This window comes from Tinamus guttatus, unplaced genomic scaffold (assembly GCF_059628265.1).
Source record: "Tinamus guttatus ecotype Peru unplaced genomic scaffold, ASM5962826v1 Tinamus_guttatus_pri_ptg000150l, whole genome shotgun sequence".
Classification (NCBI taxonomy): domain Eukaryota; kingdom Metazoa; phylum Chordata; class Aves; order Tinamiformes; family Tinamidae; genus Tinamus; species Tinamus guttatus.
The window spans coordinates 16,785,062-16,917,158 of NW_028288684.1; the positions used below are offsets into that span (position 1 = coordinate 16,785,062).

Consider the following 132,097-nt stretch of genomic DNA (forward strand, 5'->3'; position numbering starts at 1 on the left):
CTTCCTAGAGCATTTTTGAATAAAGATCCAGAACATTGTTCCTTACTGAAAAGCTAAAGTCACTAAAGGATTTCTTGATCTTTATTTAAAGAATAGTAAGAAATTAAGTCTAAAATTAAATATTAATATTTCCTCATAGTTCCAGGAAAGAGGAAAATATTTACCTGAAACTTCTGCAAATATTTGTAGCACTTTTTGGCTCTGTAGGTTTTCTAGGATTTCAGAAAAAAATATCCAGTTTCTATAGGTCATGATGAAGAGAAGCTCACCAAATCCCCAAATGCTGCAGTTTATGTATGCTTTGTAGTCTAGACTCAGCTCATCTCAAAGTAGATAAGAAAAATGTACAGAGATCCAGGGAAAGATTTAGTTGTGTCATATCTTCTCCATGCAGATACTCGGAGTACTCCGGGATATCTAAATTACTATTTAGATAACTAATTGCTAACTAGACCCCTCTATTTAGGCAAATGAATTGAAGTGTCAGTGTCGCTGCTGCCTATCTTGCTGTCTCTTTAATGAGCTCGAGCTCAATGAATTTGGCTCCTTTTCTTAGGGGCAGGTTTTATGGTTCTGTTTATTGTGGCTATTGCTTGAGACGTCCTATTTTAACCAATCTGTCCAAGCACCTGGAATTATTTAATTCATAGATACAAGTTTCCTTAAGTATTCATGTGCAACAGGGTTGCTCTTACTTCCAAAGATGTACCTGTTAGTTACAGAGAAAATGAAACCGTCACAGTAGGTTTAATGGATATCACCTGGATGTTTGGTTATATCCAATACCTGACTTTTTTTCTTTTTAATAGAATTAGAGGTACTAGGCAGACAGAAAGTCTTCACCTAAACCTGGGGCAAATGAATATGTGGTTTATGATTTGAGCTAAATTGGATTTTTTTTCAGGGAATTGAGGACCTTTCAACCATGTAACAAAGCAACTGGCAAGAACTAGACAACACTCATGCTTATTTACTGATTTCTTCTTTCTTTCACAGCAGATCCTGAACTGTGAGGAAAGCTGGGCATCCTACCGGCAACACTGTGTGATTTTTAGCTAGGCTTGGAGCCTTGCACTGACAACACTTGAAATTAGAAAAGGCAGCACTTGTAGGGAAAGGTAATAACCTTTCTTAGGCCAACTGACATATGTAGAAAAGAAAGAGAAAAAAAAAAAGAAAAACAAGCCAGTTTTTGCATTCACACTTTTCCAGGGAGGAATCTTCCCCTCTGTGTTTACTTGGGTTTCCTTTAACAAGGCTTGAGTTTTTCTGGTGGTACAACAGGATCAGGGACTGATTGCTGGCTACGAAGATAAGTGGCACGAGTACCCATGGATTAGTGCTAGCAGCAAATAGTGGGATCATGTGGAAAATAAGGAACATAATTTAAGCCTTTATCCTGCTTTTGTTTTTTTTTTTTTCTTCAGCAGTATGAATGTAGCCAAAGGCATTGTCAGTTGCACTGCAGTAAATGCATTCTCTGGCACCAGTGCTGACTTTCAGCCTCTGTTTTCTCTCCAAAATGCAATGACTACTGAATTGGGAATGGTGTGTGGCCTGTGCAAAATCCTGGATTATGTCTGGAAATGGTTTAGAAAAGTCTGAGGCAAAATCATCCCAGAGACCATACTAACAATTTCATAGCTGCTTGCCAGTGTCTAAGACTGCATTGTTTAATTTACTGCTATTCCTAATACAGTAAATGCTGGTAGTACAAAATATCCCAGAAGATATGAATTCTGAACTATGCTTAGATGGGGAATAAAATTCGGAAATAGATCAGCTGGATCAACTGGGCAAAATTAAGTTACTAATTATTCTCACATGTGAAAACTCTCTGCTTGTATCCTGTACTCAGCAGGGTCAATGAATAATACTTACAGATAAAGATCGCCCAATAAAAGTTGTATACTTGAAGTGACTACAAAGACTTTCTAGAGAAAGTAATATTACTATAATATTTAAATAGTTATGTTTATCAATACATAGCAAAGCTCTTTATAATATTCTGAGGATGTGGGCTATTTTCTTAGTGCCCACTGAGGTTATTCTATTATATTTAATTGTTCAGTGCATACTCATTTAACTGTTTCAAATTGCAGAAAGACACTGAAAGAGGGAGAGAACGTCCTCATCTACCTATGAGGACCTCAGGGCCTCATGGAACTTTTTTCTCTCTCTATCTGTAAATGAATCATGAACACAATAGCAAATACCGAAAAAAACCCACAGTCTAATTGGGTTTTCTGCATAAAATAGCCAGTGGCAGGCAGCAAGGTGATTGCTCAATAAATTCATAAAAAAAAAAAAAAAACAAAATTGATAAAAAGTTTGGGAACATGAGGACGTTGCCGCTAGATGGGAGACGAGAGCTGCCTAGGGAGGAGGAAGCTCCGAGGGACTGGAGGCGCCTGGGCAGATCTGCGCAGTCATTCTTTGGCTCTCAGGGGTTTTGGGATGGGAAATCCTCCATTTCCATCTGCAGCACCGAGGGGAAGGAGCATCTTTCACACGACCTCTCCTAAAAATGCAGCTGCCAAAAGGTTTTATGGAGCAGGGGTGGCTTCAGCCTAAGTGTTAAGAGAGTGAAGTTCATGAAGAGGCTGCCCGTGTGGCCTTAGGCAAGCTGCTTTTTCTCTCGGTGTTTCAGCTCTTCCACTCCACTTTATTTTTTGTATATTTATTCTCTTTTTATTTCCACTCTTTAAGTGGTATATAATGGAGCTTCCTTTCTTTGCCAGTGCAGAAAAATCCTATTAAGATTTTGCTATAATAATATTCTGAAAAAAGCAGAAATATCTTCAAGCAAATTGAGGGTACATTTTAATAAAAAAGAACCCGTGAATTTGTTGTAGTGTTATGTGGCTCCTTACAGTCTACCTTTTGCTAAGATAACAGATATTTGATTCCTCCTGTGGCATAAAATTATTTGTAAAAAGTGGTGAAAGTTAAAAGAAAAAGAAATTTAATTATTTGAAACAAAGTACAGGACGTGCTGACTGGGGCACGCGACACAAGCCTGCGATGCTCAGCTGCCCGTCCCCCTACACCCCTGCCCCTTGTCTGCCCCCACACGTGGCTGCTCCTTGACATTGTATTTTCCACCTTTGCTGCTCTCTTCTTTCTCCTTTGGCACATTTATCTGGCTTTGGCTTCAAGAAAACATGGTCAGCAACAGGAGCAGCAATGTCAACATCTTCACACCATGTCAACAAAGTTCTTGTCTTTTTGTCTCCTCCCTACAAATGACTACGCTAAAAGATAGGCAAATGTGCAAAGCCCCATAAAAATCCTCTTTTGCAAAAGAGAAAGACAATAAGACATGTTTTAAAAACTAAAATGCCACCAATATGTTAACTGTGTTTCCTTCATTAAATGTTTATTTCCAAAGTTGAGACTCCCCACGGCGACAGAGCCTTCTTTGGAAGCGCAGTTCCTTCCCTTTTGCATTGGCTGGTACCTCTCTAACAGAGGAGGTCAAACCATGACATTAGAGGCTTGCTGCAAAGACTGACTACAGGCTAGATTTTAGTACAGTATTGTGAGAAATGTCAGCTCCATTCAATCCATTAGCCAGGCAATTTGCACATCCTTGAACAGCCAAGGAATTACGGTTCCTATGGCCCTATGGTCATTAAGAGGAGCCGGAAATAACAGTAGATGATGTGTCTCTGTGTGTGTAGACATCTGAGGAACTGAATATTGGGGTAGCAGTGGGAAGCCTAAGCTATTTGCCATGGAGTTATTTTTGAAGATGTAAGACATGGGTCTGTAGAAAAGCAATCTTCAGTCATCCTGCTGCAAGAAGGACAGTTTGTCTGCAAATGCTCTGCCAAGGTGCAGCTCTGCCCAGCTGCCTATGGGGAGACTTAGATGGAAGGTGGCACAGATGAACAAAAAAGGATTGAATATGTAGCATGTTTGCCCTTGTTACCAATCTGGGCTCCTTTTAAAATCCAGGATGACTTGGTCACAATGATTTTGGCTGTAAGAGAAGTCTCATTTTTGAAGGAAGTTTTGCTTTGATTGATATGAGATCTGAGGTCAAACCTGGAGTATTGGGTGCAGTAAGAGGGATGTGGAGCTTCCAGGGAGGGTCCAGTGTAAAGCAACAAAGATGATTAAGGGACTGGAGCATCTACCGTATGAGGAAAGACTAAGCAAGCTGGGCCTGTTTAGCCTGGAGAAGAAAGGATTGAGAGGGGATCTAATCAATATGTTTAAGTACCTGAAGGATGAATGCAGGGAGGAGGGGGCCAAACTCTTCTCTGTGATGGCCAGTGACAGGACAAGGGGTAATGGGTACAAGTTGAAACACAGGAAGTTCCATCTCCATGTGAGGAAGAACTTCTTTCCTGTGAGGGTGACAGAGCCCTGGAACAGGCTGCCCACAGAGGCTGTGGAGTTTCCTTCTCTGGAGATCTTCCAAACCCACCTGGATGCCACCCTGTGCCCCGTGCTCTGGGCGTCCCTGCTGGAGCAGGGGGGTTGGACTAGATGATCTCTAGAGGTCCCTTCCAACCTCAACCATCCTGTGATTCTGTGATTCTGTGACAGAAGTACAGGCAAAGATGCTTTCGAATGCTTTCTTTTGGAGATGTGTCCCTTTATTCCTTTTACTCTTAATGTAGAGAAATATAACAAACTAAGCTGTTCTTTACTTAAAAAGCAAAGATATGATTCATACTATTCCTTTTAAATATGGATTAAATCCACCAAAGCAAGTAAAGATCTTCGATGATAGAGAGGGGGTAAGGTTTATCGAACACATATGTTTGCTGCGTCTGATCACATTGGATTTACCTGAGATCACACTAATCCGACTGATGCAAGCTTCTTCTTCAAGTGTTTAAAAATATCAAATATCTATCAAAATTTTAAAATGTTTTGTCTGGAGGGAGCAGAGAACTGATGAAAATGTAACTTTTAAATCTGATGGCTTTCAAACCTAAATTAATCCTCCCCTGAAAGCTAAGTCTGTGCAAATTGGAGATAAATACAACCCTAGGCTGTGGGCCTGATAAGGCTTCAAAATTCTCCTTGTTTTGCCTAAAATAAAAACAGAAAAGAGGATTGTTTTGTTGTATGAGAGTTCATCAAAAGGTATCAGTGAGTTTGGTTATACAAATACAGTCTGGTAGAGAAAAGAGTTTCCTACTTCTCCTCTACTTACTCGTCTCTACTTTTCTTGTAGGAAAAAGGTATGTGGTAGGTGACTGGAAGAAGAGGAATTTCTCAGTATTATTTGACCTGATCCAGGTGAAATAGTTTCACTCGGATTCATAACCAGCTAACTGTAGTCTTCCAATTACAATAAGTTTATGGCAGCAAGACTTGGTCTCGTTGGCTTATACGGAGATATCCTGAAGTTGCTTCTGTTCTTCACACATACCTGGGTAGGAATACACAGGCGCCTTCATTACATGACCCACTGAGATGCTCTTCGCCATCCCGCAAGGAGAATCTGCTGTTGCCTCCTTTTTCTCTGTGCAAAGCATTTAAGTCTTCAGGGAGAACTAAATGTGGTTTAAAATCCCCCAAGTCATATTTGACTGGTAGGTTAGATGCCTTTTGATCTCTCTGTGTGGTTTGCAAGGTAGCTTTATCATGCAGGGGAGGAAGGATTCGTCTAGGATGGTTTCTTAGTCAGGGATGTTTGGTCTCTCCTCTTTCCTCTCCTTCTTCCTCAGTTTGCCTTTTAGTAGCAAAAAATTACTTCTGGACAAAATGCCACAAATTATTGCATGACTGGTATAAAAACACAGAAATAAGTGAGCTAGCTCACTTGATGCTCTTCCCTGCTTTCCTGAGATGTGGCAGCCTTTTTCCAGGGAGCCTCAGGCTGCCTCCTTGGCCTGGATGACCCTTTAAGAGCAAATATATTTATGCTGAACAAGGGAACAATTTACACACCCCTTCCATTTGTGAAATGCTATCGACCTGCTAATAACTATGAGCCCTATTGTAGAGAGGGCAAATTGACCCAGATTGGTGGAACTGAGTAGGAATTACACCTACAATTTCCAGCTGCTGGAGCTACCAGAATTAGCACTGGTAAATGTTAGTGTCTGGCATTTTTGTTTTCATACCAATATCTTTTATCTAAGCAGGCCAAGGTAAAAATACCTATTTTTACCCTATTTTCACTAGTGGGCTCAGTCTGGCTACTACTGTATCTGATGGCCTGGGGCAAGATATTGCCAAAAAGAGGCATTGCAGATGCTGCAACTGGGCAGTGGTAGCAAGAGCAGGATTTTGGAGATTCTGACCTCCATTTTGCTGTTCCTGCTACATCAGGGCAGTTAAAGAGTAATTACTGACACGGTTCACAAGATTTCTGCACACAGAAAAAACACATGGCCAGAATTAAAGCAAGAAGCTCCTTTCTCTCCGCACCTCGCCCATCTCCTCACTTTCTTCCAGACACAGGCACGGGAGGCACTGCAACTTCTTGGCTCCTTCAGGAAGCACCACCGACACTCTGCTCAACACAGCTACACAGTGAACAAAATTCATATTGGTATGAAAATAAATTCATACTCTGTGTGTAAGAAGTCAGGCAGAGGGGGCAGGAGACCTGTGTGGATGAGCAGGGAGCTTGTGGCAATGCTCAAGCACAAGAAGGCGGTGTACATAATGTGGAAAAAAGGACAGGTCCCCTGGGAGAAATACAGGAACATAGTCAGAGAATGCAGAGATGCAACAAGGAAAGCTAAGGCACGGTTGGAACGCAATCTGGCAAGGGATGTTAAAAATCACAAGGAAAATTTCTTCAAATACATTAACAGCAAAAGGAAGATCAGGGAAAACGTGGGTCCGCTGGCAGACGGGATGGGCACCCTGGTTACAAATAACACAGAAAAAGCAGAGTTGCTCAATGCCTTCTTTGCTTTGGTGTTTACCAAGGGCAGCCCTTTAGAGCCCCAGGCCCTAGGGACAAGAGAAGAAGCCGGTGGAGAGGAAGACTTGCCCTGGGTAGAGGAACCTTAGAGCACCTAAGGAACCTCGATACCCACAAATCCATGGGCCCTGATGGGATGCACCCCAGAGTGCTGCATGAGCTGGCAGAGGTCATAGCTAAGCCGCTCTCCATCATCTTTGAAAGATCCTGGAGAACAAGGGAGATGCTGGAGGACTGGAAGAAGGCCAATGTCACGGCAGTCTTCAAAAAAGGCAAGAAGGAGGACCCAGGCAACTACAGGCCAGTCAGCCTCACCTCCGTCCCTGGAAAAGTGATGGAACGGCTCATACTGGCCGTTGTCTCCAGGCACATGGAGGACAAGAAGGTGCTCAAGAGTAGTCAGCATGGATTCACCAAGGGGAAATTTTGCTTGACTAACCTGATAGCCTTGTATGATGGCTATCATAGAAGCCATCTATGATGGAATGACCGGCTGGATAGAGGAGGGGAGAGCGGTGGATGTCGTCTATCTCGACTTCACCGAGGCTTTTGACACCGTCCCTCACGACATCCTCCTGGGCAAGCTCTGGAAGTGTGGGATAGATGAGTGGACAGTGAGGTGGATTAGGAACTGGCTGGATGTCAGAGCTCAGAGGGTGGTGATCAGCGGTGCAGAGTCTAGTTGGAGGCCTGTAGCTAGCGGGGTCCCCCAGGGGTCAATCCTTGGTCCGGTCCTGTTCAATTTATTCATCAATGACCTGGATGAAGGCACAGAGTGCTCCCTCAGCAAGTTTGCTGATGACACGAAACTGGGAGGAGTAGCTGATACCCCAGAAGGCTGCGCTGCCATCCAGAGGGACCTGGACAGACTGGACAACTGGGCGGTGAAAAACCTCATGCAATTCAACAAGGCCAAGTGCAAGGTCCTGCACCTGAGGAGGAATAACCCCAGACACCAGGACAGGCTGGGGACCGACCTTCTGGAGAGCAGCTCTGCGGAGAAAGACCTGGGTGTCATGGTGGACGACAAGCTGACCATGAGGCAGCAGTGTGCCCTCGTGGCCAAGAAGGCCAATGAGATCCTGGGGTGCATTAAGAAGAGCGTCTCCAGCAGGTCGAGGGAGGTGATCCTGCCCCTCTACTCAGCCCTGGTGAGGCCACATCTGGAGTATTGTGTCCAGTTCTGGGCTCCACAGTACAAGAGGGATGTGGAGCTGCTGGAGAGAGTCCAGCGCAGGGCTACAAGGATGATCAGGGGCCTGGAACATCTGCCCTATGAGGAGAGGCTGAGGGAGCTGGGCCTGTTCAGCCTGGAGAAGAGAAGGCTGAGAGGGGATCTGATCAGTGTCTATAAGTACCTCAAGGGAGGGAGTGAGGAGGATGTTGCCGGTCTCTTTTCAGTGGTGGCCACTGACAGAACTAGAGGTAATGGCCAGAAACTGAAGCATCAAAAGTTCCACAGGAACTTAAGGAAATTTTTTTTTAACAGTGAGGGTGACAGAGCACTGGAACAGGCTGCCCAGAGAGGTTGTGGAGTCTCCTTCTCTGGAGATCTTCCAAACCCGCTTGGATGCAGTCCTGTGCCCCGTGCTCTAGGTGACCCTGCGTGTGCAGGGGGGTTGGACTAGATGATCTCTAGAGGTCCCTTCCAACCCTAAGCACTCTATGATTCTATGATTCTATGAATCAAAACACATCAGGGCCTTCTTTATTTCTGACTCTGAGGTTGCCTAATACAACAGAGCTTATGCCCATATGGCTAAAGTCCATCACCCTCCAAAACGGGATAGACATGGAGTCTCCCTACTGGGAACGGTCCCTGAGGCTGCAGGGTAGCTCGGCTCATAACCACGGAAAGTTCAGGTCTGATAACAATTTAACATAGACAATCACAGAATAGTACTTGTGCCACAGTCTACCATGTTTGCTAGTATAGATCTAGAACCAAAGAACTATTTAGAACATAAATTAATGATAGAAATTGGTGGATTTCCAAATACATTTTTAAATTTTCAAGTTACACATCGTCATCGAATCATTATGGTTGGAAAAGACCTTCACGATTATCAAGTCCATCCATAATCTTCTGATGCAAATCAGCTAAGACAGAGACTTTACTCGAAGCATCAATGGCTTCTACCAAGAAGCAGCTCTCTTCCACCTCAGTCTCTCTTTGTAGTCCCACCTTCAACTAACTGTTGTTTTTTGTGACATCAGGCTCATCTCAGACCCTAAGCTGGGACAAGAAATGTGAGGAATATGAAAATAATATGGAGTAATGGAAGTAAAAAGAGGGATGAAAATAATTTGCTTTTCACATTACACGCAAGACTGCAACTGTAAATAACTGGAGGTGCTTTGTGTATCATTTTTCTGTTCTGTTGTTGGAAGTCCAGAGTTAAACATAACATTCATCATTAAATGTACAGGAGTTATTATTATTTACCTCAGGCTAAATATGCAGCACTTGTAAAAGATGGGCATGCTCAGAACTCTGAGATTTTCTTTGTGAAGCTCAAAGTGAAAAAGAGAATGGATGTTTAAGCAGGAGAGCAGGAGTTAAGTTTATTGACAAAGTAAATGCCATGGAAGACAACTGCTCCAGAAGAAATAAGGCAATAGATATTTATGCATTTTTTGCTCTACTTCTGTGGCTTGGGACCCACAGCTTTAAGCAACTGACATTCAAAAGCCAACACTTTGTGTAGCCCACAGAGAATTAGAGCTTTAGGGAGATTTTTTTTCTGTCAAGATGCCACAAGATTTGTTTCTAATTACAGTCTAGCACTACCTCTTTGTGAAAGGAAAACACTCTTGATTGTGTTTATCCTGAGAGCTGGAAGGATGCTGCTCATTTGAGACACTGACATTTCCTAAATAAAATGGGCTGCCTATAAATGAAAAACATGTGCATTTTCTGCTTCTCTCCTCCCCCCTTCTCCAGTTATCCACTCCCATTTATTGTGTTGTGGATACTAGAACTTCTTACACACCTTAGGTGACTTTTGATTTTTTTTTTAATAACAAATTTGCTTCCATGTGGCTTTATTGATTTCCTTAGAGTTAACTTCCTGTCACACTAGTCATTAATGTCTACAGGCATCTAAAATTGGTCAGGACACTATGCTCAGGCAGATGTGACAAAGTGACAAGAAATGGTGGCTATTCTAGATTGCAGTGACTACACTGCAGCTGTACAACACTGCTTTGCTTGTTTGCAATTTGACCATATTACGTAGGGAGAAAAAGGCCACAAGCCATTCCCTGTATTACTTGCATTGGGTCTGGCTATGAAGACACTAAGTGTGATTAATTCTTACCCTGTTTAATAGGGCAATTTCCAAATTCTTCCTGAAAATGAGCAGCTGACTTAAATTTCTAAAATAATGCCAAATTGTAGTTTTCAGAGGACCTTATATAAAGCTAAGAGCTGATGAAAAAGAGCTGGACAAAAACATCGTCATGTTCACTGAACAGATCAATACTACTGCAAGTGCTTGTAGATACAGAGTAATTGTGAATTTCAGAACCGTAAAGTGATTCTGGAAAATCCTATAGCTGTACTTACTCCAGTGCTCAATTGCCTGATGATTATAGATTTCCTAAGACCTGCTGGCTCTTTCCAGGACATGATGCCATTTTTTTTTCTTTTTTTTTTTTTTTGTTAACTGGAAACTATCTATGTAGCTATTTCACTATTAACATTTCTTGCAGCTTTTAAGAACATCCTCACTAAGTGGCTACAATTTTACAGTATCCTGCAACTAGTTTTACTTCTGGAATCTTAGTAAGTCAGATCCTCTCCCCCTTCACGCTCCTCTTTGAACAGCACTTCAGAGGAACACGAGGCTGTAAAAACCCTGCAGCTGGCGAAGGGAGAATTCCCACAGGAGGGATGAAAGGAGTCCCTGCGGCGCAGGCTGCCATGTGGATGCTGAGTTGCTCTGAGCCGCAGTTCTCTGGAGCTTTTCTTAAATTAGAGCCGACTCTGAGAGTCATGCTTTACGCCACAGGCTATACTAGTTCCCAAAGCAGGCCTGAATTGCAGAAGTATAAGGGTGGCTGGCAGGCACCTGAGGGCTTTGCTGGTGGCCATACCTTTTCTGTGGCACAGCTGGTGAATTTGAGAGAGATCTGGGCTCATGTGTTACGTCTAGCTGTGAAAACTATGAATGACAGAATTCCCTTTTAGAATGGGAGGCTTTTGTCTTGCAACACCACAATCTGTTTCCCTACTTGTCATCTATCTTCAGTTCTTGGGTTTATATTAAATGTCTTGTAAACATCTCATGGGGACGTGAGGGTATTCCGAGGGTAGGAAGCCTACTGGAATAGCGTTGGGGAACCGTGGCAATGGAGGGAGCCAAGCACGTGCATTCTTGCTCACAGTTCTGCTTTCTGAGAGCAGACTTGTAGTGAGCTGTCCCTTGAACTGTGCCTGCCTGTAGTTTTGGAGAGGCTTGTGAGGTCCAGAAGAGGGTCACAAATTAAGACCTCAGTTTCTCTTTTATTAAGAAGTGTGGAAACACCCCAGAAAGCTTGGACACAGATGCTGTTAAATGCCACAAGTGACTGTAAGTTGGACACAGTTGTCACAGCTGCACTCTCTGGCCATGTCCAATGTTTTAGGCTCCTAAATATTTTCACGAGCAAATGAAGGCCCATACCAGCGTTCAGTGTAGAAGGAGTTCAGAGTTCACCCCTCCAGACACCCTCCAAATTCATGCACTGCTCTCTAACATTGGTGCAGTTAGCAGGATCATGTGGAAATGCGCTACAAATCTTCCAAATTATTGTTATCTCCTTTTGTGCAGGATTCACTGAATTTGTCATGTACCCCATGTGTTCCGTGTGCTTTTAAATATTTAAGGCAAATGATGTAAGAACTGAAAAAGACTCAAAAGTATCTAAATATCTGTATTATTTACTGATCTGCATATAGAAGGGATGCTGTACTTTGACTTTGAACTGTACAGAAAGGAAGCTGACAGTCCATCAAATTAAATACCAAAAGGGAACCTAAATTTGGCAATTTAGGCAAAGACTAATAAATCTCAGTTTATGCAGAACCATATGCAAATACAAATCTGTAATTTTTATTAAGTGACAGAAAAAAAATGTTTTAGCCACATAATGATTCAAGCTGGGAAAAATCCTTGTGGTCTCTGATTTGCCTCTGATATTTGAACCGTGCTAAGGATTTCCATATGAAGTATGAATCATCAGCAGCACTTTTGACAGATGCATCATCTTCTGCAGTCACATTTATTCTTCATCAAAGCTTAAAGAGAGTCAACACACATCAGACCTTAAACCTCTTTTCACTTGAGAGCTGTATTTTTCAGATTCCAGTGGGTACCAAAGCTGTGGCAATCAAACTTGAGCAGTTTTGTTGTTTTAAGCGCAGCTGTGGAACACGCTCCTTTTATGATCTGTGTTCTCGGCTTGTTACATGGCAGCGTGACGGCCGCCCTCAGCTACGAGCCTTGTGGAATGCCAGGGAAAACCAATTTCCCAGCACAAACCTGCTTCCTAGCTTCACAGCAAGAGGGTGCAGTGAACTAGGCCCTCATTCAGTATGTATCAAAAGTATATACATAATTTTTCCTCTAAAAAGTTAAGACTCTTTTAGTGCATCAATTACACTTTTTTTTCCTTTTTTTTTAAAGAATACTGGCCATTAAGATGTTGATTATTTATGACTGTTGGGGATGTGCTTGATATTTATGCCAGGGGAATGCAAAAACGGGAACAAGCGGAAGCCGACCATTAAAAGCAAGGAATATTTATATGAAAAGAAATTCAAAACTACGACGAAGAAACGGGAAAAGGTGACGCCGTACGCTCACGTTCCCACGTCTGTGATGGCACGACAGGATTTACCGCGTTTTGATGGCTGCACAGCACACGTTGCTCAGGATCCGCCGAGACGGAGACGCGAGGCGGCCCGGGCGGCGCCCGCCGCCTCCCACACGCGCCGGAGGACTCGCGCCGCCCGGCCCGTCTATCCGGTCGCGTCTATGGTTCTGGGCCGCGGGCGCATGCGCACACGCTCCCGGCGCCGGCCGGCTCCACAGCGGCGGAAGGGCTGGCGCGGGGCCGGCGGGACATGGAGGCTGCGGGCGGCGAGGAGCTGGGTGAGGGGCCGGGCGGCCCGGCGGGGCGGCGGCGGCGCTCGGGCGGCGGCGGCGCCAAGGCAGCGCGCGGGGGCTCGCGGGGAGCGGCCGGCCGGTGCCCGCCGTCCCCCCCCGCGCTCGGGGCGCGGTGGTTCGGCCCGGGGGGGATGCGCCTGGAGCGGGGCGGGCGGGCGGAACCATCGCACGCGGCGCAGGGGGTGGGTCCTGCCCGCCGCTCCTGGGGGCGGCACCGCTGCGCGGGACCTTTCATATATATATACGTATAATGTATATATATACAGGCATGCACTTCCTGGTCCTCTCCATAGGGCGTGTTTTTCTCGTGCTTCTCGGAAAGCGGAGTATGAAATAGGTTATTTTTTTTCTTTTAGTTTTCCTTTGTGGAAAATAGTTTATTCTTTGAGGGGCTTTTGCTTTCCTCTGTCTCTCATGCCAAGTTAAAAAGGGAGATGATTTATGAATGATTAAATAGGGTTATATCCTAAGTCTCCCTTGAATGAGGGAAAGATCCAGCGTTTTCAATCCGTACAAGCATCCCCTGCATGACCATTCGTGGTGGCTTCATGTTGACCCATAGCAGTTATGGAAGCATGTGGCTGAGATGCATGTGTGTTTGGTATTTTCTGGAGAAAAATGCTACTCAAGTTCTTCACAGAGTAAAGTGTGAGCAAGGGAGGAACACAGAGCCCTGGTTTGCAACACTGGGTTGACAGCCTTCTCCATAGCTTGAAGGTGATGAATTGAGTCCTGGTTGTTGCCTGGTACTCGCGTGTGGCACTGCTACAGTCGAGGACATGACAGGACACCCTGTGTCAGAGCCTCGCTCCTAGTCTTGGCCTGTGAAGAGCAGCCCTCGGGCTGGTTTGGTGAGGAGGGCTCTGGGCACGGGTGAAGGCATCCCAGCAAACTGGTGATGTACAACGTGTGCAAGCCCGTTAGCATAAAACCTCATCGTAGAATACAGCGAAGTTATGTGGTTCTGGTTTCCCTTTTATCCAGCAGCTGAAACAGTTACATATTGAAATGAGCCTGTTACTGAGGTACTGGGTCACCTTGTATTTAACAAATGGATGTTCTGCAGTGCTTGTGGCCTTGTTTGCACGTTCTTGTGGAGAAGCACACAAGTGATCAGCTCTCTATGGGACCTCCTTTATTCACGCTTTTTTCAAAGTATTCATAAGAATATACATCTTACCACATGAAGTGGTATTCCACAGCAAGATCTGTATTTTCCTGCTTCCATGCACGGAGTGAATACAGCCGATATGAACAATTATAAGTTTTATCCTGTCACCGTGCTTATTTAGATTTATATGTCAAATTCAGGTCTTCCTTTTAGCTAACGCTAATTCCGTAACCCTCAAGGAAAATAAATACATTATACTGCTTATATTTTCAATTCAGTTTTTAGATGATAGCTTGTCTCAGAGATAGCCTTCTGTGAGGAACAAAGGGAAATTGGATTTATCTTTATTTTATCTTTATTTTATATATTGGATTTATCCATATATATGGATTTATATTTATTTTATCTAAATAATAAACGCCTTTGCCTTTAACTTGTTCTGCAGTCATGGCTCATTGCTTTATCTTTGTATCTTTGGATCCTGTTTCATCCATGAAACGAGAGCGATGGATTCAGTTTTGTTCCTTGTGCTGTGTCCTGCTCCTTAACGTACGTCAGGTTTTAGTATAAGCTGTGGGTTGGACGCAAGGCCTAGGCAGAGGTAAAGTGAACAGAAACACTGTGCAGAAAAAAAAACACTTAAAGGTGCTGTATACAGACAGCTTTACAATTAAGTGAATTTAGTAACAGGTCAAAGATTTCTTTGGAAGCAGATCCATGAACATTGACGAGAAGTTGGCAAATTCTGAGGTTTTAAAAAATAAACTTGAATATACAAGACTGAAAATAATGGTTATAAGAACTAACTATTACAATTTTATTCTCTAGTATTAAATTTTGAATTGACTGGTGGTTAAAATTGCCTAGACTTCTCTGAGAAGACCTTTTATGCATCACTATAGTGTGATTTTTATCTGTAAGGGGTTAGTGATTTGTGTCTGTGGCGGATTAATGAGTCAGTTTAACATTACAGAGGTAGTTTTGGGAGAAGTGGAAGAAATGCACTCTGCGTTGGCTTGCCGGTGGTAGCAGTATTTGTAGATCCTTGACGCCTTTCTTACATGGGCTTTCACAAAAGAAAGCAGAAACAGCAACAAATGTTAGAATAAGATTTATGAACTGCTGGCCTTGATATAGAGGTGTGAAGCAGGCATTCAAGGTTCTCATTTCAGTTATTTCTGGAGACCCAGAAATAACTAATTTCCTCTATTTCCTCTTCCTCAGTATCTGTTGCACCAGGAGTGGTGTGTTAATGAATATTTGAAGAGGTTTCAAGATAACTGTTATCATGGTTATACACTGGTCCCAAAAGACAAAAATCTGCTTAAATGGATGTAGTGGCTGCTGTTGTGTAGAGTTTTACAGGCATATAGCGTTCTACTGTGTGCTTGGCCTAAGATCAAATTTTAACCCTTAAATTTCAGTTCTTCACAGACTAACCTTTATATTTGTGTTTTTACTGGATTTTTTTATTTACTCTGGTTTGCAGATAAGTGATGTGTTTTAGAAGCAAGAGATTTAGTCTCTATCTGTAGACAAAATTTCTCAAGACCTCCTGGGGTTTATAAAAGTAAAGGACAAATTAATTTGTGCTGTATAGGGAGGTATATTTAACCATTTTTTTTCTTTATTGTCTGTATTATTAAATCAATCTCAAATTATTTGCTTTTCATCTCATTCTTAAAAATAGTTTCCAGTCTCATACGCTCAGTCTAATAGATGCCTGGATAGTAACTGGGATAAAGTAAATACCTCTTGCATAGTAAAGTAGGACCAGTCTAGAAAATCATTAAGCCACCTACTGTGCTCTAGCTGTGTACAGTTTTGCTTATCAGGTCAGAGGAAACCTGATGGCAATGACCTTGGAGTTTTTATCAGCATTTTAGATGTTTTACCGTTTTTGCAAGTGTGGCAGACAGAAGTATTGACAAAATCAGTTGCATACAGAAATCCTCTGCAATGCATGTGGGTAAGCAGGTCGGATGTGGAAAAGACACACGTGCAGGTGTTAGCTTTAATATAATGGAGCTTTAAAAGGTTTTATAATAGGTCATTTGGGGGAACTCCCTCCCTTTTTCCCCCTGTGGTCAAACAGACTTGTCTTTTGAGAAATCAGGGGAAGGGAAATCCCTTGCTTTCTCCACAGAAGGGCTGTTGCTAGAGTCTTCAGATGAAGAAAGTCCCTGCAAGAGGGCTTTGGTGACATTTGTCCTCTTGGCTCCTTTATTTAGCTGCATTTGAAAGAAACATATTTAAAAATTTTCTAATATCCAGCTATTCTATTAACTTTTCTTGACATCCAGGTCTTCATTACATCCCGTAGGCTAATGATGTTGGATGGGTTAAGTTGAAGTGAATTGAAAGCAGAAAGTAGGTACTGTAACAGAATGTAGTATGTGTGCAAAAAAATTACCAGTCCTTGCACACACTGACTGCTGAATAACAGCTTCTCCTCTGGGACAGTAGGTTCCATGCTACTGAGGCTCAAATTCAATGTAAAATATGCTCTCTTGTACATGGAGTCACTTTGCCTGCTTTTCAAAGTAAATACTTTATAATGATGCATTGCTTTTCTATTGGTGTTAGTGATAGCTCACAACTGTCAGCTGGAAATGCAATTCAGTATGAAACTGAGATGTGGTAGTGCACAAATACCTCTTATAAAATGGCAGACTACTGTGGAAAAATAAATACTAAGAAAATAACTTAAATGTTCTCCAGGATTTGGTAATAAATATTCAAACCACCGTGGTAAATATATTTAGATACCCTGGTCATCTTTTTTTCTAAGTTAAAAATTGGAGGTTATATTAAATTCATTGTGGCCCTCCTTTTGAGTTAAAACGGTTGTGTAGGATACCTTAGCAGTGGTGCTTGAAGTGGCTCAAAGTTGGAATAAGAAAAGATGCTGAGAGCCTGTGACTACTGTGATGTTGGGTGCAGTTCTGTAGATCCAAGAGTTCCACTGAGATTTTTGGTAATTTTGTGAGTCTTCCTGAATCATATTAGCAAATTTGGAAATGGCAGATCCTCTGGAGGCAGCCGTACAAGTAGAGAAGAGCATATCCCAAAAGGTCTGAGGTGAGATGTTGGTTTTAAAGCCATGGTGGTTCTGTGTGTATAAAAACGCTAAAAAGTCTGAGGCTGGGAAGAAATTTAATGGCATGGTGGCAAATTTACAAAGGTGAAAGCAATCAAACATCAAGTTTTTATGTTAAGTTACCATGGAGATAATTTAGTAAATCCAGGAGAAGACTTTTTCATGAGAGGAGTGTGTAGTAAAACTCACGCACATTCAAAGCTCAGTTATATGGGACATCTTTTGCTTGGAAGCTCAAGACAGCACGGGGACAGAGCTTTGCATAGCAGGAATGCCAGTAACATCTTTGAAGAAGTAAATCTTACACAAACGTAAAGCGTATTACTACGGAGTGCTATCTTGAAGTGTAAAACAGTGCAGAAGAAACAGATGCCTTATGCAGTATTTATTAGGTGCCCAGTCCGAGGATGGTATCTCCAGATGGATGGGCTGGATGTTGTTTGGAATTGGAGGCCGCATTCCTCTTATCCTAGATCCACTCAAAGGGTATCTACACTACCAAAGAATATTATTGTGGAAATGAATTCTGATATTGCCATCTAGGCAGATGGCATCACAGCTGCGCTATGCTGCGCAGATACAGATATTTGGTCTTTATACTCAGAAATAAACTTTGTGGAGGGAGATTATGCTGTAGCCTCACCAGGAAAAAGAAAGCAGCCTTGTTCAATGCCGTTTTATCATGGCATTAAGTCAGAATGGGTCAGATAAATACAGAAGTTTCAGATAAAGGGTTTAAGATAGGCTCTTATATTCAAAACACAGGTATGGAACTGGAGGTGGTTTCTTTGAATTCAGAGAAGCAGCTGAGAGTAGTTAAGAGGGACAAGCAAGGAAATGAAAAATTAAAACAGAAAGCAGTCATAATAAAAGGTGGTAAGAGAAAATAAATTAACCTCGGGCAAATCATTAGTGAAAAGCTGCATATTTTATTGTGTATATACTCATGTATTGACTACAGTTAGGGAATAAAAAAAAAAAACTTTGCATATAATGTCTATTTGGGAGGTGTCATCTTTCTTTTGGGTCAGTATAGTTTGCTACATGATTTGTTGCCAGTTTAAAGAGTAAATTGCGCCTAAGTAGGGGACTTGGAAGTTTTATCAGTGGTTAAAATTACAAGATGGAATGGATTTCAGAGTTCAGTTATAAGGACCTGAATATGGATTTACGTGAGAGTTTTCTTGTTGGAACTGCTGCCTGGTGTGATCTTCGGTTTCTTTATCTCGCTGAACTGTTTTGGCTGCTCTTCCTTCTCTGCCCCTTTCATTTGGCACTGGCTCCGATGCAGCCCCAGCTGCCTGGTGACAACCAGTGCTGGGTTTTGGTCTGACACCAAATCTTCGCTTTGGGGAAGGTGTCATCAAGAGATCAGAAGACTTTGATAAAGAGCCAGAAACTACCAAGTAAATCACTTTGAGCCTTTCTGTTCCATGGGGTGAAGTGTCCCCAGCTTTAGCCGACCTGCTGGTTTTCTAGATGAGGAAACACCAGAGAAGGAAGAGATTGTTGCCTGTTGATGTCCATTCCTTTCTTAATCTGTTGACTTTTTCTTTATGGTCTTGACATTTTTATGTGAAAGATATTTCTTAAAAAACACACCATGCTCATTAAGACATCTCCTTAAAACTCAAGCTTGCTGTTATCAATAGTGTTTGATTTTTTTTTTTCCCAGAAGAATTTACTGCAGGAATATCCAGGATGTGTCCCTGAAAAAGAAGAGTGGTCCATGGCATTCCAAGTAGCAAAGCAAAACTTTTCCTGTAACAGTTCATGTACTAGACATGGATACATGCCAGGGCTTAGGGCATACACACAATTTAAATATATAGGGACAATATATGTGACGTGAAGGATGGAGAATAGGAGCGGAATCATTGGGATGATCAGTTAGAGGAGAGGGGGAGCTTTGAGGAATAAATTAGAGGTGAAATCTTCCAGTGTGATCATTTTTACTGCCTCTTTCTGAATGCTTGTTTTTTCATTGCTATCACTGTCTCCCTCATTCATGAATGTCAAATAAGTCGACCAAGAGGTAAAGAAGGAACACAAAGTTCCTTATGTAGTAGACTTTTTTGTTCTATTTATTTTGTAATGGAGGAGTGGAAAAGAGAAAGACTGAATTATATTTCTGTGTAGTAGACACAGGAAGAGGCCATTCTTTCTACTATGTAAACTGTGCAGGTCCAGAGAACTGAAATTAGGATTGGTTGCCAGAGATATTTACTTTAGTATTTTCTGGCTCAAAAGGACTGGGCTTCCAAAAGTGGGCAAATACTTTTAATTAGTTTTATCACAAGTGGGACAAGATTCCTGTATAGGTTTGCTTCACCCTGCACTTCTTGGCTGTGTCACCTCTCCTGATATTACAACCCACTCGGAAGCTTTTGCTTTGGTCTAGTGCTTTTGCTAGTAGCTTTCAACTTCATCTACACTAATTTCATGACCGTTTGCTGCCTTTAGGAGGCCTGATCTGTATCTGTTTAATCTTAACTACCTGGGTGAGCCGCCTTCTGCTTTATAGGAATGTGTGTTTTATGGTTGTTCTTTATAAGTTCCTCTTGCTTATGGTTGGCTTCAGCGCCCTCTTCTTCAGTTAGGCATCTCTAAGGGCTCTTTAAATACAGGAATGATTTGTTGAATGGCTAATTTTCAGGGTTCTGTATGTCTCGTTTTTATGCATATGTATTTTCAAATTGAAATCATTATTTTTATCAGATTGATCTTAATAACACATGAAGCAAAACTCGTATCTGGCAGTTTCATGTTCCAGTATGAACTTTAAAAATGCAAGTTGTCCATTCTGTCATTTAAATGCCTTGTCATCTCAGTGACAAGAAGTTCACAGGCATTTAATGGACTTAGATATATTTTTAATACATTAAAAGCAGGTAAGATGAATCACAGCCTTTTGTAGCAATGGATGAAGTTTCTATTCTGCTGTATGTTTTATTAGCTTGGAAATTAAACTAAAGCATAAAAATTGTGACAGTGAAGGATGTTGCTTGCTAATGGAAAATTTCAACTTTTGTTGCTACACCAGCCTGCATAATGAGAACATGTTTCCCTTTAAAGAGAGAGTGTTTCCTGTGCAGATTTGTGCTGGGTATATCCGATGTCTAACTCTGGTTTATAGTTAGTTTCACAGGTAAATCACATTGGGTGGTGAAATACCAGAATTGCGTTTTACTTCCAAACTCTAAATTTGTTTAAAATGCAGAATTTATTTTAACTTTGTTTTGTAGACATGGAGGTGATGAAGCCCTTAATTGAAGAACAAAATTCAGATGAGGAGCATGAACTGTCACCAGTTGAGAAGCATTACCAGCAGGACAACGAAGAAGGCATCACGTGTGTATTACTCTTAAGTATCAGCTTGTAAAAATTCATTGCTTCAAGTTTGGTCCTTGTGAGTAGTTTACTGAATCCTTAAGGGAGGTACTTGTAGCCACAGTACAGTTTAGTGGTTTTACTTCAGTACTTTGCATAGGATTTTTGCTGCTAAAGAGCAGTCCTTGCTGAATGTGTTCTCTGTTCTGCAGAACCTACTTGTGTGTTCGTCATAGAATATTCCAAGGCATCCATGTGCCAAGTCATAAGGTCACTTAAAATTCAAGTAGTATTTAAGGAGGTTTTTGAATAATTTTATTTTTTAATAAAGAGATGTCTGGAGACTTTGGAAATATCTATGTGTTAAAATTAATTTGAAGATCTTGTGAAGTTTAACTTTTTTATTGATAAAGTTCTTGACTGTAAGAATAGTGATTTGTTTGGAATGTCAATGATTTTAAAGTAGCATTAATAAACCTTGTAATTTGGTCTCTTTCTGAGGCAGAAAGACAATAAAATTACACAGAGAATCTAGCCTTTCCCAAGCTGGAGGAGAGATCAGACTTGTATATTCCAGCTGAAGGAGCTCACATCTAGAAATTAATAAAAATAGCCTTTGAATGTACCGGACCACCTTAAGAAGATAAAACTCACGAATTATCCCTGTGTGCTAATAAACTAGAAGATTTTTTTTTTAAACAATGTGAATGTATTTCTGCTGTGACTTCTTATATTTTTATTCTCAGGTTTATACAAACACTAACCCACCTCCTCAAAGGAAACATTGGAACTGGGCTTCTAGGGCTTCCCCTTGCAATAAAGAATGCTGGCATTGTGGTAAGAAATGAATTTATTTTTCATAGGTGGAAAAATGGCCTATAAATTTTGACAGCTACTTGCCTGAGACTTCCATGGTGTTTCATGGGAATTGTTGTTCAGGTTTCTTTCATCTTTGCATACACTTGACTGTATCTGGATTGTGTGTCCTAGGAGCCCCAGGTACCTTGTTGGATCATTCTTGTGATTTTGGGGTGCCCAGCGTAGCACAATTTGATCTACACCAGGTAGCAAACAAGGACTTTCCTAAGACAGTGTAATAGAGAAGCAAGGACTTGCTGTGAAAACCTTCGTCAAACTTATTCTCTAAAACAAATATTTAACTTGAATATAATCTATAACTTGTAACTGTCAAAAATATTGGTCTGGAAACTGTGTTTGTTCATTTAAATTGCATCATGAAACACACTAATATAATGGAAGGAAGCTTTTGAAATGGCAGTGTTGATGACAAAGTGATTCAAGCTACTGGTTAGAACCGTGTAACATATGCAGTCTTTCCTCTTGCCAAATTTTTCTTTGCTAATGTCATAATGACATGTTTACGGGGATGAAGTTTTCTTGGCCTTTTGCAATTTACTGCTTGATCACGTCTGAAAAATCTTTTATCAAACAAGTCAGTTAAAAGTAACTTGGCAGCAAATCTTCCTCTGAGAAAAAGAGTCAGTTGTAATTTTTTAATTCTTAAAATGTATATATTTGCTAAAATGTAAAATTGCAAAGATTTTTGCCCAGCATATTTTCATGAAAGATTCTACTTCCATAGCTTCAGGTATTTACATATCCCATGTCCTCCTTTTCTACTCTAGATTGGACCCATCAGCCTTGTGTTCATAGGAGTTATATCAGTTCATTGTATGCACATCTTGGTACGTTGCAGCCACAATCTGTGTCAGAGGTAAATGTGAAACTATTCAGTCAATCAATATTTGAATATTACTTTCTTCTTTCCAGTTTTAGTTTTCAGTCTACAGAATGTCTTGATGGTTTCTCCAGATCAGACTCTTGTGCTTCAAAGAAGGAACACTCAAATTCTTATGGTGCAACTATAAATGATAGCTGTACTTTGAGCAACACTATTTGCATACATTGAAAAACATTTTCTTCACTACTCGTACACCAAATTAGGTTGGTTTAACTTGTCTTGTTTGGTATCTTGCTCCCGGTCTTAACTGGGAAGTATCCAGGTCTTTCTCACTGCAGTTTTAATCACGTAGTGTCTATAACTACCTAAATAGAGAGTCCTGAGTTCACTCCATGAGTGTCTGCATCTTTTTAAATTATTTTTTGCTTGCTTATTTTTGTGCTTCAGGGTACTCCTTCCAATTTCCTTTTCAAAACCACCAGATAGAAAATTATTTTATGTTGCTAATGTTTGGAATGAATAATTTTTATAGTCTATATGGAAACAATGTCTGTGATCTCCTGGAAATCATTGAATTTCTGCATAGGCTTTCTACTCCGTAGTCCATCTTTGTGAATGTGTTTTTGACAATGCTATTAAGTGAGATAAGAATTGTTTAGCTGTGGCAGCTGTTTAAATTAGAAAATGGCATAGTGAGTACAAAATATTTTTTGTAGTACTCTTCCATTTCTATATACTTATAGCTTCTTCATAGTTTCTGTATTTTCGTAGCTTTTCAAAGTACTCAAATTATAAATAGATGGTTTAGAAGTACTTTACAACAATTAAGGGGAAACTGTGAATTATTGCTAATGTTTTGCATGTTAATGTGTGAGCTCTGACTCTTTGGACTGTAAAAACTTGACTCTTCATAATTGGGGTGCTGATAAAATGTGCTAAATGATGCTAGTGGGGAGATGGGTGTTAGACACTCCTGCAAGTGAGACACACAGTACGAGAGGGTGGAATTGTCTTGTGGAGTCTTCCAGTTAATAGTGATTTTCATGAACCATTTTTATCTTGCTGCCAGGTGTTAAGGAGCAGGCTGCGGTATTTTAAAAGTACAATAAAGTTTATTTGATCTGAATAGAAATGAAAAACTATTCTTGTCCCTGTAGCTGGGAAAAGTTTCAGCTCAGTTTAATGGTGTATTTTTACTATGAAGTGATTGTGTAATTCAGAATCCACCCTTCTTCCTCTCTAATTTTGAATAACCTTTGAAGATGTGTGCAAAACCAAGAGCACTGAAACAGTTAGGAATAACTAACTGCTCTTCCAGCAAAATCTGTAGTTCTGTTGAAGTTCTCTGTGACTTTTAGATATGAGATTGGGTTTTTAATCTGGAGTTACAAGAACCTGATTCTACACAACCGAGTAGATTATCAAGAAACTTATTTTTTTAAAAAAAACTGGTGTTGTGCTGCTGAGGTAGTGGGAAACTTATGGGGTGCTGAATGGAGCCACGTGGTGGGAATGAGCCTCAGCTGCTGCAGGATGGTATCACAGATGATTTCTTGTTATAATCCTATAATCCTATGAAGATTATACAGCATTTTCAAGGTAGGGTTACAGTCTGTGATAATTTCTAGTTAACTGTATTCTTTCTACTCTCTTTCAGGTTGAAAAAATACTCACTAGGCTACAGTGATACAGTTAGTTATGCCATGGAAGTGGGGCCTCTGACTGCTCTTCAGAAAAGAGCTTCCTGGGGAAGGTAAGCTTGCATTAGAATTTAATTTAGTAATTTAATTTTTAAAATTAATGGCTACACTTGGAATGGTTAGGACATTTTCTTTCTACTAAAATATTGCTTGCTCTCAGAACTTGTTCTCTGCACTTGATATCTCTTTATGCAGTGCTAGTTCCTGGTTTCTGCAGGCAACTAGTAACATGGGAGGACTGGGGAGCATGTCTCTCTGCAAGGTGTTTCTGTAGGACCTGTGGAGAAATGAATTCTATTTTGTATTAAAGGAAGAAATCTGTTATAGCCAGAAGTGCACTTGGTATTGTATACTGCATTGAAGTGATTTAAATGTTTCAATTCTCTTTCATTTCTCTTTATCAGACTTCAGTCTTTAAACAGGTTGACACTGCAAACGTAAAAGATTTCAATATGTTTATTCTGAAGGGAAACAAAGCTTTCTTTGGTTCTTATATAAATATGAATTGCAGATGATGGAGTAATATTTATTATATTTTGCAATAATGACATGCAGTTGTTAATAGCTTGTTGTCTCTTCTAAATGCATTCTTCCTTTTCAAAAAGACCCTAATTGTGTCTTTTCCATCTGTTGCTGTGTGACAGTTTACAGAGTTTAAAATGGTTATGGGATGATTACACAGTAATGAAACACAAAGCCTTAGGTTTGTTTTTCAAAGTTAATATCAATTTTAAAGTGTTTTTCTCTCTTCCCTGGCTTGTGGAAGTGGTGTTTCTGTCCTGTTACTTGCAGGGATGCAGCATCCTCTGTCATGTGTTTTGTCTATTACTAGGTTTCCAAAAAAAAAAAACTCATTTTTAAGATCTTTTGGGCTTACTTCATATGAGTGGAGTAGGACTCAGCTAGAGAGAAAATTGGTTTCTAATGAAATAGTATGGAAATACTGTAATGCACCGGAGAATTAGAAGCTCAAATGGCAGTTCTACTCCCAGAGACACTCTGTTGCAGAAAATCTGCTCTCTGAGGCAATCTTCTGTTCCTTGTTTAACAAAACAGTTTTATTACAGTCTGTCTTGAGACTGCTAGCGTGGATGATCTTTCCCCAAAACAATATGAACCATAGTTTACAATTTTTTTCAGTGAGATAAAATGTCTGGAAATGTATCCAGATACATTCATAGGGAACCACTTAGGAAGCTGTTGTCTTGCATTGCTGGCCCTTCAGTAACTTAGTCTGCATGAGGCATTTCATCTTCTCTGGTCTCCATGGAAAATGGCTGTGTTAAAGTGCTAAAGGACCTAAAGGGCTGCGGCATAAGTTATATGTGCGCTGAATACATATGTCTATTTTTTATGTTTGTATTGCATTGCTAACCCAAAGCCTTTCAATTACATTTTGTGCAGCTTTAAAATATGTGACTGCCTTATGCATTTCTGAGAAACTTTGATACACACTTAGTTTTACCTTAAAAAAATTACCTTGTTTTGCCAGAGGAGGAACCTGCATTGCAGTGTTTCTGAGATTAATGTGGCATTTGAATCTAGCATTTCCCTTATTGTTAAAAGGAGTAGTAGTTCATATCATGTGGAAACTGGTTAATTGTTTTGATCATAAGTATAACATATGTTTTTTTTTTCCCTCAGGTATATTGTTGACTTTTTCCTAGTAATAACACAGCTGGGATTTTGTAGTGTTTATGTTGTGTTCTTGGCAGAAAATGTGAAACAAGTGAGTAAAGATATAAAGATACTGCATGAAACAATTATGATTTGAGTGTCTTTTTCCTCCAAACTTTATTTCCTTTCTTTATGAAGTTCAAAAGAACTACTCATAAAAAGTGAAGCTGGGAGATGCACAGAATAGGTTCTGCCATGGTTTCCACAAAAGAGCTTTTGGAAAAAAGGAGCAATGTGCGAAGTGAACTGAGTCCAGATCTTGTGTAAGTCTTTGTGACTTCCTTGCCCTGTGATCTGTGATTTTAATGATTTAAAAACTCATTTTAAAAAGAGCATGTCATTATCAATTCATGATTGGCTTGTGATCCACTGTGATCTCTTGATTTTTCCCTGCAGAATTGTTCCAGGCAATTCTTTTAGTTCTTTTATTTATGCAGATAATTTCTGTTTACCTATGGAACCCTTTATTTGTCCTTGCTGAATTGATTTTGGCCAGTTCTCAAAGCTGCATTTTAATCCTCTTCTACATTGTTTCACTTTCCAACTGCAAATGGAATAAATGTTTAAAACCTGCTTATTACATCACAGATTTCATTAATTAAAATATAAAGCAGCACTACTAACAGCAAAGCATTTCATACCTTTTTAATGATAAATACTATTAAATATAGTAAGTAGTGTTAAATGTATGCAGACAAACAGATTTTAGTAGGTTATACTTCTTTAAAATGTATTGAATAGAAAAATACTGCAATTCATCACTTTTGCAAGTTAATATATTTAGTATTAGTGAAGTGGGCCAGGAGTAAGGTAAGGCTAGGCAGATCACTGAGCGTTTATTGTCCATATGGACTGTCACTCCACCCAGTGGGTGTCTTTGCATAGTTTAGTTTATTTTAATGAGGAGGAAGAGTGTCCCCATAGACATTTGCATATAACAGATATTATGTTTTTTTTTCTCCCCATGTAGACAAGTATTTATATTTAGAAAGTACTCCAAAGTCTCCAGAAGTAGATGCTGTCAAGATGTTAAGAATTTGTGTGTAAATATATGAATAAACATATTAAAAATATAAATACACATTTATAGGGAGAATTTGGATATTCTGTAATCTGTGTCCCTGGAAAAAAAAGATGAAAACAAACAAACAAAAAGCCTTAAACACAGTCTCACTGTCACTGTATGTCACAGTTTATCTCAATACCTAAAAATCCTGCTTTATAGCTGTCATTTCTTTTACTGGACTTCTGAGGTGGCAGTTTTTGTCGCATGCATCGTAATGTGGTAAGGTAATTCAAACCTTCCTATCTAGTAGGTATTTGGCCAACCAAATTTGATCTTAAAAAAAAAAAAACACAAGACTGAGCACTTCTGGGTTTTGAAGAAATGATGAAATCTTTTCCTGTGCAAGGCTTGTAGCTGCAGAGACTAGGCTTTGCACCTGGTGAAGGAATTTGTTATCAGCAAGTCAGAAGTTTCACTCAGAAGCGTATTTAGATTCAAATGTGTCTCTGTGCTTTTTCTCTTGGAGGGAGAAGGTTGGGTCCTCTTCCCAGCAGTTTTGTTACATAAATCTACCCTTTAGAGGGCACCAAAGAATAAAATTTCGTGAAGCTTAAAATCTCTGCTGACCTGGGTAAGGATGAGCCAGAGGAACAGAGGGAACAGGGAACTGGAAAACTAAGTCCTGAAATGTTTGATGTCCTTTTCTTACTCACAGATGTCCAGTGTAGCTTCTGGTTGTAGCTCTCTTCTGATCTGTAGAAATCTAACAGCGTTGATTGCATTATATAGGAGTTTCCTGAGTACTTGTGCTAAGGCGTAAAAGAATCATAGAATCATAGAATCATAGAATGCTTAGGGTTGGAAGGGACCTCTAGAGATCATCTAGTCCAACCTGCACACGCAGGGTCACCTAGAGCACGTGGCACAGGACTGTGTCCAAGCGGGTTTGGAAGATCTCCAGAGAAGGAGACTCCACAACCTCTCTGGGCAGCCTGTTCCAGTGCTCTGTCACCCTCACTGTTAAAAAATTTTTCCTTAAGTTCCTGTGGAACTTTTGGTGCTTCAGTCTGTGGCCAGTTCTGTCAGTGGCCACCACTGAAAAGAGGCCAGCACCATCCTCCTCACTGCCTCCCTTGAGGTACTTACAGACACTGATCAGATCCCCTCTCAGCCTTCTCTTCTCCAGGCTGAACAGGCCCAGCTCCCTCAGCCTCTCCTCATAGGGCAGATGTTCCAGGCCCCTGATCATCCTTGTGGCCCTGCGCTGGACCACAGCGCAGAGAGAGAGAAAAAAAAAAAGAAACTCAGGTTGCTGGAGCAAGCCCAGGGGGACCAGATTTGGAGAAGAACGGTGAATTTGCAACAGAGTTGGAGCCTGATGACAGCAAAACTGGCTAGGAAAAGCCTGGAATGTAAGATCTTAAGTCTTGGTCTTCCTCTGCTGTTCATGAATATCTGCAGAGTTCTCTGGAAAAAGCCCGTTTCCCATTTCAGCAACTTCTTCCTGAGTTTTGGGCATACATGTGAAATGTCTCTCTCTTAAGAGAAAACTGCTACTCAGATTGATGTGAGTAGCAGCTGGCTTATATTGGGGCATCTAAAGGAGGTTTTAGAAACTGGTCTGTATCCTGCCTGCTGTTAGCAATATATATTTATTTTTCAAATACTTAATAGGGTTAAAGATGTTTATATAAATTGAAGGTATGATAAATAGTTAATGTGGATATGGCTTTCAAAGCAACCGAAGGGAGTTACGTGCTCAAATTGCATTGTAATTCTCAGAAAATCCTCTTATGTGTCCTTGTGTGTAGGACATCTCTGGCTACCTGTGAGTACACGCAGTTAGGTAAACATGCAAACCTATTGTTAAAGAGCTTGCTCTGTGTGTTTATTTTAAGTACTGTTGGAAAACATAAGAAACTTTCCTATAGGGAATCTTGCTTCATTCACTTGGCCTTAGGGAAGTAATTTGGTTAAGCGTTTGATATAAAGATTGGCCAAGCAAAGTTATTGTAGCTCTGAATTTCCGTGTAATCCAGTTCTTCATATATCTAACTCTATTTAGTAGCTTTCCAAAAACTTTATCTTAATGAAAACTAAGCAGTTGTTAAAGGTCTTCTAACTCACACTCTTCAGATTCTTGGGAGATGGCAACCTTCAGTGTTCTAGTAGTGATAAGTGCTCTCTACTTTTCATTTAGAGGGACATTTCTAGGAAACATGTGGCTGCTATGTATTTTTTTTCATTATGAAAAATTCTTTGTAGTCTTTCTTGTTATAAAGTTTTTTTTAAATAAATTTGCTCCTCCTGAGTTTGTGGATTGTCTGAAATGAATGAAGGTGAGTTGTGGAATTTTTATTAGATTTTCTAAAGCTGAGTTTGATAGGATTGCCAATTTAAATGACACAATTTCCATACTCTTGATTTTACACTCTCAACTAACCCCTTCTAACTCATTAAAAGTTTCACATTCCCAAAGATTCTTTGATTGCCAACCATATCTTCAGCTTGTTCTCTTATCTCTTCTTCCTCAAGCTAACAAATTAATAACCCTGAGTAGCTCTAATAGTTACTTGAGATATCTAATACACATTCACATGTGTCCTATTAATTATTTGCAGTTAGTAATTTAAATTGATTTAATGGATGCAGGTCTGTGTAAACTCTTAGAGCTCTTGCCTTTTTAAGTGGAGACAAAGTTGATTAAGAAAATAGTGAAGTTAAATAATTTGAATTAAAGACAACGGGGTTGCTGGGCACTGAAATTAAACAAAGGCAGTCATCTTACCCCTTAGTCTTCTTAAAAACATTTGAACTTTTTAATATTTATGCCTAAAATGATCTCATCTAGATTTATTTTACCTAACTTGCTGCATAAAAGTCATCAAATCTAAAATGCTCACGTGCCTTTCTGTTCAGGCAATTGTGGGCTAAAGTCTGCTAGAGCTCAGTTCCATCACTGTCATGAGGGTGCGTCACCTGCTGCAGACTCCTGTCTTCCTTTCTGCATGGAAAGTGCAGTGAACCTAAAATACCCAACTTTATCTGGAAGGACAGTGATGAAACTCTATACAAAAATTCGGTGCTATCAATATTTTTTTATTTTAAAAATAAACATTTTCCAACAGGTCTGTGAAGGATTTTTTGAAAACAGGACTGTTTCCATAAATGCCAGCACCAGCAGCAATTCTTCTGAGAAGAGGAGTACTGATTTACGACTCTACATGCTGTGTTTTCTGCCATTTATAATCCTCTTGGTCTTTATTCGTGATCTTAAGAACCTCTCTGTGCTTTCGTTGCTTGCCAATCTGTCGATGGCTGTCAGCCTGGTGATCATTTACCAGTATATTGTTAGAGTAAGTATAAAATGTTTGTTATTCAAATGTTCAATATGACATCTCTTGTTTGGTGCTTGTCGTCGCATCTTTATTTATATTGAGTATATTGCATCTTCACTTGCACTTTTATTCTCTGGTACTTCAGATAATAAAAATATAGATTTTAGGGACTCTGAATTCTTCATTGGAAAAAAACCCATGAATTTTCATAAGTCACATCTGAAATTTACACTATAATGTAGTTTATAACCTCTGGCCAGTCATTTTCTTGCAGTAGAAGAGCAGTTTCAATAATATTTATCTCTAGTGTTTCTCTAATACAATAAGAAAATTCTAATGCTTATACTTTAAGAATATAACATTGCAGACCTTCATCTCAGGAGTTGAATAGTCACTGCATTTTCTGGGTTGCTGTTTTTCTAATATTTGGAGGCATTTCATAATGAAACAAATTGAATTGGCAGTTAAAGAAAAAATATGTTTAGAAACCTCTATGTTTTTCTTTCATATAATTTTGTGAAAAAGATATAATTGGTAAATACAGTTGCAAATAGTATACCTGGATCATTGGAGTACTACTGTCCTACAAAGCTTTCATTGTAGTGTTAAGAAAGTGGTAGGAAGAGGGGAATGGTGGAGGAAGGCAGAAAAATAAGCTTTGTTAAAAGTATCTGTTGGGACTAGAGGTATCTGTTGGGACTAGAGGACTAGGGAGAAATAAATGCACAGAGTGAGGGAAGATTGAGAGAAAAAAAATATATTTAAAAAATATATATTTTATTTTTACTCTCCCTTACAGTTTTGAAGCATATCTGTGAAGCATGAAGGCGCTCTCTGAATAGTCCTGAGTTTGCAGACTTGAAACATTAAGTTTGAGCTGTGAGCTGTGAATGTATACTGATGTTGTCTTCATAAAGAGGAATGTTCCTATCAAAATTGCTAATATTCTTTACAGAGGACTATTTTGCTTTGTTCTCTCCAGGATATAGCAGATCCTCGGAAATTGCCTCGCATGGTTGGCTGGAAGAAATACCCACTGTTTTTTGGGACTGCTGTATTTGCTTTTGAAGGAATTGGGGTGGTAAGTGCTTAATTACTAACTGTCAAAATACCAGAATGACTGCCAAATGATGGAGTGTAGGCAATTATTATTCCTGTTTTTTTACATTTGTTTTTCTTTGTTAAAGCAGTAATCTGGCAGTCATATGCAATGGGTTAATTTACCTTATGAAATAAGGCAGAAGTTGAGGGCAGAGTGTCTCTATCAAAGGGGAGTTTGGTGAGTACCGACAGTTAAAGCCTTGCCAAATTACATGAATGCCTAGTTTATCCAGATAGATTAAGACGATTGAGTAAAAATAACCAACAGTACTATAATCATAATGATTCAACAGTTCAAGTTGAAGTGATCAGTGCAGAAGCAACAAGAAAAAGGATGTATTCTGCTTCCTTCTTATTTTCCTTTGGGGCCACAGAGGACAAAAGATATGTTTCAAAAACACATTTTTCTTGCCTGAAACTTGTCTGTAGTCATGACTTAATAGAGATGGCAGTGATAATAAAGAAGCTAGGAATTTCAGGCTCTTGTTTTGATTCATGGACTTCTGAGAATGAAATTCTGTTCCCTGTTATTTCCTGAATGTTTTAAATTAGACAGATTTATCACTCCAAAAGTTTACTTTTTAAAACTGAGTCTCTTTTAGTCTCTCATAGTCACATCCTATGGCTTATAAGGGCTTCCCAGCTGGCCCTTGCATCTCACAAAAAGTTCGCAAGTTCATTAGCACTTTAGTTCAATATTGCATATTTAAAAAATAGCTAAAGAAGTGTACATGCATTTCTGTCTGGGAAACCCAAGGAAGAGGTCTGTGAGCCTCAGAAAAATGTAGCAGGTTTAGCACTTGGTGTCGGTAGTTTATTGAATCTTTGAGAATTATGGTGATTACTTTCTGGTAATTTAGATCCCATATCAGACAGACCGAAGTAGGTTGTAATAACACCACCGTGTAAACCTTTAAAAAGCTGCTCAAAGAGTTGTGCTTGTTTGGATCTCTGAGGAACACTGAACTTTTTTTCCTTATTAGCCAAGAACATATAATATAAAATATATAATAACATTTTGATTGTATCAGGCAATATTTTTATCTTTTTAAAATACTACTAAATGTTAGCATTGTTTAATTATTGAATATATTTCTGCATAGGCTGCCTCAGTTTCTTGCTCGATAGTAATTTATTTTCCAATCACATGAAAAGTGTGTGTTAGATCTTCCACTTCATTTTACAAACTGGTTTACAAACTATTTGAATGTTATGCTCATTATGGTTTGATACACTATGTGTATGCATATACGGATATACATTACACAAGACCTGCATTTGCAAAATAAGAATACTATAGAACTGAGAACTTTGAGCTTGATGCTTGTCTCCCCTTTTTTGTAGAATGATATTAGTATGTTTCTAAAGTGTAGTTGCGTGCATCATAGGGAAGATTAGAAGAAAAAATAATTTTATGGATTGAATAGCATTAGAGTTGTTTAGTCACGAAATAAAAAAAAAGGTGAAAAAAGGCAAGATAAACATTTTTGCTTCACATAGGTGATATTTTATGCATTTATAATTAATTTAATAATTAGATGTTATGGCTTACTGAGTTACCATCATAGATTGAACTGTGGTGACCTTTGCAAATATAAAATGAAACATATTAGTTTAAACACTGTTCCTTGTGATATAAATTAATGCTTTACATTTCATATTTAGAGTGGTTTAAGAATAGTTGCATTGGCAGTTGCAGTAGCTTAGCTGATGTGTAAGTTACCTGTTATCCTGTGATAATTTTTTTTCCTTACCATTATAGCCATAGACGGCCTAAGTTGTTAAAAAAAAAAAAAAATCTGTTTCTGTTCCTTAGCCTGTTCTATCTGACTACAGACAACAAAAATAGATTTCCATAAGAAATCTTGATTGTAGACTTTATTCTGTTATGTCTTGTAAATAGCATTTATTTCCATGAAACTCTCTGAACACTGCAATATAAATTTTAAAGCCTTAATTTTATAATAAGAGTTCATTGTTTGATTCATCTTATGCAGTAAATTAGCTTCAAACAGTTATGATTCCATACATTCATTATGCTAATGCACATTTTACCCTTCTGAGAGCTAATTAGTTATTGAATATTACGGATGGAGAGAGAAAAGGAATTTTTGAATTTTTGGAGCTAGTTAAACAGTCTGAAGTAACAACCCAAAAAGAGAGGAAAAGTGGTTTCTCCAACATTGTTCTGAACAAAATGGACTTTCGCTATAAGACTATACATCAATCAACTTTTTGAGTGTGGAAATAAATAATCCATAAAGCACAGTATGAAATAGCACACCTTGGCCACAGCAGTTAGGAGAATTTATTTTCAATTTGATTTTGCATTTCATTAACAGGAGAGTAGCTAATGCAGAAAGAAAACATGAAATGGAAGTGCCTTATGCTCTGTAGAGTGTGCAATAGCTGCTTGTGTTTCTTTTATTTTTTGAGCCACATATTATAATGCAAAGGAAATTCTTCAGCACTTCATTATTTTTGCCCCATTGTTCCAAAAAGGGTTTTATATTGATTTGTTTTTTCCTTCAGTGTAGCACTTGTCATCATTTAAAATAAGACCACAGTTCTTCATAACTCTATTAAGTAAAGTGAAACTAATGAAACAGAGGATTCTAAAATGCTTTTCAGAGCAGGGAACGTGACTGAGGGTGGTACAGTGATTCAGCAGATTCCTAGTGTGATTTTTCTTCTAGATCTCTGGCTGAAATCAGTGCATCTTTTAGGTGTTGATCATGAGAACAAGTCTAATCTTTGGGTTTTAATTTTTCAGTTCAGATCTCTCATAGTTTAGGACTGGTTGGACATCCCTGTGTAATAAGGAAATCAGCAGTGGGGAAGTAAGTTTTACTGTTCTCAAGTAAGTTTGGCCGTAGTCAATCCCTTGAGAAATGGACTTGAAGAACCTCGGTTTTACAGACTTGGCTTTGAAATAATTTGAAGGGGAAAGGTTAGCTTGTTAATGTATGAACTACAAAATCTCCAGTAAACTATGGCAATGGCTAGACTCCAAACCTGTATGTAATACCAGGAGGTAATTAAATGTTTCATCAGCCTGTGTTATACAACAGTTGTGAGACCCATTGGGAGTTAAGGTTGTTAGAGAAGTTCTCACTACACCTAGAAAGGCTTCGCTGTGAATTTGTAGTTTATATGAACCCATTTCCTGCCTATTCGCTTTCTGCCTATGAGATGAGAAGCGTGGGTAGCGCTGTGAACTCAAATATTTGAGTAGTTTCATGAGTTTTGAATTGATGGCTTTTTTTTTTTTAAACAGAATCCCAGTTTGAATGGCAGGTTTTGGAATAGTCTGCTGAACCCGTGTTTTCGTATTAGTAAGGTGAACTGAACTGCTCCTATTTGTCTGCAGGATCAAACTAAACTCTTGCTTGATTGCAGACAGGAACAATTTTGTTGTGTTACTGAAACTCCCTGGAAGTTATTCGCTTGTTACCACAACAACAGCAGAAGGAGCTTGGGTGCATGAAAGGGCTGCCTGAACGTCCGCGTCCGCTGAGCTCTGAGTGACGCTTGTCGCAGCAGTAAGAAGGGCTGCTCTCTGTTGCTTATCCTGTTTGCTTGCTCCATGTCTGAGTCATCTAGAGAAACGGAGTCACTACGGACTGGCACCAGGTACCTGCCGCAACGTCAGCAGTCAGTTGGTGATGATCTCTGTGCGGTGACAAGGTGGTGAGGGGTACGCAGAGGTCCCTTAGGGTGCTGCATTGGCACATGCGGCCTGAGAGCTCTGCGCTGTGGTGATCTGGTGGCTGCCATTCGTGATAACGAGAATCAGCTTGGGATTTCAACACCTGGAAGCTAAGACTTCGAGGCTGTTGGGATGTTCTCATGAAAATCATGCTGACCAGTGGTGTGCATAGTGTCAGGGGAATGTTAGGGGCAACAGGAATTGCATACCGAAGCGGATGCAGCATGCTGTTTTGGTGATTCAGTTTCGCTTTAACCTTTAAAGCGCAGATTTCAATTGAGGCAGAAGTAAAATGTTGTTTATGAGCTGCAGAAGCTGCAGGCTCAGGCCTCAGTGACACTTTTTAGGTACAGGGCATTGCTGAGCATGGGCAGGCACCTGCCAGGCCCTTCTGCGCTTGAGCTTCACCACACGGGGTGAAGGCAGAGCCTGAGAGAGGCTCCCTGGCAGATCACGGCCTCATGTTCAAGCTGCACAGCTGAGCACTGTCCTTACATTGCCTCTGAATACGGGAGTTGCCTGTGGCGAATGTGGTCTTTTCTAAGAACCAGGTTCAAAACCCTCTTTTTTTACCGCAAAGGCGAGCGGGCCTGTTTTTGTTATGAATGTGAGATTCATGAGAATGAATTAAAATGTAGTTTCAGACTGTGCTGTTGAGCGAGTCTGAAATATAGTTAAAACCTTTGGACATGCTTTTCAGGAGAGTGTAAAACCAGAGCCTCCAGGCTTGAATATATATGTATCATTATAGTGTGCAGGTAATAGCTTTCAATAATGTAATGCCTATACAATAGCGGTTACAGTTGGTGTTTTCTGGAGAAATTTCTGTTGGCTTTACCATTTGAGATGTAAAAAACATGCAAATATGGAAGTAATAATTTAAGATGGAAGGGAAGCAGGATAAAATAGTTTCATAAAGTTTAGACAAGGTCATTTTTCTTCGCTGTCGTATATAAATATATTCAGTTAAGTAAAACCATTCAGTCTTTTTATTCCTTTTTTTTTTTTTCTTTTTTCTTCTTGTTGAGTGTTAAACTGATTAATCTAGCAAAAAGACGCTTTCCAACATTAATTTCTGATCTGGAAAATAAGTATTCTGACTTAGTCTGCTTCCTTAAGATGCCTTTTAAAACTTCTTTTCAACTTAGATATCGCAGTTTTGCAGTTGAAGATAGGATGGTGTTTGTATGCAAAAAAAAAAAAAGAGTAAATATATAATTCCTAGATTTAAAAGGAAAAGAACTAAGTGGATTATCATTTAAAAATGTCATTGTAGGGATTTTGGAAATGATGCAAATGAGCTTGTCAGGCTTTGAGATGGAAGCCTCTCACTGCCAAAATTCCCTAGATGGGGATGCATCTGTTTCAAAGTTGTTTTCTTCATGAAGACATTTCAGAAGATGCAAAGCCTTTACCATTGAAGAATGGTTTTGCATCAAGGCAGGGAAGTGTAGGTTACTGCATTTGATGACCCATTGCTAGACTTACCTGGAAATTGTGGACTTTAAACATCGTATCATCAAGAGGTGTGTTAGGACTGCTCTGTCAAACCACCTGATTTGCCTGTCTCATTTCTGAAGCTGCTTGAAAAAGTTAGGAAAGAAGGCAAAAGATGATGAGCAAATATGCAGAAGCAGAGAAAGCTGTTGGATGTAGCTGATGGAGCATTTTTGTCAGAGCTATACAAAATTCAGCCACCACGTTCAGATCAAAATGAATGGTAGAATCTGATACTGTCTCTTTATCAAGTCAAATATTTCTTTCTTATATCTTGTACCCGGTGAGCATGGGAGGACTTTCTCTTACCCTGGGTAAACTGCCCTCTTAGCTCTAACCAATTTCTTGTGTATGTCCTTCCTTAATGCTTTCTGTCCTTCCTGCAGCATAACTTTTATGTAACATCCAATACCTGATGCTTATAGTATTCAAAAATGTATATATTTTTTTTCCCTTAGAAAATCCAGGATACACATATTTGTGCACAGATAGGAGATAAAGGGCCCTGGAGTTTACTGTTCACTTGCTCTCTACATTTCTTAGAATCCTTCTGCCACTCTCTGATTTTAGAGAAGATTTTTGCAATGCGGTGGGTCCTGGTGCACGTGGCTTCAGTGAAAAGCAACCCCTAAATCTTCTGCCTGGATGTGACTCTTGGATAGAAAACTTCTGTGTTATTAGTATGCATGCAGTAAAGCCAGAGAGACTTACACTTCTTATACAATTATACGTATAATTAGGCAGTGTAGGAAACAATTTCAGTTAGAAACATTTTCTGTAATTTATTCTGCTTTTTGCTGTCGTTTTTCATCCTCGCTATCCATCTCCAGTAATTCTTTTAACCTGGTGCTATTTTGCAATTACTTGTAGGTGTTTTATGCAAGGTTTCTTCCTCCTTTCCATTTTGATAATAATAAGCTACATGAGTCCTTATCTGCAGTTTGAATTGTCTAACTAATATTTGAATATGAGATTTTGTTATGTGACTACTCTTTTGAATAAAGCTCTGAGGCTATGCAAACGTTATTAACTTTTCCTGGAGCGAGCAGCTATTTAGAATAAATATTTGTATCTTATGTTTTGGGTTTTCATAACTGTCATGTTATTGACATCAACTTCACAATCTGTAATAGATGTGTCTAATAGATATGGATTAGGAGTTGAGCTGCTGGAAAGCAGCTCCACAGAGAGGGATTTGGGAGTCCTGGTTGACAACAGGTTAGCCATCAGGCAGCAATGTGCCCTTGTGGGCAAGCAGGCCAATGGGATCCTGGCTGCATCAGGAGGAGCGTTGCCAGCAGGTCGAGGGAGGGGATCCTGCCCCTCTCCTCTGGTGAGGCCGCACCTGGAGTATTGGGTGCAGTTGTGGGGCCTGTCTAGCCTGGAGAAGAGCAGATTGAGAGGAGATCTGATCAACACGTTAGTTACAAGTACGTTAGGGGAGAATGTAGGGAGAATGCTTGAGCAGGGGGTTGGACTAGATGATCTCTAGAGGTCCCTTCCAACCTCAACTGTTCTGTGTGATTCTGTGATATATTGATAAGCTTCCTTGGATTTGAGTGAACATGGGCCTATTTTGGTGTAGTATTTGGTACACACATGGTTACGTATCTACCTAAGAAGATATTAGCTTTTAATTTTCCAAAATTCTTGGGTTGTCTGTCTTAAAATAATTAAATATCCAAAAAATAATCAAAATCAAATCATGCCTTTAGGGAAAAAAAAAAGAAAAAGAGAGAGAACTGAAATACTTATATTAAAATTGTAAGGGAGAGAAGATTGCTGTGTTGTTATGTGGCGATTTAAAAGGGAAGATGAGCATGAGCCTGTAGATTTAAACATTAAACGTGTGTGCTATTGAGTTAGCCTTTATGAGATGAATTTTTAGCGCCTATGGCAATTAAATCCCAGCTTATTTGATTATCTACAGCTTGAGTTCTCTTGTGTGTTACTTTTGGTCCAATCATGTAAAATATGCAGTAGAGATTTCTAATTAGGATTAGACAGTTCCCTTCAGTTTAGCTCTAAAAAATCTGATTGTACCAGGATATTCCAGGCAAGTACATAAGAGTCAGAGTTGTTTCTTGGGGATAATTCCAACTATTGCAGGCAGTTTCAAATTAAAGGGAAATTACTTTGCATAATTGATAATGGTACATTACCCAAGCTACTTCAGAGGTTAGATGGTGACTTTTTGCCATGAATTATGGACAGTTTTTGAGATCCTCACTTGGTGGATTAAAGGGAGATGGACAGTGCTTTCATATTTGTACCTTAAAAAACTAAAGGTGGAAACTCCTGCAGTGACAATAACTGACTAGAAACTCCTGCTGCTGATCCTCAGACAGGATGTCTGACCCCAGGAATGTTCAATTTGGAGGTCCATCTGGACCTGATACTAACTCAAGAAAGAGCAGGGAAATTATTATTTTTAAATATCCTGCTTTGCCTCATGGCTTCAGAAAAAAATGCTCCCTAAGAGCAACCAAATGTTGTTGCTTTGAGCTTTAGCTTTTCTGTTTCCGTTGCTGCGTAGCCTGTCCCCAGTGCCACCTTCCTTGCAGATCGCTCTGGCATCTGAGCTCTGTTAGATCCGTGTTCAGGCAAGCAAGGCCCTGAATGAAAACTACCCGGGCTGTTATGTTTTGATATAAGTTTTTGAAGATCAGCCAGCCTGAGACAGGAGGATATTGTTGCACTTAAGTCAACTCAGACATCTTGATTGCCAGTTCCCTGCAAAAGCTGGTGTCTGTGCTTTGGAAGTGTAGGATTTTTAATTTGCTAGTTGTCCTCCTCGCTTCCTTCAGTGTCTTTAAAGTGTCACCATCCCACTCCTTGTAGCCAGCTCTGACCTTCACATCCCTGATGAGTTTTCCTTATATAAGCAGCAGCACCAGAAGAATGCCCCCCCTCCCCAATTTTTTTTTGGGGGGAGGGGATTCCATCAAAAAATTGCCTTTTCACAGACTTTCCACAGACTTGCACTCCCTCCCATTTGTTTCCCAGCCTAAGTGACTTCATGTGAACGCATTTCAGGTGGTTCGTGGCCACGTGCTCTAGAGAGTACAGGAACTGCCCCTGCTGCTGCCCTTTCCTATGTGTGCTCACTTCCAATCTGTCATTCCTGCTTATATTTACAGCCTTTCATCTCCATTCCTCAGGTAAACTAATCAAAAGTCCTCTTTACGAGGTTAGCAAGCCCACATTCCCTTCTGTCACTTTCTTGGGTGGTTACGTCTCTCCCCACCTTTCCCTCCTGCAGGATGGTCCCATGTTTGAAAGAGCCCTGGTGGCACAAGCTGAGCAGCCCAGGTTTCATCTCCAAGGGCAGCGTTCCTGACGGAGCTTCCCGCTTGGCCAGTCGTGTGTGGAAAGCACTAGCTGGCTCCTGGCTAAGAGTCCCCAACTCCTTCGTTGTTGCCTCCAGTCCTCCTTCAGGAGTCACCCTTTATGCCTTGGTGTCTCTCGGCAGTATTGCTGTATAAACATCTTCTAATGTTTCTCTTTCAAAATCACCATAGCCTGTGTTTGTTGCAGCTATATAACAATATAACATTTTGCTATTTCAGTTAAAGGTATAAGTATAAAGCAAATAAGTAAGAAATTTCTTTCACTTGTAGGTGTTTTTTCTTTTCTTTCTTTTTTTTTTTGTTTTGTTTTGTGAATAGCAGCCTAGCTGCAAAAGATCTGCATGGATCTTTCCTCTGAAAAAGACATCATAGGGAAAGGTCTAGCTGAGTCAGTAAAAGGTCTCTGAGTTGAGCATCTCCTTCTTGTGATTTTTAAAACCACAGGGAATGGCTCTTTTCGCCCCATAATCTCATACAAATTGCCCTTGCTGTCCTTCAGAGAGGCAGGCAGTTTCCTGAATCCCTTTCCTGCCCATGGTGCAAAAACACCAGATTTTTCATTACTGGAATGTGTCTGTAAGTTCACAACCCTCCTTCTGCTGGGAATGTATGAAAGGCTTCTGTGTTGGAGATGCTGGAGATCAAATCTCTGTGCCTGGGACCTTATTATGAGACTCCTGATATCTGTAAGCTGTGCAGTGAATTGCCTTTAAAGCTCTGCAGAGATCAAATAGTTGCCTTGCAATGAGATCTTATTGTAACAATTTATGCTTACTAGGATTCCCAGAATGTGTAGAAGGTGGCAGAATGTATGCAGGAAATAGACTAATCACTGGAAAATTAATAGTTACATACCAAATGAGTGTTTTTATTACTGACCTAGTCCCAAATATTCTCGGTTGATTCTTTTGGAGTGTTTTATAGGAAATCAAGTAGGAGAGAATTCAGATGAAGAGGAAAAGTGCCTGAACACTTGGAACATTTCTCCAAGTCCTTTGCAAGGAGATGTGTTGAGCAGTATAATTCCAGCTGAGGACAGAAGAATCCCAAATTCTGTCTGTTCTCCCTGGCAATTCTCAGTGTGAAATATAAACACAGCTGTATTGCTACAGGAGCTTATTCCATTTGGATGAATTAACATTTTTTGTCACTATGGCAGTAAAGTAATATCCCTAGCTACAAATCTCCTTTTGTAATTTTCCTGCTACTGAACGCTAATTGATAGATGGATTTATTTTTTTGTAATACAGCCTTATTTAAATTTTGCTGTCTACCACAAGGTTATTTAATAGTACAAGTTCAACTTGATTATTGGAATAAAAACTTTAGCTGTGGGAGCTTTGAATTATAAAGAGGATCCTCAGTTAAGTTATATAACATGCTTTAAGGATGCTCAGAAACTTGGAAATGCCTCCAACGTGCTATGTTTTAGAGATTCCAGGAATTCCAGTGTATGAGGAATGGGATGGAAGAACAGTGGTGGCACTCGTTGATAGGTCAGGAGGTAAATATGAGGGAAGGAATGATACCCCTAAAATGAGGAGTATGGCACCTATCCAGATTTGTTTTTAATTAATTACTCAATGAAACCTGCATTGTTTGTAACATATATTTTAAAAATTTAAAACAGTAGATATTTAATCATTTAAAAACCCATTATTTTATGAGAGACACCAGCTTCTACAGGACAGCCCTGTTGCCTTGTTTTGCCGTTGTTAGATTTGACATAAATGCAAATCAGATATCAAAGGCTCGTGCACTTGCAGGGCCGTGCTGCATATCGAACACATCCCATAGGCTGCATGTCTGCTTAAAGCCAATGGTTTAATGGCACCATTTATATTGACTGCATCCTCATTAACTGTTACAGAAGCTTAGACGTTTTGCTTATATGTAGGCACAGAAGATGAGTTATCTTAGTCTTGAACTCTACTCGCTCTTGAATATTTGAGGTAGGTGCACAGTTGCTTTGAAAGAGATTGGGAAAAAGCAACTTGCCCAGGAAGGTCTGCGCTCCTGTGACGTGGGGTTGGAAGGGTTGGATGCACTGATGAAACCCAAGGGGGAGGTATCCCCCTGCAGCATCCCGCGAGCTTGTGGCTTTGGTTTCCTGCCTTGCTTTTAAGTTTGTGCTGGTGGAGGAAAACTTAAGTTGAACCTCATGGAGTGCATTTTGATCTGTTGTATATAACAAGTGTAAAAGGCAAAAATCTCTCCAGCAAACTGCAAGCAGTGATGGTGGCAGGGGCTGGATCTGCACTTTGAAGGGACCACAAGCCCCTCCAGAGAGCATGGACTCTGGGATACTCCATATGGGATCGGTGTGTCTCTGATGAGAAGGGACCCAGCTTTTCACTTGCCTGGCAATTAAACATTCTGATTAAAACAGGGGAATTACCCTTGGATTCTGAACATAATCTATGACAGAAGATTTTCCATCATGTTACATTGCCTATGCACTATCATCTGGGCACTGTATGGTTCTTTTCTCACTTCCTAATCTATAAATATTATTTTTTTCCTTTCAAACAGACCTTGTATTCCAGCCCCCATAGGTGCTCCTCCAGAAATGAGTGAAATGTTTCCATGGGATGCATAAACCACGGCAAACTTCTGGGCTGTAAAATATTATTGCAATCTTAGTTATGAGTAATACCACCTAAACTACAGAAATTGGCTTTGAAAAGGCAGGGGATGTAAAGGACGTAATTGAGGATGAAAAATGAAATTATTTTTCCTCTCTTTCTAGGTGCTCCCTCTGGAAAACAGAATGAAAGACAGCACGCGCTTCCCACAGGCGCTCAACATCGGCATGGGCATAGTCATGGCCTTGTATATCTCCCTCGCCACCCTGGGCTACCTGCGGTTTGGGGATGAAATCAAAGGCAGCATAACTTTAAACCTGCCACAGGATATATGGTAAGTGGATATAGAATGGAAAGTCCTTGCCCTAGAAGGGAGAAGTTGTGTTGCCAGTCACAGAATCACAGGATGGTTGAGGTTGGAAGGGACCTAGAGATCATCTAGTCCAACCACCTTCTCCAGCAGGAACACCCAGAGCACGGAGCACAGGGTCTCATCCAGGTGGGTTTGGAAGATCTCCAGAGAAGGAGACTCCACAACCTCTCTGGGCAGCCTCTTCCAGGCCTCTGTCACCCTCACATCAAAGAAGTTCTTCCTCACATGGAGATGGAACTTTCAGCTTGTACCCATTACCCCTTGTCCTGCCACTGGCCACCACCAAGAAGAGTTTGGCCTCCTCCTCGCTACAGTCACCCCTCAGGTACTTGAACATGTTAATCAAATCTCCTCTCAGCCTTCTCTTCTCCAGATTAAACAGGCCCGGCTTTCTTAGTCTTTCCTCATAAGACAGATGCTCCAGTTCCTTAATCATCTCCGTGGCCCTACGCTGGACCCTCTCTAGAAGCTCCACATCCCTCTTGTACTGTGGAGCCCAGAACTGCACCCAATACTCCAGATGCGGCCTCACCAGAGCTGATTAGAGGGGCAGGGTCCCCTCCCTCCACCTGCTGGCAACGCTCCTCCTGATGGTTGTTTCATGCATCCGAGCTGTCATGCTTGTAACTGATAGACACTCAAACTTCTTCTTAAAATACTTTGTTTTCTCTATGCCTTCTACAAATATGTCATGATCCTAGCCAGTAATATCTTCCCTAGAGGAACTGCATGTGGAAAGAGCCCAGGGATCTTGATGGCACCATGCTCTGTCTCCAAGAGGAGCCAATGCCCAACAGAGCAAAGGAGCAAATCTGCACTTTGCAGCCATACGTATTCCGGGCCTCGAAGTGACTGGTTTGCACTTGGATCCCTGGGAATACAGAGGCTTTTCTGAGTGAAGCAACTTTGTTCAGCAGGTCAACAGATGGAAGAGAACACACTGAAGATGAACAGGCTTGTAGATCTAGTGCCAGTTCATGGATAAGGTATAATAACAGGTTCCAGTCAGGATAGTGAAACTTAGGAGTTACCAGTTTCTCACAGGTTTTTATGTTAAACTATGCAAAAAGAAAATTTCTGGAAGGGATTCTGCTTCCTTACTTCTTGAAAAAGAAATAGGAAACGTTTAAAAACTGTTCATAATCTTCAACAGTTCCCTTTTCACACAGTTTAAATTTTTAATTTTCCTTCATTCAGAAGAATTTTGAAGTCATTGTGAACTGTGCATTTTAAGTATTCTTTTTATTAAATTTTATTACTATTATCAATTATTATTTATTATTAATATTATTTTTATTAAAATATTATTTTAATATTTTTAATATTCCTCAACATTTTTGTTTAATAGCTTGGGTGGTTCCTGTATAAATACATAAATTGCCAGTAGAATGTAGCCAGAAAGGTGACTTTATTTTCATTGCTCTAATTTCAATAATTTCAACCTTTTTTTTTTCGGTGATGGTTTTGGTTTTGCATTTTGTACTGCTGTTTTATGAACTAACATTGGGCGTGAGTGGCATTTTTGCATAAGTCTTGCCTTTTTCTTTCTTTTTTTTTTTTTTCTCCTTTGATTCCCTATTCGAGGGCTTTTTTATCACAATATGCTTTTATTTAATTATTGTCTTTCATGACATAAACATACACAAAAAAACCCAGAAATCCTCCAACATGTAACTGCATCCATTTCTTTTTAGAGGATGTATCTGAGGAAAGTGAAAATACTTCTAGTTCTGCTATTACCTGGTTTTACTTGTTAATGGGAAAATGTTAAATTGGTTGATCTAGTTTTCTGTGTTAAAACCTAAATTAACTTTTGCCAAAAGATCACTTTGCTTACAGGAAGCGGACGAGGAGGAGGAAGGGAAATGTAGCATAAGCTCAGTCTCTTTCTCTGGTGCTTTGTGTTGAGCTCGTGCAAGCAACAGAATTAACTCGATTAGCTGCTGCCCAAGTGCTCTGTTCAAATATTAGTTTTCAAATAGCTCTTAGCTACAGTTTGGGTGTGAAGATCAGATGCTATTTATCCTGCTGGCTTTTCAGACCTACTGCAAGAAACGCAGCGACACGAGAAATGGGAACTGGAGCTCTAAAAATAGTGTAGAATTGGTATAATAAGTTTAGTAAGCTCAGAGCTGCTCAGGATGTATAGACAGACTGTTGCCTGTTTTCTGCTTTCCTTAGATATTCCTGAAAGTGGCAAATGGGGTTGGAAGGAGAAGCTCCGTGGCACCCCCGTGGGCCAGTGCTGGGCTTTGCAGTAGAGCTGCTTGGTGCCGTGCCAGGGTGTGCGGTTACCTGCGCCACCCGGCCAGCGCGTGCGGCGGCATCCGCGCGGCAGCATTTTGTTTCAGCTCGTGAAGACTCTGCTTTGGGCCCGTGCTTTTATGGTTGTAGATGCTGCAGGCTTGTTTTTGATGAGATGCTAAGCATGAAGGCAAACGCCAGGGCTTACTGAGTCGGCCAGAATTTTGAATCAGTTCAGTTCAAAATTCAGATTATAAAAACACGTGTTTGCCACTCTTTTTAACCAGATAGCCCTTATCACCATAATTTACCTGAAGAGAGTGGGAGTGAAGAAAGGCTCCTGTCTTTTGAAATATGGATATTTGTTTCCCTATTGCAGTGAAATTTCAGTCAAGTCAGGTTGAGACCGTATCTCTTCACTGAATAACCTCGGAGGCATCAAGGCTAAAGACGAGAGGTCAGACTGCTGGTTGTTGCTTCCCAACATAAAAAGCCAGCGAGTAGCTCGGGAACTAGAGCAGGGTCTGCAGGGAGCAGAGGAGGTTTTGTAAGAAAGTGGATCACGGGAAGTGCCTGGAAGTGGCTACGCAGGAAATCCCGGTTGTGCAGTTCCTCTTTGATGGAGACAACAAAAGTTCTGCTGCTTTCTCAGTTTTACTGGATGTTCTCTCGGGTGGCTGTGAGCAGCAGGCACAGACAGTTAAGTCCTTTGCTGTAATTTAGGTAGAGGACTGCCTGTGTCTATAAAGGTTTTACTAGATCACAGCCTTGGGAGAAGAGATTTGTTCCAATTCTAATTTAGAATGTAATTTTGGAGGACAAACTATGGGTCAGCTTAATATATTAACTGGAACATGCTGAAAGTTGACTTTATGGAAAGAGAGCAGTGTTCAGATTTTTTGCTGATTTTTAACATCTGCTTTACGGAATCGAGGGAATCCATTTTACTGCATAAGCTAAATTTGCTCTTTCTTAATATGCAGCTATGTTTGGCTACATGGACTTTGTTAGTAATTGGTTTTCATGTTCTCAAAGGTATGTAAAGTAGCTACTTTCTTTTTTTTCCCCATAAGAAGCAGCACAATGAAATCTAAAGTGTAGAATGAAGAGAGGCAAAGATTATTTTTGGCTTCTTTTGCACATACAAAGGACATTAAAGTATTTTTAAAAGTTAGTCTGTGGAAGCATCTTTATCTGATTGAAACATAATAGCAAATTACCAATAAAATCCAAAATACCAATAAAATCTAAAATTGAAACGTAAAATATTTTTAAAATCTCATTAACTTCAATATCAAAATTGATTTCTAAATTTAATCCTTTGCAGTTAGAAAATTACTTAGTACATTGGAAGCACCTGCTTTGAAGTACTCTGTATTTAAAACTTTTTTTTTTGTATTAATTTATAAAGCTTTGTGGGCGCTTAAGGTCTGAGGATTAAAGGCTCATTGGGAGGAGCTGGTCAAGTTGTCTTTCTGTTAACTGGCCAATATCCATATCAGCATCTGGACAGTAATATAGAGCTGATGGGGGAAAAATAACCCTCATCTCTTTCTCTTTTTTTCTTTTTCCTCTTCTTTCCTTCTAAATCTTTTAAAGTTGCTCAGCACTTAAGAAAAAACAAATAAATAAAAAAGAGTGTCTAGTTACTCCACTCTAAACGTGGACGTAGTTTTGCATATGCCTAGGACTTTAGAGGGCTATGTACAACCAGTAAGATCTTTGGCCCTGTTAGCAAAATTTAAGTGTACTTTTCCCTTTCTTTCATCAAGGAACTTTTAATTTCTTCCATGTGTTCAGCTAATAGAATTTTGTTTTTATTTTTATTTTTTTTTGTTAGAAGCTTTTCAGTATATTCAAAAAATGAGAACTTGCAGAACTTAATTTTTGAGAAGACAGGCATGAAAGGACTGTTGTTATCAAGCACTTTTCTCTGTCCAAAATGACTATGCTATGCCTGAAGGCATTTCGTAATGCTAAACTAAGCCTCAATTAGTGCTGTTTAAGCCTGATTTTATTTTCCTTTGGGCATGGAGAACAGCTTATTTTCTGCCTTGTAGAGGATTCTTATAAGTACTCTAAGATCTTTATTGTACATCCCTCCAGTGTTAATTTCCCCAGGCTAAATAATCCCAGTCTACAGCCCTTCTCAGTAGCCATGCTTTCTAAAATCTAATTATTTCATATATATAATATATATTTTAGGTGCAATTTTACCAAAACAATATTATGAGATATAGTGAAGACTGCAAATAGTACAGCATTGATGACTGTTGCCCCTAGAATTTGAGACCCTTTTTCTAAAGAGCTGTTGTTTTAGCTGTTTGACATTGTTTTGTGCAGATATTTTTTTCAAATTCAGTACAGTCTTGTGCATCTAATTATAAAATTATAGGCTATTTTTTCCAACAATTTCTCACATTTTCAAAGATTTTTCTTAATTTAAAGCCTGACTTTTCATATCCTTGCAAGCAACTCTATATGGTTCTATCTATAGATGTGCATTTTCTTTATGATGAATTTAATTAATAAAAGGTTTGAATGATAGCAACTGCAGCACAGATTCAGGTGGAATCAAATTGTCGCAGTTTCCTACTTTTGATACTAACTCACTGATGCTGCACTGACTATGGTTTTCCAAGTAGTTTTGCTCTCACCTTAGGTTTTCCTTTATTCTGTTATTTCTGTCCTTGCACATGGAAATGTCACTCAGAAGTTTTTAATCAGTTGATGGCATACAATATTTTGAGCTGAAATATTGAATCTTGTATTAGAGTTTTGAACATCTTAACTAAACAAGTTACCTTGTTTAAGGCACACTGTATCTGAATATGTTATTGTTTTCTAGTCTCTGTCAATTGTATTTTATTAAAATAAAAATGCTGGCAGTGTTCCAGATAAGGTGCTAGTTTTAGAGACAGGTTATAAAAGTATATAGACAAGCCACGGTTGTAAGGCACCTTTGGAGATTAAAAAAAATCCTTTAATTAAAAGAAGGCATTTTTTTTTTATACTTTAGGTCTGCCTCAGGAGGCTGATTTCTGTTTCACTTTCATCAAGACAGTGGCTTTTCTTGATGCCGCTGTCTGGCATCTTGGTTTGGTTTCCAGTCTTCTTGGTAATCTACCTCCTAAGTACTGCTTTGACAGACAGGGATCTTGATTTGGGGGTTTGTTGTATCCTTGCAAGTCCAAGTTTTTACCAGGGATCTGCTCATGTTCCTCCTCCCTTCTGTTTCCTGGGGTTGGTAATTGGGACGATGGTTTTAATGCTTCTGGACGGTTATAGGCTGTGCTTTCCCAACTCTTGGAACTGCCAATGTCCTTCAACTGCAGCAAGGTGGAAGCTGCTTTTCTGAAGTGCATCAGATAAACCTGAATTTGTGTGTCCCACTGTGTGTATGTATGCAAACCAGCTACCTCACAGTAAGGTAAAAGCTTCTTTCTGCATGTCAGTATAAATGAATGGGTACGCATCAAGATATTTCAAGCAATCGTATGCACTGGTATCCCTTCTTCATCTGAGACAATCCTGTTTTGGTGGGAAATTGTTGAGCGATATGAATACAATTTTGCCATGCCCTGTCAGTTGGGGTCAGAATCAGCAGTCAAAATCGGTGCAGGTCTGCTTTTATTTGCTACATGAAATGTGGCCTATGACAGCTCAAGGGACTATGTTTTTGAATGACCCCAGCTAAGCACTGGGGAATACAGAAACCAGGGTCTAATTTGTTCTCTCCCCATTCGTGCCAGAGTTCATTTCTTACAGTTATTACCTCTGTTTTCCATTCGTAGCTGAGCTGGTCACTGAGGAGTGAGTCAGGGCTTTGCTCTGCTTGACGTCATCCTGTTGCCAAAGTCTGGGTTGTTTAAGAGAAATGCTTCCTCTCTCATTTGTCAACATATTACACTCCATGGCAAATGGACTAAAACTTTACCTGAAAGATTTGATCATATTTTTGTTTGCATTCTTATTTCTAGAAATAAAATTGAATTAGGAATCATAAACTGCATCATTTGGCTGTAAGCAGCTGACAAATGCTTGGAGCACAGAGCAAGAGTGCACCTAGATTTAAAGACATCAGTCTGTTGGCATTTGTTCATCAGACGTAAAGTCATTTCAGGTAGGAAAATTTGCCTGATTCCTGGTGCCATCAACTGGATTGTCCTTTTCTAGTCTTTGCCTGATTACTGCATATCTGTGCAGTTTATGAGGAAAGACTAAGTGAGCTGGGCCTGTTTAGCCTGGGGAAGAGAAGACTGAGAGGAGATCTGATCAACATGTACAAGTACCTGAGGGGTGAATGTAAGGAGGATGGAGCCAAACTCTTCTCAGTGGTGGCCAGTGACAGGACGAGGGGTAATGGGTACAAGTTGAAGCACAGGAAGTTCCATCTTCATGTGAGGAAGAACTTCTTTGCTGTGAGGGTGACAGAGCCCTGGAACAGGCTGCCCAGAGAGGTTGTGGAGTCTCCTTCTCTGGAGATCTTCCAAACCCACCTGGATGCCACCCTGTGCCCCGTGCTCTGGGTGTCCCTGCTGGAGCAGGAGGGTTGGACTAGATGATCTCTAGAGGTCCCTTCCAACCTCAACCATCCTGAGATTCTGTGGCTTCTATGACAAAAAAGCATGTTTGCTCTAGTGCTGTTAGCAGTTTTTTTTTTTTTAAAAAAAAAAGTTGTTACATGATAATTCTTGAAAGTTCTCATTCTTCAGTCTTCTTGTTCATCGTAGACTGTAGATGTGAGGCAGAAACATGCCTGACATTTCCTCTGTTCAGTTGTAATCTGACAAACTGAAGAGAGTCCTTCTACCCAAGTACACTCAACCTACTGGGGTGCTGTGGTGGATTGTCTGTGCACAAAGTGGCACTGATCATCAGAGCCCTGGTCTTCATCTTCACTCTGAGGTCTTTTAAAAGTCAGCTAGAGTGTGTGGCTTTCTGTCTTAGGCTTGTAAGATGCTCCGGGGACAGCTGGGTTGAGAAATTGGGCAAATAACTGCCAAGTGATTGTTGCCAATTAGGTCTGCAGTCCATTACAGGTCACCTTAGGGATTGAGTGTGGAGGTGACACTTAAGCAGGTGCTATCCCTTTTCTAAAAGATGCTGTAGTTCTGCAGTAGTAGCAAATATGCATATTAGGTGTAATGGAATTACACCTAATTAATTAATGCTTTTGATCATATCAAATTTCCTTATGTAGATTTCTTGGTTTATGGCCATGATTATATACGAAAGCTTTAGTTTCATTATCTATATTAATACATAACCTTTTTCTGTAAATATCCTTGTTTTTGTGAATGTGTTAACACCAAGAATTAAAGATGCTAATAATGATTAATGATTAAAACACAAACAAGATTAATTGAAATTTTGGTTTTGCAGACATGAAAATACTTTAGTTGCACTGTCGTGCACTTTCTGGTATCTTCTCCACTAAAGAAAGATATGAAGACAGGAATGAAAACTTGTGCTTAATATAGCCTTCTCCCTCAGCCTGCTAAGTCAGGACTCTTTAACTGTCTCAAAGGAAACCTGGGTGCTGAACTTGGTTTATGTAGAGGTTCGGATGCTACAGAGAGCACTGAATTATTGGAAATTGTTGCACTGTGGAACTGGGCCATGATCATGACCCGTTCCTAGATGTGGAGACTTGGAAGCTCTAGAATCATAGAATCGTTCAAGTCATTATGGTTGGAAAAGACCGTCAAGATCATATAGTCCGACTGTGAACCTCTAGACAGAGCTCGTGGGATTTGAGCTGTTTTATTTTATAGCTTCAAGGAGGCTGAGTGATGGCAAGAATTAATTTCTGATTTAGTTGTTGCATGATACACAGAAGGAATAAAGTATAAAAACTTGACTCATTGCACATGTTAAAAAAACAAAACGTGAAACTGTTGGTCTGAAAAGCTGAGCAGTCTTTTTTGTACAATGAGGAAGTTAAATTACAAAGTGGGTTATTAGTTTATAATTTGATAGACCTTAAAGGTTTTAAGTACTTTAGACTTACATATAAGGTTAAAAAAAATCTAAATTTAATTAAAATGTTTTTACTCACTTAGCCTTAATGTAAACACAAATGTCCCATGCTAGAATTTTCTTTAGACTTTTTTTATTAAAAATTTACAACTTACATAACCTTGTGTAAATGTTTTGAACAGGTTATACCAGTGTGTAAAAATTCTGTACTCCTTTGGGATCTTTGTGACCTATTCCATTCAGTACTACGTCCCCGCAGAGATCCTCATTCCAGCCGTCACCTCAAAAGTGGAGCAGAAGCGGAAGCTGCTTTGTGAGCTTGTGGTGAGAGCACTTCTGGTCTGCTCAACGTGTAAGTTTATACAGAATTTCCATAAAAATATTTGTTTCTACCTGTTCTCGAGGACTGCATTGATAAAGCAATGTTCCTTTATTTATTTTTCTAGAGGTGCTGCTGTGTATCCGTAAAACAATGCTGCCAAATGTTGGTCCGTGGTCAAAGGGTTCATGGAGTGTCCCTTATTTTAGGTGGTAATGTCCCAAAGTAGTGTTGTATCTGCCCTCAATGCCCGTTCCGCCTTCTTTTTATTCACTTGTCCCCTACTTCATCCTCTCTTCCCATCCCCCTGTCCTCTTCCCTCTTTTCTCAGGGAGTTGAGTACTACAGGTCATGGTAGTGATCAGGAGTGGATTAGGGACCTCTATGTGCTCATTGAACGCTCAGCAGTCTCTCACAGGGAATTGATATCCCTGAAGATAATGAAGGGATAAGGAGGTTTAGGTCTCTTTATATCTCCCATCTAAAGGGTTGACCAGCAGCGACTAAAATGTGCTCATCTTGAAAATCTTTTAAAAAAAATCTTACCAGTAAAAACCTGGGTTCTTGACTTTACAATTTAATTTGAAGTGGCTGCTTACCTTAAAGAGATTTGAAACCTCCAAACAAAAAATGCCTTTGGTGAATAAAAATGCCAGTGGTGAGTAGGTTTGAAAACACATTTGCTTGTCTGACTTCTGCAGGGCACTGACTCTATGATATTTGGTCCTATTTTTTTTTGTCTTAATTTTATTCCTGAGCCTTGAAATTACCGAGTAAGCTGTGAAGGCAAAACTGGGCAACAATCTCATGAGAAAGGAGTAGAGAAGAAAGAGAATTAGCTTTAAAAGCTGGATGAGAAATTTGTGCAAGATGAAAAGAAAAACTGGAAGCAGAACAACCGTGGGCTGTGTTGTGAGCTGTACTTGGAAGTGGCGAAGTGCTCTCTTGGGTTTGATTAAATAAGGTTGTGGGGCTGTGGGGACCCGCAGTGTCCACTGAAACATCAAGTGTGGTGAGTTCCATCTTCTCAGAAGCATTTTTGCAGTGTTATTTTCAGATACTTCATTGGTTCATTACAAGACAGCATTTAATGGTCTTTCTTGTGAAGTGAATGTTAAATCTTTGCTGAAAAAAAATGTAGAAAAGAAGTAGTAAAGATGGACCTAATTCCTGACATTGAAACTGCTCGGTGATGTGAATCTGTAAAAAGGCCTTGCTGGATTTTCTTGGGGTGGTTGTGTGACCAGCAGTGTTTATCTTAGTTGTCATTTCCACTTTTTCAAGTGGTTTGTACAAAATGTATGTATGTTGTTATCCATGTACATTTGTCCATGCACATTTGTTCAGGTTGCAAAACTTTTATGGAAAAAAATGTTTAATTGCTAATTAGGTTTCGATAGTTTGTTTTCACCAACAGTTGTGTGCAAGCTCCCACTCTTACACTCCTCTTTAGTTTGCCACTTTTCATTGAAGGAAACATTGGTTATAATCTAGAATGGATTTGAATTGCGCTTGGCTTTCACTACATGCAGTAAATGGTTCCTAAAATGATTTGGAAAATGTTTATTAAAAAAAATCGACTAATCTTTAAAATTGAGTTTTGAAAGTGAAAATGTTTTTGATATCAGTGACAGAATATGTGGTAATGTCTGGACCTTTCAGGGGTCATACATTGGTTCTGTTGGTTTAAAAATAATTTTCTAAAAAGAGAAACTGATAACACACTACCTTATTAAGAAAAGACAGGAAAAAACAGTCAGCTTTTCATTATTATTATTAGTTTTTTGGAGTTTTGCGTTTCCCAAAAATCTATGAAGTCATAGTTTTGTTGTTCCATGCGTACATCAGAAGCTTGGCTGGAAATCATGTCTCCTGAGCTGATGCTGGTGGGATGCTGGCATTCGTTTGTATTTTTTTTTTTTGCTTATTTTTTGTATGGAAAGAGGCTAGTTCTAAGTATGGACTTGACAACTGGAGACGCAGCGTGCATCAAAACAAGGTCTTGCTTATGGTTTTATGTGCATTTAGTTGGTTGCTTTTGGATGCTGAGTATTGGAGAAGGATAGGATGTGTCTTTAGATACTTCTCTCTCGAGTAGAGCGCAGGGTGGGTTGGGTGGGTGTCAGTTGGGGAATAGACCAGTCATTGAGTTTTGCTGCTCGATCAGTTCCCGAGGGGCAGTGTGATCACTGTGGTTCTCTTTCTGCACAGAACTGGCAATGAAAACTAACTAAAAGATTTCTATATCAGATGGGAAGAGGAAAACAGACTTAAAAACAATGTTAGTAATGGCTATTTGGAATTTTAAATCTGTTCTTCATGGCTCTTTTAGGACTCTGCTCCACTCTCATTCAAAGTAAAAGCAGATTTTCCATGAGAGTGCTGTGTGGATAATAACATGCCTTTCCTGTGGTTATAATCCTTTATTTCTAGTTTTTGATCAAGAAAAATGAGTGCAAGTGACTTGACAGACTTTGTTCCCTGCTATTTTTATCTCTTCTTAAAATTTGATTATAGTATTAAAACAGCATTGGAGTATTACATTAGATAAAATCCAACTGAAATATTTTTGAATTTTACGAGAAGGGGGGAAGTGAGTCTCCATTTTGTGTGTTTTTGAGCATTTCCCTCCTTTTTCGTCTTTCCTTAGCTCTCCCCGTGTGCTTTGTGTGGTCCTTCAGGTTGCTATGATGCTTCATAATCCTAACACTCAACCGTTGTTCTGCAAACTCTGATGAGCACCTTGTGCACTCGCTGGCACTGCGCTCATGGGCGAGATTTCTAGTGAAGTCCAGAACAGGCTGAAGACTGTTCTGGAGGCACTGAATGCAGGTGGGAGGTGGGAGGTTGCCTTGCAGATGGCCAGGCAGAAAAGAGATTGAAAGCTCAGCCAAGGCTCCCCATGGTGGCCCTGCCCGCGTGCCTGCAGGTCCTTGCGTGCAGGAATACGGTAGGAACACTCCTAGTAAGCTTCAGCTGCATGAATTGCAGCTCTTAGCTGGGAACTCATGGCCTGTTGTCCTTTGAGTCCACTCACCCATCTGTAATAGTTAGAAAAGGTCTTTGCAAGGCAAAGATCACAGAAAACAGATTTGATCCTGCTCAGACTGTAGCATGCTCCTCTCGCATCCTTGCAGTTTCAGGAGGGTCTGTTACAGTCATATATGTATTTTTATTTGAAATGTGAATGCTTTTAATTTTCCTTTCTGATTTTTTTTTTTAGTGTTTGTAGTATTTGAATTTTGAACAGCTTCAGTCCTTTTTAAATATTTGTCAGGGTGGAATATTTATATTGTGAGAGTACTACTTCTATTTTTACTTCTTCAGAACAGGTATCAAAGATAATTTTGATTTGCATTTACTGCATCTGCTTGGATAAAGTTTGGACTTCCAGCCCAGATATTGCCATGGACCAGCAGTTTGCTGAGCCTGTTATGTGATAGCATTGGAGTATTGCACAGACGGGGAACAGTCGTATGAGCATAAAGCTTTTAATTTGCTTTTGAAGAAACTGGACTGTCCTAGCTGAATTTTTAAAAAGTTCATAGTTCTTTTAATATCTTTTGTTCTTTTTTGTGTAGAACTGTATAAGTTTCCACTTCATCTATTGAGAGACCAGTTTGTCTGGGAGAATGAGACAAAAAAACCTTCTACCCAAGTTGAGTCCTTAGTGCTGCTTAGCGAGTTGCTTGAAATTAGCTGCTGGTATGTCAGGAGAATTTTTTTCTCTTCCCTGCTTATCTAGCATTAAGATCATGGTAATCCTGGAGAGAGGAGACTTTGAAGATGTTTGGTGAACCTAAAAAGTCCTTTCTTGTGTTTAAAAACTTTGAAATATGCTCAGCACATTGAGACTGAGAGGAGATGCAGTGATCAGGAGCTCTGACTGTCCAGCATTAGGCAACAGTGAGGTTAGATAGCATCAAACATACTCAGTTCTACTGCTGTCTCTCAGTAAAAACTGTGTTCTAAAAATATAGGACGAGGCAAGAATGTAAATTCCCTGAATATATAAATGTAGGTTTCTGATTTCCCATGTATCAAAATCTTAACCGTGTGTCTCCTGCTGGAAGGTATCAAAGGTTAAGTTGTGCTTCCTGGAGGTGTTAGAAGAATTACAGATAAATTAACTACTGAGAAAATCTTTTTCATCTGAATGGTGGCAGCAAATCTACAAGGAAGAAATGAAAACAAAAATGAAGAAATTTAAACTTTATTTAGTTTTTAAAGAAAGAAATGCTTTTGACATGTTATTTTCAAGATTTTCAAGAGGGAAATAACTTTCTTTTGAATTGAAGAATACTACTGAAATTTGGTTATATAATGAAGAAAAATGAAGTTCAGAGGTAATATTATCTTTTATCTGTGCAACAAATATAGATTTTTTTATAAATAGCTTAATCTAGAGCTGTATTGCAAAAGCCACAGTGCGTCTCTTAAAATGAAAATGAAGAAATATTGTATTTGAATATGGATGTGGAGATATTAGCAGGATCGTCAGCTGTTTTGATTGTTAGCTCAAAATGAAACAGATTTAATTGAATGGCTAATCCAGCTGAGTGTGAACTGAGCTCTTTAGTGAGCTGCTTTCCATTTAAAAAAAAAATTAACCTGAGCCTGCTGTATAATTTTACAAAGAGAAGAAATTCATTATTCAGTTGAACTTTCCATTGTGCTTGTCTAAAGATTTTCTCATTTTATCTGTACTTGGGTTCAGAAAAGAACAGCTCTTGATGCTGAATGATTAGATACAAGATAACACAATGTTTATCAGCTAAAGCACAGGGCCAATAAAATGCTGATTCAGAGTAGCTGCAGTGCAGGTAAGATGAAGGAGTTTTCAGATCCGGGTAGACTTTAATATAAATATTTAGGATAGCATTTCCGTAGAAGTGGTCAGTGTGTTTGATTTTTTTTTTCATTTTAAAGGTAATGATGACAGATAAATGGAATGTTTGGAATGAAAAAAGCTCTAGGATGAATAATATTCCATTCACTTTTTCATCCTTAGCCTTTTGAGGTGATGTTTGAGGTCTCAGCAGTTTGATATTCTTTCTTGATCCAGTGAATCACAAAATCGGAGTATCTCTAGGGCTGCTGTATAAACCTGCAGTGTTTTGGGGACACTTAAATGCGGTATAGTAATAATTATTTTTTGTCAATATTTTACTGTTAGCATTTATTACTTATTGGTAATAAAGCAGTAGGTGCAGGTCTGAAATGGCACATGATGGGTGATATAGAGTGCAGAGCTATGAATTATTTTCTCTCAGAACTGAACTTTTGAATTGGTAGGATACACGTAATACACACACACGTGAGGGGACAGCTGATTCCTTTGCCAGCAAATACAATTTAGTGATGTTTTTCTTGACTCGTGCCTTTGCACAGAACACCTTTTTGCTGTGTTGGGCTTTTGCTGGAGTAACTGTTCGCAGGATCTTGCTGTGAAATGGGTGAAGGAACTGATCTGGCCTCAAGCTTTTCCAAACCACCTTCTTTCATATCTGGAAGTTTTCCTAGATGTTTCTTGCTTCGTGACTTGTCCTGGGACAAGTCAAAGAGCTGCATTCTACAGTTCAAGAGATGGAAGGAAGAACAGGAATATCTGTAGGATGTTATTTTATAACACAGCTAAAGCAGATAAGCAGTTACCCTATGAAAAGAGGATATCTTATGCTTATGTTCTTTCCATCTCTCTTTTTCCTACCCTGGCGTGTGTTATTCAAACTTTCTTCCTTTTTACTGAGTCTGTCATTAGATCAGAAATAATAATAATGAAAAAAGCACATGTGATTCACTAATCAGCAGAACAACCCATGTTCTCTTGTGAACTGTTTTGCATATTCTTAGATTCCACAATTGATAGAACATACTGTGTTTTGACTTGCCATAATTATTCACTGAGCAAAGATATTCTGCAGCATGGCAAAATATGAGTTCTGTTGTCTTCTTCAAAATGGAATTCCCTTTTCGCTTCACATGGGCTTTGCTGATCAGATTTTCTAGCCTTTATATCCAGCTTAAGTAAAAATTGTTTTGAATCCAAGCGCTGTCCTGGAAACTGTTAAGTCGAAGTACCTGATGCTCTTGTAAATCCAGGTAGTCCTTTTTTAATGGTAAGTGTAACTATTGCAACAGATTCCTGCTGAAGTTTTATGTATTCCCACAGTGTTTCAGGTAAAAGTCCTCCCTCCCCATGCTCTACATCATCACAGGGCAGTTTTGACAAAATGCCCGGATTTAGACCACCAGCAGTTTGCGTTACCGAAGATATAGAGGGTGCCAAAATATGTATTTGCTGTAAGTTTCTGGCTGCAACCACTCACTAGTAATAAGAGTTTGCTTTGTCTGACCTTTGGGTTTTTTGGTGGGTATGTTGGATGTTTTGATTCTGTATTTGGATTAAAAAACCTGAATTGTGCACCATTTTGGTTGATATCTGGGGCAGTGTTTCAGAGTGATTCCAGTAAGAGAGCTTAAATGGGAAGAGTAGGAGTGTGCCCGTGCTGTGCTGAGAACTGCACTTTCAAAGGAAAGAGTTTTCTAGTAAAGAAGGACTTAAAGGGATTGTGGCCCACAGAAGTAAATTGGGACCTGGAGGCAGTGACTAGAAAAGAACATATTGCTTCATTTTTATTGCTCTGTTCTTTTAGAGCAAGTCAGTTTTACCATTATCCTTAGTGAGTATTCCTTATGGTGATGTACTAAATTTCAATACAGTCCTATATATGTTATGAATCATAAGTAACAGAACTAAAATTACCCTTGTTGGGACAAGTAACTTGGCTGTGGAGTTGTCAGACATGGCATGGCTCATTGAGATAGTCAACATAAGGTGGCAAAAGTCAAAAAATGAACTGGGTTGGCCTTGAGGACACAAGCGTCCTATGCCTTATCTTCTCTGGAAGGCTTGTTTTGTAAAAGTGTGGTGTGAAGCACCTAAAGCAATTACCTGGGTTACATTTTGGTAGTAGCTTTTGGAAATCAAGACATTTTGCTGATGAAATCAGTTAGCCGGGGCTGGCCACACTAGTGGTGTGACTGCCTGGGGAGAACTGCAGTTGTGTTATTTTATTTCCTTGGACGTATATTTATATTCTCTTGTTTTTTCCTTTGAAGCTTATTACTATGGGAACAATGATGTAATAAGTCTGTGCAAAGCTAAGTGGAGTGCACGTTTAAATGCACATCTGGGAAAGGTTTGCCCGGGTTAGACTTTATGCAGCAGTTCAGTCTTGGCTGCCTCTGATTGTTCCTAAATTGAGGAGATTTGGCCTGGTAAGGAGCGATGAAGATAATTAAGGAACTGGAGCATCTATCGTATGAAGAAAGACTAAGTGAGCTGGGCCTGTTTAGTCTGGAGAAGAGAAGACTGAGAGGAGATCTGATCAACATGTACAAGTACCTGAGGGGAGAATGTAGGGATGATGGGGCTAAACTCGTCTCACTGGATACATTCTGCATCTTGCAAATGTGAATGATTTGCAGAGAGGATGAGGTTAATGGCCTTTTGCCTTCTACTTAAGGTAGAAGGTATTCTACTACATTCAGGCATATTAGTAGCTTATAAGGGAAAAATAGAAAGGAGATCCCAAATGCTGAGGTGGTTTCGTATGGCAAAAAAGAATCCAGGAACCCCTGTAGAGACACTTGCTCCAACCGTAATGAGTAGGTTTGTATTTCAGCTTGATACTTTCACTCAATGAATACTTTTAATAAAAAATAATTAGAGATTCTGAAGGGATGTGTGTCAAATCAAATAAGATTTAGCTCCAGTGATTAATTGATTTGAGGTATAATTTCCACCACTTAAGACTCATTTGTTGGAAGTCAGGCTTCTGAAGGAATAAGTCTACACAATTTTCGTGTGTATGTGTCCCCTGTAAGTAACTTCCCTCTGTTTTATCGGTTTCCCTTTATGTTTTTGCTTTCTGCTTTATTTTATGTTTCTGTTTATTTGTCTTTCATAATTTATCTCTTATATCAGACAAAGAACCAGAAGTACATTAGTGTAATCACATGGAATGAGCATTATTCTTGTGTGACCGAGTAATCCACTCGACATAATGTGTTTAGATTGGAAGTCTGAAAGGTTTGGCTAAGGGTGCTGCAGTTACCTGATTTATGTTTCTTTTAATTATCCCTATTTGATAGCTATAGATTATATATCTTATTGGAGTGTGGAAATAAGTACTTGCTGTCAAGTGCGCCACTGAGAATGCGGTAGGAGTTTAATTTAAAAACCTCTCATTTAGAGTTAGCTAAAAGAATTTACTGGTAGGTTAAGTGTAAAATGATACATTGTAAATGTATTGGGAGTCTGATTTTAAAACTTTGGTCTCATTTTGAGGTTGTCACCTAAAAGGTTCATTTTGTGCCATTGCTGACTATGCTGCCCAGAGGCCTGAGTGAGTTTTGCTGGCATGAGAAAATATTCTAGATTTGTCACTCTTGGAAAACTATTTTGTTTGGCTATTATTGCTCAAATTAAAGCCCTTACTCTATGGTGAAGTCTTTCTTTTTTATTTTTTTTTCATTCACTCTGATACAACATTTACTGTGATAAAATGAAATTGCAAAGCAGCAAGCTAAGGTTAAAAAAGTGTTGTGAATGTTAAAAACTAAAATAATTCATTTTTGTGGCTGTTCTAGAGATCCTCAATTTAATCCTTACTCAGCTTTATGCTAAATAAAATACAGAGTACTGGTAAATAAGCTGCCTAGCAAAGGTAGAACAGTATGATGTGGTAGAATTAGAAATAGTGAATTGCTTACCCAATATTAACATTTCTTCAGAATAAGAAATGAGACCAAGACCCATAGCGTTTTTTGGTCCTGTTAGGTCATCTTTCCATGTGTCAGCGAGTGCTTCAGTGTCTTTGAGGCTTGCTGCATGGTCAGAAGGACCATCCAGTCTGGCACCCTCTGTAGCGCTGCTCGTACCTGCTTCAAGGAAGGGGCAAAAAGCTGGAAGCAGGACAGAGTATTTTGGATATAAGTTATCCTGGAAAAAAAGGCATCTGGATAAAAAGACAGCAAGTGATTTACTACCTGTTTTGCTTCTTTATTAGCGCTTGAGGTATCTCAGCCTCCCGTGTACCTGGGAGCTGCCGTGGTTTCCCAGCACAGTGGAGCAAAGTCCTTCTTTCTAGGCAAGGAGTCCTGAGGCTTTGCTGGCTTTCCTCCCTTCCCCCAGTGCTGGTCACAGAATCTCTGGATGGTTGAGGTTGGAAGGGACCTCTAGAGACCATCTAGTCCAATCCCCCTGCTCCAGCAGGGACACCCAGAGCACGGGGCACAGGGTGGCATCCAGGCGGGTTTGGAAGATCTCCGGAGAAGGAGACTCCACAACCTCTCTGGGCAGCCTCTTCCAGGGCTCTGTCACCCTCACAGCAAAGAAGTTCTTCCTCATATGGAGATGGAAATTCCTGGGTTTCAACTTGTACCCATTAGCCCTTGTCCTGTCACTGGCCACCACCAAGAAGAGTTTGGCCCCATCCTCCCTACATTCTCCCCTCAGGTGCTTGTGCGTGTTGATCAGATCACCCCTGGCAGTAATGGTTCTCTTCCTGCTCTGAGATAAGTGTTATGTGACTGAAGCTCAAGAACTGAGTTTTCACCAGAAATAGTTGCTCAATACTTATTCCGTTTTCTTAACTGAATTTGGGTACTCACTTTGGAAGAACAGTGCTGACACGGATATAGTCCATTAAACTTTCTGTCCTTATACTTTGTTAATCACAATGCCATGTGATGCTCAATCAAAACTCTTACAGAAGTCTAGGTACATTATCACCATTTTTTTTTTATCAAATTCAAATCTAATTAAAGAAGATAGTCTGGTGGCCTATTTTTCACAAAATTTCATATTATCTGTCTGAATTCTTCGCAGAGGTCTTACAAGATCGACAATTTCTTCAGTTCGAGATTATTATGAATATGATAGACCTACAATTATCCTATATAATCTGCAATTTATATAGTTTCCAATGTATCAAAATTCACCCTGAAGCCCACTATTGTTCACAGAAGTCCTTATCTAGCTCTTTTAAAACACTTGCATGCTTCTTATGCAGTCCTCCTGATTTAAAGATATATTTCCAATCTGCTTAAAATCCTCGATTACTGTTGCAAAAAAAGTACTTTGAAGTACTTCGTTTCACAAAGACATTTTTTTTTCTCTGAAATACTGATCAAAAATATTGCTGAAACTTTTGCTCTTTTTTGTTTGTTTGTTTTTTTTTTGATTATTCTGTCATTGTGGTTTGTCACTCAATGGACAGGGTCACTAACTTGTCATTAATTAGTAGTTCAGAGATCAATTTCTTTTGATCAAAATAAGAAGTAAAACTGAGTTTCTCCTTTTTGGATGCAACCTTTTTCAATTAGTTAATTCTTATCTTTAATTCTAGAGAGTCTATGGTATATTAGTACTGGTATGATGATATCCAATACATGCTACATTTAATTAAAAAGTAGCTCTCCCTTGGTGTCCTGTTTTTTTCTAAGAAGCTGATCCCTCCTTGTGGCATCAGTTCATTTTCAAACTTTTACTGATCTCTCACATCTTTCTTGAGAAACATTTGCAATAATTTGTTTCCGTGGTGCTGGGGGCTCTGAAATAGGCACCTGTGAGTACATGAGGACTACTTGTTTTTTTTCTGCCATCTTTGTGAGTCTCATTCTCCCTAACCTGTGTGCAGTTATGTATTCTTAATATAGCAGCCTGACCAGGTTCTCATAATACTTTCTTGATATATTATAGTAAATAATGTGTAGGCTACCAAAAATGCCTTCTTTCCTTTTCCCTTTATATATATTCTTTTCATGCTCCTTACTATTTCACTTTGCTATTACCTTATACATTTTAGCTAATTTATTTCCAGGCCATTTTCTCAGTGCTTTTGTTTTTCATTTTCTGAAATGGAGGTGATCCAAAACCTACAACATAATTTTCCTGTAGAAAGAGAACCAGAGTTCTGCAAAGCTTCAGTATTTATTTGCTTGGATAGCCCTGTCTGCAGTTTGCTGCTGCTGTTCTTGCACTTACAAGTTAAGAAGAATCCATAAGAAGATTACTCATGAATTTACTTCCTGCAGGTCCTTTTGTAGCCTGCAAAATTTCACGTGAAGCCTTGAAAGTAATGCAGATCCAGACCATGAAGAGAAGATCATTATTCACAGGCAATGCATGCGTACTGAATTTTGTAGTTGGACCCTGGTTTTGCCGTGGGTGACAGTACCATCAATAAGTGTCATGAGGACAAGAGAATTATGAGAGGACACTCTGTCTTCTAAAACTGTTGGTTCCAGTTAGTGGAAGTGTGGAAGTGACTTCAGGAGTTTATAGTTAGACCTACTGCTCAAAGCTGGGTTTGTTTGAGTTGAGACCAGGCTGCCTGGGGCTTTGTCCAGTTGGATCTTGAAGACCTCCGAGGATGGAGGGTCTCCCCGTTCTTTGGGCAAGCTGTCCTAGTGCTCGACTCCCGGTGGCGACCTTAGCCGGGCTCTTTACCGAGCCTTACCTCGAGTCACCAGCTGCCCTGTTTGTTGTTATGGCTGGGACTCTTGTCTTTGCACTTCCCTCAGTAAGGAGACTGTTCGATCTTCTCAGTAGCCTCCTCTGAGGTACTGGGAGACTGTTGGGTCCCCCTCAGCCTTCCCTCCAGGATGATGAAGCTCAGTCCGCTCAGCTGCTCCTCACAGGGCAGGTACTCCAGGCCCTGAGCGGGTTGGCCCTTTGCAGATCTCACTCCAGTTTATCAGTGTCTCTTATACTAGGAGGCCCAAACTGGTCCTCTTTGGATGTGATTTTTGAATTTGGGATGTACTTTTTGTAATGGGGTTGTTGTCGCTGAATAGCTTTTTTTCTGTGGGATTTCTGTCTTCTCTCAGGTAAATCCTAGTCTTACGCGTGTAATTTCCTATTCAGAGCAATATCTGTGGTACTACAGAAATCATGGTCAAAATTTTTGAGAATTATCTGTATTGGACATTGCTGTGAATTGCCTTCACTTATTTCACAAAGAACTGAGCCCCGCAGTAAATTTAAAAAGTGTATTTAAACTTCAAGGTTTTGGCTTATTTGTCCCAAGTTTATCTGCATGGTAAAATATCAACTAAACCTGAAAAAACCCTATAATATCCAGATTTTTCCCCCCAAATGATTCTTTCAATTTCATTTGAAAGGATCAAATTCATTTTTAAGGATCTTAGACCCACTTAGCTCAGAATCTCAGAATCTGAGAATGGTTAAGGTTGGATCTTGGGTACTGGTGTTATTTGGAGTAGCTAAATTGTACTCCTACACTGCAACTCTTCTGTTTATTGGGGTGTTTGCTTTTTGTTTTTGTTTTTTTTTAGTCAGGAATAACAAGTTAATGCATGTCTTTCATACCGTGGTAAGAACTGTGCACCAAACTCACCATCTTTTGAGCTCAGAATAAACCACTTACTTACATGTGTAATACTCCAGATATCATCTCACCTATAATGTCAGCTGTAAGCAGTTCTTAGTACTAATTCCGTTTGTTGTCCTACAACTAAGTAAATCATGCATCATATTCATAAGCAATTATCTGCAACAGAATTGTTCACCCCACTATCAGTACCTAAGAGTTCAGGTATGTTATTACTTTCCAGGAGTTTTATCCTATAAGTCTGGCTTAATGATAACTCTAATTTAGTTTGATTGTAGCCCTGCTATCCTGTTATGCTTAACATTCATGTATAATCAAATCCCTTTTTCACTGTCAACTGCTCCACACTGGTTTTATGCTGCCCCCAGGAAAATGTTGTAAATTAGATATGGCTTCTCAGCCCTGATTGCTGCTACTACATTTTAAAATGAAATTCTTGCATAAAGGTCTGACTTAGACCTGAATCACAGAGAGATATTAGGGACAAATAATGCTATTGTGTTTTTAAAAATATTTATTTATTCTTATTTTGTGCCTGTGTATATGACTCATCTAGAATTGGATGCTGTGGACCGTGGATAAGGTAATGGAGCACTAAGGTAATGTAGCTGAAACATCCCTTTAGCTCCAAGAAGTGCGTTAGCAAAGGCAGAGCATGGGGACAGACTTGGGGGCCTTTTTGTAGGGGGATGTGGATGTTCAGCAGCTGGGGATGGAAGCACCTATAGCGCCTCTGTGCCATTGCTACGGGGCATTCTAGATGAAATGCTTGAATTGAGCTCTGCTTTAGTAGTTAGGTGGAAATTGCATCCACTAAGGGTGTTTATGAGGGTATGCATGAGTAAATCACTGAAACTGTTTAGATATTGGATGAAGAAGTAAGAAGTCACAATTACACAATGAGCAGGGGAGAAGGAAGGTCTCCCTCATTTGGACAAAATAATGAGAAAGAGAGAACCTGGGGTCTTCCTGCAGTGGCAGCGGGTGCTTGCGTGGGGCTCTGAAATTTGAGAGAATCGGTTGGACTAGACTCACCGTGGTTGTGTGTTTATTCTCCTGGTGTGTTTTGGTAGTGATGAGAACTAGGAATCCATAATGCCCGCTGTAAGTGTAAGCCATTTATGTAACTCGTCAACGAAGATTGATTAAAAAATAGGGTGTCAACAATTGATTACAGAAATATCAGCCCAATAAAAAATAGTTTCCCCAGGTAAAATGTGCGCGTGTGTGTATATATGTAAATTTTATATAAATATTTATATAAGATATAAATACACACATATATATACACGCATACACACTATTGTATATTTTATATTTATTTATTTTGCATGTGTAGACTCAGTCATCCCCTAGAATTCAGTGATACTTGTCACTGCTGAAATTTTGTAATGATTTTTTCTGTATTATATTTCCCTCATTCAGAGTGTGATATGGATGTTGCTTAATTAACAAACTGCAAATAGTTTTCTCATTCCATTGCTATTCAAATGTGGCCTGAAAATTCACTTGTTTCTAAGTGCTTTTTCGTTGCACAAGTCTTTGAGTGCATTGCAAACACTAATGTGTTTTCAGAATTTTGTATAAGAAAAGTGGAAATGGAGAGTAAAGGCTAAAAGAACTAAGGTCAACCATGTTCCTTGCTTATAAGAATCCTATTTAAAACATTCAGAAGATGCTCTTTCAGGATATTTAGCATTGTGTAATTTAATGTAGCTGTTTATGTAGTTTCAAAGCAGAGCTTCTGTTGACGTCAGCTGCATCTGCAAGTGCTCTGTGCTTCAGCAAATTGGACACGAGGAAGCCTGACACCCACAAACTATTACTGATGAGCTCAGTTGACATAAGTGATGCTGGGTGAGTCACTTAAGTGCTCAGAGGCAGCTCTCCAGAACAATACTCAGTTGCCTCAACTAAAAGATCTTTTTCTCTCTTCCTGGACTCTTCTTTCTCATTCACTTTTCATTTTTTGCATGGAACTTATGGCTCTTCTTTTTTACTTCCTGGTCTTGATTCGTTCTCTGCCATGGGTCCATGGTCCGTAGATGCATGAAAAGTAATAATAAAAAATTGTGTGGTCGTGCTGTTAAAAATCTTACACACTTTTGCACAGTAAATTACAGTATCCTCAGTGATTACAGTATCTCTAGTGACTGTAGTTACTGAAATCAGGATCTTTTTCCTTTGCCAAACAGGCAGGCTTATTTGCAGAATTCCCAGGGGCTATAACATTTTGGGTCCTGGTCTTCAGGAAACATTAAAAATGAAAAGAAAGTCTCAGTGACTTCTTTTGGTTTTGATTTGAACAGAATAACATACTTTTTCTAACTACTGAGTAAGAGAACTATGAATAATCCTGGTTAGAAATATTGCAGTTTTCTAGTAAAGGTGAATATATAGCAGATATTATCTCGGTCATTAAATTTTGCAAAATTATAAGCCATTGAAAGTGGGATATTATGTTAGGAAATGTTAGGCAGACTAATAAGAAGTACCAACTATGCATAACTCCAGGTGAAACATTTGCCTCTTGATTGAGAAGCTGTCAATTTAATGGAGGATAAAAAAAATCACTTGAAAAATACCAAATCCTTAATTGCTTGCTATCTGGCGAAGACCTACATAGCCATTTTTCATTAAAGAAAATAATTTCCTGCAGTGCTGAACTAAATTTATTAGTCTTAGCTATAACTAGTTATTAGCCAAAGTTACAACTAAGAAACTTCATGTTTTGAAAAGAAACCTTGTATTGCAATGCTCTCATTCAACTGTCATGCTTATTTCTAACATCATTTTAGCACAGGCTTAGTCAAGCATGCTTAACTGCACCTGAATTTCTGACCAGGAACAAACTTAGATTTAGTCTGAACTACTTTGGTAAGCTATGGCCTTAGTTACCAAGCCTGTTACCAAGTTAAAGAAGACTATCCATAAATTTCTTATTGTATATTGAATCCTTTTGTCTTGCTCGTTCCCTTTGAAAGCTTTTGCCGTGGTTGGTTTGCTGTTTAAGTTCTCGTGGGCAGTGTCTGCATGATGTTATGGGCATGCACAACATTTGTTCGTTGTTCTCTTATGAAAGAGAATAAGCCTAAACTCGCAAAGCAAGAAAAGTGGATAAGGGTCAAGCTAGAGCCTCTTGAGCCTAATTAAGTTTCCCTGTACTCTTCTTATACTTTCGGTGATAAAGAGACCCCCCCGCTTATTTTAAATAAGCATAAATATTTTTAATTCACTCCTAAAGCTCAATGTTCTTCTCAACTGTTTAACTATTGAAATATTACTCATCTAGGAAAGGGATTTATCTTGCATAACTTCAGCTGTCTACATCTAAATTAGTTGCGTAGGCTCCCATTATAGTCAAATTAATATTGTCAGTGGAGTATAGGAGGAGGTGTATTGCTTTCTGAAGAAGAAATTCTCCATTTGGGTAGATGAACTTAATTTACCAGGTTGACTCAATCTCTACCGAATATATGGAATCTACACAACTAGCTCATCTGTGGGTATCCAGATTTAGGTGAGATTAATTCATTCTCACTTTAAGATATTCCTCTACATTTCCTCTAAAGCAAGAGATATACTATCTTATTTCTGTATTTTTGTATTCATATTTTTCTCTACTAACCATTCATCTAAGAATTCAGAAGGAATTCACTGTGAAATTGCAGAACTGGGTTCCTTAGGTATGTAACCTAATATCACAAACATGGCCCAAGCCAGAGGACTGATCCTGTGAACTCATGACACTGAATTTCATTGATATGTAGAGTGTTTGATAGTGAATAAGACCAGTAATATACGCAGTCTGTTGGAAAGAACCAGTGTGGGCTCTATAGAGAAAACCTGCCTACTATTGAGTGGATAAAGGAGATCCAGTAAATATAACTTTTAAACAGCTTTTCAGGAAGCCTTTGACAAGATTCCACAACATAAACCATTAAACAAATGGAGTTGCTGCAGGTTTGGAAGAGGGAACCTTGTATGGCTTCAAAGCCATTTAAAGTTTGAGAAGAAAAAGGTAAAGGTTAGTGCTTATTTTGCAGACAGAAAAAAAGAAATAGTAAAGGGTCCCTACGGCTCAGTACTCAGACCAGTTTTGCTGGAAATGTCCTCAGACCAGTTTTGCTGGAAATGTCCATCAGCAGCTTGGAGAAAGGAGTGCACACTGGAATCTCCTGGTCTGCAGGTGGCCATGAGACCTTGTGTGTAGCTGAACACACAGCACTACAGGAGGGCCTTACAAAGAAGAGAGGCTGGCAAAGAGGGGGCAGGTGAAATTCACTGTAGATAAATATAAAGTAGCATGTCAAGGGGAAAAAATTAGTCTGTGCCTACATCGTGCTGGACCTGGCAGCGCCTGTTAAAGCTCAGGAAGGGATGTTGGTATCATCGTCAAGAAGCCTCTGAAACTATCACCTCAGTGCACATCATCAGGAAAAAAGAACAGGACAAAGAAACAAAAAGGGCCAATGAAACTGGGAGAGTACAAGACATGAGGCATCATTTTACTGCTAAAGAAAAGCTTGGTTTGCCCTTGCTTTAAATAGTGGTGCAGTTCTGGTCTTGGTATCTTGAGAAGAATGCACCAAAGTGACAGACAGCACATGGCAGAGCAGATGTCCTCTGATTCCAGCCCAGATTCATCTCAGTGGGATTCAGTTTCAGATCAGTACATGCTGATATCTTATTTTCAGAACTATTCCTTGGCAAAGAATTTGATACTTTGATGCAAAAATAAAGAATGTAATAGCTGGGTTTTTTTCATACTTCTATTTTAGGTTTTATTGGCAAGGATGAAGGGGATAAGAAGATAACTTATTATTTTCATTTACATCTTCATTTTTTGCATAGTGGGCTTTTGTTTTGTTTTAAATAGATGGTTAAACCCCAAGGGAAGAGGCAACTTAGATATTAAATGGTCTATATATGAGTAACTTTAGATGAGTGTTTTGCTCTTGCAGTGAGAAAGCTAGAAGGACAATAATCATAAAAATAAACACACAGATTATCCAGAGCAATTGTTTTAGTTCAGTAGCTGTCATCCTATCTAATATAAAATTATAGGGGAGAAGCACAACAGAAATAATTGGTATGATTAAATGTGAACAAAGTGCTTGATAGCAAAACAAAGGAAGAATACATTATTACTGGTTTGGTTACCAAAGTGCAGGGTAACATTTTACATTCACTAAAGATGCTAAATCTTGAAGTTATTTAAAACAGAGTATTTCATATAATAAAAAGAGTGGGGTAGGTTTCCCCAAGAGAATCCTCGGTGCTGTGGTTCTTGGTGCTGCGGTGGGGGTTAAAGCTGTGCCCAGGGTAGGATCAATGCAGTGAATCCAGATTAGAGTTCACGGTGCTGAGGTTCATCCATCTTCCCTGCCAGGCCTGAAAATGCACTGAAAAATGGCAGCCTCAGGCGAGCAGATGGAATAATTACTCTACTTCACACCACAGCGAGAGCGCCCAAGGTCCTTAAGTAAAAGGAGAGAAGTTATAGATGACTTTTTAAGAACCTATTAGAGTTGCCCCTTTTTGGTATTGCTACACTTTGGAAATGGGATATCCTAGAGAGTCTAGTGTGGTTACATTAAAAGGTAGTTTGAATTAATGAATACTGGTACCCTTTCCTTTTGTTCAGTATTTAGTATTTTAGGGGTGCTCCTGGACATAACAGAATGAAGCTGATGAGCTGCTGGAAATGTTCAGCAACGTCCTGAGCCTTTCTCCAATCCCTCTATAGCAGTGATTTGCACAGGACAATCATGTGTGAGGGTGTGAGGGTGCCAGAGCCCTGGAACAGGCTGCCCAGAGAGGCTGTGGAGTGATCTTCCAAACCCACCTGGATGCCACCCTGTGCCCCGTGCTCTGGGTGTCCCTGCTGGAGCAGGGGGTTGGACTAGATGATCTCTAGAGGTCCCTTCCAACCTCAACCATCCTGTGATTCTGTGATGTATGTAGCCAAGCACCGTGTTTAAAATAAATGGTGTAGTGTTTTTTTAAGAGGTTTGAGAGGATGTTTACAGAAAACCAGTTTTTTGTTGTTTGGGTCTCTTGGCTAGCAGTAGAACATTCAGTACAAATAGGAAACTGAGACTGTAAATCAAAAATCACAGCTGGTATCACAAGCAGACGTAAGAACAAAAGTTGTTACTAACCTTGTCCTCTGGTTGGTGGTGTGTCTTCAGAACAGCATTTCACATGCAAGAAGAGCAAGAAAGTTTGTGCATTTCTCTTCTGGCAAATAACTCTCCTACCTTTAGACAGCTTTTCTCTTACATGCTTAAAATATCTAAAGTATTTGTAGGGACAAAACAGCTTTTCTGAGAAGGCAGTAACATTATTTCTTATATTTCTTAAACAGATCACGTGTTTTGAAAAAGTGTTAAAAGCAAAAAATAGGTGGTAGAGAGATATGACATCTGACAAACCTTCGGGGTCATAGAGGAAAGCAGAATGTAATTTAGGTATCGACACCATCATCAAGAGGAAGCTTTGCCTTCAGCCAGAGACAGCTCAGGATACGTCTCTCCCAAATTCAGTTAATGGGAAAATACATAATGGATACCAGACAGTGGGCACTGGTAATGATATACTTCCAGCTAAAGAGCTTTATTTTTATAAATAGTAAGCTGTATATGAATGGACTACATGTTTTATGCATGGAGAGGATCATATATATCCCTGTTATTAAAGACCTTTAATCTCCTCAGATAATCAACAAATAAAAAAGGCAAAAAACCCATCTAGTTCAGCACTACTCAACAGTAGTTCATGTAGGGCTGGCAGTGTTCTGTGGAGCATTAGCAACCAGAGTCACTTTAATGAGGGATTCCTGGCTGTTGTAACCAGAGTGATGCAAAAATTGTTTTTAGGAAAATGGATTGAGCAGCATTCACTCTGTTAACTTTGTGTTCACTGTTCAAAGTGCAATTCAGCTGCACAGCAGTAGCTGGTAGCAGAGCCTCTGGAAAAGGGATAGAGACAGGCAAAATTGTAATATTTACTTCAAAACAATCTTCAGATAACTCCATCCTGAGCTCAGACAGCTCTCACGGGACGAAATAGTCCCTCGGGAGTTGATCATTGTCCTTGTTTGAGTCGGGAATCATGGAAAGTTCTGACTTGTGTGTGGGTGTGTGTTTGCTGTTTTTTTTTTCTTTCTTTCTTTTTGTTCCCCTTGGTAATTCTGCTTATCTTAGGCTAGCTCCTGTCTCTGTGTGTGTCTGTTTGCCTCTCCTTCCTATATATAAACTTATATATATAAACTTACTAGAGGACCGTGAGCAGACTTTACAGGAACTAGTTCCTAGTATAGGCAGGGAAGAAAAATGTTAGTCAGCCTTTTGGAGAGCTGGAGAATGCACATCAGGTGTCAAGAATAACTTTTTCGCGATTAAAGAAGACTTTAACACCTGCATAAGACATACTTTGGCACAGTAGAGTGATATCTGTGCTTTGGTGCAAGTCGCTGAATTATAGGAAATGAAAAGGTAGGGAAGAATTTAGAGATATGGAAGAATCCTTGGCCTGGAACCACCTTTCTAAGCTCGTGCAAAGTTGTTATGTTTGCTTTTGTTGTTATCTCCTTGGAATACTCTTGTGCTGTGATCTCCAGTGTTGGCCAGGCTATTAAATGTTTTAATCCACTAATTGTATTTATTGTGATGACTTGAAACAGAGGATTATTTCAAAGTTTCATTGTCATTAACAGTTACCTTGGTTCCTTTGCCTTTCTCTTCTAGTCACTAAAATAATTTGAAATTCCCACATGACACAATAGTTTTTGATCTGTTCTGTTCTCTTTAATATTGCTGCTGAGACCATGGAAGATGGAAGAGTCACATAAGTGCTCAACTGATTTCAGTTTCCTAAAATAAATATAAAAATTCTGTGTTTTTTTGTTTGTTTATCTGTTAATCTGCCATAAACTGTGCGCTGATCATCCCAAGATTCCCTTCATAGTAATTTGGTGTCATTTAGAGAATAAAACTGTGATGACCATTACTATTTTATGTACTAACTTGATTGATGCACAACATAATTATCAGAGATATATATAGTGTCTTATTTTACGTGTGCAAAAGGAAGTTTAGCTTATATTAAGGATGAAACATTCTGCCTTAGTGTAAAATAGTGGTTAGATTTTTGTGATCAGTTGTCCTATTCAAATAATGAGTTTTACACATACAGACAACTTTTTAGGGGGAGGAGAGGATTTAGAACTAGACAGGTTCCCTCCCGCAATGAGACACACTCATTTGGTGTGATTTTCCACTGTTCCTATTGGGATTGGATTTGATGCATGTCCCAGATTACATTCTTAGGGGTGTAATGCAAAGGTTAGTTTTACCAATTTTTTTCTTTAACTTTCTGTTATTTTGCATGTTTTTTACTCACCTCTCACCTTATTCTTATTTGATTCACGGCCAGTAAATTCCATCTGTTCCTGGCTGCTCCTAAGGTGCCTAACTGTGATGCTTCCCAAACTTTATTTTGAAATCTTCAGTGGTCTAGTGCAGGTGGAGCACTAACAGCACCACATCCAGGTCGAGTTGGTGCCTCCCTGCCCAAGGAGGTAAGTGAGGAGAACCTGGGGCAGGGCAGAAGCCTCCCTTGACTCCTGACTTGAGCAGGCAGGAGCAGCCTGCACTACACAGTGCCAATGGTGGAGGAAGAACTGCAGCGTCTGAATTCCTGTGTAATTGCTCTGTGTTTTTACTTAAATGCTGTATAATCGGATGGTAATTATGTCTTGTGGATCAAATTGCAATTATCTTCACGTTTCCATCCCTTTCCAGTCATTTCCCCGTATGAGAAAGATGAAAATTGTAATGTAATTATAGGGTTTGTTTTCTGTTCCATAAATGCTCGTGCTTATCAATAGATATTGCAAAACTTTTAAGAAAATCTAAAATAATTTCGTAGCAAAAACAAACTTTCTAGTTATTAGCTTGATCCAGAACCTGTGAAACTGCCTGAAAGGGTTTGGACTGAGCCTTCAAGGGAGGATTTTGCAGATCCTGGGGCATAAGATGGGTGAATGAGTCTGGAAATGGTAGCAATCTTCTGGGGAGGAATAGAAAAAGATGAATCCTTATTTTAGAGATGGAGAGAAAGGTATTTATTGAAATGGCAAGTGCATGTGAAAGGGAAATATTTTAACAGCATCTCTAAATTCAGGCATGGGAAAACACACACACACTTGTGCAAAGTCAAAGTGCCCTGTGTCTGAATGAAACTGTCTGCAGTGGCTCTTCTTGAGCGGTCACTGAGTGAGCTTTGTAAAACCGTCATCCTCAGCTGACGCAGACAAGAGCTTACTGGCTTCAAGGAGAAGGTTTAGACTTTTCTAACGCTCCAAGGGGCAAGAAAGTGAAAATGCACACGAGGCACTGATCTGGTGACCAAAGCAATGCTAGTTTTATAGCATCACCTTTAAATGCAAGGGCTTCCAGTGTTCCTTAAAAGTCAGCAGAAAAATACGATTCTTGAGGGAGCCAATTACAATTTGCAAATGTGTAGTGAGGAAGTTTAATATTCCCTTGAAGATCTATTTCTCCAGAATATGTGCACTCATCCTAAACACAAAATCAGTTCTGAAGTCCATTTCTTGAGCACATTGGTCTGCAGTTATGAAAATAAAGCAAAAAATGTTGTTTGTTGACAGAGGCATAGAGAAAACTGTATTAACCTATTTTTTTGCAAGTTCATTTTTTTAAGCAGTGATACTGAATAACAGATCGAATGCAAGGCAAAGGGAATGCATTTCTGTTATCCCCGTTCAGCATCTTTCTTGCACGAAGCAGCAGCGTTGCCGTGTGTGTTTTTGTCTGATGGAGACGCACGAGGTAGTGGTTATGTTGTTGCCGTTGTGTCTCATCTGCTCTGCAGGGGATGGTCACTGCGCTGGTGATGGATGGACATACTGAGAAAATTAGATGTTCCTTTGTTAACACCTTACTTTTCCTCCACCTACTTGCTTGTCCAAGTGTTCTCAAGAGAAGTCCTAATTAGCAGGTACTTTTGAAGTCTGGAGAATTAGTACTAATTAGCACACATATGACTCATTAAAAATATACCATTTCTGCTGGTAGGATCTTACAGCGCAGTTCAACCACTGTTCCTCCTGTTGTTGTTAGCTGAACAGTTCAGGATCTAGAGAAAAATGACCAACTCGTTGCTCATTTGCAAAGAATATTGTCATTGAGACATTTACAAACATGTTGTCCTGGATAATATTAATAAGGGGTTTGATGTTAGTAATAATGTCCTTTTCATAGTGCTTGCCTTTCAGAGGTACCCAGAGAATGCTATGGCCCTACATTTTTTACAAATTCTACTCTTGTGGCGTGAAGACCATGGTTTTGCATGCTAATGCATTAGCCCTCTTTCATACAGTTTATTTCAGAAACATCCAGAAAAATCAGGTGAGAGGAAGCACGTATTCCCTTCAGCATATCCCGCTGAGAAAAGTAAATGCTTATATTACCAAGTTAATTAAGGTACTTCAGTTTAGACTTTAAGAAGTTAATCTTAATTCTATCTTACTTAGTGCTTGATATTGCTATTTAAATTACTTGACTTTTCTAATCTGTCTGCATAGTTCTATCCAAATTATTAGTGCTATTAGTGCCATATTTTTGGCTTTTTTTTTTGAAACCTTAATCTCTGGGTGTTTATTTGTATGTATGTAGGTATACGTATATAATATAGTATATGTAATATATATAGCTATAGTATATATAATATACTATATATAATATACTATATATATATATCATAAATATAGTATTTGTAATATAGTATACATATATAGTATATATGTATACATATAGTATAAGCATATATAGATTCACTTTTTTATGTATATAGAGAGAATTTGTTATTTTTGAAGTTTCCTGATATGCTTTTTTTTTTTTTTTTTACCTTATAATCACTTTATCAGAGTGATTAAAGTGCTAAATACAGAATCAGATTGAATCTCTTTGGGAATAATTCATATGACCAGTTTTTGCTTTTTTTTAATTAGGTAAATTATGCTTCTGACTTTTCCCCTTTTCCCTCTACTTTTCCATCACTTCACTGAAATGAAGCCGGGGCTGCTGTTTTGCCTTCTGATCCACAGGTAATCCCCAGCTAGATTTGGAAACGCTGAGGTGTGTTTTTGTGGAAACAGTTTATGTGATTAAAAGAGGTGAAATCTTCCCTTTGTTATTTTCTGGTGTAACGGCTGTTTTCACACCACATGCAACGTAATCACAGAGTGCTGCCAAGCCTGTTAATTAGCTCCCCTCCCTTGTGGAGCAGCGCATTCCGCTCCCCGTTTTGCTGCACTGAACTCCTGGAGTGAGAAGCTCTTTGGCTTTAGAGGCTGCTAGAAAAACACTCTACATGTGTACAGCAAAGGTAGCAAGAGAGGAGGGAGTATTTGCAAATGGCTGAAAAAGGGAATAGTCTTGGTTCTGATTGCATCTTTCTGCATATGTATTCTTCAACTGGACGATACAGCTGAACTCCAAATGCATATACGTGTTACATGCCCTCGTGGCCAAGAAGGCCAATGGGATCCTGGCTGCATCAGGAGGAGCGTTGCCAGCAGGTTGAGGGAGGGGATCCTGCTCCTCTCCTCAGCTTTGGTGAGGCTGCACCTAGAGTATTGGGTGCAGTTCTAGGCATCCCAGTACAAGAAGGACATTGAGCTTCTAGAGAGGGTCCAGTGTAGGGCCACGAAGATGATTAAGGGACTGGAGCATCTATCGTATGAGGAAAGACTAAGCGAGCTGGGCCTGTTTAGCCTGGAGAAGACAAGACTGAGAGGGGATCTGATCAACATGTACAAGTACCTGAAGGGAGAATGTAGGGAGGATGGGGCCAAACTCTTCTCAGTGGTGGCCGGTGACAGGGCAAGGGATCATAGAATCCTAGAATGCTCAAGGTTGGAAGGGACCTCTAGAGGTCATCTAGTCCAACCCCCCTGCACACACAGGGTCACCTAGAGCATGTGGCACAGGACTGCGTCCAAGTGGGTTTGGAAGATCTCCAGAGAAGGAGACTCCACAACCTCTCTGGGCAGCCTGTTCCAGTGCTCTGTCACCCTCACTGTTAAAATTTTTTTTCCTTTAAGTTCCTGTGGAACTTTTGGTGCTTCAGTCTGTGGCCATTACCTCTAGTTCTGTGGCTGGCTGCCAGTGAAAAGAGGCCAGCACCATCCTCCTCACTGCCTCCCTTGAGGTACTTATCTACACTGATTAGATCCCCTCTCAGCCTTCTCTTCTCCAGGCTGAACAGGCCCAGCTCCCTCAGCCTCTCCTCACAGGGCAGATGTTCCAGGCCCCTGATCATCCTTGTAGCCCTGCGCTGGACTCTCTCCAGCAGCTCCACATCCCTCTTGTACTGTGGAGCCCAGAACTGGACACAATACTCCAGATGTGGCCTCACCAGGGCTGAGTAGAGGGGCAGGATCACCTCCCTCGACCTGCTGGAGACGCTCTTCTTAATGCAGCCCAGGATCCCATTGGTCTTCTTGGCCACGAGTGCACACTGCTGCCTCATGGTCAACTTGTCATCCACCATGACACCCAGGTCTTTCTCTGCAGAGCTGCTCTCCAGAAGGTCGGTCCCCAGCCTGTCCTGGTGTCTGGGGTTATTCCTCCTCAGGTGCAGGACCTCGCACTTGGCCTTGTTGAATTGCATGAGGTTTTTCACCGCCCAGTTGTCCAGTCTGTCCAGGTCCCTCTGGATGGCAGCGCAGCCCTCTGGGGTATCGGCTACTCCTCCCAGTTTCGTGTCATCAGCAAACTTGCTGAGGGAGCACTCTGTGCCTTCATCCAGGTCATTGATGAATAAATTGAACAGGACTGGACCAAGGACTGACCCCTGGGGGACCCCACTAGCCACAGGCCTCCAACTAGACTCTGCACCGCTGATCACCACCCTATAAAGAGTACACGTTGATTCTCAGGAAGTTCCATCTCTGTGTGAGGAAGAACAACTTTCCTGTGAGGGTGACAGAGCTCTGGCACAGGCTGCCCAGAGAGGCTGTGGAGTCTCCTTTTCTGGAGATCTTCCAAACCCACCTGTACACCACCCTGTGCCCTGTGCTCTGGGTGTCCCTGCTGGAGCGGGGGGGTTGGACTAGATGATCTCTAGAGGTCCCTTCAAACCTCAACCTTCCTGTGATTCTGTGATGCAGGATAGCAGTGTACCCTCCTGGGGAGGCAGCCCACTGAATGTATGGGACATACACTTCCAGACAAAAACACTGGAAATATAGGAGAATGTCTTCCAAGCCTCCAAGTTCGTAGCTGAAAGAGGAGGAAGAGATGACTTGCTGCTAAATGGAGAAAATGCCATCTTAAAGGAGAGGGTTGACTCACTCACTCACTCCTCTTTATTTTGTATAAAAAGTCATCTTATAAAAACTTGGTGTTTTGAAGAAAGATTTTTTTAAATGTTGTACTGCTGAGAGTTTGCTGTAAGGTAGATTTTTAATTGCTTTTCCTGCAGGGCAAATGCAAAGTGTTTAGAACTGTTTGAAAGTCCATAATGAGAAAATAGTATTCTAGTGGTGCTGCTTTCTGAGCAGAAAGTTTCATTCAAAGTGGATTTGGACCGGCTTTGCCCACTCTGTATGGTTATTTTACCTACTTGAAATGATTTCTTTGTTTCTGTAAGAACATAACCATGTTCTTCCAGCACATTTTTACAGCATATGCTGTTTAGTGACGTGTGCTTGACTTTCCTGAGTAATGGACAGAATTTCCTGGCTTAATTAAACTTATGTTTTTATCAAGATCCAAAATATTACTGAGCTGTATACATACATGCATTTGTACTTACAGGCATATATAAGTGCACATATGGTGAAATGAAATTTTGTGTCAGGAGGATTGGTGGAGCACAGCAGGAATGGGAGGTCAGTAAGATGATAGTATGAGAATTTTGTGTATGTGACCGGTACCACCCTGGTTTCACAGAGCTTTAGGTTTCATTGTGTGACCAAACTGGTCCTGCTTTGCCTTCTCTCTGGCTTCACGCCCAGTGGATGGCAGCTCCTTTTGTGGAAGCAGAGGGGCTGAAAGTGTCCCCTCCTCTAGTGAAGATCCACGGCCAAGCCAGAGGGCACGTTTCAGGAGCAGCGTGGATTATGAAGGGGAGGTAGTAATCCTCAATGAGGAATGCTGCTTTTGAGATGGAGCTTTTGCAGGACCGGAATTCGCTTGGGACAGTTTCCCAGCAAGCTCATGAAACTGTTGAGACAAGTAAAATACTCTTCTCATTCACAGTTCCTTCAAAAACATTCTGTCTTAATGATAATGTGATATGTCATAGTATTGTGAATATATCTATGAATATTTGTAAGTGCCATCAAAGTTTTTATTAGCAACAGCATTTTTTGTAACGTGCTGAAATTGGAAAAGACCTAAGAAAAAAATACTTGCGATGTCTCATTGTGCTCAGGTTAGAAAAGACTATGTAGCAATAAACATATTATGAACATTAAAATCATAGCATAGTTGCTGCAGCTCTGGAATTCAGACTCTTTAGACCAATAAATCAAGATGAAAATGTTACCTAGGATTCTTTTATTGACAATTTATCATAATTTTTGACCGTACCTACTTTAACCCATAGAAGTGAAGGAGACATTTGACACTGAAGAAACTATGGCCAGGTTGTCTTTTCTGCACAAAATAAAGTCCGCAGTCATAATAAAATACTCAAGGTAAAAATGTTTTTCACACCTTCTCCTACAGAAAAAACAACCAATGCTCTGAAGTTCTGAGAGCTGGTACATGAAAGGAGCAAATAAACATGAAAGAGAAAGCGGTGATGTGCATTGAAGCTAGTTCTTGTCAATGGAAATGCTTCCAAAAGCAGGGACAGCTCTTAGATTGCTATTGCCCAAGAAAAAAAAAAAAAAAAAAAAGATGATCAGGAATAGATTCAGTGTGTTTTGTATCCAGCACGTTCCTGATGAGGGAAGAAAACACGTAGAGTGACAGTAGACGTGACAGCAGTGGGAGCAGATGTGTATAATTGATAGAATAATTAGTTACAGCTGTCCTGAATTAGGTTCCTGGGGATCCACACTAGCAAATAGAGGGGAAGCTTGATTCGTACCATCCTCAGATCAGCAGAGAATTGAGGGTCTCCTTTTAGCACTAGTTTCTCAAGATACGCATGGAAAGCAAAGGCTATTGCAAGTACATGGTGGAATCGTGAAGTTGTTTTTGTGAGTTGTTTATACTGATCACATGGAGAATGTGTGGAATAAGCTTTGTCAGGGGTAGGACTTAGTGATTCTCAAACAAAATGATAGTTTAGGCACTTAGTCTTGGAATAAAATTGTCCTCGTGCACCTAAAAGCAATGCAGTGTATTGACTGCCATTTGTTATGGCTTGATTAAAAAAATAAAGAAGACAAAAGGAGAAGGGAAATTGGCTTTATCAAAATGGCAACTCCTTGCATGTCCCAATCTATATTTCGCAGCTGTCATGAGAATCTAGATGTAGAGAAAATGACTGTGATGTTGCAGATAGCATTCTTTCAGTCTAAAATGTGGAGTCTAAGCACAACTGGCTATTCCTTCCTGGCTTCAGTTCTTAATTTTGATAGATGGTCCAGCAGGATTCCCAGAATTATCATCCGGAAGAGAATGCACATGACTATTCTGTCTAAACAGAATTTTTGACTTTTGCACTGCTCTCAGCTGGAGAGTTTAGGGGAGCTTCAGTGAGCTGTCCAGCCTTGTGGAGCACTTGCTAGTTTGCGTTTTGTGCAGCTTTAACAAAATCATTTGCATCTTGCTGCCAGCTTCCAAGATAGTAACAGTGGAAGGAGGTAAGTAGATTGCAGCACCAATCCAGGTTAGAGAAACGACTTGCAAATACTGATTAAAGTGTTTGAAATAACTTTCAGACATTGCAAACAATGAATAAGAGAGTGACTGGCTGAAGAGGGGGAAATCTGCTATAAAAATAATACTGTTTAGCTTGATCTTATTTTAAAGGTGATAGTGGGATAGAAGGGAGGCTGACACCTGGAAGCTGTCCCTTCTGTGCAACACTGTACGTTACACTAGAGTCATTATTTTCCTATGTAACCTTGAACTTCCCTTCTTTATGTTGAGATGTGAGTTATTTTTCATCTGTGCCAGAGTATCAACATGTCCTGATATCAAAATGTTAAAACCAAGCTTTAAACAAATAGTAGCAAATGCAATGGCTGTTTTTGGGGAGGGTTTCTGGTTGTCAACCAATTCAGCTGCTCTGAGTTCCTCTTTTCTGTTTACTTGAATTTCTAGTCAAGAAAAAGAACGTGTCTTGGTCAAAATTGGATATATGGCACTTAGCTACATTGCGTTGTTGCTCACTGGCTTTGTAAGATAAACTCCAGTTTGTGAGCTAACATGGTTTGGATCCCATCAAAAAGAAGGAAAGTTATATTTCTCTGTTTAAATTAGATCTTTATAAATGTGATTAAAAAATTGCTAAATAAATTAAACAATCTAAAAATAAAAATCAATGTACACAGTGTTTTACTACAAATTACTGCTAAGCATTTTTTGATTCAACATTACTTGATGTGTCCGATGTGAAACAGTGCTTAGTTCCTTCTCCAGTCAATAGTAAAGCAATTTGTTTCTATTTAATAATTCTATATTAGAGAGAATTAGATTGTGTGAGATACTGACGTCTGCAGAATTTCTAAGCATATGACAAACTAAATTGTGATGTTGCTTTGCATAGTTTTCAGATAGAAAATAGGTGGTGCTATTTTTGTCTTCTCCTAGTCAAACCCTCTTTAAGTGTATGTCACCAAGGTCTGTTATTTCAGTAATCATCTTAGTGCTTTTTGCAAAATTTCTTTTTTAACCCCGTGTTTCTCAGTTCATTGACTTCCTTAAGTCCTTCTTACAGAAGTCAAACTATAAGGACATTTAAGTGAAATATTCAAAAAAGAAAAACACAACAAAACAAAAAAAACCCTTACTCTCTGAACTGCCAATTCTTCAAATTCTGAAAGGAGTCAGGCCACAACAAAACTTACTCGCTTCCATTTGCTGTAAGTCTCCAACGTGCAATGATAACTACGATCTACTATTTCCAATTTTTCTAGCTCAGCAGAGCTGCTGCAGTGATTTTGGTCTGTATTAAACAGATGCGTTTTGGTCTATGGTTGTTTGAAATCTGACGGAGAGGCAGCTAAGTACCCCAGTGACAACTGCTGGTTGGAGGATTAGATGGGCTCAAAGCCCAAAAGAGAGGATGGGGTTTGCAGAAGGTAAGATTTCCCTCTTTACATCTCTCAAAACCTAACAAATATAATATTATTGAATTTTGTTTCATCACAACTTCTTCAGTTTTTCCATATGCTTTATGCTTGAAAGTCTTAGAGAAGCATTTGAATTGGATGGGCTTATCATTAAGATCATTAATACCCCCAGGCACCAGTACAGATTAGGGGTTAACCTGCTAGAAAGCAGCTCTGCGGAGAGGGATTTGGGAGTCCTGGTTGACAAGTTAACCATGAGGCAGCAATGTGCCCTCGTGGCCGAGAAGGCCAATGGGATCCTGGCTGCATCAGGAGGAGCGTTGCCAGCAGGTCAAGGGAGGGGATCCTGCCCCTCTCCTCAGCTCTGGTGAGGCCGCACCTGGAGTATTGGGTGCAGTTCTAGGCGTCCCAGTACAAGAAGGACGTTGAGCTTCTAGAGAGGGTCCAGTGTAGGGCCACAAAGATCATTAAGAGCCTGGAGCATCTAACGTATGAGGAAAGACTAAGCGAGCTGGGCCTGTTTAGTCTGGAGAAGAGAAGATTGAGAGGAGATTTGATCAATATGTACAAATACCTGAGGGGAGAGTGTAGGGAGGATGAGGCCAAACTCTTCTCAGTGGTGGCCAGTGACAGGACAAGGGGTAATGGGTACAAGTTGAAACCCAGGAAGTTCCATCTCCATGTGAGGAAGAACAACTTTCCTACGTGGGTGCCAGAGCCCTAGAAGAGAGGCTGAGGAGTCTTCTTCTCTGGAGATCTTCAAAACCCGCCTGGATGAGACCCTGTGCCCCGTGCTCTGGGTGTCCCTGCTAGAGCAGGGAGGTTGGACTAGATGATCTCTAGAGGTCCCTTCCAACCTCAACCACTCCGTGATTCTGTGATTTCTTTTATACTGCATTGTGTTATCTATAGCTGTAAACACCCCAATCAGTATGCTTTATTCAAAACTAGCCCCTATTTACTCATCAGTATCAGAAATAGTGACTTTGCTGGCCCCTCCAAAATGCCACTAGTAATACTTTGATTGATATTTTGCTGCCAGGTATCTTTTGGGTTTGCCGTTAGAAAAGCTATTGGGCTTTTTAAGTCTTTGTAAGTTACTAGTTTTCTATTACTTGGTTTAGTACTAAACCATAAATATAGCTTTATAAAGCAGTCTTGTAATCTCATTAAATGTCACTATTCTGTAGTCATGATTATAAGCTGTAACTTACAATGTGATCTTCCTAAGTATTCCATTTCTAAAAATCCCAAATGGTAAAAGCACTTACATTCGAGAAACTTCAGAGCCTGATGGGCCATTTTTTCGTAATTTTTTAATGCTACTCTGGTGTATTGCAGATCCCTGAGTTGTTTATGTATTTATTTATTTATTTCTTCAAGTCATGCTGTTCAGTGCCTGATACTTAGGTTAAAATATAGTCGTTCAGAAACTCGTCTTCAATCTTTTTTTGTGTGCTAATACATGTAAGTCATTGGAAATTTGAGTTCTTCCCTAGGAAGCAATTTATGATTTGATTAGATGCCAAAATGATATTTAGCTTTGCTTATGTGAAAACATTGTGATGATCAAATTTAAATAACTGGTAGTTTTGTACAGCATGTCATTAGGAAGATTTGATTATTTCATTAGCGTGTCTTAGGCAACCACAGGTGATCAGGCTGTGAGGAAAGCAGTCTGTTCATTAGAAGCCATAATGTTGAGGTATGGTATGAGGGAGGTTTAATACTGACTATTTTTAAGCACCTGGGTTGAAAATTTAGCTACAGAAAATATGCGGATTGAAATTGTGTTGCATTAATTTCAGCTGGTATTTCTGCAGTTCAGTATAAATCTGAGCCAACTGAGAAGTACCTAATTTCAGTTGAATGTCTTCCAAAGTCAGTGATATTTGGACATTTGTTTTAAATATCCATTCCAATAATCATCAGTGCGCAGTGCTGAGTGTTCCTGCTCAGGACGTACTATAGTGCTTTGATTTCAGCATGCCCTTGGGGCCAAAAACGCCAGTGGTATCCTGGGCTGCATGGGGAAGAGCGTTGCCAGCAGGTCGAGGGAGGTCGGTCCTTTCTCTCCGCTTAGCCCTGAGGTGACCACAGCAGCAGTGTGGGTGCCCCAGCACGAGAGAGACCTGAGGCTACTGGAGAGAGTCCAGCTCCAAAGATGAACAGGGGAGTGGAGTGTTTCCCCTGTGAGGAGACGCTGAGAGAGCTGGGTCTGTTCAGCCTGGGCAAGAGAGGAGTGAGCGGGGATCATATCTGCTGTACAAGTATCCTAAGGGAGGCTGTCAAGAGGATGGACTGTTTTCAGTGGTGGCTAGGGACAGAACAAGAGGCAATGGGCACAAACTGAACCACGGGAAGTTCTGTCTTAATTTGAGGAGTGTTAGCAATTGTGTTTGGACAAGCTTCAAGGGTACAAGATGACTGTGCTGAAACTCAGTGTAGTCAACAGAGGAGCAGAAGACGCATGGTACGTCTCATCCCTAAGGTAATTCTCAAGCTGAAAACTAAACACTGAATTATATTTTAGAGGAAATCCAGTAAGAGGACTACAGACTTCTGTAGTTCTACAAATTTGTAAGGCTTTGTGTTCTTAGTGGTTATTCTTTTTTTCTGTCTTGAAGCTTCAGCTTCATAGAAGCTTGAATAGCAGCCAGAATTTTCAGGTTCTGGTATACTTTCTTTCTTTTTTCTTTTTTTTTTTAAAAAAAAAAAGCTGTGCCAACACTTCTGATGTAAAAATTATGCTTATTCATATAGTTTTTAGCTTGTCATCATTCCGCAGCTGCTACAGCACACGCTGCATTTTGCGCGGCTCAGGCTGAAGTGAGCAGTGCTAACGTGTTGATTACAGCTTGTCAGGCACTTCAGGCTGCTCCTCTGTATTTAACTAAAGTAGATATTTTCTAAATGTATGAGCCTCCAGTAACGCTACTAAATTTAAGACTATGTCAGGTTTTACTTTATGCTGCTTTAAACTGTAGTGTAATACGGGAAAGTTTTTCATTTTTTTTTCAAAGTGATTTTTGGTTTCTGTAATGGAGAAATGCAATTGTTTTGGATCTTTTGCAATGCCCTGTCTGGAAAGGTTAATTTTAAAATGTACAATTTTATTAGTTATTGGCAATGTAGTATAGACTACCTTTCCTATTTTTAGCAAACGCAAGTCAAGCCAAATGTAGAAGTGCTAAACAAGGAAGTAGCCCAAGGGTCTCATCCTGAGATGCAACTGCTGCATCTTATCATATATTTAAGTGTCTTCTTCTTTTTTTCTTTCCCCAAGCTACACATGCTAGACTATGAACTCTGCAGGGTAGAGGCTTGTGTGTTATAGGAATAAAGCAATTCATAAACAGGAGCAAGTTTCTTTTCTCATTTTATTTCATGATATGGATAAAAAATAAAATTGCCTATTCCTTGCAATCTTCCTCAGTTTCTCTGTTGATGTCTATAAAACCGAGCTGAACTCAAAAGTGAGATTCTCGTTCCCCTGAAGGGAGAACAGTATCTTACCTTACAAATACATTCCATTTAACTCTAGTTTTTCTTTCTTTTAGAATTGTGACTTTTTGTTCCTTCTCTCTCCATTTTTTTTCTTCAGCTAATTCTGGAAGCAGTCTGATCCCTGCTCTTTCGATTTTACTTTATGCCACTACCCTCATTCTGAACATCTTTATCGTTTATTTGCTCTACTTTTACTTTGGTTCCTCCCTGGAATCTCTGCTCAAACTCACTTTTTAAGTAGTTTTTTGCAGCAGTCTTTCCATAGTCTATTGCAGTTTCCTTTAGTGTTATGTGTGTGTGTGTATATTCATATTATCATCCATTACTACCCAGTTATTTCAATTATAAAACGTTTGGTGTGTGTGAAGCCAGCAAAAAGACAGTCTATTTCCTTGTGTTATGCAGGGTCTTTAAGATTGGTAAGAGAAATGAGCCTCTGGGTGTGCTGAAGCCTTGGAAGGTTTGCTAGAATACGCAGTGCTATATGAAATGACCCACAGTGGCATAATCCCCATAAAATTCTGCTGAATTCCTGTGAACAGTCATTCCTTTTCACCTCCTCGTCCCATTGCAGGGTTAGTGTCTGTGTGACTCAACAACGTGATCTGAGAGTGAGAAGTGTGGCACCTTTTTTCTTTTTTTTTTTCCTTTTCTTTTTCTTTTTCTTTTTTTTTTTTTTTTTTAAAAAAAAAGCTTGTTTGGATGAAAAGGGAGGCTTTGCTTTCCTCTGGCAGCCCTGAGCAAACATGGTCAGAGCCCTGCAGGAGGCCTGCACGCTACAGAGCTCCTCACCGGCTCTTTGGGTGCATCATACTGCTGGCTCTGCAGTGCAGGCTTAGAAGGTACTGATCTTTTTTTCTTAAAAACCCCCAAGCTTTGTCATCTTTTCATTCCTGGATACCAGTAATCACTTATTTATAATCCTGTCCATAGACTTGACACAAAGTGGGACTGTTAGGTGATCACCCCGAGCTCATGGGCATCACAAGCTGATGAACATTTTTAGTTTCACTAAGCTCTGTTAAAATAAATTATATTTCTAAAACTAGCAAAGTTCTTGCATTGAAGCCAAAAGATGGGAATACTATTTTACTGTGATTTATTTTCCAAATGTATCTGTCCTTGCTGTGTTGCCCCCAGTTATGTTTACACGCCTTTGAATTAGGTCATAGGCCCTTTTTGTACTCACTTCTCCTTTTCTCCTTTCTTCCTCACCTCCCAGGCCAGCAGTGCTTTTGCACTGTAACCAAATAATCATGTGCTGTAATGAAATACTGTTTGCGTAGATAAATATTATTAGCTGGTTGCAGTGGCATTTTGCACAAAAGTAAGAAAATATTTGAGGTTATTGGTTTTCTAAAATTTAAAGTGGGGGGAAACCATGTAGGAACTGTTTTTATTTTAATTGATGTTTGTTTGCTTTTAAAACAGATCTGCTGAAGTGTAGGTTGGCAGTTGCACACCCACAAGGTGTCGTTAGTTAGAGAAGGCTTCCTAGCAAAGACTAAAGCCCTTCTGGAGCAAAAACTTACTTGGTCAAATCTAAAGCAGGTACCTCGGGAGGAAGTTGTGATAAACTGTTGTGTTTGCTGTGAAAGTTAAAGATGAAAATTAAAGACTTCATTTCTCTAATGGAGAGATTTTGAAGACGATTTTAGGAGCTAATATCTGAAGAAGATTAAATTACCATGAAATAAGGTTAAAATCGCCTTCAAGAACAGAAAGGAAAAGCTATTTAAAGAACGAAAGTCAGAAGATAAAGGAATCATTGTGGTAAAAATCTTGCATAGTAACTATACCTTCTTCTTGATGCTTGAGCAGACAGATAGAATTGTTTTAGCCTGGCAGGAGCCCTCACTTTAGATTTTGTTTTGCATTGTTATTAATTACCACCTTATTGCTATTCCATTATCCTTTCCTTGGTAGGTTACAGCTTCCATTTAATAAATGCCTAAAATAATTTATTTTTATAACTGAAAAGTATTTTTTTCACAGAATTTCTCTCTCTTTTTAGAACCCACTTCGCTTTTTTTGGTGTGAAAACAGGATTAAAAATAAGTAAAATCACATAAACGCTAATGTTAAAAAGGCACCTTGGCCATAAAAAATGCATTCAGTGTAATGCTGAAATTAAGCCAGTGTTGTCCCTGCAAGACTGAATGAGTCTGCTGCCCATAGGATGAATAATTCCCTGTTCCAGAGCACTGCATGAAATACACTTCTAGAACTATCTTAAGGAAAACATACATTTGTGGAGTTTGTTTTGTTTTTTCCCTGACTGAAGAGCTTCCTTGGCTAAAGTTGGGCTCCAGCTTTGATGCCCTGTGATGTTCCCATCTTGTTCCTGAAACTTGTGGCTGTGAATTCTGTCTAAGGCCGGTTTATCCAGGTCGTAATCCTCCTTTCCAACTATCGTGCTGCCAAACTGATCTGTATTTCTTGAAGTTTATCCCATTATGAAGGATAGGGAAACCCAATTTCTTGACTGGGATGTATCACTTGACTGGGATGTATCATAAATTGTCTTTAATATTTTAGTTAAGCAACAGCTCAACCTTGGGAAAAATTATTTTCACAACAATTGAGATGCATAAACAGCTAAGCATTATCTCTGCTCAAATAAGTTTCCCTGACTAATTGACAAGTCTAGGAAGTACTTGACTCTGTAGGGGGGCTTATAATGTTGCCTACTATACTTTTGAAAATCACTTAGGTACAATTAAATCCTAAGTTGTTTTCAGATGCATACTATAAATAAGACCTATCAAACTTGCTGTTAAGCAAAGGAATAAAGATGACTGGGGAGCAATTCTGTGGGGGGGGCGGGGAGTGGAAAACCCATTGTCAAAAGTTTATAAAATGTATATATTTCACTTTAGGAACATATAGAAAATACACAGAAAATATCATGGTTATCAGTCTTTGCAGCTTACATACAGAAGCCATTTCTGCTTTGAAATTTTTTACTTTGCACAAGGAAAAAGATGAAAAAGCAGCTCAAACTCTCCCTGGGATTTCATGTCTCTTTGCATAGACTGTTCACACTGTAGACTTATTAAAGAAAATGATCCAGCGAGGAGAGCAAACTGATTAGTACCATCAAGCGCTAATGTGTACATTTTTTAACGCCTTAGTCACAGATGTGGCACATGAAAATATTTTATCTCTGGGCAGTAAGGAAGTGACTCAGCTAAATCTATGTGGGGGCATTTTTGTTTTACAAATTGTTGACATTTTACTTAACTTGTTTTTCCTACCTCTGTGTAGCAAGACAATTAACTGTGGTTCCAGCAGAGGCAAACAGCAACCCAGCGAATTCCCTGTTGTCTCCATCTGTGCATAGAGTTCACTGAAGAATTGATGGGTATTTCTGTTCTGCTTCTGAATTTCTGGGCTTCTTGGATTTTATCCAAATTCTTCACTTGTATGTGCATGTGGCAGTGCTAGACATCATCCAAGCAGCAGTGGGCATCTAGGACAACCCTTACTAATGATGAGATGTTTGCGCACAAAAGCTACAGTCAGTAGGAAGTCTTGCAGGAAGCCTTGTGGTGAGAAAAACTCTTTATTTTCAAAATATTTCCCAATTTTTACCTGATGAAGAACATTTTGTGGCGCATACATTTAGATCTAAGTGCACAGACAAATGTGCAGAGTTTGTCTTTCAAAATGCTAGAAGGGAAAGGCAGACAGAAAGTAACTTTTTAAAGACTGTAAAAGATAAAGGTAGCAAAAGTTTTTCTTGAAAATATTTAGGAGCTTTTTGGTTGTATTTTGAAAATAATTAGCAGTAAAAATACTTGGGGCATAGCTTTTCTGACAGTTTGTGTACTTTGGGGCATAGCTTTTCTGACAGTTTGTGTACTTGGCATCCTTCTGTGTTTTTCTCTTTTCAATAAAAGAGAAAATTCCTTTGCTTTAAATTGCTTGTTAAAAAATATTTTGTAGCTGGGATTGGTCACTCCAGGCGTTTTTCTTGCTAGTGTTTTAAATGAGCATAAAAGCTGCAAAATTAATGATGCCTTAGTGTTATTTGTGATTAGTGGTTTGATAAGCTGGTCCTCACAACAGGTTTTCAAATATTGGTGCAGTTTTATAGAGGGCTGGAGAGGAAGTTGCTGGGTGGTGGCAGGTTTTTTTCTGACCTGCTATAGGTCAAAATTTACTGGTTTTCCATTTTATTTTGCTTTGTTCCGTCCACCCACGCTGTGTATAATAGGCAAAAAATAATGTTACGAGATTTGAGATCCATGTAGAAGAGTAGAAGAATTAAGTCCTCTGCGATTTATTTATAATGCCTTCACTAGCCTGCAGGAGAGTTAGGACTTTGAAGAGTTTTCATAGTAAAGGTATATTGCTTTAACACATCAGAACCACCAGCATGAAACTGCTGTTTGCTAGTAAAATTAAGAAAAAATATAAAACATTTTTTCAATAAATAGCGTCCTTGAAATGTTTGCAGGTTAATTATTTACTTTTTTTTTTCCTGAATTTTTCCTTCCCCTGTTTTACTAAAATACAGCAACTCGCTCTGAAAACCAAGATGCTTGTGCGTGGCGAGATTCATGCCATGAGCAGGAGGGCTGGGTGAGCTCCTGCTCTTTCTTCCTTTTCTCCTCCTCATTGAAGGTCTTTCTTCTGCAGCGTATCCTAAAGTGCTTTGTCTCTTTTAAATTTTAAACAGAAAGTGAGACTTAAAACCCTTTATGAAACTATTTGAGACCTTGTGATTACAAAATGAAATGGGGTGCTAAAGGCCAAGTATTTTTTTAGCATAAAAAGTGTTCCTCTCCTCATCTTTGATAGATTATTTAATATTTTTAGGCTTTGTAGAACTCAGTGAGATTGAATCCATAAGATTAATCCACACAGATTAACATGTGGCCTAATCTAGTCAAATTCAGTGCAGTAAAATACATGCTTAAGTGCAGTGCCAAAATGAAAATCCCATGTGTGCTTTTTCAACACGATTTCTCTTTTAGTTGCCGAATTTTTATATAACTTTTAAAATTCCTAATTTACATGTTAGTTATCCAGAATAAAAAGGTCCCAGATGGATTAAGAGTTTTGCAACATGACTGTGCCACCAAATAAATCTAAAATGAGATTTTGGGTCAGTTGTGTTTTCTGACATTGCAGAGATCCCAGGTTATCTGTCTGTCAGCTATTTACAGTGTATTTTCAATAAAAGTGAGTAACAATCAGAGTCTTCCTGGTTTGAACTTTAAAAAGAAAAAAAAAAAGAAAAAAACACCATTTTTGAGAAAATCAGAATTTTGTCTATATAATATAACTTAAAATCTAGTAAGTGCTTATATTCTCTTCCCTTTTTTATTCTCATATTCTACACAATGTGTGTATGTATATATTTTTCACTGTTTATGTGGAGAATAAAGCCATTATATATCTATTTGTATACATATAGTCTATCTAAGCTATGCATGCAGTGAAAAAGAATGGGTTAAGTCAAGACTCAATTAAAAAGGAGAATGTAGCCGTAGACACAGAATTTCCTACAATTGAAGCCATAGACCCTCAGACTGACTTTTCAGCACCATGGGAACTATCCTTACATCCTGATAGGAAATTTGAAGTGAAATCTTTAATTTCCAAATGGCATTTAGAAGCATTGCAAGGTTAGCATTTCTGGGTTGACATTTCAAAGCTGAAATCTTGATTTTTTTTTTTTTTTAAATCTGTATTAGGTGTGTTAGCTTTTGCAGGGTAAAAAGATCTTGTCATGGAAGCGTTTTCCACCACATGGCAATTCCAATTCTAAAATGGGTATCACGTTACTTAATGGATCTTATGTGTCACAGTGAAGCTACAGTTGATTCTTCTCTGAAACCTACTCTTACAATATTTGTTGTAATTTGTAGCTTTTTCATACTTGTTGCTTAGCTGTTATGATAAAATCTTGGATATATCCTTCATTTTTGTTAGGATGTCTTAGCCTTTGTGGAAGCAGAGGAGGATGAATCTGAGGAAACTTGACGCTCATTTTATTTTATGAGAAAGAAGGTTCCTTTAAGTAAACCTTATTAAAATATTTTCCTATAGAATATGCAATACATCTCTCTTCTGTCTACTTGAATGTATATCCAGGGAATAAAGTCTTCCATTTTATGATGGTTTTACACAGAGAAACTCTTGTATCTGGCACTTAATTTATGGAATTCTTAAGCAAATCCAGCTGCTTTTGTTAAGTGGAGATGAAGGTGTTTACTTCAATGATACCGTGGAAGGGCAATAAGGATTTATATACCACTTCTGAACTGCTACTTTTTAAAAGCCTTTTAAGTAATAAAAATGGTGCACGACATAAATACTTACATAAATATTCATTCTTTAACTGCCGCAGCAATTCCTGCTGACAGCGGGTGATGCCTTGTTCCTGTTCTTATAGTAACTGCACTTAACTCTCTTTACTGGGTAATTCAGACCATGGGCTGCATGTTAAGCTTTCATTTATACAGATGTGGAGCATTTCCAGTAGGAATAGGCACTAGTGTGACTGAGAGAAATTTGAATATTACATATAAATAGAGTGTGATCCAGATCTAGTGATGGAGCAATTGCATTTATCTTTTTTATTGTAAAAAGTAAGGATTTTAATAGATTTTGAGCCTACTGCCATTTTTTTTTGTTATTTTACAGGCCATAGGGAGCAGGTATACACAATAATTTCCACAATAATATTCCAAAAAACAAATTAATACAATTCTTCATCTGAAAGTCTAGTGGCAGTATGACCATGCACTGAAGATATGTGGTTGGCTTTCTTAATTAACCTGATGAAGCTACTCGTAAGTTTATCAGAAGTGAAAGAAATCTTAATAATGATGCAGGTGTGATATATACCTATTGCTATTAGGAAGTGACAGAAGTGTTAAAAATCCCGCAGAAACAGCTGGAAAGATGAATCTGTAATTGTTGGCAGTGAATATCTGATTTTTTTTCTGTGGGATTACCAAATTTAGAGTAATTTATAAAGACACAGATTCATTGAGGTTCCTGTTGCACAAAATAATGGCAAATTGACAATGTAAAATAACCACTTTAGATGGTTTAAGTAGCGGTGAGCTGATAATCCCCTAAGGAAGTTGTCATTGAGGAATGCTACTGAATTCAGAGGAAGTACTCGTGTGGGGAATCGTATTGAAATGATGAAATGATGATTTTGAGGTGCATATTTGCTTTTGACACGGTCTGAAAAAGAGGGGGAGGCCGGGGGTTTTTCCCAGGCTGTTGGCGCTGTGCTGGTCAGCGAGAGCTGCCACGATGCTGTGCTGGACTCAGCCCTGTGGGCCGAGATTAAGTCTGGACGGGCATGGAACCGGAGGGGACGAAACTCAGGGTCCTTTTCTCCTCTGAACTGCAGTATTTTTTCTTAAATCCAATTTCAAGTTTTCCTAAATTCAACTCTGAAAGCTCTAGCTGATAAAAGCCCCCAGTGAAGCAGGCAGATTGTGGCGATGCCCATGTTGGGGGTCTCCTGCAGCCAGACCTTTCATGGTGATGCTGAACTTCTGGGTAACAGAGGAGCTTATATCCCAAGAAAGAAAATACTGGTACCTTAAATAGTTATTATGCATAGTTATTAGTTATGATTAATTGTGCAGTGAATACCTGATTTAATTTCAAGTGTAATTAAAGATTATATCTGAAATTTGTGTCTCTCACTTTTTTTTTTTTTTTTAAGAGAAGCAAGAGGGAGTTTAAATATTAACAAAATAGCAAAATAGTAAATGTTGGGAGAAAAAATGAAAGATTTTTTTTTATCCCATGGGAAATGAGATGATGCTTCTGTAGGACCTGTAGGAGAGACCCCAGTACCGCGTTCACCGCTGCCCTCGGGTGAGCTGGGGCTGGAGGGATGTTCACTTGCCTGCCGGGCTGGTGTGGCTGCCTTTTACTTGCGCTACCAGCAGGCACCACGTTCACTTTGCTCTGGGTAGTTGACACTTAGGTTGTAATGTCTGCAAATGAAGAGGTGACCTTATAATGCAGTAATATCTTATGCCTGGTATTTAGTATTGGCTCTAATCCAGCGGGAGTCTTTAGCTCTTTACAGAGTGTATTCACGGGAATCATTTCACATCCACTTAAGCGCATTACAGTCAAGTTTGGAATGGGAAGAAAACCATCCTTCAAATCAAATGCAAAGCACTTGTGGGCAGCCAAAAAGGTGCCTGATCGTGTAACGCCAGCTCAGTTCCATATTTACCATATCAGCACATGCACCATTAAGGATAATATTATTTTGTATGAGAGTTCCAGCATAAGCACTGAAGCTCCAACAGCTACTGCAATGATATTAGAGTTTATTGCTCTCATATTTTTTTTTTCTGCCAGTGTCAAAGTGCCTTAGAAAAGACGTCTGTATTATTATGCCATCTCACAGGCAAGGAAGCTGAGGCAGGGGGAGAGGAAGTGATATCTCCAAATCCACTAACCAGTGTGAGTGAAATGCACTGGTATTTTTTTTCTAAGAGTACAGTGCTTTTTTATTTGCTTATGGAAATAAAATGCTACAGGACATATCTCAAAAATTACAGCTGGGGGGCTTGTAAGGTCTTCAAGAGAAGATCATCTTGCTCTTGTACTTTCACACCTTGGAAAACAACTTTTATTGCCTGTCTCTTTAGAACAGTTGCACTGCTTGTCTCCTGGTAGTATTTAGATGTGCGTTTGAAATGCTTCCAACAGACTGATAAAATACATTTTTTTTTCCAGTCTGTAGTCCACCCAGACCCTTTCTGGTTCTTTGCTCTATTTCTTCTACAAGTAAGTTATTGTTTGGTTCCCTGTCATTCCGAACATCCTTCGTCTATCCTATGGAAATCAGTCAAATCCTGGGGCTTTAAGGGGTCTTAAGGAGTTCATTTTTCAGTAGGACATTTAGCTTGTCATGGAAGAAGTTAGAGCAGTTAGGAAACTGGGTACAGCTTAAAATATAAAACTAAACAGAGATCTCACTTCCACAGTCACTTTTTTGATGAATAATATACTTAACACTCGTGTTATCCTTTGTGCATTTTTCTACAGTATCACTGGATACCTTAGGATTAAGAATAAATCCATGTTAAATCTGTAAAAATGGTGTCCTCCTACCCATGCTAAAGCTCCTGAGGTCAGTCACTGTCTCTGGAACGGGGCCTTGTCCAACAAGAGAGGGGTGGATGGAAAGTGAAGTCCAGGGACTCATGTCCGTCACGTTGTAGCAGGTCAAACTGAAGGAATCCAGTTTTTATTAAAATATTTTTTTTTCTTCCAAGGGAAGGTCTCCTGTGGAAGGACTGTTACTATGGCCTGTAACCTCATATGTGAAGAATGAGGTTACTCTTTATGCTCTTGGCTTTCTCTTTTACTGAAGATTGTATTTCTACACTCCCACTGAATAGTTTTATGGCAGTGAGATAGGCTCTTTTGTAAGAAACATTTTATATAGCAGTGTTTTATTTGTTGAGGTTGAAGGTGAATGAAATAATAGCAGAAAGAATTGGTTTTGCTCAACTTTTAACTTTTCAGCAGACTTGGACAAGGGAAAAGGAAGAAGGTTGACTGACATGCTGTAATGTAAAATATATTGATAGGTGAATACTCTTGCTGGGTGTTTGGTAATAAGTTGATATGATAACTGCTTGTGGTTTTATGTTGACAGGGATAGGGCAGAAGAAGAAACTGGTTCATTCTTAGGTAAAAACCTTTTTTAAAGCACAATTTCCAGAGTGCTGAACTTGAGAAATGTAGAAAACATGTAATTTCAGAAAAGTGTCTCCCCAGAAGTCCCAATGCAACCTTTTTGCTTCGATAATTTCTATTTTGACACATGTACAGATTTTAAAATGTATTCCATCCTTTTTAAGTGGTGAACTAGAGATCAAGTTTAAAAGCCCTGCAGAAAATATGAGAATCCCACTGACAAAATGTAAGTGAATCAGCTACTCCATGATCTTCAAAAATGCCAAAATATATTCTTATAAATCAGCAATAAAAGGAAGATTTTTTTTTTTAGGTGAATACTATATGCTTAATTTCTCTATAAAATTTCGAGGCTACACATGAAGCCTTGCTAATTAAGTACAGCATAGATGTATGCATTAAAAATAGATTTTTTGAATAATACAATCTAAGTACTCTGAGTAGCCCCTTAGATTTTTTTAATGGAGTGAAACATTTGACATGCCTTTTCGTGCAAAAAATTAAGGTAAGATGCCTTTTGCTAAAATAGAATGATATTAAATCAGGTAGCTGTTTGTAACATGGTTGATTAAATTTGTTGCAGTCAGTATATTAGGCATTTTTTTCCTCAAGCTCTGATGACACTTGGAAAGATGGAAGAGTTTGTGTGCCTGGCACTGTATTTCTGTGGAGAACAAAATATCTTTAAAACTGAAACGCATATGAAAACCTTTCAATTTAGAATTTCATACTTACCTATGCTTTAGTGTTCGGGTTCTAACGGTTCAAAGTACTTTATTAAGGAATCGTATAAGGCTTTTCTCCTGTAGATATGCCTCCCTGCTCTATGCAGTTTGGGGATGAGAGGTCATCAGAGTGGAAGATGATAATTATATTTTTTTTTGAATTACTTTGACCTATTAGTGAAAATCCCAAAGAGAAGTTGTATCCGAACTAATCCATAAGGGTGAGGTCCATCTCATGAATCAGCCCAGCATCTTCTTAGTGACTTTGGCCTGTGACAGCAACTGTTGTGGAGCATTATTTTGGAAATGCGTTGGTCACCCCACTGCACTGCAATTGCTGCCTTTTTATAAGCATTATTTGGAGACTGGCTTTTGTAATGTGGTTTCACAAGCGATTTACTGGCATGGCAGTAATAACACAGGACCTATCACGCACAGCACTGAAATGTCCTGCATTTTTAGAGCTCTAAATAAGCAGGCAAGCTCTAAACACTAAAAAAACTGCAGGAGAACCACGGGCAGTTGCGTTTTATGGGCAACTATTAACAATGTGTGAAATTGGACTGTAGCTTCCTGTCTGAAGGTGGCTCTAATTCCTCTGGAGACTAAAATATTTGGTTTGTAACATACCTGCACTAGGCTCAAGCCTTGCAGCTTGTGCAGCGCATTTGCTACTGATCTCTCCATCAGGAAGACTGCCAAATTCCTGATTTTGTGCATCCTGGCTGAATTCCAGTTCACGTCTAAGTGGAGTTTGACAAAAATGACAAAAACATTAATAACCTGGTAAATAAGAAAATCCATTCACCTTTTTCATACATTGAAATGCATGAATTCTTGAAAAGGCAAAAATACATTTATTCGTAATCCTATGTATTTCACATTATATAGCTCTTTGCATACTCCTATGCATACTTTAGCATACTGTGTTAGTATTTAATTAACGTATAACTTACAGTGAATCCTCAGGTGTTACCAGTAAGATTTAATATTGTTTCAAACAAATTTACTAAAAATAACATATTTCCCCCCTTTCCCCACCACAAACAAAACAATAAAAACCCTAAAACAAAAAACCAAAAACCCAAACAAGTAACGTATAAGGCAAATGTAATGGTTAAATTATAGAATTAAATCCAGCTTTGAATCATGGGTAAACATATTTTAAGCTAGTTTGGATTTAAGTGTGATTTCAGGCCACTTTCAGCAGCTGACACTGGATGTTACAGGGACATTTTAGAGAAATTTAAAAATTGTAGTGAGCAACTTATTCCCTAGACTTAAAGATTCTCTCCTTCTTTTTTGGATGATTCAGTAGTTGCTAAATTAGTGAATTTGGATGTCCACAACAAAAGCTAAAATCTTGGGCAGTCTCAGACACTTGGAGATTTGGACTCCTTTTGAGAATATGACTTCAGTGCAGAATGAAATTGGGTGTATTTCTGGCTCTCTGAAGTGACAGTATCACTCAGTGGAAGAGGTTTGCACCAGACGTGACATTCACCCAAATCGGATCAAAGCACCATCAAATCCCCCAGCCAGGTCTCAGTGGGCGTCATGGTTTCTGCATTACTCGTTTAAGAGGCTGCTTATCTTCTACTGAGTGTTGCAGATCGTCTTGCCGGGAAGAGAGGAGACCTGGAAAAGGGTAATTTAATTGCCTAATGTTTTAAACAGAATTTGGAAGTCGCACATGGGTTTTGGAAGTCGGTGTAACAAGGCTTACGGTGGGTGCAGTCTGTTCTTTGGGCTTGAAGGAGCAGCATTTCACAGTCTCTACCATTGCTTGCTGAACCTGCTGTAGGTTTCTTAACGTTTCTAAATCCCTAGAAATGCCATCAAGAAGTATGTGGGTGAGGTTGCCAGTAGGTGTATGTTTTTATCAGGAAGTGATCTTTAGCTGAAAACAAGGTACATTTGAAGCAGTCATAACCAAGAGGTTTATCTTCTCTTTTACGAATCCACTTAATCTGCTATTTAATAAATTTTTAGTCCTAAGGTGGTAATTAGGGAAGATAAATTATCTAACACAATGTATATGATTTTTTTGCAGCCTAATGGTTTCCATTTCTAGTGGAAAAAACAAACACAGAAGCATTTACATGTATATATTTTTTTATCTTAATCAGTTATTCCTTTAGTCATCTTTAATAGAGAAATGTAAGTTTTGATTATGAAATAGAGCAAGAAACCAGAAGGGTAAAGATGCATAGTTTTAACTATTCCAAGGGTAAGTATTTAAAATTTAATCTTAATTGCATTATTTTTTGCTCACATTATACAGCAGCCAAGAGATATACAGCTAAAAGATTTTTTTTTTTTCCTTTTTCAACTAGCTGCCTTTCCAGCCGCTCCGGAGGGATATTTCCAGGATTTGCCCCTGCTCTCAACTCTTTTCACCTCTGTTTCCAGTGGCTAATATAGTCTGGTCCTTGGATCAGCAATACTCGCTTTTGCTTGCAACGTTGAGAACCCTCCAGCTGTCCTAAAGCAGCAATTTGTTGTAGGAAGCTGGGGCAGAGGGCACAGATGTTTAATAACAGACTCACCAGATGTGAGTTCATGATGTGTTCAGTGAGATGTCTCAAGGCAATTGCCTTTGGGGACGGTATCAATGTGTAGGATTAGCCATGTAGACTTAAATATTAGTGCATTTTGCTTCATGCTTTAAACTCATTTATTGAATCTAGTTGTACATAACAGTTTATTTCTCTGAAATAGATCTGAACAGGTTTTTATTTTAGGGTGTCAGTAACAAAGGTGAAATAAATTTGCTTTACAAATAAAACAAATTTATGAATTGGCTAAACAAATGAATAAATATGACATTTCAAAGATAACAGTGTAACCAGGTGATCTGACATGAGTCCACAGACTGCAGTCCATTGAGTGCTAAAACACATTTGCCGATGCTTCAGGGTATATATGCCAAGCATCTGCACGTGTTAGTGCTGGGGGAATCACAGTGGTGTGATTCCTGCAAACGGCAGCAGCAGAAACTTCCCTAGTCTCTCACTGCCAGTTTAGTTTTACATCCCTGTCCAAGAGGGACAAAAAAAAAAGAGAATTTCAAAGAGTTTATGTGGAGTTGCAGACACAACCCCCTGTGAGTAGGTTTAGAAGGCTGAGCACTTTATTAACTAGTGCTTTGCCATTTAACTGAGTGAGCAAACTTCTCTGCTGCTGAAATTTTTTAAAATAATGAAGCAGTTTCCACATCTTTGGCATGCAGATGAGGAGGCTGCTGGGCAGAGACCACATCTGCCCATGGCCTGCACAGGTTGTTCTGGCCCTGTCCTTGCTTACCCCATGTTATGGAGGGTGAGGGTTATTTAAATTGTAAATCTTCTCTCATGGGACTCTGCTGCTTCATACCAACATGGGATAAAGGCATTAGTAGCAGTGAGCAGTAGTGCGAGGGCAAGTGAAAAGTGAAGTATTTCTGGTATCTCAAAGCATCCTGTGTATTGCTGGAAGAGAGCAATGAAATGAATTTTCACTCCAAAGGAATTAAAGCAAAACCATAGGATATGTGTGGTTGTCCTAGATCCTGGCTGTATCCCTCTTTCTTTCTAGTGCCAAAGTAGAATTTGCCACCTTGTGCAGTGTAGCCGCAGTTTAGTTCCTGTTTTGTACCTGTATTTCTTTGGTTTTGCTTTTGAAACACTGAACCAGCATTTAAAAGCATACATTTTAACTGAGTTTAAAAAAAAGATTTTTTGATGATTGCATCTAAATACAATCAGAAGGTGATTTCTGATTTCTTTTAAAAGTATTTCTTCATTCTTTTGATGCCTCAATGAATACCGAAATGAAACCAACACCACCTCAAACCCTAGGTTAATTAGTGCTATTCAGAAAAAATAACTTTCTAATTCACAATTATTTAATATCAAGATCCTTATCTAAAATCTTGTTATATGTAGGATTGTTCAGTACATAGATTTGTTTTTGCTTGTGTGTGAAGCTCTTCAAATTATTCACAAATACTTCTAATTAACTACTTGCTTAGTATTAGACAGCTTGCCTTCAGATTAATAGCAGGTTTTCTTCAGTCTTACATTTATTTTTCCATACGCTGTCAACACAGTTCTGCTTGCACTGTGAACCCTTAAGGGGAGGTTTTTCTGTCTTAGGAGGTATAGGGGGAAAAATGGGCAGAACAGAGGAGAGCGTTGTGGAAAAGGTGGGTGGGTTAGAAGGCAGGATGAAGCTGCTGCAGTAGGTAAAGGGATTGGGAACCTGGCAGTATGATGAAGGGAAGAAGGGGATGTCAGCCTGAGCAGTAAGGAGAGTACATAGGAAGCAAAGGCTGGGATATTAGAATAGGAAGGAGGGGTCAGGCTGGTATTTTGAGGTCCAAGTTGAGAAAAACGGGGATTTGTTTTGTGCATTTAGAAAGTTTTTAAATTCCACGTGTTCTGAAAACGTATGTGAAAGGCTTATCTTTAATACACCAGTGCTCTAGTCTTTTGATTTAGTTTTAGAGAAAAGGAACAAATAGAGTTTGTGTTGGTCTCACTTCGCCTGAGCTGCACAACGCTGTGACTATTTAAACACCATTGTGATAACTGGGATCTGCCCAAATTTTAGAATGACCTGCAGCAAATACAGATGTTCTTGGTTTGATGTGTGATCTTTTGCTCTGCTCAGAAACCAGTTTAATCAGAGCTCCTGGATAGGAGGAGACCTGAGTTCAGTCTTCTTGTCTTGAAGGATGCCCATCTTGGCAAATAAACAGAATTTGTGTAACCACTGAGAGTAACATTTATCCAGCTATTCTGCTAAGAGTATCTTCAAACTCAATGAAATAAAAATGGTCACTTTTACAGGACAGTGTATCCCATCCTATGAGTAGATACGTAAGTCAAGTGAGTTGCTCATCATCGTGTAGTTCCTTCTATTAAGGAGACCCTGGGAGGACTGGTGCCCACAACAGCGTGTAACTTCTAGACATCTGATTCGAAAGGCTTGAGTGCCATTTTTGACATACTTTAGTGCATCACTGATGGCTTTTTATCAGCAGGTGATTTTTCCCTTAGATAACGGGTACAGTGTAGCAGGAAGAGGTTTATAAACTACTAAAAGAAATTTCATTAAAGTACTCGGATAACATGTCAGGGGCGCGATCTATAGATTTATCCAACCTCTGTACGATATTTATCTGAGCAAGTTAATTTACTTGCTGGTGTAGAGTGAATCCAGTTGTCTTAGCTGTTAGCATATACAGGAAAATTGCATACACCATGAAGCAGCAAGATGCTCTCTTTGTGACTGATGATAATGTTAAATGGGAGAGATCATGAACATAATTAGGCTGATGAGATGGAAATGGATAAGATAAAGTAGAGCTTATAGGAGCTTCGGTATGTACCATGGGTTGGAAAATATCTTTCTAGGAGGACACAGCATCATCATTCTCATTAACTAAATGGAGAGGAATGCTGTCCTCCGGATGTCCTGGAATAGTGCAGGCTGGACCCAGGATAGGTCCCTGTAGAAATCAGGGTACTGCCCCTGTGGCAGCGACAGTGTCTGCAATGGTTCTTTTGCACCTGAACCAAGCTGTAGTGTCTTGCAGCAACATCAGTAGGTGGCATCTGGGGACAGGAGTTCCCTTTCATTTAATCAGACATGGCTCTGATCTCTTCAGCACTGACTGCTCCTTTGAGGGTCACTGGTTGTGTTTCACTTGAGACAACCGTGTTGCTCTCTAGCTGTGTGCAGTTATTGCCCCCTTGTAATATCTGACATTCCTCCTTCCAGCTCTTCCCTGACATACGTAAGAAGGCCCCAGTGGCTTTGACCACATATATTTAAAAACTCTATTGTTAGGACAATTTGTTCAGGTCATAGTTTTGATCTGATATTGATTACTTGTTTGAATTAGTACTTATTACTTTTTTAATGAAAGAAATATTAAACTTAGCTTCATTATTTGGGCTAAAGGAAAAATTAGTAGTTACTATCAGTATTAATAGCCTTTTAAGCTTCAGATTGCTTCCTGCCTTCCTACAAGATGCTTATAAATAAATTCAGTCCTATTAGGGAAAAAAAAGACTTTTTAAGTGAACTGTGTCATTACAATCCTTCGATGAAGTCATAAGATGTTTTTCTTTTGGTCTGTGTGTGGACAGGATGGACAGGACCAAAACCATAACTCAGTGTTTATGTAGATACATAGAACCTAATTACTGTAGTGCTCATTTTGCTCATTATGTGAGATGTAGCATGGCCTTTAAAATACTTTCTGATAGAAATAATGTAGTCCAACATTTGATTACTGTGGAAAGTACTGGAACATGCTAATCATATTTCACTTCATCTGCGATTCTAATTCACCTTGCTTGGCTAATAGTAAAGACATGGAGAAACTGCTTTTGCTCCCAGTGATCTCTCTAAAATTTGCTTGAGCAAGCAAATTTGACTAACCACTTGGTGATTCTGTAATCAGGAGAGAAAATCGCGGAACGTGAAGCTCTACAGAAATAACAGAATAAAATTCAGGGTATTCTTAATTTTTAAGGGTAAACAGAATAAAATTAAGGGTATTCTTAAGGTAATTCTTCCCCCAGGATGCTATGGACCTTATATACTTGTACTGTGTGCAAGTACCTGTGGGGTGAATGTAGGGAGGATGGGGCCAAACTATTCTCCATAGCGGCCAGTGACAGGACAAGGGGTAATGGGTACAAGCTGAAACACAGGCAGTTCCATCTCCATGTAAGGAAGAACTTCTTTCCTGTGAGGGTGACAGAGCCCTGGAACAGGCTGCCCAGAGAGGTTGTGGAGTCTCCTGTGGAGATCTTCCAAACCCACCTGGATGCCACCCTGTGCCCCGTGCTCTGGGTGTCCCTGCTGGAGCAGGGGGATTGAACTAGATGGTCTCTAGAGGTCCCTTCCCACCTCAACCATCCTGTGATTCTGTGATTAAGAAAACATTTCCCCCTCAAAAAAAAAACCTCTCTCACAAATGTGTTACCACATAGTTGAGCTCGACTGTAGAATCCTGTTTTGCTGGGCTTTGAGGATAGACAGCACATCTTCCCATAGAAGCAGTATGTTTCAGTCTCTTGTTATCTCTGTGAGATGTCTTGTTCATATGGTTCTTGCTCTTTTATTGGAGCCTGCAGACAATTTAACTGTTACCAAAAAAGTAAGTCTCATATTAATATTACAGGACTTCATTTCCTCAGTTACGATTCCCAGAGCTTCCCAAACAGAAAGTTTTGTGATTCTTGATCAAGGTTCAGAATTTCACCTTGACTTCACACTTTTAAGTGTAAGTAGGCCAAGGAAAATTAGGCTTTCTGCCTGCAGAAATGCCCCCTGTTTGCCTCCCTTGGAAAGCTGGCCCCATTCTTAACCCTTGAAGACATTCTTTGGTAGAGAAGTGTGAATCATAGTTCTGTTGGATTAGTACAGACTAAAATAGACACTAAATAAAACTTCAGATGCTTTTTCAAACCCCCTCCCACAGCAATATTCAAATTCATAAGAATTCATATGAACCAGGCAAACATTTGACAAAATCCAAACCAATGCACAGTACTTTGCTTTTCTGTAAACTGGAGCGTTTATGAACTGTGTAGTTTTATTTTTCTTTCAACTTAAAAGTATGAAAAATGCTCTCATTATTTGTAATCAAGCAAAACATTTCAAACAAAACTATGAACTGTAAAATTAATGAGTATCTGTCTAATTGTGGACATGCTTGTAGAATTGGAAGAGGTCTATTGCAGAAGTTAAAAATCTGTATTTAATGCATACACCCACTGCATGTGTTAAATTAGCAAGATAATAAATGTGCAGCTCTCTCTTCTGCTTCAGAATTTTCAACATATTCATTAGCTGAGCGCTTTACCAGTCATTGCAAATATGTTTCAACTCCAGTTTTCAGTTGCTTACACATAGTGCAATCCTGTGTGAGTCTCAAGCATGATTGCCAGTCATCCTGGGCTGAGTGCCCTTCTCGGGTGCTTGTGGTGTCTGCTTTTTTGGCTTCAGTGGGAGTAATGACCACTAAAATTACAGAGGTGGGTTCTTTACGACTTTTATTAACCTTGGCATAACTCCTCTCTCATCCATTTTAGCTTTGCCCTTGATAATGTATAGACATGTGACATTTCCAGTCTTTAAATGTCACATCCATGTAATGGAAGAAACAATTTATTAGGTTTGACTTTCGGAGTAGTTAGTCTTAACAGTGGAATAAAGCACTTGGCTGATCTGCTGTTCAGTGTCTTGGTGCTCCTGAGCTTTTGTGAATGACAGCTTCTGTCGAAGCCTCTTTTGGCCATGCGGTGTCTCTTATATCTCTGGAGAATTCACAAGATATTTAATAACCGATGGTCATAACAAGCAGTTAATAGATTTTACTTGGCAGATGGTTTGATTCTTTCAAACAAGAGGGGTTGGAGAAATCTTTATCCTTTATATCTCTGTGAGTTCACACCTTTGGTCCTGTGAGTTGATACCTCCCTTTCGATATGATATGCCTGTACATTTTATTAAAAAGTGCAGTAGTACCAGGAGATAGGTATATGTTCTACACGTGGATTTTGTCTTTACCCAAGAGTCGAGAGAGCTGAACTCTCCCTGCAGACATCCCAGAAGTGGACGTGCACAGAGATGTGGGCTGGCAAAGGGCAAGCTCCCAGCAGGACTTGCATGGTGGCCTCGTGTGACTGCCACCCTGGTGTTCAAACAGACCCCTCTGTGCTGCAGCACGTGCACTTGCTAACCTGTGCCTGTGCTGTCGTGAGCATATTTTGCCAATGCAAAACTCTTCGGGGTAGATCCTCTCAATAATGAACATGAACTTGTGCATATTGAGTGTGTTGCCCTTCACAACCAGCTGTCTGCAGAATTCAAGGCCCTTGGTGTCCATCAGCCCACACCAAAGACACTCTGCAAATGGCAGGTTCAGCTTGAGAAATTCTAAAGCAAAAAAGGACTTTTTAGCCTTCATCCTCACGTGCTATATGAGGATGTCCTTCGCAGTTGATTCATATTTGTTGTTGTTGCTGTAAAAATTATTTCTATAATACCTGGTTTAGTTAGTTTGGTTAGTTGCTCCAAAGCCAAACAAGCTTTTCTTGTATGTTAAGAGTTTATAATGGTTTATGAGTTTAGAAGGAAGATATGGAAGAACCAAAATGTATTACACAGTGTTTCTGCTGTGCTCATGTTTTTACACCGGATTTCCCCATGCCTTTTCTCCCACGTTATTTATTTGTCTTGTTCAGAAGTAATAGAAAATGTCTGCTAGCTAGAAGACATTTGCACCTAAACACAGAGTCATATTTGAGTCTGTGCTCAGCTGGCCTCTGAAAACTGTCTTTCAATACAGGATTGGAAGGATTACATGACAAACTGATATATCCAAATTAATGTGAGGGTATCTTGCCTACAGTTGCCAGCAAAAGAGGTTAAAATCATAAGAGATTCTGGTCCTCTCATAAGGATGAATTCTTTCTACAGACTGGTGTGGTTTCAGGGACCCGCTTTTTACAGTCACCTGTTGCCAGAACAAAGCTCTTATTTAGTTAATTGGTCAGCTACTAAAGAGACATTCTGTAAGATGAAAGCGACTGTAGAGACCAAGATTATTCAAGAGACAGGTTTGTAGATACAAGTTGCTGAAAGGATTGTGAGAATGCCAGGAGGCCAGGAGGTTTTGTGTCCATTTTGGAGGATCTCATATCTCTTTTCTTGCCTTTTAGGTGCTGTAGCGATTTTGATCCCTCGCCTGGATCTCGTGATTTCTTTCGTTGGAGCTGTCAGCAGCAGCACCCTGGCGTTGATTCTGCCTCCTCTCGTTGAAATCCTCACGTTCTACAAGGAAAACTTAAGTCTGTGGATGGTACTTAAGGATATTTTTATAGCTATCATTGGAGTTGTTGGATTTTTAACAGGGACATATGTGACTGTTGAAGAGATCATTTATCCTGCATCCACAGTCCTGGTTAATGTAACAGAGAGCATCTCTGCAGAATTGAATGTTACAGACTTGACAGTTGGCTTCTAATCAGGTGCCACAAACCATTTTATTCCTGACTGTAGGGTCTGTTTGCTAAAAAAGAATCCTGGATGAATGGCTGACCTATGTGTGGGGCAAATTTCAGTGGATTTTATATGGTTTTATTTTTGCAAAGCAGCATGCCTCTCTTTTCTCATTCTTGTTTCTTCCTTCCATCATTCCTTCTGCTGTCTGAATCAAGCCCTCAGCTCTCAATCTTGTCTGCCCGTTTTATGAAAAGTTGAATTGATGTCAGAACTTTTCAAAAATATGGTGGAAGGAAATATAATTGTAGGTTATTTGAAAGAAAAAAAAAAAGGACTTTTCATAATGAAGTCAAGATGCCTTCCTCCACAGAAAAAAAAAAAAAAAGTGCAATTCAGTCTATTCCACATCCAACCACAAGGTTTAGGTCCTCCTAGTGCCAACAGAGGCACTAGTTGCTCTCTTGCTGGGTTTAAGGGTCTGAGGTCAATGATGTACAGATCCTCTCTTGGCTGTTTCTGAAGGGTGAGTTGCACCCCAGTAAACCAGAGATACTGTGATTTTATTTGATTTTAGATATTAAAGGCTTTGGGGTTTTTTGTCTTCTTTTCCATTCTTGGGGCTTAGCCATTTGCCCTGTAAAAGCTTTTGTGAGGTTGGAGTTGCCCAGATCCGGCTCCTGGGAGCTGTTAGATCCTGAATCACAGCTGTTAGGTCCTGAATCTCAGCATTCTGTGCAGAATGACCATGACTCGTGTTCAGTCTCTTCCCCGCAGCTCCAAGGCAGGTTTCTGAGGCAGTAGGAAGGACCAAGGCCTCTTGGCTAATACGAGTAGAACAGATCCCCACTCCTCGTGGGTTAGATTCCAGTAAGCAAAAATGCTGTTTTTTTTTTCCACGCTGACCATACTAACATTGAAGCTGTGCTCAGGGCAGCCAGAGAGGTAAGGTTTAGAGGTAGAGGTGGTACCTTCTATTGGACTGAAAGAGTCATCTCCTCCAGCAACTCTCTTCCCATCCTGCATGATCTGATCCTGTGCGTTCCTGTGCCACGAGCTGCTCCAGGGCCTGTCCGAGTCAAGCAGCCTAAGGATTCCTCATGGTGACTTTTACATGAGAGGAAAGGCTACCAGGTACTGCTTTCTAGAACGGAGCTTATGCCATACTTTGACATGTATAGGCTGCTGGTTCTTTGTAGAAGAACTGTGATTCCAGAGCACTTTGGGATGAGAGGGGCTCAGAGGACATTGGATTTGAAGCCCCTTCCTCCTAGAGCCCAGCACCTCCTGCAGGTGGTCTGCAGGTCAGGACTTGCTTTCAGCTGCTGGTACTTTGTAAAGAGGTACAGCTTATATGAGATGTAGGGTATACATGTAAAATAAGTTTTTTGTTTGTTTTTTAGAAAGTTATTTATCCACTTCGGATTTCGAATGCAATGTTATGGGATATTGTTATTTATCAAAGCCATGTTACTCTCTTTAATGATGCAAAAACATCTAACCACAAATGATGATAAAATTAGTTTATTTTTCTACATTTCAGTAACTCCTGTTGTTAAAACTAAAAAATCCTAATGCATTTTCTACACCATTGCTGTATCCTTAATTGCACCTGTATGAATGTATGAAATGCTGTATTTTTCTATCTATTGCTGGAAGTCTGTAGACTGCCTCTCTAGATTTCTATTGGAACATATGAAGTTATTTTTGCATGCTTATATTCTGCCTTAAATAGGATCTAACATGCCCATTACTATATTTTGCTTCTTATGTCCATTTTGGAAGAGAAAAAGAGCATGTTGATACATAGGTAACTGGGTAGAAATTAATTTTCTGCAGCAAGCCTGGGCACTCTCTGAATCCCCAGCAGGAATCCTGCCTTTTCAGGTTCATTTTTGACTTTCAGGCTCATGCTGCTGAGTTGAATTTCACTAAACATGCCAAGCCATGTTTTTGTTTTGTTTCCTAAAAACACTCTATGTTTTGTAAAATAACAGAGCTGAATATACTACACTTGTTCCTGTTATGAAGAAACTCCCTTTTCTAAGGAATATGTCTAATTATAACATTTCCCTAAGAAATCTGATATACCAAGACCGCTCTATTATGTTCATAGAAAATACAATGAGAATATATGCAAAATTTTAGTTGCCTTCAGAGCATTCCTTATAAATCTGCTGCTCAGTGTCAGCATTACAGAGTTAAAATAATGGAGTCACACATGCAGTTGCTCACACACACACGCACATATGTCTGTTCATTCTTTCTCTCCAGAATATTTTCCTGTTTGTCTACCATGTGCTATTAGAGCCCTTTCATCTCCATTTCCATGAAAGCATTTCTGATAGAGGGATTTAGCATAGCATGAAGTTTGAACTGCATGTATTTTTTTTAACCAGTGCTTCTAAGCACTGTTCTCATTTTCATTTTAGCCTGGACAAAATTAAATACTTGGCAGGCACTTTAAAGAAGTGAATCTCTGCAGCTATAATGCCGTTTTACTAACCTTTTACATGAAAGTGCTATTGAAGAGCAAACAAAAGTAATTATCCAAGAGGCAAAAGCTAAACTCAGCTTTTCAGCTTAAAGCTTTTTCGGTCATCTTTAAGCTGTTTGAAGAAGATATTGAAGTTAAGTGTTCCACTATATTTGGCAAAACATCTGTTGTTTGCCTAAACCACACACTACATAGTGAGAGAATATATTTCTGTTAAGCTTATTTTACTTGATATTAAATATTTCTACATATAATATTTTTAGTGGGACCAATAGCATATAAGTGAAAGATATTTTTTTAGTTAGTTTTGCATCTTTCTCCCCATGTGGCTTTGGAGAATGACGGATGGTCAAGTCCATTCACATCATCTGTTCTTCATGGCCTGCCTGCTGGTGTCACCTCTGAGACGGCAGGACTTGAGCTCTCATCGTTGGACCAGTTCAGTGTCTGTGAGTCGTTTTTGGCCAGTGCAAGCGAGTAAGTGATCCTGTTAGTGCAGGTTGCTGAGCTGAGTGCCTGCAGCGTGCGGAGGTGGCCGGGGTACACAGGTGAATAAACGGCAGCACTCGTGTCTGAAAGCCGCCCGTGCAGCCCGGCAGCTCTTCCGACACGGTGCCACCGATTCACCAGGCACCAAGTGGCCTTTTTTAGCAGTGGGTCAACATTGTCATGTCTAATGGTGATGTATCTTCTAAACCTTTGAGATGGTTGTTAATGTATTTTAGGCAATGTTGATTTTCTCCTACAGTGTAGGATTTCCATTATTCCAACAGCGGGTACAGTTGTGTGGCCTGCTCTTTCAAACAGAAAGAGACATCAGTGTCTTCCTTCAGGTGAGACTAAAATGCCAGTAGTAAAACTAGTGAAAAACTACCAAGTCTGAATAGTAAGAGTGTTCCTGTGAAGCATTGCCAAAGATGTAGAATGAGAGAAGATCTGACAGAAACCTCTTCTGAATAATAAGAGTGTTCATTCTGATTTTGAAGTACTGTAATATGAACTGTATATGTAAGATGCAAGGAGTGAAACTCCAGTTTTAATGGATATGGTTTACATTAATATAATTTTAAGATGGAAATATAGTTTATCATAAGCTAAATTAAACTGAAAGATGTACGCAATTGGATTATGTTCTTGAGAAGGAACAGAAAGCTATTGTATTATATTTATGTACGGTATGTGCACTTATGTTTTACAATATGATATTGATAATAGTTTTAATGTAAGTTAATCATAAACTGCACTATAAGTAACTGGATCATTTTCTTATCTGTAATTGTTTGTCCTCAAATACTGAGCAAGAAAGAGGGTGGTTTTGTCTAATGTTCTGAAACTTAAATTTTCTGTATTAATAAAGATTACAGCAATATTACCCTGCTAATTCAATGCTATCCTGCCCTTCACCTGTTACATCACAAGAATAAATAGCTGCCTTAATGTAGTATTTGCTTTCATATTTCTATTGAGATTACCCAGGGGGAATGATAATAAATTGGGCTGAGACTGTGTGAGAGCTTAAGCTTCGTTGATAATAAGTCTCAAACTTTAAAGTCACATGGGCGCTTCTTGAAAATCCCATTTCCACTGTAAAACAGCACACTTTGCAGAGATCCTTTAGCAAATAAGTGAAATTCTAAATGTACAAAGTCCGCCAGGAATTCCCACTGAAGACTGTAGTGCTCTATGGGAAAGATGATTTTCAGTCTCCTTGGAATGAACAAGAAGTTTGATCGGTGTTTCCTTATTTCATGTAGAATGAATAAAATCATGTGCATGGTCAAATTGCCTCTTAGCTTTAGCTGTTACTGATTTGTACGCTGAAGAGTTGACTTTCAGCAGCATTCCTATTTCTGTGATCCCCAGCCCTTTTAAGTCTTGAGTTTTTAGTTCCTAAATTTTGTGGCATTTTAAATCATTCTGTCTGTCTGTTTCTTTAAAACAATGCTTAATTATTGGGACAACTAAATTCCATGATTCTCCTCCAACATAGGGAGAGCAAATAATTTCAGAGAGATTGGACAGAAATGCACATCAGAGCCATCACTTCACATTTCAGATTATTTTGTATTTGCCTTGGATATATCTGTAAGGCAAAGCTACTTTTTCACAAGTATAAAATACAAAGTGAATCCAGGAATGCAGTGTTCCTTTTTTCAAATACTCATCTTCGTCAGGATAGAAATTAGTGTTTGCAAATGTCATATGTTGGAGGGAGATGAGCTTCAAACGTATAAGAAGCATCAGTGTGAGTTTATTTGTACGTGATTGAAGCAGCAATTCTAAGGGAATAAGATAATTTAATAATTTTCATACCTCTCTAGGTTAAGGCTGTGATCTTGCAATAGATCTTGCAATAGGTTTGATGCATGTAGAAGAGGTAGTGAACAGTCAGCACAGGACTTAACAAGAATCAGTGTGAGTGGTCAGGTATGCGATATGTAGCTCGTGCCTAGGCTCATACTGTTGTTTTAGTCCCTGGGTGCCTTGCCCAGCATTCACTGGCTGCGGTTCAAGAATGACTTGGGTCTCCTGAAGGTCCCCTGTCCTTTTTTTTGTAACTGTGGACATCTTAGATATCAAAGGGCATTTCAAAAGGCCATAGATGTCCATGTTAACTGAATCATAGCCTTAGAAAATAACGATATGATTTTTTTTTTTAAATCTAGTGTTCAAGTAAGTTGCTTAAATGTATTGGTGCCATCTGAGATGCATGAAGACATAGAGACACAGAATCATAGAATCATTAATGTTGGAAGCGATCTCTAGAGATCATCCAGTCCAACCCCCTGCTCCAGCAGGGACACCCAGAGCACGGGGCACAGGGTGGCATCCAGGTGGGGTTTGGAAGATCTCCAGAGAAGGAGACTCCACAGCCTCTCTGGGCAGCCTGTTCCAGGGCTCTGTCACCCTCACTGTCAATAAATTTTTCCTTAAGTTCCTGTGGAGCTTTTGGTGCTTCAATTTATGGCCATTTCCTCTTGTCCTTTCACTGTCCACCACTAAAAAGAGACCGGCCCCATCCTCCTCGCTGCCTCCCTTAAGGTATTTACACACACTGATCAGGTGCCCTCTCAGCCTTCTCTCCACGTGTGGTTTGTAGATATGACAACAGACCAAGACACGAGTCCAGGCAGGATTCCCTGGGGCATCCCACGGGCAGGAGATGTCTGTGCTTGGCAGCTGAATTGAGCTTTTGGACAGTATGGAGCCTGGAGTCATTTAACTGACCAGCCACTACTGGGAAATTCATTTGTCTAAACAAATGGCAGCTTCAGGTGTCACAGCAGAAAAGCAAAGGTTTCCACAAGCCATATCTTCTGTTGCATCTTCCCAGTGTGGTGTAAATGTCCCAGGTACTCTGTGGTACCACAAATGATGCAAAATGCCCGTCCTGAGGCAACTTGACCCATTCCAATGCATCCGTCTCAGCTGACTTGCTGTCTAGGCTCCAGTGACTGTCACAATTCAGGCAATGTTCAGTGGCTTAGCACTGTACTCCCAGGTGTTTCAATCATTGCCTATGGCAATAAAGATTTGCATTGATTTAACTGTTTTTCAGGAACCCTGTTTATGTGGAGAACATGGGGTGAGGAGTTGGGTTATTGAGCTAGGGATATAAAATAAGATTTAGATCATGTTGTCTGTGTTCTGGCTGATTCAGTTCCATAGTTTATTTCAGATCATACTGTAACTGTGTTTATGCTGAATTCCATGTTAAAGTGTTAAATTAAAATGTTTCTAAAGTAGTCTAAAACGTCTCAGTTTGCTCTTCTAAAATCCTCCATTGGGCCTCCTGAAAAGCTACACCAGTACTTACGCATTGTTTCTTTTCCAAGTGTAACATTTAAATTAAGATAACCTGGAATAGGATTTGTGCTGTGTCAACAGGCTGACAGAGGCGGCAAAATGTTACTTGGAAAACTGTCACCTGGAAGCGAGGAATGAGATCAGTTGATGAAAAGCCTTGAAGATGCCACAGGATTCATCTTTCAGTGGAGAGAAAGGCAAGAGGGACATTAATGGAAAGTGATGATTTTATTCATTAGATATTAAAATGTTTCCAGATGATCCTGAGAAGTTGTACACATCACTGTGATTATGTAAGTGCAGAAATGTATTATTAGCCTTGTCAATCCTCCCACTCATCCTTACCACTTTAATTTATTCTGTTTTACATAGGCTAGAATCTGTATTTCTGTTCCTCATAGCTCTCTCTAGTATCAAAGTATCTTCTGGTGGAGAATTAAGCAATGTGACTAACATCTGTTGCAGTTTATATTTCACATGCTCTCCACAGGAGAAGCAACTGCAGTGAATCATTTTGGAAGAGTTTTAGGAAGGGAGAAGAACCTTCAGATTCCTTTCACTTTCAATTTACTGGTCTCATCCAGATGCCTTGGTTACCCTGGACCATCTCAAACAGCATGAGAACACTGAATTTTGCCCAATGTTAGCTGAATTAGTGTATTGACTAATGTGACGAAATGCAATGTATGTCTGTGAGCTGACTGCACCCCTGGATGGATGTATTGAGGCTGGTTGCAAGGGTTTCATGTTTGAGTACTCTTGGGTGAGCACCATCTGGTACTAGCAATTTTTTCACTTATTTCTTTAGATTTTCCTGAAACCTCTTTATTAACCGTTAACCTCAATTTACAATTCTGTAGCAGCCTATACATAAGCATTTAGTTACAGTTTAGCAGGCCTTTCAGATCAATAACGTTGAGGTGCCTCAACATTGCAGAAGAATCAGAACCTCTTAGGTTATATCTATATCTATCTATATTCATATATATGTATATGTATATATGTATATATTCATTATATATATATATATGTATCAGGTTTTATGATGACAGGCCCATCTCCACAGACGCAAAGGAGCACAGAGGCACAGTGTCAGGTGGAGGAAACCTGCTCTAGGAACAAAAATTCCATTTTCTTCATTCCCACAGGAGAAGGACTCAGTTTGTCCCCAAAGAGCAAAGCTGTCAGGACATGGGCAATGATTTGATGAGCACTTCTTTCAGAATATGACAAGGAAGGAGAATAGTGCCAGGTTTTGTGATTGAAGATCTCTGTGAACGCAGAGGAACAGAGACCCCCCTGACATTCCCAGAGGAATGGAGCACCCTGACCCGGCTGCTCCCAGGGCTGCTGCACGGGAGCCGTCAGCCCATGGTCCAGGTGTGAAACCCGGCACGGGGGTGAGCAGGAGCAGCCCTGCTGGGAGCCCTCACACACAGGGCTCTGTGGGATGGTGCAAACTTAGTATGGGTTTTTGTAATGGGGTCTCTAGGGAAGAGAAGAAGGGGGGGAAAGGCAGAGATCAGGGTGTTTGGGGGAGAAAGCAGCATGGGAAAACTGAGGGGCAAAGGGGTAAATATGGCCAGTAGCCTGTAAAAGCAGCAGTCAGGCTGCTTATCCGGCCATGCTCTGCACCTGATCAGGCTGCCTGGTCTTCTGTTTAAACTCCGTTTCTAGCCATAATCCTGGGTGAGGGACTCCACTCTGTGGCAGCTGTGTGCATGGAGTTCTGAGGGCCAGCGAGAGGTGGGGACTGTGAGGCACAGGGACGCGTGTGTCCGAGTGCCAACACTCCCAGAGACCAGAGCGCAGCTGTGTGGGTCTGTCCGTCTGTGCAGTCACCAGTGACCATCGAGCTGGGCAGGACAGCAGGTAGGACGAGAAGGTCGGGCACTGCCGTGGGCCTGGCCCAGCCGCAGGAGACAGCAGCGAGATCCGGGCGCCGGCCGGTAGCGGGACCAGGACTCGGCTTGTGCTGCTGCCCCTGCTTCCTTGTGGCCTCTCTGACGGCACAACAGAAGGGACGTGTGTCTGCAGGGCACTGTTTGTTTGAATGATTTCTTAGGTGTTTTTTTTTTTAAACAACTCAGTAGTTTCTTTAAATTTGCAGATGGGCTTTTGTGAGCCTTGTTTCATGACTTACGCAGGCAATGCAGACTGGACACCTGTAACTCCTGGCCTGATGAGCTTTGCTGTCTTTGCAGCTAGTGGGTTCAAACTAATGATGCTAGCGTGGTCCTTTCAGTTCTGTTTTAACATACACCTTTAGAAACGAAATCTTATTTGGGGATCACACCCATCTGCACTTCTTGTTTTCAACACATGATACCCAGGCACTTAGGCACAGGAAACCATTTTTAGGGGGCCTGTCCACAGCAGACAAGTCTTGAGGCAATGAACATAAACTAGTTATCGTGCACCTTCACTGACAAATATTTAGGGTTCTGCAGATGCAAAAAAGGCCGCACATATTAACAGCTGTAAGCAATTAGTAGAGATATCTGTAGTCATATTTTATTACTGTAATTTGTAGTCCGGAAGAGTTAAATTTTTCTTAGGTGTAAGTATGGGAGATTAAAGAGTTTTTTTAACAACAATACAAGGCAGGAAGGCCATCATGGCAGGAAGGCCATCATGTCAGGAACACTTGTGGAAGAGCCTGGAGCTTGCTTTTATCTGACAAAAATACCAGGGGTTGAAAAGTTGTTTGTCACTGAGTCATACTGTGAGTTGAAAAAGGTGCATTTGCCAGTGAATCATACTGAACATTGCAATAAATAAAGGAATTAAAAACATGCCACACATTTATGGAGGAATCTGTAGTGTGCAGTACCGGGTGCCTGCTTGTTCTTCACTGGAGGACCGGGAACTCCGGAGAAATCTTGTTGAATGAGAACAGGAAAAATATCTGCAGGCTGAATGGCTGGAGATGCTTCTTAGGCTTTTTGGCTACAGCTCTGTCTTAAGGGACTACATATCCTCCAGCAAAAAATCAGTCGTTTCTATGTATCTGCTACTGAGATGCATCTTTCAGAGCCCCAGAAGCTCTACTTGGATAGCTTGCAGACCAATCTTCAGTGGGAGGAACATGGCAGAGACTGTGAAGTTCCCTTACTTATTCGCACCACACAGGAATCTGTAGTTGCAAGCTTAGATGTTGATTTTTCTGCAGTTTACTTTCCCAAGTGGTACTGTGAGCACTCCAAAATGAAAATAAAGCATATCTTGAAAGTATCCTTTTCTCAAAATGTTGACATAAAAGTACCACTGGGAAGTTCAGAGTTTATTGACTTGACCATTGATCATATCTAATACACTCATTTTAAAGAACAGAATAGCTTTTTGTTATTTTAAAACATGACTCCTAAGAAATCAGCAAGTTGTGGGGCCCCAAGCCCAAGCACTTCTTACATCACCATGATTGATACCATCCTGGTGAGGCTGAGTAAGCCTCAGCACCGCTTGTGCTACACCATCTCCTTCAGGACACTGTTGCTGCTAATGCGCTCATGTTGATGTAAATGACTGGAGCAACCCTCTTGGCACACAGAAATGGAGGGAATCAGTTCATGCTGGTATCAGGCGGGCTCTGAGGATGACAGATGAAGGCTCAGCAAGCTCATTACCCCTGAAGTGACCACATATGACTCAGCTGTCCCCAGGGAACACGGCTGTCAAATAAGACATTGGCATCTTTTACCTCATCACTCTTACAAGCCACACTTCAAAGAGTGCATAGCACGATGGCTTTCCTGCATATGCATTAGATTTGTTTCAACACTTTTGTATCCTATTTGAGGAGACTTCTGAAAAGTTTTGCATGGAAAGCTGGGTCAGATTCAGCTGCTTGCTTTCCCATCTCGGCTGATAGCTCTTTGCCTTCCCCAGTTTTTATCCGTACCTGCGGTGCACACACTGTGTCATTGCAGGGTTATTGCATAAGAATACTCTCATTCCCAACCTGATGAATCTACAGATATTTTTATGCCTTCTCATCGGAATGCTTCATCCTAACTGACAGTTAGTGATTACTTTCCTAATTTTTAGTTTAAACTCTGCACTTCAGAGCTCTCTATTGTAATTACAATTGCTGAACTCATGTCAGCTTAGATAAAAGATTATAATTGTTTTATACAAATAAATATACTTAATGTATACTTATTAAAATACATAATTCTCTTCCTACCCAAACAATTTTCTTGCAAGTCACTGCCATGCCTCTCATGTAATGCTCTTCCCTGAATCCAAATACATGGCTTGTTCTGCCCTTGGCTCTTAATTTTACACTAAGCCATGCTGCTTGACATCGCTGTAGGCTGTTATTTATGCCCTGCTTTGTTCATTCGAAACACCTACGCATCGTAAATGCACATCTGAATGAAATTGCTTCCAGAATATCACATTTCTGCTTGTTTGATGAACCAGCTTGGCACAGTTGATGTCGGAAGATGGGAATCAGATGGAGGTTAAAGACTCAGCTGGCAGCGCTCTGATAAGAAAACCTGCCAGGATTCACTGGAGCTCTCCAGAACCAAGGTGTGTTTGACTGCTGTTGTGGCTGTTGTTCAGGTGGGAAGGAGTAAAGCACCTTAGGAAGGTTGCTGAGGCTGCTGCCACTCACACACATGCACATTTCTGTGGGAGAGACCCTCGATGCTCTGGTCTCAAGGTTCAATAAAGCACCAGCATCTGGCACCATTTTCTGTCCACGGTGACACAGAGTAACTGTCACCCCATATGGCACGGGCCACGTCTCAGCAAGGAAGCTGAGGTGCAGACCAAGCTGCCAGCTACAAAGCACTCCTGGACCCCAGAGCTTACCTGCAGTCTGAGAGCATGGGGACAACCCACGGGAGGAGTAGAAGATACCAGAGCACCAAGCAGCTCTTCCCGAGGGCCTTTATAAGCCTGTTTCTGCACTCCCCACCTTTATCACCATTTGTTTTACTTTGGGGGCCTTAGGATATGTAATTAGTATGCAGAGATCTCGTTTTCTCCTTGTCAGGCATTTGCCATCTTGCATCACCCAGGGAAACCTTTATTGGACAGTCACGTTCTTTCTCTGTGATTTTTCTTCCCTCTCCATTCAGCACACAGCTTCTCTTGGCATCAGCAATCGTAGCTGATTCTATTTCTCATTTTGCAGATATTAATGATTTTCTCTCACGTAACATTTTCTGTAATATTCTTTCTCTGAAGGCACATGCAGTGCCAGCTGCTGTTTACAGCTTCCATCATTTTGTCCTACAAATGTGGATATTCTCTTGTTTTGGGGAAGCAACCTAGTCTGCAAGCAGTTGCCAAACATTCTTACTGGGCTCCGGCACCTCTGCACTGGGGATGTTTTGCTCATAGTGCAGGACTGTTTTACTTTGTTAAATTATAAGTGCTGCATTTCTTAGCTTAAATACAGCATGTGCAGCTTGAAGAGAGATGATCCCTCACAGAAAGAGCAAGGCCAGCAAGATCTGTGGGTATAATGGTATTTTCCCCATGCAGTTTATTTCCTTTGGGACTTAGACATGTGTAGACATGTGTTCACCAATACAGATTAGGGGCTGACCTGCTGGACAGCAGCTCTGCAGAGAGGGATTTGGGAGTCCTGGTTGACAACAGGTTAACCATGAGGCAGCAATGTGCCCTCGTGGCCAAGAAGGCCAGTGGGATCCTGGCTGCATCAGGAGGAGCGTTGCCAGCGGGTCGAGGGAGGGGATCCTGCCCCTCTGCTCAGCTCTTGTGAGGCCGCATCTGGAGTATTGGGTGCAGTTCTGGGCTCCCCAGGACAAGAAGGACCTTGAGCTTCTAGAGAGGGTCCAGTGTAGAGCCACAAAGATCATTAAGGGACTGGAGCATCTATCATATGAGGAAAGACTAAGCGAGCTGGGCCTGTTTAGCCTGGAGAAGAGAAGATTGAGAGGAGATCTGATCAACAGGTACAAGTACCTGAGGGGAGAATGTAGGGAGAATGGGGCCAAACTCTTCTCCGTAGTGGCCAGTGACAGGATAAAGGGTAACGGGTGTAAGTTGAAATACAGGAAGTTCCATCTCCATGTGAGGAAGAACTTCTTTGCTGTGAGGGTGACAGAGCCCTGGAACAGGCTGCCCAGAGAGGCTGTGGAGTCTCCTTCTCTGGAGATCTTCCAAACCCACCTGGATGCTGCCCTGTGCCCCGTGCTCGTGGTGTGCCTGCTGGAGCAGGGGGGTTGGATTGGACTGGATGGTCTCTAGAGGTCCCTTCCAACCTCAACCACACTGTGATTCTGTGATGTGAGGAAAGGTGCAGTTTTTCTTGCTGCGAGGTGATATATACGCCATGGAGGCTATAATATCAACCTGTGCTATAATATCAAACTGCACTCTGGCCTGGCTGGATACTTCCTCTGCAAACTGCCTCCTGGTTTCACAGGTTGGTTGCTTGGTTGGTTTTATCACATTTGAGCTTTGGATGTCACATTTCTCTACATCTGTCACAGAAAGTGGTTTTGTTGTTGTTTTTGTTGTACATGTTCTCTCTCCTCCAAGTTGTGTTCAAATTAGCTGAGAAGGTAAGGCATAAGAAGTAGTAACAGCCAATAAAAATACATGAATGTAAGGATAGAGAAAGTCTAAGGCTTTTGGGATATCCTGAAATCAAGCAAAAGCAAAACTACGCTCCTACTAGCACTGACGACAAAATGCTGGACTCAAAAGACAGATGTTGCAAAAAAAATGAAATTTCCTCAAGAGAAGAAAAAGAAGAAGTCTCTCCTGCAACGCCCTCGCTGTTCTCACCTACACACGTATCTAGTTCACTGTGAATTATCTTGAGCACCTCTGTGAAGCAGATCTCCAGTGTACTGGGCCTTGAGGAAATAATTCAGATTCACATCAGCCTCACTGAGAGTTTGGCTCAGTGTAGATCAGAATAACTGCAGATCACAAAACAAAAAAGCAATACCTTTCTTACTTTACAAGCTGTTTAATACGGGCAATGATACCCTCTGCTACTGAAGAACAACACTTCAAGAGCAATAATACAACATATTCCTACTAAAACATCAAGACCCAAAACTGTCTGAAACACAGGCTGTTCTTTACAGTATCTGAAGGAAGGCACTTAAGAGGAGAGATCCCCAGGACTGCTGGTTCTGCAAATCTTGGCTCAGCATTGCATAGTTTATAACCAGTAAGTCCATAAAACAGTCCATGAAATAATTATCACAGATATTTAGTGGTCTGAACACCTAACTGTATACACGGGTGTCTCAAGGCTGGCAATGTTTGCTATGAGCAGTGGGTATTTATCAGGTTTTCACCTTCCTCGCACACTTTGCTTTTTCTTTGCCTCTGCCATGGAAAGCACATGGCAGGTGCGAATGCATCCGATGGACAGACAGTCTCGAGGAAACATCAACTGCTTTTACCTGTTTCAAAAATCCTTTTTCTCTGACTCTCCTCCTCTTATTAACTGCAGCCAATGTTCTTACAGCATTTTTCCTCATCTATTACTGCAGCAAATAATAATAGGAAAAAAAGCTAAATTAGGACCTTAGCTCTAATCTCAATATTCAGTATGTAATAAGCTTTACTTCTCTGTCTCCTGCCACTTTAAAGTATTACCCATATTTATTTTTGTGTTTTCAGAAGCATCCTGCTTCCTTCTTGCTATAGGTGAGCTGGTGATAAATACTTTGTTCAGACCAGTTTTGTCTGGCTCCATTTTCAATCAAGAGAGCACTCCTGTACCTTGCTGCAGGACATGGACCCTGAAGCAGCAAAATCCTGGGAGACTGAAAAATCTTCTAGACATTCTAATATACCATTTCTTGGCCACACTGTCCTTTGGAACACATGGTAAAAGAGAGTAGAGAACTGAAAAGTGGTATCTAAAGGATAGCAAAAATAAATTTCACAGTCATTTTGTTTATTATCCTGTACTCCAAAAGAACAAACTGTGAGTTTTACCTAATAAATTGTTCTGTTTCTCTTCCTTCTTCCTCATAAATACTTACATTCTCCTTAGCTATTAATTTTGAGAAAGGTACTTCTATTACCTAAGGGTGAGTTTAATTTTCATTTATTTTGCGATTAGTCACAAGGAACAGCTGTGTAAATGCATCCACTTCATTCTCAAAGGCAGCTTTCTGTGAGGCTGTTTCTGGAGCAGTTTGTCAAGAAGCGCAATCTTTTACTGTGACCACAGACCCCGGTCCTTATCGGGGACTTCAACCACCCCAGTATCTGCTGGGATGACCACACAACCAGGAACAGACAGTCCAGGAGGTTCCTGCAGAACTTTGCAGATAACTTCTTGATGCAGGTGGTTGATGAGACAACAAGTAGAGAGGTGCTGCTGGACCTGGTATTAAGAAACAGAGATGGTCTAGTGGGAAATGTGAGGGTTGGGGGCAGTCTTGGCTGCAGTGACCATGAGATGTTGCAATTCACAATCCTGCAAGGAGGAAGCTGGGCAAGAAGGATTGTAGCCCTGGACTTCAAGAGAGTTAACTTTGACCTCTTGGAGCTCCTTGGAGTCATCTCCTGGACCAGGGTCCTAGAAGGAAAGGGGGTCCAGGAGAGTTGGCTAATAATATCCAAGCACCACCTTCTCCAAGCTCAGGATCGGTGCATTCCTATAAGAAAGAAGTTGAGCAAGGCGGGCAGGAGACCTGTGTGGATGGGCAAGGAGCTCTTGGGAAAATGAAGACAGAAGAAAGCACACGTAATGTGGAAGAAGGGACAGAACACTTGGGAGGAATATAGGAACATTGTCCGAGCATGTAGGGATGCTGCAAGGAAGGCCAGGACCCATTTGGAATTAGCCAGAGATGTCAGGGACAACAGGAAGGGCTTCTACAAATACAGCAGCAGCAAGAGGAAGACTAGGGAAAATGCGGACCCGCTAACGGGGTGGGTGCCTTGGTGAGAGGGACGCAGAGAGGGCGGAGCACCCACTCCTCTGCCTGCCGCCCGCCACGTGCTCCTCCAGGAACTCTGGTTCCTCCCCTCCCTGGCAGGAGCAGCTCGGTTAGCTTTGCCTTTGGTTGGGTAGCTCAATGTTACGATTGAAAATCCAAGCTCACGATTAGTTAGATGCGCTTACTTTGTATACCCAAATCTAGTTTGAAAGCAAGAAAAAAAGAGGTCCTGCAAGCAGTGAGTTGTTTACCATTGCTTTGCCTAGTTTAGTCCTAAATATCTTAAGTAACGAAATTTAGGATGCTCTCAGCATCCTAACACCTCTTTCTGACAGCTGGTCCTGATTAATGCTCATGGATTTATTCATTGGGAATGCACTTTTCTTCTGAAATTTATATTCTTCTACTTTTTTTTCCCCTTTTCTTGTAAATTTTTCGCATCTTCACTCAACACCACTGTTATCATCAGCATTTCAGATGGTTTGTCTAGCTGCAATCTGAGAAAAATATATTCAAATTTCTGCCTCACTATTGCATTACCTACCACTCACCAATCTGAAGGTTTTTCTATTATGTCAGTTTTAATTAGGTTTAAAACTCATATGGGAACATAGCAAATACCTGCAAGAAATAGTGCAGTTCAGGATGAGAGCGTAGAGCTCCTGTAGATCTCCAGGCAATATAAGAAAAAACATTTTGAATATACTTGGGAAAATGCTGTGTAAATACACAGAAAAAAAAATCTGCTCATCTGTTTCTTCATACTTCACAGAGTTCAACTGGCATTTGTGAAAAATATTGAAATGTACAGCACAGCTACACAGGAGTAAGGGATTAAGACCTCTCTTTTGCTTATCATGAATAACTTAATTGTTGGAGCAGAAATGAATGAGGCTCACAATAGTTAAGCAAAAAAAAAAAAAAAAAAGTTTGATTTCTTCCCAGTTTGGCTAGAGACCAAAACAAGAAAAGAAAAAAATCACATAGGGCCTAAAGGTGAAATGGTCAGGAGATGGCCAGGCCTGAGCCCCAAACACTGCAGCAGCTACACGACATCCACATATGTCAGTATTTAAACAGAAAGGCAGCTGGTACCTATGAGCATCGAAGGGTTGAAAGCCCAGCACTTCCCCTAGTGTTTTGCTCAAGACTTTAGTCTCCCTCACTGTTAAACTTCAGTCTGTCTATGTTTGTCACCCTTATACTTCCAGGCACTTTTTTTTTTATGTTGCTCCCCACTAAATTAAAGAACCATTCTGAACTTTGAATGCTACATCTTTTCCCCATTACTTGAATCTTTTAATCATATTTGAAAAACTCTCAGGGACTCTCATCATCTCATGGACTCTCACGGTCTCTCATGGAAGAAAAATCCTTTTGTGATCTTTTATTTTCGTAGTCGTTCACCACAAAATTGCAGAGTTGCCTGTTCCCTCCCAGCCTTACAGATTTTACTGTTTTTATCACACAGCTATTGCATTTCTTCCTCCACAGCATATGAATTCACAGTGTTCGGATGAAACCACTTCCCCAAGACACCAGCTTGCTGTGTATGATACCCTGCCTTGCTAGTTTATGCTCTGCCAGTTTTTCCACTGTACGGTTTAGAAAACTTACCCACAGTGATTTTATATTTTCTTCTAGATCATTGATAAAACATTGAATGGTATCAGGTTTAAAATCAGCCTGCAGCTGTGAGAGCTAAGATGTTTTGGGGCTGACAAGGCAGGGAGCAGCTCCGGTTGGTCCGAGATACCAGGACTGGAGACCTTCAGGGTGCCTGGGAAGACCTTGGTGAGAAAACAGCAGTACCCAATAATTCCTGCAGACAGATCTGGGGGGGAATAGGAAGGATATTTGTCACTGTATTGATTCTTGATTTAATGATATGATAGAGAATTAACTTGCCCAACTTGGCACCTGCACTGATTGCCACGTCAACTGTTTGCAAGTTTTCCCTCACTTTCAAAATAAATTGCACTTTATTTCCAGCCTAATAGTCGTAGCTTCAGCCTATAATCTTGCTGTAGCATTTACCCATTACACAAAAGTCCATTACAAGCCATTACTCAGGGAGGTGTGAAATAATCGCCACTAAATTATCTATTTTTCCCTTCTGTAGCTAAGTATGTCAACTTTGTTCTCCTTGTGTAGCTCGCACACGGGCTGTACTATTTTCTCTGGCTGTGTTTTAGTCTGTCAAGTTTGAAATTTCTAGCTTGAAATGCTGAGGCCCCGACTTGTATAACAGTACAGTATAACAGGACACTCACGTTTTGCGCTATCCGGTGTCGTCCCCAGCTTCACTGCTCATGGGAGAACTTGTTTTCATGGTCAACATCAACATTTGAAAACTGGAGGGATGAGATGGATTTGGCTTGGTTGATCTCTGTCCTCTCTCCAAAATCCATTTACCTTTATCATCTTTCATCTATAAACAGAGGAAATGGACTATAAAATAGAAATATGTATTTGTAGAGAACAACAACATAAACAATAAGACTGAAGGAACCAGAATAAAAATAAAAGGGCTACTTATGCTGATAATGTGCCTTTAACAAGAACTTTGATCTTATTATTGCAGGGCCTGAAGAGAAATGTGAGGAATTTTGACAGAGAATCCTCTGCGCAGTGGCTGTGAAGTGAAAATAATTGGTTTATAACCTCAGTTTCACACAGGCACATGGGAGTGTTGATAGTCCTTCTTCCACTGATTGATATGAAGTCTGGAAAACACTTCTACAAGAGTGATGATGTTTTCAGCACAAAGTTCGGAAGCGCCATTGAAATGTTCCTGTTGCCTGGAATGCTGGGGCCGTGTGGGCTCGGACGGCTCACGGTTAGCAGGGCACAGAGCAGGCTTTGTGTTAACTGATTGGTTTTTGGAAACTTTTTTTTTTATGGTGTTCTGATGGCAAGAAGTATCAAATCAAACAATATATTTTTCTTTATAATAGGCTCACATGATGATAGTAAAGCTGTATGTGCATTTCACGGGCAGTGGTCTGCCCTGTGAGGAGAGGCTGAGGGAGCTGGGCCTGTTCAGCCTGGAGAAGAGAAGGCTGAGAGGGGATCTGATCAGTGTCTATAAGTACCTCAAGGGATGCAGTGAGGAGGATGGTGCTGGCCTCTTTTCAGTGGTGGCCACCGACAGAACCAGGGGTAATGGCCACAAACTGAAGCATCAAAAGTTCCACAGGAACTTAAGGAAAAATTTCTTAACAGTGAGGGTGACAGAGCACTGGAACAGGCTGCCCAGAGAGGTTGTGGAGTCTCCTTCTCTGGAGATCTTCCAAACCCGCTTGGACGCAGTCCTGTGCCACGTGCTCTGGGTGACCCTGCGTGTGCAGGGGAGTTGGGCTAGATGATCTCTAGAGGTCCCTTCCAACCCTAAGCATTCTATGATTCTATGATTCTTAGCTATACAGGAGAAGAGGAGACTCTAATAAAATGCTCAATGTAAAGGTGATAGAATACCATTTAATTTTGTGGAGATTTGCTGATGTTAACCAGTCTAAGTGGGAAAAAAAAGAAAAAAAAAAGGTCCCTAGGAGCATGAGGAAGAAGCTGAATAGTTTTATAAAGAATAAATCATGCCGGCTTTGTTTTTCCCATAAAATTATATAAAACAGTTGCTGAAAGCAAAACAGTTGATGTAGGTTCTGGATTATTGCAAATCACTTCATTAAGCAGAAGGAGTGAAATACACATACACCTTCCTCCCACAACTGCCCCATGCTGTTTTATGAGACATCAGAGTTCTAATAAAATCTCTCTAAAGCTTGTTACAAACATCCCTTCCCTCCCTTTTTCCTTCTTATTTTGTTGCTTTGTTTCTTTTTCTTTTCTTCTTCCCTAAGCCCTTAAAATCTGATGTTTACCTTCAGAATTTTCTCTCTGAGGTCAGGCAATTTTGAAAGCATTCCTAAATTAAAAAAAAAAAAAAGAATACTTAAAAAATCCTTGCTTAGAGGAATGTTGTAGAAAAGGCTGCTAATTTCTTTGCCTTAGTTGGACCTGAATCTTAAACTAAAGCAACTTGCTGGTATAGAGGAGAAACTGAGATCAGCTGAGATCTTGTCTTTATTTTAAACTGTGCCTCCACCAGCAGGGTTTTCTGCTTGTCACTGAAAAGGTCCTGCCGATAAAACGTCTTTCAGATGTTTTCCTGCAGGAAGTACTTTTGTGGGCTGATATCTTAGTAAAACTCAGTAAAAAATAATGAATCACTTTGCAACAAGGCAGTTAGTTGAAGCGCACTGAGCTCAGTAGCATAAGAAGTGAAGGATACTGGGTCTGCCACGGGGCGATTATGGAAATGCTGCAGGATAACTGCAAAAATTGAATAAATTTTCTGCTATTTTAAGCAAGCTTCACTAACAAACAGGGAGGGCATGAGTTATCAGAAGAAGTAGGGAGGGTTTGCGAGAAATACTTTTTCCATTAGACTCCTTTCCTAGTACTTATTATAAGAGGTTTGGAAGAGCTTCAGATAGTCAAAATGAAGCAGTAAAGCTCATCTGCCATGGAAGCGCTGCGCTGAGCAGCAAGCATCAAAGGGGTGATTGAAGTGAGAAACTGGTTCTGGCCTCCTGGTTGGTGCACTCCACTTGGACGCTGTTCTCAGCATCGCTCTTTGAAATCCTAGGATTTCAAATCCCGAATCTGACCATTAGAGTCCTTTCTCTCTTGCCTCCTGTCACTCTGGCCCCATGGCTTCTACAGGCTGCCGCTGGCACCAACTAGAGAGGGGGTGATGAATTTCACCTTCTAGGGCATCTCATGGCCTGATAACTGGGGCAAATTTCTTGAGATGTGTGTTCAGTTCTCTTGAGGCCAGCTCAGGGGAGTTAGCTGCAGTTACCTGATAATATAAATCTGAGCCACAAGAGTTTCAGAGCACATGTACAGAGCCATCTTCTTCGCACAGGTACTAGGTGACTGTGAGACCAAAACTAAGCACTCATGGAGTTTCCAAGCTAAGCAAGGAGGTGCTGACTACAGGAGGCAACACTGGCAAGAAATCAAGTAATAATGTCCCTAGGATTTCCTGTAGATTTTACATGACTAAATTTAAATGTAGACAAGGGTCCATGAGGATCCATCCTGGGTCCGCCTAGCACTGAGAAAACTGGATTTTCTTTTAACTGGATCATTATAGTTTTTTTCAACATGCCAGGTAGTTGCATATGTAGAACCAGTTCAGATGCTAAGATATCACTAAGGAACAGTGGAAGATTCAATGCGAAGGACCCCAGAGATTCCAGGTCATTATTCTCTCTGTTGGGAAGAGTCCTAAGGAGACCAGGTACAGATAGGATATTTTGTCTATCTTTTTTTCCAAAAGGTCTTTTCCAACCATAACAATTCTATGATTCTATCATTAATTATAGTGTTAGCATGTAAACTATGTCTTCCTTAAAAGTTTGCAACTTCCACCTCTTACTATTGTGCTCCCATATATTTTGTCTTAGACAATGGGCTGTGTAGGAACAACATCAAGAGGAATAGGCCTCTAGTTGTGCATTTACACTAACTAGATGAAAATTAGCTCAGAATCAGCCATAAAGATGACAATGAATTGCCATTTGAAAAAAAAAATAGTGAAAGACCTTCTATTTCTCCAGAATTTTTCGTCATCCAATTTTACTGAAATATTTCCTCCTCCACCATGCATTATATCCAACCCGGCAGGAGTTAATAGCATTCCCCTGATATAGCAAATTAAAGTAATTCTCGCTGGTGATGACACAGCACACTCTAGAAACTTTGCTCCCACTTACATTTTTTCCCATTCTTCTAATGTGATTCACCCTCCTACATCTTTTCTTCCATTGTCTCATGAATAATTTCTCTTTATCTGCTTCAAGCAAATGTAATGCTGTATAAAAGCTGGAAATGGCTGCTTTTGAGCAGTAGTTGCTATTAATAAAACTTTCTGGTTCTAACAGTTCTCTGATCAACACATCCTGAATCTTCCATTCTGAAATGTATTGCTCAGTCTGTAAAAGCTGGAAAAGATACAAATCAGACATTCATGGTTTCATGTAACTTAGGAAGGGTCTCAGATACGGCCTCTGATTTATGCAGCCATTTGTAGTTTACATTTGTATGTCCCTTTGAGTTTGCCTGCTCTGCAATGATGTGAGTTTTGTAGCAGTAGTATGACGTTTTTCCCAGCTTTTTTCCTCAGTTTGGAATATGGAAGGAAAATCAGACAGAAAAGAAGCCAGTGGCTGCTATTGACTTCAGTGTTCGCTGCAGCAGATTTGGCATTCATTCAATTCAGCTATAGCTATCTGAGAATAAGCCATCTCATCGGAGCAAGGTGCCCAGGCCCCTTCTTATTGAAGACCAATCTTCATGAATTACAGGCCCTGGAGACAAGAGAGAGTCTGGAGAAAGGAAGACTTTCCCTGGGTGGAGGAGGGTTGGTTTAGAGGTCAATTAGGATAACTTGACATCCACAAGTCCATGGGCCCAGATGGGATGCACCCACAAGTGCTGAGGGACCTGGTGGATATAATTACTAAGCCACTCTCAATCATCTTCGAAAGGACATGGAGAACAGGGCAGGTGTGTAAGGACTGGAAGGAAAACAAAGCCACTCGTCTTCAGAAAGGGCAAGCAGTGGGACCCAGGCAACTCATTCAGAGGGAACTTGTCAGACTGGAGAATTGGATGGAAAGGAACCTCATAAAGTTCAACAAAGGCAAGTGCAGGGTCCTGCACCTGGGGAGGAATAACCTCAGGCACCAGTACAGATTAGGGGTTGACTTGCTGGAAAGCAGCTCTGTGAAGAAAGACCTGGGAGTTCTGCTGGACTATGGACTGACCATGAATCAGCAATGCACCCTTGTGGCTAAGAAGGCCAATGGGATCCTGGGCTGCCATTAAGAGGAGTGTTCCCAGCGGATAGAAGGAGGTGATCCTGCCCCTCTACTCAGTCCTAACAAGGCCACATCTGGAGCTCTGGGCTCCCCAGGACAGGACAGACATGGGGTTACTGAAGTTAGCCCGTTGGAAGGCTACTAAGATGACTGAACAGAACAACTCACATATGAGAAAAGGTTGAGAGAACTGGGCCTGTTCAGTCTAGAGAAGGCTAAGTGAGGGAGTCTTCTCAACGTAGATAAGTATCTCAAGGAAGGGGGTAAGAGAGGATGGGGTCAGACTATTTTCAGTGGTGCCCAGCGATAGGACAAGAGACAATGAGCACAAACTGAAACACAGGAAGCTCCATCTGAACATGAGGAAAACTTCTTTCCTGTGAGGGTGACTGAGCACTGGAACAGGTTGCCCCGTTGGAGTCTCAAAGATCTTCACAACCCACCTGGACGTGGCCCTGTGCCACGTGCTCTAGGTGTCCCTGCTTGAACGAGGTGATTGAACTGGATGATGCCCAGAGGTCCCTTCCAACCTCAACCATTCTCTGATTCTGTGAAAATAATTTAGTGAAAGTTACCTAGTGAGATAATTTCTGAACTATTTCCTTCTGATGAGTCATAGAATCATAGAATCATAGAATGCTTAGGGTTGGAAGGGACCTCTAGAGATCACCTAGTCCAACCCCCCCTGCATACGCAGGGTCACCTAGAGCACGTGGCACAGGACTGCATCCAGGTGGGTTTTGAAGATCTCCAGAGAAGGAGACTCCACAACCTCTCTGGGCAGCCTGTTCCAGTGATCTGTCACCCTCACTGTTAAGAAATTTTTCCTTAAGTTCCTATGGAATTTTTGGTGTTTCAGTTTCCGGCCATTTCCTCTAGTCCTATCAGTGGCCACCACTGAAAAGAGACCCTTGAGGTATTCATATACACTGATTAGATCCCCTCTCAGCCTTCTCTTCTCCAGGCTGAACAGGCCCATCTCCCTCAGCCTCTCCTCGCAGGGCAGATGTTCCAGGCCCCTGAACGTCCTTGTGGCCCTGCGCTGGACTCTCTCCAGCAGCTCCACATCCCTCTTGTACTGTGGAGCCCAGAACTGGACACAATACTCCAGATGTGGCCTCACCAGGGCTGAGTAGAGGGGCAGGATCACCTCCCTCGACCTGCTGGAGACGCTCTTCTTAATGCACCCCAGGATCCCATTGGCCTTCTTGGCCACAAGAGCACACTGCTGCCTCATGGTCAACTTGTCATCCACCATGACACCCAGGTCTTTCTCCGCAGAGCTGCTCTCCAGAAGGTTGGTCCCCAGCCTGTACTGGTGTCTGGGGTTATTCCTCCCCAGGTGCAGAACCTTGCACTTGGCCTTGTTGAATTTCATGAGGTTTTTCACCTCCCGGTTGTCCAGTCTGTCCAGGTCCCTCTGGATGGCAGCGCAGCCCTCTGGGGTATCGGCTACTCCTCCCAGTTTCGTGTCATCAGCAAACTTGCTGAGGGAGCACTCCGTGCCTTCATCCAGGTCATTGATGAATAAATTGAACAGGACTGGACCAAGGACTGACCCCTGGGGGACACTGCTAGCTACAGGTCTCCAACTAGACTCTGCACCGCTGATCACCAGTCTCTGGGCCCTGCCATCCAGCCACTTCCTAATCCACCTCACTGTCCACTCATCTATCCCACACTTCTGGAGCTTGCCCAGGAGGATGTCGTGAGGGACGGTGTCAAAAGCCTTGGTGAAGTCGAGATAGACGACATCCACCGCTCTCCCCTCATCTATCCAGCCGGTCATTTCATCATAGAAGGCTATCAGGTTAGTCAAGCAAGATTTCCCCTTGGTGAATCCATGCTGACTACTCTTGAGCACCTTCTTGTCCTCCATGTGCTTGGAGACAACGGACAGTATGAGCCATTCCATCACTTTTCCAGGGACAGAGGTGAGGCTGACTGGCCTGTAGTTGCCTGGGTCCTCCTTCTTGCCTTTTTTGAAGACTGGCGTGACATTGGCCTTCTTCCAGTCTTCTGGCACCTCCCCCGTTCTCAAGGATCTTTCAAAGATGATGGAGAGTGGCTTAGCTATGACATCTGCCAGCTCACGCAGCACTCTGGGGTGCATCCCATCAGGGCTCATGGATTTGTGGGTATCGAGGTTCCTTAGGTGCTCTCTGACCCAATCTTCCTCTACCCAGGGCAAGTCTTCCTCTCTCCAGGCTTCTTCTCTTGTCCCTAGGGCCTGGGGCTCTAATGGGCTGCCCTTGGTAAACACCGAAGCAAAGAAGGCATTGAGCAACTCTGCTTTTTCCGTGTTATTTGTAACCAGGGTGCCCATCCCGTCCGCCAGCAGACCCACGTTTTCCCTGATTTTTCTTTTGCTGTTAATGTATTTGAAGAAATTTTTTTTTGTTATTTTTAACGTCCCTTGCCAGCTTGCCTTCCAGACGTGCCTTAGCTTTCCTTGCCGCATCTCTGCATTCCCTGACTACGTTCCTGTATTTCTCCCAGGGGGCCTGTCCTTTTTTTCCACATTCTGTATACTGCTGCCTTCTGCTTGAGCATTGCCACAAGCTCCCGGCTCATCCACGCAGGTCGCCTGCCCCCTCTGCCTCCCTTCCTACACACAGGGATGCACTGTTGCTGGACGTGGAGGAAGTGCCGCTTGAAAACTAACCAGCTCTCTTGGGCCCCCCTTCCTTCTAGAGCACTAGCCCATGGGATTCTACCGAGGAGGTCTCTGAAGAGGCTAAAGTTGGCCCTCCTGAAGTCCATCGTCGCAAGGCTACTTACAGCCCTGCCTCCTCCTCGTTGAATCCTGAACTCCACCAACTCATGGTCACTGCAGCCGAGGCTACCCCCCACCTTAACATCTCCTACTAGGCCCTCCCTATTTGATAGCACGAGGTCCAGTAGCCCACCTCTCCTCGTCGGCTCCTCCACAACCTGCGTCAAAAAGTTATCGTCGACGCTCTGCAGGAACCTCCAGGACTGCTTGTGCCTGGCTGTGTTGTCCTTCCAGTTGATGTCGGGGTAGTTGAAGTCCCCCATGAGAACCAGGGCCTGTGACCGTGAGGCAATATCCAGCTGCCTATAGAAGGCCTCATCAACCTCCTCGTCTTGGTCAGGTGGCCTGTAGCAGACACCCACCACAGTGTCTCCCACATTAGCCTGCCCTCTAATCCTTACCCACAAGTTCTCAACTCGCTCATCCTCCACTCCCAGGTTGAGCTCCGTGCATTCCAGTTGCTCTCTCACATAAAGAGCAACTCCACCACCTCACCTTCCCAGCCTGTCCTTCCTAAAGAGCACATAGGTAATGATTTCTCATTGTGAGCACTAACTACCTGTGCTTTTAAGAAAGCAGTCTTATCTAAACTACGTTCTAGTTCTGAAGTGCTCCAACTTGATGCATCTATTTCTTTGTCTCAGCCTTTTTCATCAGACCTACACCTTGGTGAATCTGAACATCTCAGTGATATAGTACTGATGACACTGCAGCATTTTGATGTAAAACCCTAATATATAAAAAACTTTTATTTTAATATTGAACAGTCATTTCCATTGGGATATTGACCTCACTCATTTTTTAAATCTATCTTATGCTTTAAAGACCTGTTGTAAAGCAGCTGCAGATTTAACCTTTAGACTTCACCTGAGCGGGGGGGGGGGGTTGGAAAATGACATTAGTCACAATGAGGTTATTAGTGCAAATGAAGTGTTTCATGATAGATTAAATGCCAAATGGCAGCTCCGTAATAAACAGGCTGCTGCTGTTGCTCTGTTTCTGTCCAGTTTCCTGAAGAGTTATAGTCAGAGTGAGTAAGACAAGTTAGAAATATGACTCGTAGGAGAAGTCAAAAGAAGAGCTGAGAACTACAGACTGTCACTAACTTTAAATAGATGAGCCAGCATGGACTGTAAAGTCAACACGTTACCCTAGGGACTTGTGAATGGTACAAAACTCTTTTATGTTTAGGCAAATGAATCTCAACCAAAATATGAAGCTCTCCTGATTTAGAGGAATGATAGACCACAACAGATCTGAAGAACAATTTTCTGTCCCCAAAAAAGCAGACACATAGTTACAGATGAATATAAAGTAATATCTCAAGCATATAGGGAGAATATTATAAAGTGAAAATGAAGAATGACTTACAATAAAGGATTATAAAGGCCAGGGGAAAAAAAAAAGGCTGTATAAACAGATTAGATGAAGAGAAAGAGGACAAAATTATAAATCCATTATTTAACTAAAGTGTTGGGGCCTTAGCACTTTTACAGGAATACGAGGAGCTGAAGTGATGAGAACTGAGGAGCTGAAGTGATGAGAACCGAGGAGCTGAGGCGGTGAGAACCGGGAACTGAAGCGATGGGAACCAAGGCCACCCGGAGAAGATAACGCTCGTTAGCAACTTTTTAATGAACTAGGCCGGCCATAACCAGATAAGCATCCGGGAGGACCAGCAATAGAGCATCGGAAAGGAATGTCAGCCAGCTGCAAGCTAGTTATGCATGGACACTATAGTTTAACCAATGAGAATGCTGTTGCTTAGCGCGTGTGTACGCTTACAGGTGATAGAATTGTATAAAGCTACACCGTAGAGAATAGTAAACGAATTGAACCTGCTTCACATTGAAGTGTCGTTCATTCCGTCTCGCGGGGTGGGCCTCGGCATCTGGTGACCCCGACGTGATACGACCGTGGGTAGAGTGGAGCCGAGAACGCGAGGGATCCTGCAGCCAGCGGAGAAGTAGCTGGGCGCCCGGGAGAGGTGGATCGTGGCCACGGCTGACCTAGTGAGTCAGGACTGACCTGGTGAGTCAGGGGCAGGATGGGGATTGCTGCATCAGCAACTAGGATGGAAATTACTGCATCAGCAACGGAGCGTGCTATTATAGAAAGTTTGTTAAAGCTCGCTCAAAAGACTGAAACTGAGATCTCAAAAGACGATTTAATTGACTTGCTGCTGTTTTGTAAGCAGAAAAAACTCATAGAAGAAACTTCTCAGGTATATAAGATCGAGTCCTGGGAACGAGTGGGAAAAGAACTGTGGGATGGTGTGCAAGTAGGTTCAAAGGAAGCTCGGCGACTTGCGAAAATATATCGTCCCGTGCGGCTAATGCTTGAACAATTGCACGGGGAGGCTCAAGTCGCTGCTGCTTTGCGAGAGGCACTCGGCGGAGAAA

The 132,097-nt window shown here is 40.3% G+C and overlaps 1 protein-coding gene across 1 annotated transcript; it reads left to right on the forward strand.

Annotated features, from left to right (window-relative positions):
• Positions 1 to 12,995: 12,995 nt before the first annotated feature.
• On the forward strand, positions 12,996 to 104,929 carry SLC36A4 (solute carrier family 36 member 4). Its single transcript, XM_088522346.1, has 11 exons — positions 12,996 to 13,038; positions 20,510 to 20,615; positions 21,341 to 21,431; positions 22,241 to 22,329; positions 23,954 to 24,049; positions 25,641 to 25,725; positions 29,808 to 30,035; positions 31,000 to 31,098; positions 42,424 to 42,593; positions 51,041 to 51,210; positions 104,549 to 104,929. The coding sequence occupies exons 1-11, from the start codon at positions 13,011 to 13,013 to the stop codon at positions 104,851 to 104,853; spliced, it is 1,467 nt and encodes a 488-aa protein (XP_088378472.1). The 5' UTR covers positions 12,996 to 13,010; the 3' UTR covers positions 104,854 to 104,929.
• The last annotated feature ends 27,168 nt before the right edge of the window (positions 104,930 to 132,097 follow it).

Excerpts from the sequence above, each read along its gene's own strand:
- SLC36A4 (XM_088522346.1), top strand. The coding sequence starts at position 13,011 with ATGGAGGCTGCGGGCGGCGAGGAGCTGG. Across the intron at positions 20,616-21,340 it reads GACAACGAAGAAGGCATCAC|GTTTATACAAACACTAACCC; the intron begins GTGTGTATTACT and ends TTTTATTCTCAG. Across the intron at positions 21,432-22,240 it reads TAAAGAATGCTGGCATTGTG|ATTGGACCCATCAGCCTTGT; the intron begins GTAAGAAATGAA and ends TTTCTACTCTAG.